Source organism: Lepus europaeus, chromosome 19, assembly GCF_033115175.1.
Source record: "Lepus europaeus isolate LE1 chromosome 19, mLepTim1.pri, whole genome shotgun sequence".
Taxonomy (NCBI): domain Eukaryota; kingdom Metazoa; phylum Chordata; class Mammalia; order Lagomorpha; family Leporidae; genus Lepus; species Lepus europaeus.
In genome coordinates this window covers 11266757-11385723 of record NC_084845.1, presented here as the reverse complement: position 1 = coordinate 11385723, position 118967 = coordinate 11266757, and the positions used below count along the sequence as shown (strand labels likewise).

At 56.3% G+C, this 118967-nt stretch overlaps 4 protein-coding genes and 1 long non-coding RNA gene across 11 annotated transcripts; 4 read left to right on the top strand and 1 right to left on the bottom strand.

Moving 5' to 3' along the window:
• Nucleotides 1-2144: 2144 nt before the first annotated feature.
• On the bottom strand, nt 2145-6198 carry LOC133748586 (uncharacterized). The gene is made up of 3 exons (XR_009864482.1): nt 6093-6198; nt 4387-4538; nt 2145-2437 (listed from the first exon to the last, which is right to left on the bottom strand). It is a non-coding gene; the product is annotated as an uncharacterized LOC133748586 (long non-coding RNA).
• Nucleotides 6199-20210: 14012 nt separating this feature from the next.
• Nucleotides 20211-37771, top strand: LOC133748119 (cytochrome P450 2S1). Of its 2 annotated transcripts, XM_062176693.1 has the most exons (10): nt 20211-20381; nt 21192-21357; nt 22960-23109; nt 23537-23697; nt 23778-23957; nt 24680-24821; nt 25751-25938; nt 30980-31121; nt 31228-31394; nt 37448-37771. In XM_062176693.1, exons 1-10 carry the CDS (start codon nt 20211-20213, stop codon nt 37517-37519), a joined length of 1539 nt encoding a protein of 512 aa, XP_062032677.1. In that variant the 3' UTR covers nt 37520-37771. The 2 variants fall into 2 exon arrangements, with proteins under 2 accessions (XP_062032677.1, XP_062032678.1); XM_062176694.1 differs by lacking the exon at nt 37448-37771 and having other exon boundaries at nt 31228-32044.
• Nucleotides 37772-38147: 376 nt separating this feature from the next.
• On the top strand, nt 38148-68168 carry AXL (AXL receptor tyrosine kinase). 2 transcript variants are annotated; one of them, XM_062177039.1, is made up of 20 exons: nt 38148-38432; nt 39456-39678; nt 39896-39996; nt 40518-40694; nt 44174-44254; nt 44357-44472; nt 48524-48734; nt 49022-49161; nt 49823-49973; nt 50156-50182; nt 53114-53246; nt 53496-53587; nt 56325-56420; nt 56533-56610; nt 58552-58644; nt 59012-59133; nt 59672-59781; nt 63059-63218; nt 63952-64088; nt 66481-68168. In XM_062177039.1, exons 1-20 carry the CDS (start codon nt 38369-38371, stop codon nt 66830-66832), a joined length of 2664 nt encoding a protein of 887 aa, XP_062033023.1. In that variant the 5' UTR covers nt 38148-38368; the 3' UTR covers nt 66833-68168. The 2 variants fall into 2 exon arrangements, with proteins under 2 accessions (XP_062033023.1, XP_062033024.1); XM_062177040.1 differs by lacking the exon at nt 50156-50182.
• Nucleotides 68169-68636: 468 nt separating this feature from the next.
• Nucleotides 68637-103723, top strand: HNRNPUL1 (heterogeneous nuclear ribonucleoprotein U like 1). 4 transcript variants are annotated; one of them, XM_062177044.1, is made up of 15 exons: nt 68637-68707; nt 74146-74271; nt 76041-76194; nt 78093-78166; nt 79834-79973; nt 81204-81303; nt 82733-82845; nt 89114-89380; nt 90700-90822; nt 90907-91035; nt 97369-97537; nt 98098-98379; nt 99622-99911; nt 102170-102361; nt 102842-103723. In XM_062177044.1, exons 2-15 carry the CDS (start codon nt 74151-74153, stop codon nt 102956-102958), a joined length of 2271 nt encoding a protein of 756 aa, XP_062033028.1. In that variant the 5' UTR covers nt 68637-68707; nt 74146-74150; the 3' UTR covers nt 102959-103723. The 4 variants fall into 4 exon arrangements, with proteins under 4 accessions (XP_062033028.1, XP_062033025.1, XP_062033026.1 ...); XM_062177041.1 differs by lacking the exon at nt 68637-68707 and adding an exon at nt 70054-70491; XM_062177042.1 differs by lacking the exon at nt 68637-68707 and adding an exon at nt 70302-70385.
• Nucleotides 103724-106195: 2472 nt separating this feature from the next.
• CCDC97 (coiled-coil domain containing 97) lies at nt 106196-115433 on the top strand. 2 transcript variants are annotated; one of them, XM_062177046.1, is made up of 5 exons: nt 106196-106380; nt 109663-110106; nt 111980-112255; nt 112454-112583; nt 113732-115433. In XM_062177046.1, the coding sequence occupies exons 1-5, from the start codon at nt 106338-106340 to the stop codon at nt 113796-113798; spliced, it is 960 nt and encodes a 319-aa protein (XP_062033030.1). In that variant the 5' UTR covers nt 106196-106337; the 3' UTR covers nt 113799-115433. The 2 variants fall into 2 exon arrangements, with proteins under 2 accessions (XP_062033030.1, XP_062033029.1); XM_062177045.1 differs by having other exon boundaries at nt 106199-106380; nt 113727-115430.
• Nucleotides 115434-118967: the final 3534 nt, after the last annotated feature.

Genomic DNA, 118967 nt, shown 5'->3' with positions numbered 1-118967 from the left:
GTTCACCTCATACACAGACTGAATAGTCGACCTCTAGGGACTCCGTAGCTGATGCCCAGAGTGAGTGTCCCCTCTGCGCCTGCGCAGGCGACTCCCAGGGAATGGTAACAGCTCTTCCAAGAGGACCCAGCGGCCGGGGCCTGGGCCTGGCCGCACAGCACCTGCTGCTTCGCGTGGGGGGGGGGGGACTCTTCTCCTCGTGTGGTTTTATTTGAGAGGCAGGCAGACAGTGATCTCCCATCTCTGGTTCACCCCCCAAATGGCTGGGCCAGGCCGGAGCCCCGGGGTCAGGAACACCATCCAGGGCCCCCACACCGGCGACAGGAGCCACACACTTGGTCCACGTCCCACTGCGTTCCCGGCACATCGGCAGGGAGCTGGGTCTCTGCACCACAGTGCAGGCCCAGAGAAGTCACTTTCCTTCCTAAGTATGCAAAGGAGCACAAGGTGAGGACTGCGGCAGAGAGTACTGCGTGAGCGCCTTCTGTTTACCCCTGCGGGATTCTGCCTGGGAGGCTGCCGGCGTCAAACCCAAGTTCTCCAGTGTGGGATGTGGCTGTCTTAACCGCAAGGCCAGTACCCAGCCCCAAAGGTGCGATGGTGAACAGGTAACTTTTCTCCAACATGAGTCTCCTTACTATGAGAACCACGGTGTCACTATGGGAATTCACGGTGTTGCACACCTGACCCTCAATAAATACACCCGCAAAACACTCCCCTGACAGCTGAACGCTGTCACTGAGAGGAGCTGCCGTTGGCACCTGCCCCTGTACTGACCGCTTTGCCCTCGGTGGCAGTGGATCTGCGTGGCGGATCTCTTGTGATCAGCGTCTGCTACACAAACAGCTCATTTGCAAAAGCTCAGTTGATAATGGAGGGAAGGGAGGGGCAGGGGCAGACGGGCGGAGCCACCTGGCACGGGCCACAGAGGGTGCAGGGCCAACCCGGGTCTGAGCAACAGCCTAGATGTCCATCACCCAGGAACCGGCCTTCCCGTGGGTCCCAAGGAGGCGGCGCCCTCTAGCGGCCGCACATGGGAACGGTGCCCGACACCGCCTGCACTGCCCAGGGAGCACTGCCCAGCGAGCGCTCCCTGCTCAGGGCCACGCCCGGATACGCAGTCGGTGAGCGGGGAGAGCACCCCCACGGGAGAGCCACGCGGCGGCAAGATGTGCACCTGCGCCCAGGCCAGGCCCCTCCCATCGCCGTCTCGGAATCTTCCCGAAGGTTCGGAAGTGGCTGCTGTGCCTTCGCCCACTGTAGGAACGGATAACCAGAGGTGCACAGCCGGCCCACGGTCCCGGCCAGGCAGGGGCAGGATTCAGCCTCGGGGCAGCCAGCGTTGGGGAAGCGGGACGGCAGCGCCCCCTGGCGGAGGAATGCCTGACCTGCTCCTTCGCCACGTGTATGCCGGGTTCGAGTCTCCAATGCCCACGATGGCCAGGTCGGGGCCAGACCGAAGTCAGGAGCCAGGAACGCCCATGTGGTGGGGTGGGGGCCCTTCCACACGAAAAAGACCGAGGCAGACAACGACAAAGGATATTGAAAAGAGGGTGAAATTTAGAAAACGAATACACACTGCGGATACCAAGGGATTCCACTTGTCTGGCTTCACAAAAGGCACAACACCCCCCACTTCGTAGAGGCAGCAAGGGGCGTGGCTCTGCGCCAGCCGCGTGTGGCGTGTCCTAACCCAGAGGCGGGCAGGGGCGTGGCTTATCACATTCAGACAGATTGGACATATAGATGATGCACACAAACACAGACGTAGCTATACCACAGAGACGACACAATGTATAATAAGACACAAAGGTTCTACAGCATACATGCTACATAGTGACTCATACAAACAAGACTGACACAAATGATATAGAAATAGAGACAACAGAGAGAGAAGGCAGATAGATAATTATGTTGATGTCTAAGCAGCGAGATCTTTAGCGCTGAAGATGCCCCGGTGCGGTTTGTATACAACGAGCAAGAGATGTACTTGGTTCTGACTTTATCCATTTTCAGAATAATGAGTTGGTTCCTTGGCATCCCTCAGAGTCACCTGTGAAGTTTTATTTATTTATTTATTTATTTATTTTTATTACTTGAAAGGCAGAGACACAGGAGCCCCAGAGAGATCTTCCATCCATTGGTTCACTCCCCAAATGCCTGGGCCAGGTGAAGCTGGGAACTCCATCCTGGTCTCCCACATGGGTGCCAGGGCCCAGGCACTTGAGCCATCGCCTGCAGCCTCCCAGGGTGTGTGTGCTCCAGTGGGAAGCTGGGTGGGAGGTGGAGTAGCCAAGACTCGAACCAGGTGCCCCACTGTGGGATGGGAGCCTCCCGAGCAGCGACGCTGAGCCCCGCGCCGTGGCAGAGATCCCCACAACTCTTGATCGCGGAGAGGTCTTGGCTTCGTCAGAATCAGGACACAGGCAGCTGTGGCCTTGGAAAACCAGAATGGAGGGGAAAGCAGGTGAGACGAGGACCCTGTGAACTCTGTCCTCGCTGCACTAAGGTCAACAGTCAGTGTTGACTTGGCCTGGACTGCAGCTGAACTGACCCTGAGAACTGTGAGGGGAAGAGACTGAGGGTTGCCGGGAGCTGTCAGCCAGGGCAGCCCAGCGCCTGGCTCCTGGGGGATTACAGAGACCCGGGGCCCTGAATCACCTGTGTCCCGGTGAGACGGGCTGGGAAACGGCCCCCAGAGACCTCCTCGTCCTGATCCCAACACCTCCGCTGCGCTCCCGTGCCTGCTGAGAGCCACTGCAGAGCCCGGCGGTCAGCCTGGCGGGGGCACACTGAGGAGCCTGGCCGTGCGCCTTAGTGGGGTTCCCGGGCTCGGCTCCCAGCTGCCGCGCCGGACTCCAGCTTCCTGCCAACCTGAGCCCCGGGAGCCAGCGCTGATGGCCCAGGGACTGGGTTCCTGCCACCCATGTGGGGGACCTGGATTCGGTGCCCAGCTCACGATTTCAGTCCCAGCCCAGCCCCAGCCATGGTGGGCATTCGGCAAGTGCGGTGACAGACAACAGTATCTCTCTTTCTCTCTCTCTCTCTCTCCTCTCTCCTTTCTCCTCTCTCTCTCTTTCTTTCTCTCTCTCTCTCAAATAAATACTGTTTTTTTTTTTTTTTGGACAGCCAGAGTGGACAGAGAGAGAGACAGAGAGAAAGGTCTTCCTTTTGCCGTTGGTTCACCCTCCAATGGCCACCGTGGCTGGCACTCTGTGGCCGGCGCACCGTGCTGATTCGATGGCAGGAGCCAGGTGCTTCTCCTGGTCCTCCATGGGGTACAGGGCCCAAGCACTTGGGCCATCCTCCACTGCACTCCCTGGCCACTGCAGAGAGCTGGCCTGGAAGAGGGGCAACCAGGACAGAATCCGGTGCCCTGACCGAGACTAGAACCCGGTGTGCCGGTGCCGCAAGGCGGAGGATTAGCCTAGTGAGCCGCGGTGCCGGCCCCAAATAAATACAGTTTAAGAAAAAGCAAAGAGGGAGACATAAGAAGGTGTGACAGGAAGGGCCGTGGGGTGCAAGGTTGTCCTTGATTATCCTGAGGTATAAGAGGGATGCCGGAGCGAAGCGGTCAGGAGGCAGAGGCCTGGACGGCGGGGGGAGCAGGCAGGACCACCCCCCAGCCCCCGAATCCCACCCCCAGCCTCCAGAAGGAACCAGCCCTGGGGACACCTTGGTTTCAGCCACTCAGGATTCACATCAGGCTCCAGGCTCCGCACTTGTAGAATAGGTGAGTGTTGCTTTAAGTCACTAAGGGTGGGGTCATGTGTCACAGCAGTGAGGGCACCGAGGCCCTGCCTGAGTGCTCCCGGCCCTTCCATACCCTGCGTGGCTTTTGTGTGGCAACACGGAGCACAGGGGTCCTTCTGCCTATTAGCCCCACCCCCACCCCAGCCCATCACACCGCCTGTCACCCCCCCCTCCCCCTGTCCCTGCCCTCCCTGGCCTCCTTCTGAGGCCTGGCTCAGAAGTCAGTCCCTATTGGGAGTCAGGATTTTTTAGACCCCAAGCCAAACAGTTAGAGCTTCTTCCAAGTCACTCAGCCACACCCTGCCTCTTGGAGAAACGGCTCCAGAAACCAACGAACGCATTCCACTTGGTAAAGACCTTGGCAGTCCCAGGGATTTCCTTATCTTCCAAAGAAACCAGGCTGTCCAAGTGCCAACAGGGAGCGTGCCACGCCTCCTCAGCCGCGTGGTGACCCGGTGACAGCTGATCCTTGGGAAATCCAGGGTGACGGTCGTGTGCCGCGGCTCAGGATGACGTCAGCAGCGCTGACTCCAGGTTCCCAGCAGCCCGGCACAGGCTTCGGATCCACGCAGACCTGGGGTCAAGCCCCGAGCCCAGGTCCCCGGGAGGCCTTGGGACAGTGACTTTACACACCTGGGCTTCAGTTTCCGCACATGAACACGGGAATTCAGAGGCTGGTGTAGGGAAGCCAGCACGTGGGACGCCCGCATCCTGTATCAGACGTGCAGGTTTGAGTCCCGGCTGCTCTGCTTCTGACCCAGCTTCCTGTGTATGCATCCGGGAGGCTGTGGATAATGGCAACGGTACTGAGGCTCTTGCCACCCATGTGGGGGGCCTGGCTGGGGGAGTGTAGCAGGTTAAGCCACTGCCTGTACCACTGGCATTCCACGTGAGAGCCAGTTCAAGTCCCTGCTGCTCCACTCTCAATCCAACTCCCTGCTAATGCATTTGGGAAAGCAGCAGAAGTTGGCCCAACTGCTTGGGCCCCTGCACCCACATGGGAGACCAGGTTGAAGCTCTTTTTTAAATGATGTATTTATTTATTTATTTGAAAGGCAGTTACAGAGAGACAGAGAGAGGTCTTTTGTCTACTGGTTCACTCCCCACATGGCCACAATAGCTGGAACTGGGCCGATACAAAGCTGGAAGCCAGGAGCTTCTTCTGGATCTCCCACGAGTGTGCAGGGGCCCAAGCACTTGGGCCATCTTCCGATATTTTCCCAGGCCATCAGCAGGGAGCTAGATTGGATGTGGAGCAGTTGAGTCTCAGACTGGAGCCCATATGTGATACTGGTGCCACAGACAGTAGCTTTACCTGCTACACCACAGCCCCAGCCTCTAAATCTCTCTATCTCTGTCTCTCTGTCTCTCTCTCTCTCTCTCTCTCTCTCTCTCAAGATTTTTTAAATTTATTTGTTAGGCAGAAATAGAGAGAGAGAGAGAGGTCATCCATCCACTGGTTCACTCCCCAAATGACCACAGTGACTGGAGCTGGGCCAGGCCGAAGCCAGGAGCCAGAGCTTCATGCGAAATGGAGTAGCTGAGGCTTCAACTGCCACAGCCCTGGCCCCCTAAATAAGTAATTCTTTTTTAAAAAGGAGGGGAGCCGGCGCCATGGCTCACTTAGTTAATCATCTGCCTGTGCACCAGCATCCCATATGGGTGCTGGGTTCTAGTCCCGGTTGCTCATCTTCTAGTCTTGCTCTCTGCTGTGGCCCGGGGGGTGCAGTGGAGGATGGCCCAGGTGCTTGGGTCTCCGCATGGGAGACCAGGAGGAAGCACCTGGCTCCTGGCTTCCGATTGGCACAGCGCCGGCCATAGTGGCCATTTGGGGAGAGAACCAACAGAAGGAAGACCTTTCTCTCTGTTTCTCACTGTCTATAATTCTACCTATCAATTAAATTAATTAATTAATTAAAAAGGAGGAACAACTTGATGAATTTCAGCTGAGAAATCATTAAACTGCCTTCTGGGACTAGAGCACAGTTGATTTTTGGCTTCCAGCTTAAATGAAGGCCAGAGATGTGAGGGGCATTGCTTTCCTGATAGTCCCTGGATCCCAGCTATTTAAGGTGTGAACACAGTCTCTCCATGCTTACAGCACAAGAGAAAAGGGAGAATGATTGTTAAGTGAAAGTCAACTAGCTGGCGCCATGGCTTAACAGGCTAATCCTCCACCTTGCAGCGCTAGCACACCGGGTTCTAGTCCCGGTCGGGGCGCCGGATTCTATCCCGGTTGCCCCTCTTCCAGGCCAGCTCTCTGCTATGGCCCGGGAAGGCAGTGGAGGATGGCCCAAGTCTTTGGGCCCTGCACCTGCATGGGAGACCAGAAGAAGCACCTGGCTCCTGGCTTCGGATCAGCATGATGCACCGGCCGCAGCGACCATTGGAGGGTGAACCAACGGCAAAAAGGAAGATCTTTCTCTCTGTCTCTCTCTCTCACTATCCACTCTGCCTGTAAAAAAAAAAAAGCCAACTTAAGGAAAAATACCAACAACTTCATGTCAAAAAGTGTAAAGTTAAATGGATAGATTCCTTAAAATAGAACTTGCCAACATCGACACAAAAGAAATAACAGGCATGAGTAATTCCAAAATGACGGTGGCAGTGGAACCCCTAGCAGGTGCTGTCCCCTCTTGGGTGCACCACTAGTGACGTCACCGAGAACACTGAAGGAAGAAACAATGCTAATCCCATAGAGACACGGTCAAGGTGAAGAGATCACAATATGGCACCCCCCACATACTTCTTGGCATATGTAATTTTTAAGAGATTTCTATTTATTTGAATGAGAAAGAGAGAGAGAGAGAGAAGAGACAAAGTGAGAAAGAGATCTTCAATCCCCTGGTTCACTCCCCAAATGGCCCTAACAGCCCAGGGCTGGTCCAGGCTAAATCCAGGACCCTGGAACTCCATCTGTGTCTCCCACAGGGGTAGCAGTGGCCCAAGCACGTGGGTCATCTTCTGCTGCTTTTCAAGGTGCATTAGCAGGGAGCTGGATGGGAATCAGAACAGCTGGGCCTCGAACTAGCGTCCCAATGTTGGATGCTGGCATTGCAAGCTGCAGCTTAACCCACTGCACCACATACTGGCCCTAGGGTCCCACTTTGGACAAAAGCCAGAGATCGCATCACAGAGCGGTGGAGAAAAGTGCTATGTTTGGTAACTGAACTGAGGTGCCCAAGTATATGGAGAAAACTGAAGTTCAGCACCTTCCTGACCTCCTACCAGATATCCATTCTAGATGGATCATTTCATTTTTGTTTGTTTTGTAAAGATTTTGTTTATTTTATTTGAGAGTTAGTTACAGACAGTGAGAGGAAGAGACAGAGAGAGAGGTCTTCCCTCCATTGGTTCACTCCCCAAATGGCTGCAACGGCCAGAGCTATGCCAATGCAAAGCCAGGAGCTTCTTCTGGGTCTCCCATGTGGGTGCAAGGGCCCAAGGACTTGGGCCATCTTCCACTGCTTTCCCAGGCCATAGCAGAGAGCTGGATTGGAAGAGGGGCAGCTGGGACTAGAACCAGCACCCATATGGGATGCCGGTGCCTCAGGCGGAGGATTAACCTACTTCGCCTCGGCGCCAGCCCCAGGATCATTTCATTTTATTTATTTGACAGAGAGATTTTTCCATCCACTGGTTCACGCTGCCAATGGCTGCAACAACCAGAGTCGGTCCAGGCCTAGAACTCCACTGGGACTCCCATGCGGGTGGCAGGGGCCTAGGACTTGGGCCATCAGTTGATGCTTCCCCAGAGACATCAGCAGGGAGCTGGATTGGAAGTGGAGCAGCTGAGACTTGAGCCAACATTCCGATATGGGATGCTGGCATTGCAGGTGGTGGCTTCGCCCGCTGTGCCACAACACCAGCCCCTAGAAGGAACTCATTTCCTTTTTGTTTACTTATTTAAGTTTTTCGAACGTCTGGGAAACAGAAGCACAAATACAGGCACAGAGAGAAATCTTCCATGGGCTGGTTCACTCCTCAAATACTCCAAATAGCTGGGGCTGAAGCCAGATGTCAGGAACTCAACCCAGCTCGCCCGCGTGGCTGGCAGGGACTCAACCACTTGAGACATCACCTGCTGCCTCCCAGGTTGCACATCGGCAGAAAACAGAATTGGGAGCATGGCTATGCTTTTGCGGGGTTAGAAACCTCCTCCACAGGGTAGCCCATGGCACGCGGTTGAGATTTGCTGCTGCTGGCTCTGGTTCTTTGGCTGCACTTCCTGGAAGGTGTTACACAGAGCGGCCTGCACCCCCCCCCCCCCCGGCTCCCCGGGGGACACAGCTCAGGTCCCGCTCCTTTCCTAGCTTGCCTCCCGACAATCAGTGCTGCATCTCGGGGTGGGTGGAGAATTCCACATTTCCAGTGTCTGAGTCATGGAGGTCTGGTTCCTGTGCCTGCTGCACTCGGCTCTGATCTGCCCAGCCCTCCCCAGGAGCCCAGCCCAGCACCTCCCTCCTGGACCCCGCCCACCTCTTCCCAGAGCGCCAGGCCTCCAGGCTTGCCACGCCCATCCAAACTGCACCTCCGTGATTGTTTGCCTGATGCAAATGCTCCCGTTTCAGAGCTGGGCACAGGTGCGGGCAGGGACAGGGTTTGTCTGCCGTCCTCACCCCTGCGTGCCAGTGTCTACACACCCACCTGGCCAGGAAGATGCAGACAGAGAGTGGGGGTGAACACGGCCCAGTGCCTCCTGGGGACCTCCTGCTGGGAGGGCCCGCACCTTCAGGATTGGGGGCGAAAATATGTGGATGAGCCAGTTGGCTGAGGTGGGTGTGGCAGAGGTGGGAGGGAGCTGGGCAGGGGAGGAGCCAGCTTGAGCTTATCTCAGTTTTGCTTTCAAAGGACAAGAAATGTATTGGCAGGTGCGATGGGGGGGGGGGGGGGCAGGCTTGAAGAAGCTGGAGTCTTTACTCTGGAAAATCTGGGAGGGGAGCCGGTGCTGTGGCATCCTGTATGGGCGCCAGTTCGAGCCCCAGCTGCTCCACTTTCCATCCAGCTCTCTCCAGCCAATTGTGGCCAATTGAGGAGTGAACCAGCAAGTGGACTGATCTCTCTCTCTCTCTCTGCTTCTCTGTAACCCTGCCTTTCAAATAAATAAATATTTTTAAAAAATAAAATAAAAATAAACCCTTTGTTTAAAAAATGAAAGTCTGGGAAATAGCAATGCCCAAATTCAACTCTTTCTGACAATGGCCACTGCCTGTTTATTTGTTTGTTCACTTATTTATTTTAATTTATTTACTTGAAGGATAGAGACAGACACGTTCACTCCCCCAAATGCCCGCAACAGTTAGGGCTGGGCCAGGCTCAAGCCAGGAGCTGGGCTCTCATGTGGTGGCAAGTGTCTCCCATGAGGGTGGCAGGGACCCAAGGACTTGAGCCACCACTAGCGAGTGAATTAATAGGAAGCTGGAATCAGGATACCTGAACCAAGCCTGGAACCCAGGCACCACGGGATTCAGGTGTGCCGAGCGGTGTCTTAACCATGGTGCTGAACACCTGCTCCAAGCCCTTCTTCTTTCTGTGGCCCTGGGCAGGCGGTCCAGCCCGTGTTCCTCATCTGTAAGTGGAGTGCATGGCTGCACCTGTCTCCCAGGTGTTCTCTGAGAGGTGCACTGATGTGTCGTCCCCACCCTGGGACGAAGACTGTAGGCTCAAGGTCAGTGACTGGGGCCGGTGCTGTGGCAGAGGTGAAGCTGCTGCCTGCGACACCAGCCTCCCATAAGGGCGCCAGTTTCAGTCAAGGCCGCTCCATTTCCAGTCCAGCTTCCTGCTCATGCACCTGGGAGAACAGTGGAAGATGCCCTGAGTGCTTGGGCCCTTGCACCCACATGGGAACTGGAAAGAAGCTCCGAGTTCTTGGTTTCAGTATGGCCCAGTCCCAGACATTGTGGTCATCTGGGGAGTGAATCAGCAAATGGAAGTGCTTTCTCTCTCTATTCTTCCTCTTTCTGTAACTCTGCCTTTCAAATAAATAAATAAAAATAAATATTAAGAAAAAAAAGGCCAGCACCAAGGCTCACTTGGTTAATCCTCCGCCTGCGGCGCCGGCATCCCATATGGGCACCAGGTTCTAGTCCCGGTTGCTCCTCTTCCAGTCCAGCTCTCTGCTGTGGCTCGGGAGTGCAGTGGAGGGTGGCCCAAGTGCTTGGGCATCTGCACCCGTGTGAGAGACCAGGAGGAAGCACCTGGCTCCTGGCTTCAGATCAGCACAGCGCTGGCCATTGCGGCCATTTGGGGGGTGAACCAACGGAAGGAAGACCTCTTCTCTCTGTCTCTCTCTCTCTCTCACTGTCTAACTCTATCTGTCAAATAAATAAAAAAAGAAGAAGAAGAAGGAAAGAAAAGGACAGTAAGTTACCTGCCCAGGGTCACACTGCTCCTAAGCATCTATTGTTCTGGAAGGTTCTTTCAGTCCCCTGCCCCTTCTCCTACAACTTTCATGTTCATGATGGAGAAATGAGTGGGGAAGGCGTTGTAGTGTGCTGGGCTATCAGATTCCTGCTGAGCACCTGGGAAGCAGCCAAGGACGGCTTCAACACTCAACTGCTGCCACACGTGTGGGAGAGCCCAGTGGATTCCTGCCTCAATTCTGGCTGTTGCAGGTGTTTTGGGGGTACATCCATGGATGGAAGCTCCCTTCCTTTTTGTTTTTTAAAGGCTTATCTATTTACTTAGTAGAGTTACAGAGACAGAGGAGTCTTTCATCTGCTGGTTCACTTCCTGGATGGCCATAGTGGCCACGGCTGGGCCAGGTTGAAGCCCGGAGCCAGGAGCCAGGACCAGGAGTTCCATCCAGGTCTCACATGTGGGTGGCAGCGACCCTAGCACTTGAGCCATCTTCTGCTGCTTGCCAGACACTTTAGCAGGGAGCTGGATCACAGATGCGGTCACTGCAGTGTGCTCCGGTACAGTGCTCTGGGTGACAGCATGCAAGCAGCTGAACCCTCGGCTCCTTGGTGCTGGCCCTCTCTGACTTTCAAATAAATAAAGAAATCCCAAAGAAAGAAGGGAGGGAGGGAGGGAGGGAGAGAGAAAGAAGACATGGGTGCACGAGCTCCACTCTGATGCCCACCTCCCCAAGTCCTCACAGGACTGTGCCCTCAACCCATAACCTTCACCTGTTCCTGCCCTCCGCCAGGGGCTGCCCCTCCACCAGGGGCTGCCCCCAATTCAAGCTTTGGGCTTTAGTTTCTCAGGAAGGGGGAGGGGAGAGGATGGTCCAGACAGGAACTGAAAACCCTGGGGGTGGGAATCAGAGAGCATCGTCAGACAACATTCCTTCCCCTCCCTCCTCCGCTGCTGCCTGGGTTCAAATCCCCCAGCAGGCCTTGGGCAGGGGACCCGGCCTCCCTGAGTGTCAGCAGCGGTTGGGGAGGATCCCTCAGCCTCTCCCACAGGGGATTACGGGGATCCGTGATCCGTGCCTCCAGCGTGTTGAGGCGAAACCACACTCAGCCTGTCGTGCCAGCTGCCAGACGCCCCCGCTTGCGCCTGGCGTGGCACCAGCACCTCCCAAAGCCCTGGAGGTAGGGCCATTTCCAGATCCACTTCATGGCCACTTTTCATAGAAACTCATTCACGTGAGTTTAGCCGACTAGGGCTTCAGCAAGCAATTCAGACCCCAGAGGGGAAAAAACAAACCCTTTCTCTCTCCAGGTCCCCGTGCATCCCAGCCCCCTGCACCCTCGCCACAGGCCGGCTCCACCTGCTGTTTCTAGTGGCTCCTCCCACTGTGGGACCTGGCCTGGGCTGAGTCTGGGAGTGTTGTCTTTCTGGAAGGTGCAGTCCACCTTGCAGAGAACAGAAAGGGCCCGCCCTGGGCCAGGAGGCTGCCCGCTCTGCGCGTTACTTTGTGATCACGAAGCCCGCTGCACGCCCACGCCTCCTAAGCTAACATGAATTCCATCTCTAGTCATTCTTTTCTCCCAACAAGCCTCAGCTTCCAGAATGAGGAGTGGCTGCAGGGTTCCAGAGGGTGGAGGATGTCCATGCCAGGCATGCAAGGCCCCAGGGAAGGCCCACCCTCAGCCCCTTCGTCCAGAGTGGACGCCAGCTTGGACACACTGGAGACGGCGACAACCCTGCAGCTGTGGGGTAGACAAATCAGTCATCAGACACTGAGTGCCCAGAGTGGACAGTGCTGGGATGGGGGTGTGTGTGTCCAGAGTGAGTGCCTGCTCCAGCCTGGGAGTGCTGGGTATCAGGGAGGGTTTCCTGGAGGAGGTGGGTCTGATGACTGAGTAGAGCAAGACCCTGAGAAAGAGTGCCCCTGCTGGGGAACAGCATGCTGGGAGGCTCAGAGGACAGCAACAGAGCCTGGAGGAGCTCAGTTGTTGAAGATGCTGGGGGCAGTCCGGGGAGCTGGTGTCTCACCTCAAGGGGGGTCAGGGCTCAGGAGAGAACAGGGGAGAGAACCTTCCAGGTGTGCTCCATGTTGTCGCCCTGTAGCTGGTCCTTAGGCTCTTCTCAGCTGCCTGTGACTGAAACCCCATTTGTCCATCTTCCCATTTGTTTATACTCTTTTTTTGTTTGAGATTTGTTAATTTATTTGAAAGTCAGAATTACAGAGAGAGAGAGGGAGAGACAAAGAGAGTGATATTCCACCTGCTGGTTCACTCTCCAAGTGGCCATAATGGCCACTTCCCAAATGTTCGAAACAGCTAGGGCAGGTCAGGGTGAAGTCAGGAGCCAGGAGCTCCATCCAGGTCCCCCACGCGGGTGGCAGGGGCCCAGGCACAGGAGCAGGAAGCTGGCTGGGCAGTACAGGACAGCGAGGACTTGAACCTGCTAGGACTTGAACTGTGAGATGGGATGTCTACATCCCAAGCAGGGCCTTAACTGGCTGCACCACAATACCCACCCCTTTTTTTTTTTTTTAAATAAGAGATTGTGGGGCCCGATGCTACTTAGAGACAGAGGGAGCAGGGAAAGATCTGTGATTTTTTTTCTCACCTATGGCTGCCTTCCTGAAGAAGCAGTGCCTCACCTCCTCCTCCAGCAGGTGCACAGAGAGGATGGGGTGAGGACTCGGGTGGAGGGGGCAGATGGAGGAGCAGACAAGGGGTGGATGGGAATGAGGCAGTGCACGCACGGGTCTGTGGGGGCTCAGGAAGCAGTGCCCCAGGCGCGGCCAGTGGAAGAGCAGGGCCCTGCCCCTTGCTGTAGCCACCTGGCCCTTCTCAGAGTCTGTTGTTTTGTGCACCCCCACCCACCCATGCAGGTGCATATCCCTGGAATGTTTTTTCTCCTGTTGATCTGTGCACTGTAAATTCATTTCAGAGACTCCAGCTATGCAAACTTCAGAGGGTACAGCAGAAATTTGGGACCCCCTCCGGGTAGGAGGAGGCGGCATAGGGGTAGGGGGAGGGTGGAAGATGAGATTATGGATAAGGAGGTAGAAGAAAGCAAGTGGATAGGGAGGGGGTGAAGAGACAGCAACTGAAGACAGGAACAAAGCTTGAAGGCATCGGGTGCAGCAGCTAAGACGCTGCTCGGAACACCCGCAGCCCATATCAGAGTGCCAGCTTCTCTTCCAACCCAGCTTCCTGCTCATGTGCCCTGGGAAGCAGCAGGTGGTGGTGGCTGAAGTACTCAGGTCCCTGCCACCCGTGTGGGAGACCCAGCTTGGGTTCTGGGCTCTTGGTTCAGCCCAGCCCAGCCCTGGTTGTTGCAAACATTTAGGAGTGAACCTGTAGATGGAAGAGTGCGCGCACGCTCTCTCTCTCTCGCTTGCTCTCTCTCTCTCTTTCAAATGCACTGAAAATAAATAAATAAAATAAAAGGCAGGAACCAAGACTGTGGCTGCCTTGTGGGCTGTGACATAATCAAGTCACTGCCATATGCCCAGCCACGGGCGTGCTTTGGATCTGGGGCAGCAGGAAGAAAGCCAGGCTCACTTCGGGTTCCCCTGGGACCAGTTCTAGCGCTGGGGGTGGGGGGTGGGGAGCGGGCACTTAGAGGAAGGGAAAGGAGAGAGGCCAAGATAAACAAGGCTGAGAGGAGACAGAGGAGGAGGCAGGGTCAGGCTGGTGGTAAAGTGGACCAGAGAGGAGACAGGCTATGGCTTCGGCCCCACAGCAAGTCCAATTCCAGAACCAGAGTCTCAGAGCATCCCTAGCAAACTACTCCCACCCCTCCCCAATCTCCTGACCCCTCCACCACTGGGCCTGCTGCAACCCCAGGGCTGGGAGCCTGCAGAGTTTGGAAAATGCAGGGCAGGAGGCCAGACTCAAAGAGGATCACCCCTGCACGGCCAGGCCCACACCAGAGGCTGAAGAGGCTAGGCTGTCAGCATGCCCTGGCCTGGGGTGTGGTCTGGTGTGGGAGGGAGATTAGGGCTCACCAGGGGTGACTCAGCTACCACGAAATCTAACTCAGGGAAACTCTGAACTTTTGTCCTTTAGACTTGAGAATTGGGGAACCTTGATTGCTTTGCAAATTTCACAGACTTGAAAATTATATCATTTTAAAAAACAAAGATTTGCCGGCGCCGTGGCTCAACAGGCTAATCCTCCGCCTTGCGGCGCCGGCACACCGGGTTCTAGTCCCGGTCGGGGCACCGATCCTGTCCCGGTTGCCCCTCTTCCAGGCCAGCTCTCTGCTGTGGCCAGGGAGTGCAGTGGAGGATGGCCCAAGTGGTTGGGCCCTGCACCCCATGGGAGACCAGGATAAGCACCTGGCTCCTGCCACCGGAACAGCGCGGCGCGCCGGCCGCAGCGCGCTACCGCGGTGGCCATTGGAGGGTGAACCAACGGCAAAAGGAAGACCTTTCTCTCTGTCTCTCTCTCTCACTGTCCACTCTGCCTGTCAAAAATTTAAAAAAAAAAAAAGCAAAGATTTATTCATTTATTTGAAAGGCAGTTACAGGCGAGATTTTCCTCCATCCTCTGGTTCACTCCCCAAATGGCTGCAACAGCTGGAGCTGGGCCAGGCAGAAGCCAGGAGCCAGGAGCTTCTTCCAGGTCTCCCACATGGGTGCAGGGGTCCAAGGACTTGGGCCATCTTCAACTGCTTCCCCAGGACATTGGGAAGTGGAGCAGCCGGGACTAGAACCGGCACCCATATGGGATGCCGGCACTGCAGGTGGCGGTTTACTGGCTATGCCACAGTGCCAGCCCCCACTTTTTTTTTTTAATAAGATGTTTACCGAGCACCTACTCCGTGGTAAGCACTCACGATACAGCAGTGCAGGAAACAGACAGAAGTGCCTACGCTCCTGGAGAAAACACCGCAGGGAGGGGCAGAATGAAGACGTCAATCAAATGGAAGACACTTTCAAGTGGTGAGACGAAGCTAGGGGAGCTAAACAAACACGTTCAAGGCTTGCTATGTGGAAGGCACTTTACGTGCTTACAGATATTAACTCGATGACTGTCTCTACAGGACTTGATTTGATGCATTGAGGCAGGATGTGTGGGGCTGGGGAGGAAGCTAATTCAGTGTGAAGGCTCTGAGGGTGTCTTTCACCAGGGACAGAGTCGACCTCAAGCTGCAGGCAACGGCGAGTGCCAAGGCCTTGAGGCCAGCGTGAGTAGAGAGCCAGGAGCAGAGAGTCCAGCCAGGGCACAGCCCAGGTGGGCCTCGGAGGCCCGCGTGAGGGGCTCGGGTGTTGTGACCAGTGCGAAGTCTGTTCTGGAATCTTTAGACTCTCAGGAACGTTTACAACTTCGGTCTATCTGATCTTGCAGTCTTGGTCATCTTACACCACCAGACTCCTAGAATCCATGCAACCTGGGTTCCAGGCCAGGGCTCTCTGGGATGGGCATCTGGAGCAGAGCTTAAGACACCACTTGGGACTCCTGCAGCCCATTCTGGAGTGCCTGGCTTACGTCTCGCCTCCACTTCCAAGCCAGCTTCCTGCTAACGGGCAGTCGGAGGCAGCAAGTGATGGCTCAAGTACTTGGGTTCCTGCCACCCACATGGGAGATTTCAGCTGAGTTCCGGCTCCTTGCTTTGGTCTGGCCCAACCTTGGTTGTTGTGCACACTTGGGGAGTGAGCCAATAAATGCAAGATAGATATATAGAGATATATAGATATATATATGTATATATGCATATATATATGCATATATATGTAACTTTTAAATAAATATTTTTTAAAAAAAGATAGAATATGGGGCCAACACTGTGGCATAGCCGGTTAAGCCTCTTCCTACAGTGCTGGTATCCCATATGGGCACTGGTTCAGGTCCCAGCTGCTCCACTTCCAATCCAGCTCCCTGCTAATGGCCTGGAAAAAGCAGTGGAAGATGGCCCAAGTGCTTGGGTCCCTGCACCTACATGGGAGACCCAGAAGAAACTCTGGGCTCCTGGCTTTGGCCTGGCCCAGCCCTAGCTTTTGGGGCCATTTGGGGAGTGAACAAGCCGATGGAGGATCTCTCTCTCTCTCTGTCTCTCCTCCTCTCTCTGTAACTCTGCATTTCAAATAAAATCTTTAAAAAGCGATAGAGCATGATGAAAATGCTCCTGGCCTGCAGCCCCCTGCCCTGAACCAGAGGGAGGGGCGGGGAGCAGACCCAGTTCTCAGCAGCTCTTCCTTTGCTTGTTCTGGGGGGGGGGGTCCAGGAGGCCCTAAATGCAACTGGAAACCTATCCACCCACTCTGCCATTCCCTGGGATAGCTCTCACACCACAGAGGACCGAGACAATTCCAACTCCCCTCCTTCTGCAGGGCAAGCCCCCCGGGGGTTCCCGCTCTCCTGCCACACCCCCCAAGTGGGCTGATGACAACACAGTCTGGGACCAGGGAAAATGTGTCCCATGGAGCAACACGGCCCCCAGGGCCCACAGACCCTGGCCTTGCTCACTGCCTTTGCAACCTCGTTCCTGTCCTCCCAGGGCCCTCCTTACCTAACTCCAGCTTTGCTCTCAGAGGGCAAAGTGGATTCCTGCCTTTGCTTTCAAAGCCAGTTCGTCAGCCGCCCCTGCCAGCTCTACCTCCATATATATCCCCAGGGGCGGGCGTTTTGCACAGCAGCTGAGATGCCACGTGGGGCACCTGCATTCCATGTCAGGGGCATGGGGCTCCATCCACTTTCATCTAACCTCGTGCTAACGTGCATCCTGGGAGGCAGCAAGTAGTTAGGTACCTGCCACCCACGTGGGAGACCTGGATTGAGTTCTGGGCTGCTGGCTTTGTCCAGGCCCAGCCCCTGCTATTACAGCCATTTGGGGAGTGAACCAGCAGATGGAAGACACCCCCCTCTCTCTCTCTTTCTCTCTCTCTGTAACTTTCAAACAAACAAATAAGTATTTAAAAATTATATTGTTTGGGGGCCAATACTGTGGCGTAGTTGGTTAACCCTCCACCTGTGGCACCAGCATCCCACATGGGTGCCGGTTCGAGTCCCGGCTGCTCCTCTTTCAATTCTTTCAATCCAGCTCTCTGCTATGGCCTGAGAAAGCAGTAGAAGATGGCCCAAGCACTTGGGCTCCTGCATCCAGGTGGCAGACCTAGAAGAAGTTCCTGGCTCCTGGCTCCTGGCTTCAGCTCAGCTCAGCTCTGGCCATTGTGGCCATTTGGGGAGTGAACCAGCAGATGAAAGACCCTTCTTTCTGTCTCTCCTTCTCACTATCTGTAACTCTACCTCTCAAATAAATAAATAAATAAATAAAAATCTATTGCTGGTAGAATTTATGTAATTGTAGGTAGAATTTAGGGGCTCAGTGCATGCCACCCCTAAAGATGACTGTAGGAAACCAGAATGTACCACCCCAAAATATCTTTCCTTGGCATATTTTGAGCTGGTTATTTTGAGAAACTGCAGATACAAGAGTAGATTGGAGAAGCTGTCCTTTTGTAAAGGAAATGTACATCTCTAAAGGAAATCTGCTTTAGTATAGCATCCATATCAGAAGGGGGGCTGATTTGAGATAACTTCCAGTTCCTGGGAGACATGCCCCCTGCACAGCAGCGAGTGTTCACCACACATCTACACTGGGCCGGCCCTGGGCTCATTCCCCTGCCTGTCGCCTGCTCCTTTCCCTAGCCCAGGATGCTGCATAAACAGGAGTCATTTGGCCCTTGTCAGAGTCCGGGGAACTCCCGTGCGGATGTGTATAATGAAGATGGCTTTTCTGCTGCTAATCTGACCACTGTTCACTCATTCCATAGCCTCAGCTATAGAAACTCCAGAAAATAAAAGGGCTTTTTTTTTCTCCTTGCAGTATACAAGTATTCACTTAAAAAAAAATTATTTGAAAGGCAGACTTAGAGAGAAAGCGAGAGCGAGAGCAAGAGAATTGATCTTCCATTTGCCAGTTTACTCTTCCAGATGGCTGCAATAGACAGGGCTGGGCCAGCAAGGCCCAAGCCGGGAGCCTGGAACTCTACCCTGGTTGCCCACATGGGTGACAGAGTCCCAAGCACTTGGGCCATCATCTGCCGCCTTCCCAGGTGCATCAGCAGAGAGCTGGATGGTAAGTGCAACAGTAGAGACTTGAACTGGCACTCCCACGGGATGCCGGGATGCCGGATGCCAGCATCGCAGGTGGCCATTTAACCTGCTGCACCACAACGCTGGCCCCTCCCTATGCATTTGAAAGTTTTCCTAACCACATGTAGAGTGGGAGTGGCCATGTGGGACAATTAAGCACCACCTGGAATGCCAACATCCGGTGTCTGATTCGAGGCCGAGGCCGGACTCCATTCTCCATTCCAGCTCCTGCTAAGGGCAGCCGCTGATGGCTCAGGTACCACCCACACGGGAGACCCAGGTGGAGTTCCGAGCACAGTAACAGCCATGCTAGAAACCCTCCACACGGCTTCCCTTCCCACCAGAAACAAAATGCAGCGTCTTTTCCAGGGCCCTGCAAAACAACCCCTGGAAACCTCACTGAGCAGGGAACCAGCAGGGGTCCAGGAATCTACTTTCTTCCTCTGCAAACCCACTCCTGCTTCCCCGAACCCCATCTACACACTCAGCCGGCCTTAGCACTTCCTGCAATTCTCTAATTTCCATTTTATTTCCATGTGGCTGCGAGTTCCTGAGCCCCTCTCTCAGCTGCTCAAAGCTGCATGCTCAGGTCTAGCACAAAGCCTGGTTTATAAAACACACAATATCCCTGATAGACTTCAACAACAATCCGTGCATAAATGTGAGCTAACCCTTACTTAGTGCTTGTTAGACACGCACCTGGCCCCTTTCAAACGGTATCCACCAGTGTCCCCGAGTATAAAAAAAGCTCCAATTCGGCCTGTCTCTCCTACTCTACACTCAACACAGGTATCTTCTGTCGCCAGGTGGGTGAGGTTCTCCCCGCGCAGCAGTCAGTTTCGATTCAGCTCCCTGGAGACAGCATCACGTCCCACAGCCCAGGGGCTCAAGCCCCAGATCTTGGCCCCCAGCCCCAGAACCCTGCCCCCGACCTCAGATGCCAGTCATAACGGGGCTGCTGCAGCAGCCTCCGGGAGTCAGGAAAACAGCCGCACTTGCACTAACGGCTGGATGATAACGGAGATTACAAAGGATACAGGCGAGGAGAGGCTGGGGAGGGGAGGCACAGCTTGTGCCCTCTCTGGCTCCACACCCTCAGGCACCTCCGCCAGTTCAGCCATCCGGAAGCTCGTACAATGCCGTCCTCCTGGGCTTTTGTGGACGCTTCACTACACAGGCGCGATGGATTACATCACTGGCCACTGGCGATCAACTTGACCTTCAGCCTCTGTCCCCTTCTTCAGGGACAGCTCCAATCCTGAAGCCAGCCAGGGGCCGCCAGTCACCAGCCAACCGATGGGTGCGCAAAAGGACACTGGGCGCTGTGGGGGTAACAAGGATTTCAGGAGCTTTGTGCCAGGAAACGAATCCCAGCATATTTTCCAGAATCACCGTTTCTGATCAATCCTGGGAACTCGCCCCATTTTGCAGCCACCATGCTGCTAACCACTGAACACACTGCCCCTAAGTGAGTGAATGAATGAATGAATGGCTCTGGGCCAGCCCATTCATTGCTTGGACCCCAGACTCTTCAGGCTAGAGGTCCAGTCGTCCCTCCCGGCCCCCAGGCACCACACATGCACACCCGCACACACGCACGCACGCGCGCACGCACGCCCGCCGGTGCCCATCGGTTGGGAACCGAGAGCTGCGGAGGGCGGCTCCGGGTCACCGCCAGGCGCGGGGTGTGGCCGCCTGCAGGCGGTCAAAGTCTCCCGCTTCCAGGTTCCTCCTGTTTACCTTCCCTCACCTGGGGTCCGAGGCGCTGTCTCCGCCCCGCAACCCCAGGCAACCCTGGGAGACCCATTTGGGCGTGCGCCCCCCGACCTCAGACGCCGGCAGCCTGGGAGAAATCCGGCAGCGGGGCGCGGAGCGCGAGCCTGCGGGCGAGCTGATAGGCTCGCGGCCCCGCCCCCTCCGCCTGATTTCTCCGTGGAGGGCGGCTCCCGCCCCTCGCCGGCCCAGAAGCGTGCGGCGGCCGGGAGTGGGGGACGGAGCGGACCTGCAGAGATGGAGGCGGCTGGCACCTGGGCGCTGCTGCTGCTGCTGCTACTGCTGCTGCTGCTGGCGTTGGCGCTGCCCAGGGCACGAGGCCACCTGCCCCCAGGGCCAGCGCCGCTGCCGCTGCTGGGGAACCTGCTGCAGCTCCGTCCGGGGGCGCTGTACCCGGGGCTCCTGCGGGTGAGGGGCGGGCACCCAGGGCCCGGAGGGGAATGGGTGGATGGGAGGAACCGGAATGCCAGAGCCAAGAGGCTCTTGGGTCTCCTTGGAAGGAAGTGGAGGGGGGAGAGCAGGGGTCCTGGGGAGCAGGGGCCCACAGACTCCTGGGAGGGCGGTGGGCAAGGACCAAAGCTGATAGACAGGCGTCCTGGGGTGGGGGTGGGGACCAGGAGTAGCTGAAAGTGTGGGGGAGGATGCAGGGTGTCCTGGAGGACTGGGAAGAGGAGGGAGCCTTGCAGGGGAGGGATCCTGGCTGAAGGAACTAGGATGGAATCACTCAACTTCAAGGGAGCAAGAAAGAAGGCCTGGGGCCTCCCAACCGTGGGGGCATGGAGCCTGGAGTGCAAAGAGCTTCTCCATTCAGAAGGATTGGGGGCAGGGCTCAAGGACATGGAAAGGGGATGGGGTCTTGGGGAGGGAGAGGGCAGGTGCTCGGAATCTGAGGGTGTAGCAGTGACTGCAAGGGAGAGCTGGGGTGGGAGTGGGGGTCGAAATTATGAGACCACATCTGATTCTGGCTTGTCCCAGGATCAGAGGTGAGGACCGAACACACAGAATCGGGACTGGAAGATGCGTTTAGGGAGGGAGCCTGAGACAAAAAGAACTGAGCCCTCCAAGTGGGGTTATGTCTGCCTCAGGGGGGGGCGGGCTCCCCAGAGACGGGGCAGAAGCCAGACCAGGTGGCTTATCCAGTGCCAGGGCCCCCGTAGAGACACCTCGGCCAGAAGAGGCAGCTGCTGACCGATCCCCGCTTCTCCCTGTGCGCCCCAGCTGAGTGAGAGGTACGGACCCGTGTTCACAGTGCACCTGGGCCCCCGGCGGCGCGTGGTGGTCCTGGTTGGACACGAGGCTGTGAAGGAGGCCCTGGGAGGTCAAGCCGAGGACTTTGCCGGGCGGGGAGCATTGGCCACGCTGGACCAGACTTTTGACGGCCATGGTGAGTCAGGGGAGGCGGGGGCCGCTGGGTCCGTGACTAGGGCATCCATGTTTTCAGCTGTGGCACACAGGGTTGTACTGATCGCACGGGATTGGGCCTTGCACTGATTGCCAGGTGGTGGTGTCATTGACAACAGTCACCTGTGCAGGTGAAGCCCGGGCTCAGGCAGGAGAACTTTCAAAGCTCTGAGAATTACACAGAAATCAGGAAGCCCACATGCACGCTGTGGGTTCACAGCACTGGCTGAGCCAGCCCCTCTCCTGCCCCCCAGAGCACAAGGCTATGAGCAGCAGACCTGTCACCAAACAGTGACAGCTCAGAGGGTAAGGGCCGGGATAGAGGAGGCTCAGCCAGAGGGGCTGAGGGATGAGGGAAGTCCTGGGAGTGCAGGTATACAGAGGAGGCACCTGACCCAGAGGTCCCTTTGTGGAGGGTTGGGATGGGAGGGGGCTATCCAGGAGGTCTGCCTGGAGGAGAGGATATCTGAGCTGAGACTCGGAGTGGGAGGTGTTGCAAGCAGAGAGACCAACCTGTCCAAAAGCGTGAGGGCAGAAGAGCTGTCAGGCACAGACGTTCACTCCGGCTGGCTCTGCTCTGGGAACAGGAGATGCAGAGGTGCCTGAGAGAGATGCAGGGTCCTCTCTCACCATGGGAGAGGCTGCTCTGTGTTCAGACAGGCACAGCTCTGGGAGCAGGAACCTGGGGAACAGGGGAGGCTCCTCTCTGAGCTGAGAGCTGCGGGATGATGCGTGGAGTTTTTTCAGTCAGGATGGATGGCAGGAGACGGGGTGGTGACATCGATGCCGGCTGAGGGAGCAGCAGGGGCAAGGCTGGGGGGGACTTTTGAGGCCAGTGTGGTTGTCATGGATGAGCCGGTGCGAGCTCTGCCCATGTGGGGTCCGTGAGTCACACTGGGTTTCAGCAGTGGATTTTAAGCAGAAAAGGGATGTGGTCAGAGTTTGAAAGACCCTCCCTAGGAGCTGCAGACGGAGCAAAACTGATGGCTGCAAGCCCCAGAGACAGGACTGGGCTGGACCAGAGCAGGGGCTGTGGGATGGGACGAAGTGGGGGGCGGGAGAAGCATCCGAGTCACGCCCAGAGCTCCAGCCAGGGGACAGGGAGAGGAGAGACACCGAGGCCAGAGCGGGACCCAGTGTGGGGTGGGGGTTGAGGGGTGCTAGGGGACGCGGGGGGGGGGGGGGCACCGTAGGGCAGCACTGGCCAGGAGGAGCACTGAGCTTGGAGAAGGGGAGGTCTGTCCAGAGCAGAACAGTGCGGCTCTCCTCTCCCTCTCGGCTCATGCGGTGAATGTTGGGGTGGGGTGGATGGGAAAGAGGAAGAGGAGAGAGGGGGTTAAAAGATGCAGAGATGAAAAGGAGGGACAAATCTGCACTCCCCTGGACAATCACGGAGCAGGAACCCAGCTCCCCCAGAACTGGCTGTCCAGAGCAAGGCCATGGGACACAGGCCCCAGTTTGTGCATTTACTGGGCACCTGCTGAGTGGTCATCTCTGAGCTGGGCAGGCAGGGACTCAGGACAGGGGTTGTCCTGAGGAATGCTGAGAGGGGCTGGTCCCTCACCGAGTCTCACCTTCTATGCAGGGGTTTTCTTTGCCAACGGGGAACGGTGGCAACAGCTGAGGAAATTCACCATGCTTGCTCTGCGGGACCGGGGCATGGGGAAGCGGGAAGGCGAGGAGCTGATCCAGGCCGAGGCTCAGCGCCTGGTGGAGGCGCTCCAGGAGACCCAAGGTCAGCAGAGTCAGGGGGAGGAGCTTCTCCCTGTGTGTGGGCGTGGCCCAGTGCAGCCTGGACCGTGCAGCCTGGGAAGCCCTGGGCTCTGGGCTGGGCTGGGGTCTCCACCTCCACCCTCTGTCTCTTCTGTGAGGGTATCTCAGCTTCTCTATATGTCATCGCCCTCTTTCTGGATCTCCATCTCTTTTCTGCCTTTTTTCTCTGCCTCCTTTTCTCAGTTCTTCTGACCCTAAGTCTGTCTCTGGACCTCCCTATGTCTCTCTGTGACTGTCCATCCCCCTGCATGTCTCCCTCTCACTCTGTGCCTCACCCTGCTCCAGCTCTCTCCTCTGCACCTGCCCTCCTGCCTTCCTCCATGCTTCTCTCTCCATCGAGGCCCAGGGTCTGCTCCACCTTGGCTCCATCCCCCACTTCACTCCCCCAGGACACCCATTTGACCCTTCCCTGCTACTGGCCCAGGCCACCTCCAACATCGTCTGTTCCCTTATCTTCGGCTTCCGGATGCCCTATGAGAATGAGGAGTTCCAGGCTGTGGTGCGGGCAGCTGGCGGTACCCTGCTGGGGACCAGCTCCCCGTGGGGACAGGTAAGCAGGTGGGACCCCTTTTTACCTGCCTAAGATTCCCGCCAAGCCCTCTGATGAGGACAACTGCCCTCCCCCCACAGGCCTACGAGATGTTCTCCTGGTTCCTGCGGCCCCTGCCAAGCCCCCACAAACAGCTCCTCCACCACTTGGGCACCCTGGCTGCCTTCACTGTGCGCCAGGTGCGTCAACACCAGGAGAGCCTGGACCCCTCAGGCCCTGCTCGTGACGTTGTGGATGCCTTCCTGCTAAAGATGGCACAGGTAGCAGCAGGTGGAAGGAGGGTTGGTGGGGTGTGAGTCCCTCCTGGACAGAACAGGTACACCTGAACTCCCCAGTCAGGTCTCTATCTCGCTGCACATCTGTGCATATGCTCTTCTCTGAGTGTCTGTCTCTCTCTTTTGGGTACTCTGTTCTCACTGCCTCTCTCTCCCCCCCCCCCACCTTTTTAAAAAAATTTTTTTTTAAGATTTATTGATTTATTTGAAAGTCAGAGAGGGAAGGAGGGAGAGAGAAAGAGAGATTTGCCATCTGCTGGTTCATTCCCCAAATGGCCACAACGGCCAGGGCTGGCCCCAGCCGAAGCCAGAAGCCAGGAGCTTCCTCCAGGTCTCCCACTTGGGTGCAGGGGCCCAAGCATTTGGGCCATCCTCTACTGCTTTCCCAGGTGCATTAGCAGGGAGCTGGATCAGAAGTTGAACAGCTAGGACTCGAACTAGCACCCTTATGGGATGCCAGCAGTGCAGATGACAGCTTAACCCACTGTGCCACAGTGCCGCCCTAAATAAATCTTTTTTTTTTTTTAAAAAAAGCCTTTCAACCAGAAAGAACTAATTTCAGACACCCACTTCCCAACCTTCTGAACCATTCATTTGCACTCCGTGACAAAGCTGTAACTTGCTGTGCTATGCCCCATGCCTGGTTCCCTGCACCTCTACTTCCCGCAGCCTGTGTTCTCTGAGCCCTTCTGCCTGGTTTCTCCCAGGAGGAACAAGACCCAAACACAGAGTTCACAGAGAAGAACTTGCTGATGACCGTCACCTACTTGCTGTTTGCCGGGACGGCGACGGTCAGCGCCACCATCCGCTATGCCCTGCTGCTACTGCTGAAGCATCCTCATGTCCACAGTAAGCGCCTCTCGCACCTGCCAGGCCCCGGCGACAGAAGAGAGGGTTCGAGAGGGAGGACTGTGCAAGCAGAGGGGTCGGGCTGAGCCAGAGCAGGAGGCGAGGAAGTGCGGGCTTCAGGGTGTCGGAGGAGGCCAGGCGGCTGCGGGTTGCGGGGCGAGGCACGGAGAGAGACAAGCAGGAGTCCTCTCGGGGCCTGTTGCCTTGTGCCTTGGCCTTGGCCTTGGCCATGGGGAGTCAAGGCAGCACCCTGAGCAGGAGAGGGCAGAGTCACGTTCAGCCTTTAGAAAACTCCTTTGGGCTGCCCTGAGGGAGTGGGGAAGGGTGAGAGGGGACACCAGGAGCCCCAGGGAGGAGGACAAGGACCTGAACAGGAGAGGACAGGAAAGGGCCAGGCTTCAGGGAGGGAAGAAGGAGTGGAACAGGCAGATCCCAGAGAGTGACAAGACAGGGAGGCGTCAGGCAGAAGGGCAGGTCTCTGGCTAGGGCGACAGGAGGACACTGTGGCCACCTGAGGTGGGGACAGGAAGAAACTGGTTTTAGAGAGAAGATGCTGACTCCAGTTTGAAACCATCTGGGTGGGGTCTGAAGCCACCCAGTGAGGAGTGGGGAGCAGGATGCAGGAGACCACAACACCCAGGGTCATCGGAGCTTAGGAGGGACCAGAGCCTTGGTGGTGCGGAAGGGTGCATGGGAAGAGGCAGGGCTGCGCGTGCGCCCCCAGGAACGCCAGCGTTTCAGGGCTGGGCAGCTGTGTCACCTGCTGTCGGGCCAGTGGCTGGTCGGGAAGGTGGCACTGGGCAGCTGGTGGCACTGGTGAAACAGACGCGGCTGTGTCTCCGGGCAGATGGCCTGAGTTCTCGAGTCTGTTTTCTCATCTGGGAAAGGGGGACCCAAGCCCCCTCTGACCCCGTAACTCTTGTGTGCAGAGCGTGTACAGGAAGAGCTGACGCGGGAGCTGGGTGCTGGCCGGGCCCCAGGCCTGGGGGACCGTGCCCGCCTCCCTTACACTGACGCGGTTCTGCACGAGGCCCAGCGGCTGCTGGCGCTGTTGCCCATGGGCGTGCCCCGCGCCCTCACGCGGACCACCTGCTTCCGAGGGTACACCTTGCCCCAGGTGGGTATTCTGGACAGCCAGACTTTTTATTTTGTGTCTGTTTATTTTCTTTCTTTTTTTTTTTAAGATTTATTTATTTATTTGAAAGAGCTACACAGAGAGAGGAGAGGCAGAGAGAGAGAAGTCTTCCATCCGATGGTTCACTCTCCAGATGGCCGCAATGGCCAGAGCTGTGCCGATCCAAAGCCAGGAGCCAGGAGCTTCCTCCGGGTCTCCCACGTGGGTGCAAGGGCCCAAGGACTTGGGCCATCCTCCACTGCTATCCCGGGCCACAGCAGAGCTGGACAGGAAGTGGAGCAGCCGGGTCTCGAACCGGCACCCACATGGAATGCCAGCGTTTCAGGCCAGGGCGTTAACCCGCTTCGCCACAGCGCCAGCCCCAATGTCTATTTATTTTCATTCTGTTTGAATGTCAGAGACACACAGAAAAAGAGACAAAGAGAAATTTTTCAACTGCTGGTTTGTTGCCTCAAATGCCCATAACAGCCAGAGCTGGGCCAGGCAGAAGCCAAGAGCCAGGAGCTCCATCTCTCCATCTGGGTGTCCTGTGAGGGTGGCAGGAACCCAAGCACTTGAACCGTACCTGCTGCCTCCCAGGATGCACGTTAGCAGGGAGCTGGATCAGAAGTGGAGGCGGGACTGAAGCCCAGACAGGGATGCAGGTGCCCTAGGGGGCGTCTTAACCACTGTGCCCAACTCCTGCCCTTCCCTCACTTTTTCTTGATCTCAGTGTCTACATCTCCCCCTCCCCCGTGCCCCAACCATGCCGCTGTGGCCCTGTACCTTCCTCCCTCTCTGATAATCCCCCCTCTTCCTCTCTCTGCAGCCTTTACTCTTCCTGGTTTCTTCTGTGTGCATTTCTCTTACCCTGGGAACCTGTCTCTGGGCCTCAGTTTCCCCACCTGCCCGACAGACATGCTAATTCTACGTCCTGCTGAGGTGGCTGGGACGTCTGATGAGGAGACACTCGGGGAAGGAGTTTGAGAACTGAGTAACAGGTGTAACGCTAACAGCGGCCCTCCTTGCCCTCAGCCCTGTGGCTGCGACACGCAATACGCACACTCCCTCCCTCCTTCCGCTTCCCTCCTCCCCTCCTCCCTCCTCCCTCCTCCCTCCTCCCTCCTCCCTCCTCCCTCTCCCAGGCCCTGCCTCTTCACCAGAGAGCAGTTCAGCCCCAGAACCACTAGAGGGAGATCAATGACTCCCTGAACCTGAGGCCGCTTCCTTGTAGGATCCAAACCCTGGAGCTTAAGTCTGGTCCTGCTGTTTTCCAGCTAGAAGCCTGAGCAGATGACTTCACCCTGTGAACCTCAATATAATCTTTCTTCTAATGACAGTAATAGGCACCAATAATAATCATAATAGGGGCGTAGCAGGTAAAGCTGCTGCGTGCTAGCCGGCATCCCATATGGGCACTGGCTGCTCCACTTCTGATCCAGCTCTTTGCTATGGCTTGGGAGGGCAGAAGATGGCCCAAGTGCTTGGGCCCCTGCACCCTCATGGGAGACCTAGAAGAAGCTCCAGGCTCCTGGCTTCAAATCCGCGCAGCTCCGGCCATTGCAACCAATTGGGGAGTGAACTAGTGGATAGAAGACCTCTTTCTCTCTCTCTCTCTCTCTTTCTCTCTCTGCTTCTCCTCTCTGTAACTCTGACTTTCAAATAAATAAATCTTTAAAAAAGAATCATCATAATAGGTACCGATACTGTGTATTACTCTGAATACTTTGCATATGCATTTTATTTAATCTTGAAAGCAACTGCATACCATTATGCCCATTTTACAAATGAGGAAACTGAGAATTTGAACGGTTAAAACACTTGTCAAGGTCACCCAACCTGCAAGCAGTGGAGGCAGGATTTGAACTCAGAGCCTGTGCTTTACAGCTATCTGCCTTTCCTATTTTAGCACCAGTACCATGGCCCTGTCCTTTCTGGAGCCTCCCTTACATTCTAGGCAAGTCCCTAGCAGGGATCTCGCCCCCTCTCCTCATGCTATCCTGCCACATTTACCATCCACCACACAGCCCTGGGAATACAGGGGCTCTGATCATGGCTGAAAGAGCTGCCACTTTCTCTTTTTTTTAGATTTAATTTATTTATTTTGAGAGGTAATGTTATAGTGAGAGGGAGAGGGAGAGACAGAGAGAAAGGTCTTCTATCTGCTGGTTCACTCCTTAAATAGCTGCAACGGCCAGAGCCGAGCCTATCCAAAGCCAGGAGCCAGGGTCTTCTTCCAGGTCTCCTATGTGGGTGCAGGGGCCCAAGCTGCTCGGGCCTGGCTTTCCCAGGCCATAGCAGAGAGCTGGATGGGAAGAGGAGCAGCCGGGGCTAGAACCAGTATCCATATGGGATGCCAGCGCCGCAGGTGGAGGATTAGCCTCCTGCGCCGCAGCACCAGCCCCAGAGCTGCCACTTTCTGCAAACACAGGCAGGGGCAGTCTGCATGGACAGCCCTCGCCCAGCCACGCTGGCCGTCTCCTCCGAAAGGCCTTCTGCTCCTCCAGCAAAAGGCTGGACTCAACATTTGGCAAAAAGGTGGCTTAAAACAGCCACAGCTGAGTCACAAATATGCCCAAAGTTTCAAAACAAAATGGAGAAATGACAAGCACTGCTGTGTCCAGATGGCAACTGTGGGCAACTCGCTTCCATTCTCTGGATCTCAGTTTCACCATCATTAAAATGGAAATAATACTCATACCTAGGCCGGCACTGTGGCTTAACAGGCTAATCCTCCGCCTTGCGGCGCTGGCACACCGGGTTCTAGTCCCAGTTGGGGCGCCAGATTCTATCCCGGTTGCCGCTCTTCCAGGCCAGCTCTCTGCTATGGCATGGAAAGGCAGTGGAGGATGGCCCAAGTCTTTGGGCCCTGCACCCGCATGGGAGACCAGGAGGAGCACCTGGCTCCTGGCTTCGGATCAGCATTATACGCCGGCCACAGCGGCCATTGGAGGGTGAACCAACGGCAAAAAGGAAGACCTTTCTCTCTCTCTCTCACTATCCACTCTGCCTGTCAAAAAAAAAAAAAAAAAAAAAAAAAAAAACCTCATACCTAGCTCTTTGGCTTGTTCACAAGATACAGTGTATGTGTATGTGTGTGTGCGTGCAATATGCATGCCTGTTACAAACCAGTTCATGCAAATGGATTTAAAGGACAAGTGTAGAGGCCAGCATTGTAGCACAATGGGTTAAGCTGCTGTCTGCAATGCTGGCATCCTATATGAGCACTGGTTTGAGTCCCAGCTGCTCCACTTCTGATCTAACTCCCTACAAATGCACCTGGGAAAACAGCAGAGGATGGCCCAAGTACTTGAGTCCCTGCCACCCATGTGCACCCATGTCCACCCATGGATGGAGCTCCAGGCTCTTGACTTCAGCCTGGCCCAGCCCCAGCCATGAAGGCCATTTGAGGAGTGAACCAGCGACAGACAACTCTCTCTCTCTCTCTCTCTTCATGTTTCTCTGCTTTTCAAATAAATAATTTTTTTTAAGAGAAGTTCATTTTGGTACAAATAATGCTTCCATGTTTTCATCATACATATTTTTCATTTTTAATATGTTTTTGATTTATTTGAAAGGCAAAGAGGCCAGCGCCACGGCTCTCTAGGCTAATCCTCCACCTGTGATGCCAGTACCCCGGGGTTCCAGTCCCTGTTGGGGCGCCAGATTCTGTCCCGGTTGCTCCTCTTCCAGTCCAGCTCTCTGCTGTGGCCTGGGAAGGCAGTGGAGGATGGCCGAAGTGCTTGGGCCCTGCACTCACATGGGAGACCAGGAGGAAGCACCTGGCTCCTGGCTTCGGATCGGCACATCGTGCCAGGGGTAGTGGCCATTTTGGGGGTGAACCAAAGGAAGGAAGACCTTTCTCTCTGTCTCTCTCACTGTCTAGCTCTGCCTGTCAAAAAGAAAAAAAAAGAAAAAAAGAAAGGCAAAGAGACAGCAGAGAGAGATTTCTATTTGCTGGTTCACTCCCCCAAAATGCCAGTAACAGCTGTGGCTGGGCCATGCCAAAGCCCAGAACTCAATCCAAACACCCTCGTGGGTGGAACGGACCCAAGTCCTTGTGGGGCCAGCATTGTATTACAGCAGGTTAAGCTGCTGCTTACAATGCTGGCATCCACATCACGGTGCTAACTGGAGTCCCTACTGCTCTGCTTCCGATCCAGCTCAGGAAAGCAGTGGAAGACGGCCCAAGTACTGGGGCTCCTGACACCCATATGGATGGAGCTCCTGGCTCCTGGCTTCTGCCTGGCCTAGCCCGAGCCATTGCTGCCATCTGGGGAGAGAACCAGCAGAAGGAGGGTCTCTGTCTCTCCCTCTATTACTGTGCCTCTCAAATAAACAAATCTTGTTTTAAAAGATTTATTTATTTGAGAGGTAGAGTTGCAGACGGGGAGAGGGAGAGACAGACATCCTTCATCCTCTGGTTCACTCCCCACATGGCTGCAGGGCCTGGAGCGGGGCCGATCCGAAGCCAGGAGCCAGGAGCTTCTTCCGGGTCTCCCTCGCGGGTGCATGGGCCCAAAGACTTGGGCCATCTTCTGCTTTCCCATGCCATTAGCAGGGAGCTGGATCAGAGGTAGAGCAGCTGGGACCCAAACCGGATGCTGGCCTTAGAGGTGGAGGCTTAACGCACTAGGCCACAGCGCCAAAATAAATCTTTAATTAAAAAAAAAAAAGTACTTGCGCCATCACCTGGTGCCCATGAGCAGGAAGCTGGACCCAGAAGCAGAGCGGGACTCACACAGAATGGTTGCATCCCACTGCGCCAGACCCTCACCGCTTGCGTTTCTTGCTTTTTAAAGTCCCCTTGTATATACAGACTTCAGAACGTTTCGCACCTGAGTGAACTGACCTTTTGATTCCATTTTCCAAACACGTTTGCAAGTGCGGGCGCCTGTGTGTGCAGTGCACCTACGGATCACCTGTGAGGCAGACAAGTACCTGGTCCCGCTGACGTCATTGCGTTCTGTCCTCGGCGCTCCGCCCACCGTGTCAGGCGCATGCGCAGTTGCTGAGGGACCACTCTGTGGCTGTCTCCCATCAGGGCACCGAGGTCTTCCCGCTCCTTGGCTCCGTCCTGGGGGACCCCAAGGTCTTCGAGCAGCCGGAGGAATTCAACCCAGGCCGTTTCCTGGATGCTGACGGGCGGTTCCGGAAGCACGAGGCCTTCCTGCCCTTCTCCCTAGGTACAGCCGCGACTTCCTGCACCCCGGGGCTTCCTGCTGGCTCCCCTCGCCCACCGCCCCATCCCCGGGCCTGGCTGTGAGCCGCGGGTCTCCCTCTCCTCACCAGGTAAGCGCGTCTGCCTGGGCGAGGGCCTGGCCCGCGCCGAGCTCTTCCTGCTCTTCACGGCCATCCTGCAGGGCTTCTCCCTGGACAGCCCGTGCCCGCCGCAAGCGCTCAGCCTGCAGCCTGCCGTCAGCGGCCTCTTCAACATCCCCTCGGCCTTCCAGCTGCAGGTCCGGCCCCGCTGACCACGGCCTTGGCTGGACCTGATGAAGAGGGAAGCTCAGGGTGGGGGGTGGGGTGGCCGCCCCGGGGCGAGCAGGGGCAGAGTTGTGTGTCCACAGCCATACGTCTACACCGCAGGCAGCCGCCTGTGTCTCACCATTTTCACACAGCAAAGCCATCTATGCCATGCTCTGGGGTGCGCAGCCCACCTAGAGCCACACGCCCTGCCCCCTTCTGGGGCAGGTCACAGGTTCCTGTCCAGGCCACAGCTAGACACACATGACACCGTCCCAGCTCCCCCAGGGGTCCTCCCATGGAGACAGCACTGCCACGGGGGCCCCTTTCCAAGCACCCTGATCGCAAGTTCTCCCAGACGCAAACAGGTCCTGGTTGACAAGCACAGGCCCTTGCCTGAGAAACGCCCACCCAGCCCCAGCCCTGCTTATGTAACCGAGTTGAAAGCGACCCCTGCTGTCCCTGACTCAGCCCCTGCCCTGCCTCAGAGTCCACGTAAGAGCCAGTGGAAGTGGCTAGATGACCATGTAGGGGCCGAGTTCCCAGCCCCGGAGTCAGGGAAGAGACCAGATCTGATGTCCTTGTGACTTAAAGGCTCCCATTTTGCAATAAACATTTGTGTCTGGCCTGAGGCGGGGCCTGCTGTGTGACCGAATCTGTCTGTCCTAGTGAGTAAGGGGTGGGGATGGGGGAGTCCACCCCTCCCCTGAGGCTGGGCGGGAGCTGAAAAACACGGTCACCGCCCACCCTGGCTGTTGACATCAGTACCAGATGTGGAGCTGGCGGGGGAGGGCAGGACAGGGCTGTCCTGGAAGGGGGGCCTCAGCCAGGGAAAGCCCAAAACCAACAGATCCAGCCCCTGGGGATTCTGGGAATCTGGAAGCAGATACTACACACAGGCCATAGCCCACAGACAGACCCCAACCCTGCCCTGGCCTCTTCCGCCACCCTGGCCCTCCTGCCTTCCCTTCGTAAGGGAACCAGGGAGATCCTTTGTGGCTTAAATTATCTGGTAAGGAAGTTTTCAAACAAACGCAACCCTGCCTCCCCGATTACCCATCATCCAGCCTCATTCAACAACCACTAACTTTCTAGTTTTCACTTATGTGAAATTAAGGATATTTTAAGGCAAATCCCAGAAAATCATTGAAGAGTGAAGGACATTTGTTTCTTCCCAACATTTCTTAAAAGATTTATTTATCTCTTTGAAAGAGTGACAGAGAGGTAGATCTGTCCACTGGTTCACTCCCCCGGTTCCCACAACATCCAGGGCTGGGCCAGGCTGAAGCCAGGAGCCAGGCACTGCATCTGGGTCTCCCACGTGGGTGGCAGGGACCCAAGGACTTGGACCATCACCTGCTGCCTCCCAGGGTGCATCAGCAGGGAGCTGCATCAGAAGCAGAGGCAAGGGGGCCAGTGTTGTGGCCACCTGGGACACTGGTATCCATATGGGTGCCCCTTTCTGTCTCAGCTGCTCCACTTCAGGTCCAGCTCCCTGCTGGTGCCCTGGGAAAGCAGAGGAAGAGGATTCGAATGCTTGCTGCTGCCCACATTGGAGACCCGCTTGGAGCGCTGACCGCTGACTTCAGCCTGGCTCAGCCCTGGCCATTGCAGCCAAGTGGGGAGTGAACTGGTGGATAGAAGATCTCTCTCCCTCCCTCTCTCTATGTCCCTCTCTCTCTGAGCAGAAGCATGCCTGGGTCTCAGGCACTTCATGGGGTGCAGGCATTCCAAGCTCCGGCTCAGTCCACTACACAACACCCACCCCCCATCCCCCACCATTTTATTGTGACAGTTTTCAGACATGTGGCAAAGTTGAGGGGCTTGTACCGAGAATGCCCACTTGCCAACTCCTGGTTCTCCCATCAGCATCTTGCTCCATTGCTCAGTAACAATTCTGTCTACCTGTCCCTCCGGCTTGGGTTTTTTTTTTTTTTTTCTTTCCATCAAGAAAGCTTCAGAGATCAGTTCATCTTCCAAAAATACCACAGTGCATCTGTCATTCACAGAGTTTCCTTATTAAAAAAAAAAGTCCCATGATGTTATCACTTTATTGACTTCTGTTCTTTAGAGGTAGCACAAACTGGAAGAGTAAAGTGGACAGACGGGATTGGGATTCCATCTTGATTGGCTGTTCCTAGCCTGTTCACTCTTTGATGGAGGATAACCATCTTTTTCTGTTTTAAATATATTTTTTTCTTTTATTTCTTTGAAAGGCAGAGTGACAGAGACTGAGATAGAGAGATCTTCTCTCTGCTGGTTCACTCTCCAAATGGCCACAACTGCCAGGGGCAGGGCCATGCCAAAGCCAGGAGCCAGGAACTCCATCTGGGTCTCCCACATGTGTATCAGGGGCCCAAGTACTCAGGCCATCTTCCACTGCCTTCCTATGCACATTGGCAGGGAGCCAGGTGGGAAATGGAGCAGCCGGCACTCAAATGGAATGATGGCGTCACAGACAGCAGGTTTACCCGCCGTGCCACAACACCAGCTCCTATACTCAAAACTGTTTTCATCAGCCCACGAAAACCTCTGTATCCACTAAGCAAGAACTTCCCCCAAAACCTTTCTTTTCAAAAGTCAAAATCCCAGTACCCATTTTTCACACCAATTGCATGAGCAGATTTTGTTTGAAGTGCCTCTTGGATTTTTCCACTCCAACTGCTCCCTAGACGTTGGCATGCCGCTCATTTCTTGAGTAAACTGAGTCATTTGCCTGACAAGAGTTTTTCATATTCTAGATTTGGCTGATGGCATTTTTTGTAGCGTTTCTCAAGATGTCCTTCCATTCTCAGGAACTCCTGCAAACTGGGAATTAGATTCGGAGTTAATGAATGGTCCTGTGTTCAGTGACACCTAAGGCTGCTGTGTCCACGTCCCAATCCTTCTGTTAGGAGGTCCTGTCCGGGCCGCTGTGGCGCAGCCAGTTAAGCCTCCGCCTGCATCCTGTCTGAGCGCCTGTTTGGAAGTTGGCCCAAGTGCTTGGGCCCCTGCCACCCACGTGGGAGAACCCGGACGGAGTCCCATGCTCCTAGCTTCAGCTTGGCCCAGCCAGCCAGCGGATGGGAGATCTCTCTCTCTCTCTCTCTCTCTCTCTCTTTAAAGATTTATTTATTTGGAAAGGCAGAGCCAGAGAGAGAGATCTTCCACTGGTTCACTCCCCAAATGACTGCAACGGATGGAGCTGGGCTGATCTGAAGCCAGGAGCCTTGAGCTTCCAGGTCTCCCATGTGGGTGCAGGGGCCCAGCGACTTGGGCCATAGCAGAGAGCTGGATCAGAAGTGGAGCAGCTGGGACTCGAACTGATGTCCATATGTGATGCTGGCTCTGTAGACCTGGGCTTTAACCTGCTGTGCCACAGCGCCAGCCCCTCTCTCTCTCTCTTTCTGTCTTTCCAATAAATAAAAAAATCTTAAAAAAAAAAAAAATTAGAAGTCTCTCAACCTTTCACCTTGTGGCCTTAGAGGGATTCTTTAAAAAGAGATCAAATAACGTTTCCTGCCTAAAGTCCACCAGTAATTCCCATCATAGATGACAGACCAAAATCCTTGCCAAGCCAGGCCCCTCCTGACGCCACCTGTCCTCCACTCGCCTGCTCCCAACCACAGATAGCCCTCCCTGAAGTTAGTTGCTGTTCCTGGCACACGCCAGCTGCAGGGCCTTTGCACTGCCTGGAATGCTCTTCCAGTCTTGGCTCACTTGCTGGTTTCCTTCCAATCTAGTCATAACCTCAGCAAGGCCTTCCCTAACCATCCTCTGGCCCTCAGGGGCCAGCACTGTGGCACAGCAGGTTAAGGAAGGCACCACCTGTAACACCAGCATCCTATATGAGGGCCAGTTCTTGGCCAAAAGTTCTTGAGGGAATGAAGTCACAGGTTCAAGTTGGCCGTGAACCTAGCACTGACCATGATGCCCTAGGTGGGTGAAGACCTGCAGTATATCTAAACAAGTAGGTAGACCTCTGCACCTCCAACAATGCCTCTCAATTCGTATTTTTTAAAGGTTTTATTTTTCCATCTACTTGAAAGAAATCTTTTTCTTTTAATATTTTTATTTATTTATTTGAAAGTCAGAGTTACACAGAGATGAGAGAGACAGGTCTTCCATCTGCTGGTTCACTCCCTAATTGGCCACAACAGCCAGAGCTGCGCCCATCCGAAGCCAGAAGCCAGGAGCCTCCTCCAGGTTTTCCACGTGGGTGCAGGGGCCCAAGGACTTGGGCCATCTTCTATCCTAAGCCATAGCAGAGAGCTGGATTGGAAGTGGAACAGCCAGGTCTCGAACCAGCGCCCATATGGGATGCCGGTGCTTCATGCCAGAGCGTTAACCCACTGCACCACAGCGCCACCACCGTCCCCTGTCGTGTCCCCCCCCCTCCCCCCCAGGCAAGAGACAGAAATCTTCCATCTGCTGATTTACTCCTCAAATGCCCACAACAGCCAGGGCCAGGGCTGAGCTAGACCAAAGCCAGAAGCCTAGATTTCCATCTGGGTGTCTTGCAGGGACCCAAGTACTTGAACCATCACCTGCTGCCTCCCAGGGTGCACATTGGCATGAAATTGGAATTGAAAGTGAAGTAGCCAGAGGGGTTGGCAACGTGACACAGTGGGTTAAGCTGCATCCCATATCAGAGTTCCGGTTGGAGTCCCAACTGCTCTGCTTCTGACCAGCTGCCTATAACACACCTGGAAAGGCAGCAGATGATGGTTCAAATGCCTGGGTCCCTGCCATCATAGATGAGAGCAGGATGGAGTTCCTGGCTCCTGGTTTTGGCCTGGCCCAGACCAGGCCATTGCAGTAATTTGGGTGCATGGAGGATATCTCTCTCTGTGTGTATATGTGTCTTTCCCCTTCTCTGTCTCTATGCTTTTTTTTTTTTAAGATTATTTATTTACTTGAAAGAGTTACACAGAGGAGAAGCAGAGAGAGAGAGGTCCTCCATCTGATGGTTCACTCCCCAATTGGCCACAACAGCTGGAGCTGTGCCGATCTGAAGCCAGGAGCCAGGAGCTTCTTCTGGGTCTCCCACGTGGGTGCAGGGGCCCAAAGACTGGGGCCATCTTCTGCCCTCCCAGGCCATAGCAGAGAACTGGATCCGAAGTGGAGCAGCCAGGTCTCGAACCGGCACCCATGTGGGATGCCGGCGCTTCAGGCCAGGGTGTTAACCTGCTGTGCTACAGCGCTGGCCCCTCTCTATGCCTTTCAAATAAATAAATAATCTTCAAAGAGAGAGAGAAAGGGAGGGAGGGAAGAAGGAAGGAAGGGGAGTAGCTGGGACACAAACCAACTCCAATTTAGGACGCGTATCCCAAGCGGCAACTTAACCTGCTGCGACCAGCATCTGCCCCCTCAGTGATTGATTGTCCCCTTGCGGCACCCTTTACGGGTGGGGATGCAGCAGTGACCAGGATGTAGCCCGTCCCTGCCTTCCCAGAGCCCACAGGCCAACTGGAGGGGGCAGACATGAGGCACATAGTCATGCCAAAAAATCTGTAATGATGACCATGCACCTGTTGCCCCAGGGAAGGACAGGCGGTTGGAAGCAAACAACACAACACGGGGACCTCAGTCAGACTGAAAGGGGCCAGGGAGTGGGGCCATGGAAATGGACAAGAGATGGGGCTGACGTATGTGCAGGAGGGTGCCCCAAGGCCTGCGAGGGGGCTCTTTGGGTGAGAAAGGAGGAAGGAGGGTCAAGCAGACCTCAAGAGGGGGTCCTGCGGGGGCATTTGGTGCAGACACCACCTGCGCTGGCGCTGTGGTGCAGCGGGTAAAGCCGCCGCCTGCAGTGTCGGCATCCCATATGGGCGCTAGTGTGAGTCCCAGCTGCTCCACTTCCGTTCCAGGTCTCTGCTATATCCTGGGAAAGCAGTGAAAGATGCCCCCAAGTGCTTGGGCCCCTGCACCCGCGTGGGAGACCCAGCGAGAAGCTCCTGGCTTCAGATCAGCGCAGCTCCGGCCGTTGCAAGGAACGGCACGTCCTTTGACCCAGATTGTCCCCCCACTGGCCAACTAAAGGGATCCTGCTCTTATTCCCATTTTACAGATTCACACTGAGCCTCAGGATGCCAGGCACCTGCCCTCGGCCACGTGGCTAATGGTACGGCTGGGATTCTAACTTGGTTCTGGGGGCACCGCCATCGTGCACTTTTCCATGTCCACGTGGGGTCTGGGGTGTCGGAGGATCCGTGTCTCCACACGTGAGTGTCCCTCACGTGTCCTCCCTCTGAGATCTCTCCTGGAGGCAAGCTCCTGAGCTGGCTTGTCGGAGTGTGTCTGTGGGCCGGCAGCGTGCCCCTGCGTGTCTCTGCCTGTCTGAGTGTGAGTGTGAGTGTGTGTGTGTGTGTGTCCTTGTCCGAGGAGCCCTGAGTGTGAGGGGTAGTGAGGGCCAAGGAGGCCTGGCTGGGGCGGGGGCAGGGGCGGGGGCGGAGGGGGGCGCGCAGGCTGGGAGGGGAGGGGAGCTGGGCAGGGATGTTTACCAGACACCAGAGGAGCCCAGAGGGACAGCGCCCAGGGCCCAGCCAGAAGGACACACAGCCTCCCCGCCTCACTGGCCCTGGGGCCGGGCACAGTCACTGGGGATCCCCTTCCTCCTCCTCAGCCTTCCCCCCCCCCTGAGGCCCCTTTAAGACAGGGCTAGTCCTCGCTTCTCCAAGTTAACCCCTCGTCCTCCAGGTGGCCCCTGGGCTCCGGGCCCGGTGGGCGGAGGCAGAGGGGGAGCCAGGGGCGGGGACTGGGTTGCCTGAAGTCTGGGAGGGAGAGAAGGAGGCAGGGAGCTGGGAAGGCGGCTGCGGAGGAACGGAGCCGACTGAAGGGCCTCGGCTGTGCCAGGCGGGCAGTGCCAAATCAGGGGAGCACGGAGCTGGGGGGAGGGCCGGGTACAGCCCAGCCCTGCCCCCTCCCCCCGCGGCGTGCCCAGCAACTTCGGAACAAAGTTTGGCAAGGACTGCGCTGTGGTGCCCGGAGGATGGGCAGGATCCCACTGGCCTGGTGCTTGGTGCTGTGCTGCTGGGGGTGCCTGGCCCCCAGGGGTGAGTGATGGGAACTCTTGGGGCAGGGCTGTCCATGGAGGGGCTGTGGCGGGAGGGGAAGGGGATGGATGGCAGGTGCCGTGGCGGGAGGGGGGGCGGTGTGCTGAGCTGGCTTAGAGTTTTCTGGGAACGACAAGGGACTTGGCATGAGGGTGACAAGGAGACGCTGCTGAGACTCCGAGACAGAGCAAGAGGCAGGGGGAGAGTGAGAGAGGAACAGGGGGACAGGAAACAGAAACTAGGAGGGCCAGAGACGGAAGAGATGGACACAGACTGACAGGAGACAGAAGGGGTGGAGGCTCTGGGAGCCGGGGCTGGGCTGGGGGCCCTCTGGGAAGGCAGGAACCTTCCCCAAAGAGCACTTAAGTAGCAGAATGGGGAGGGCTCTGGAGCCCCCAGGGTTTTCCTTGCTACTGTCACCCCTCACACTTGTGCCTGCCCCACCACTGCCTGCTCCCTCTGTGTCTTCCTCTCCATCTCTGTCTCCAGTTCTACCGCCTGCGGGCTCCGCTGCTCTCTGCCCATCTCTGTCCCTCTTCTTAGACACCCTCCCTGCCCTTTGTCCTAAGAGTCGTGTCTCTCTTCATCTCTCTGTCCACCTCTATCTCTGCTCGCTCTCTTTCTCCCCGTGCCAGACTTTTTCTGACTTCTCTGGTTCCCCATTCCCAGCCTCTCTTCTCGCCTTCTCCCTCCCCCAGCCAGCAGCCCAGTCCATGAAGTCTCCAGAGACCCTGAGGGAGGGCAGAGGGGGCCGGGACTGGCCTGCCAGGCAGTCCAGGGCGTGGGAGGCTGCCAGATCCTGGGCCTACTTCCCAACGGACGGATGGATGCTGGGCCCCGGTCCCCTGGGAAGGCTCCCACCCTCCCCCACACCTCGGCCCTCCACCCCCTTCTGAGGTCACCCTACAACTATGTGGGCCGAAGGGCCTGGCGGGGTCCTGGCAGCTGGTGGGCAGGCAGGGACGGCGTGGAACCGAGTGGCTGGAGAAAACGGGGGTCCACAAGCTCCCTTCTCCAACGCAGGCATGCAGGCTGAGGAGCACCCCTTCGTGAGAAGCCCCGGGAACATCACCCGTGCCCGGGGACTCACGGGCACCCTTCAGTGCGAGCTCCGGATCCAGAGGGAGCCCCCCGAGGTGGTCTGGCTGCGGGATGGACAGATCCTGGAGCTGGCGGACACCACCCAGACCCAGGTGCCCCTGGGCGAAGACGGCCAGGATGACTGGAAAGTGTTCAGCAAACTCAGGTGCCGGCTCTCCCCAACCAGCCACACCCAAGCTGCTCCCCATCCCCGCGTGCCCCCATCACGGGCGGGTAGGTCATGGGCACCGAGCCCCTCCTGGACCAGAGTCCTGGCTGAGCTGCTTGCAGGCTGTGTGGCTTTGAGCCAGTGACAAGACCTCTGGGACAAACCGGCTCCAGTTCTGACCTCCAGCCTCTCTTCCCTCCTCTTGCCCTTCCAGAATCTCATCCCTGCGGCTGTCGGATGCTGGGCGGTACCAGTGTGCGGTGGTCCTGGGGGGACAGACTTTTGTGTCCCAGCCTGGCTACCTGGGGCTGGAAGGTGAGCCCTGGTGGGGGGAGACACAGGACACACAGGGAGGTCCATGGAGGTCACAGGGTGCAGGCCTAGGGGGCCTGCAGGGGACCGAGAACTTGGGGTCTGTCAAGGATGGAGGCAGGCTTGTGGGGGTGTATTGTGAAGAGAAGATGTGCTGGGGTTTGTAGGATGTCTAGCTGGCATAGCCCATTCTAGGAACCAGATAAGGAGTGGCAGGCACGAGTGAGCCCCCACTCCCCACCCCAGGGGCCTCACTTCCTGCATCAAGAAAATGAGATGATGAGTCTGACATTCTGAAAAGCAGACATGGGGGCCCAGACATCTTGGGGGTCAAACATGGGGGGATCACGTGTTGCTGGACAGAGGCCTAGGGGGTCAGACATGAAGCAGGCTCAGATGTCCCAGGGGGGTCAGAGACCCTGCAAAGTTGATCAGGTGTCCAAAGCCCCCAGTATCCCAGAGGTGGGTCGGACACGTGGGAGGCCACGTGGGATAGCCAGCCTCTGCCACTGCCCTCCCGCCAGGCCTGCCTGACTTCCTGGAGGAGCCTGAGGACAGGGCTGTACCTGCCGACACTCCCTTCAACCTGAGCTGCCGGGCCCAGGGGCCCCCAGAACCCGTGGACCTACTCTGGCTCCAGGATGCAGCCCCCTTGGCCCCGGCCGTGGGGCACGGCCCCCAGGACAGCCTGCGTGTTCCGGGTGAGTCTGGCCTCCCTGGGCCAAGTCAGCAGAGAGCACTGGCTCACTGCCTCTGTGCGTCTGCCAGTCCCTCTGTCCCTGGCTCGGTCTGTCCCTACCTCTGCGTCTGTCTCTTTCTGTCAGTTCTCTTATTTCTCTAGTTCTCCATCTCTCTCCCACTGCTTCTCTGTGTGTGTCTTTCTGTCTCCCTGTCTCTCCATCTCTCTGCCTCTCCTTCCATTCAGCCCAGTGTCTCGCTGTGAATAGCATTCTTTGTCCCGGATTTCCTCTGAGCTACTCCGCAGCCCAAGTGTGTATGGGCCTGGTGCCCTTGACCCACGAACCAGTGCTTCCCGCCTCTCTTCCACCTCCCCCCATGCCCTGCCCACCTCCGGCCCTGAGAAACCCTGCCGGCCTCGACTATGGGGAGGACAACAGGGAGGATATCCAGCCAGGCCCCTCTCAGGGCACAGAGCCCAGAGAAGAGAGAGAGGGAGAAAGTGGGAGGCACAGAGACAATCAGAGCGAGCGAGCCTGGGAGACACAGGAAGGGAACAGCCACAGAGGTGACCAGAGGTGGAGAGACAGCACAGGGAGGTCCCAGTGATAGGCACCTTCCCTGTCAGGGTGACCCATCCCTTCTGCATCTCACAGACTGGCAGGCCTCCAGCTGGGGTCACACAGTGGACAGAAGCAGCCTCTGGACATGGGGGTTCCCCTTTATGGAAGGAGGAGACAGGAGTACACATGGGATGCTCTGTCAGGGGAAGTGGCTGAGCCCTAAAGGTTAACAGCTCCCTGTACCCCAACCTGTTGCTTCCCTCTACCAGGATGAGGAGGGTCTCCCAGAGTGGAGGGAGGAGCCGCATTCCCAGCATTCCGGGGGCCCTGAGTGTGCAGGGCACATGCCGGCCCCCAGAGGGGTGACTCAGGCCCATAGCTCTGGTGGTCTGGTAGGGACAGGGATGGGGCATGAGTCAGCCTGGCAGGACCCAGGAGAGGTGGAAGGGGGAGGGGATGGTCCCCTCCCAAATCCCTGGGAGGAGCAGAAATTGGGGGCACAGATGTAGCAGGGTTTGTGTGTGTGAGTTTTAGTGTGTGGGAGGGATTCATCAGTAGCTGCCTCTCTCACACAGGGGGCCTTAGTGGGGCACAGCTTCCATGTGTGTGTGTATCCACACACGTGTATCTGTGTGTGTGTGTGTGTGTCAGAGCAGGGCAGTAGCAACACCCTCTGCTTCCATCCGCCCTCCCTGTGGCTGCCACTTGGTGAATGATCTTCGGATGCCTGGTGCATGCATGCACACTGGCGCCAGCCTTAGTGTATGTAGCAGTGTGTCTGTAGCAGTCTGCCTCCCCATGAACGTGGAGCAGCCTGCTGCTGTGTCTGGCTGCGTGTTTGTATGCCCCAAGGTGCTGCAAGTGGGCGAGCAAGCCGATGGGAACTTTCACCAAAGGCATCCTGGTGTGCGTGTGTGTCCAGCCCTGGTCAACCTCAGCGTGCCTGTTGCCGGGTGTGTGCCGGCGTCAGCCCCGGTGCACCTTGTGTTGGTGGGTGTTTGTCATCCGTGTGCACACACGGAACCAAGTGTTCACGTGTTTGTGCCCACATAAGCTCAGCTGTGTATCTGACACCAGCGTCCACCACTGTGGGTTTATATGGAAGTCACTGTGTGTGTGTGACGGCATCAGCCCTCGCGCATCTGTGTGTAGCGTAGTGAGTGCTGCATTTTCTGGTGCTAATAATGGCCCCTGTGTGTTTAAGTGTGATTCATTGGTGGGGGGGTGGTGGTGAAGGAATTTTGTCCGCTGGTGTTTGTCTGTCCCTCTATCTGACTCAGGGCGTGCCTCCCTCTTCTTCCATCCCTCTCATTCCCTTGGAAAAGAGTGGCGGGGGGAGGGGCAGACATCTGGAAAGTACATCTGGAGTGTCGGGCGGGCCCCTGTCCCAAAGCGAGAGCCCTCAGGAGGGGAGTGAGACCCAGGCCTCTCCAGCCCTCAGTTCCCCTCCCTCAAGGTGCCCGGCCTGGGAAGGGGATCCCGGCCGCGGCCCCTTGGACGGCCGGAAGTGCCAGGGTGGGGGGGCGCCCCGGTGACTCACGCGGGGGCAGGAATGCTGCGGTCGGAACAGGACCTGGCTCCAGAACATTGCCCCCCCTTCTGTCTCGGCTGCTCGGGCCCGCGGCCCGGAGCGGCGCCAGCGCCCGCACGCGGTGACCCTGGCGCGGGCCCCACGTGCCAGGTGGGCTGGAGCGGACCCAGGGGTCCCCGCCCCCTCTCCGGCCGCCTGGCCGCGGGGGCCGCGCGCACGGACACCTGACCTTGGCTGGGAACGGGCCGCTCTGGCAGCCTCGCCTCCCCCTGCCCTCCCCCTTCCGGCCTCCGCCGACTTTCCCCCGGTTCCTCTCGGGGAAAAGGAAACTTTGTGTCTGCGGGCCGGGCAGAGCGCTCCTCTCTTGAACGCGGTGGTGGGAACCCAGGCACAGGCATGAGAGAGCAGCAAGCAGGCCGCAGGGCCGCGGGCACACGCGCGGAAACAGCTGGACGAGGTGCGTGCGCGCTTGGCGGCAGCTGCAGAAGAGGCCCTGGCGCTGCGACCTCTGTCCGTGCCATGTTGTGAGCAGATGTGCAGCAGTGTGCGTGGCCTCTGCACTTGCAGGCGCCTCTGTGTGTGTGTGTGTGCGTGCGTGCGCGCACCTGCACCGTGGCACTGGGGAGAGGAGGTTATCATCTCCAGGCACTGAGAAATGGCACTCAAGACGCACATGGTCGCTCACCTAGCCACATACACATTTCTGCACATACCCCCAGAAATGCTCACCAGCACGTGGACACCCACAGATCCATCGTGCCCACATAGGGAGCACCTATTGTGTGCCAGTCCTACCTGACAGGGCCCTGCACCCCCAGCACTGCTGTGCCCCTGTGCTGGAAAAGGGGTGGTTGGGAACAGAGCGACTGGCAGGTGTCATGTGCGGAACAGGCATGATGGAGGGAGGCAGTGAGCCTCCAAGTGGAAGGAACAGAAGTGCACGGTTCCCAGGGTGGGAACATGCTAGTGTGTGTGTGTGTGTGCGTGTGTGACCGGAGCACAGTGAGCGAGGAGGAGAGGGGTTGGTAGAGTGTGAATGAGATGCTTTGGTGGCATGCTCGCCCACAGCCTCAGGCTTGTCTAATAGGTGCACATGCAGCCTGGGGTGTCTCGGCAGGCCCCTCTGAAAGTGTGTGTGCATGTATGTGTGTCTGTGTCTATGTATGTACACATGTGTTTCGGAGTGTGTTCCTGTGCCTGTGTGGGGCTGTGTGGTAGGGGCTTGGTCTGAGGCCAGGGGCCTGGCCTTGAGCTTGAGGATGGCAGTGCATTGCCCTCCCCTCGCCACACTCTCCCTCCCAGCAGGTGCCCAAGTGACCTGGGCTGAGCCTGGTCAAGATGGACAGACACGGTGGGTGGAGCCCCTCCTCCCTGTCTCTGACCCTGGGCTCCTCCTGTGACTCTCCAGGCCTGAACAGGACGTCGTCATTCTCCTGCGAAGCTCATAATGCCAAGGGGGTCACCACATCCCGCACGGCCACCATTACAGGTGACAGGAACGGGAGCTAGTTGGGTGTCGGGTGGGGGCTGGGCCCAGGGGCAGAGGGCAGGGTGGGGAGCTTTGGGCAAACACGCCCTCATCTGTCCACAGTGATCCCCCAGCGGCCCCGTGACCTCCACCTGGTTTCTCGCTGGCCTACGGAGTTGGAGGTGGCTTGGACCCCAGGCCTGAGCGGCATCTACCCCCTCACCCACTGCACCCTGCAGGTGAGACTCCCAGGCTTTGCTCACCTCAATCAGCCCACACCCCCAGCCCTCACGCTCTCCCTGGGAAGCCAGCCCTTCCCAGCTGTGGGTGTGTTGAAAGGCAATAGAGCTGCAGATTAAGCCAGATATCCTGAGTTCAAATCCTGGTTCTACTTGGGCCAGTTACTTGATCTCTACAGGCCTCAGTTCTCTCATTTGTAAAATGGGCACAGTGGCAGCATCGATCTGATAAATTTGTTGTGAAAAATCATTGAGAGAATGCAAATAACCAACTGGAACTTAGGAAATGCATCATTAGCTGTTTTCATTATTGTTAGTATTTAATGGTATTAACTCTGACCAGATTTGAGACAGCAGGGCCGGGAGCTCTGTGTCACTATAAGGTACCCACTGCCCTGTGTATCTCCCATCTCATCCCTCTGGGTCATCCCCCACTGGGCTGTGGGCTCCAAGGTCACTGACTCCTCATTATTGCCCACCACAGGGCCAGACATGTATGGGGCATATTTTCTACAAGAATACATGACAGGAGCTGGCATGGGCCCAGGGGTTAAGCCACCCCTTGTGATGCTGGAATCCCATATTGGAGCACCAGTTCAAGTCCCAGCTGCTCTGCTTCCAATTCAGCTCTCTGCTAATGCACCTGGGAAGGCAGCAGAGGACGGCTCAAGTACTTGGCCCCTGCACCCATGTGGGAGACCTGGATGGTGTTCCAGGCTCCCGACCTGGCTGTTGTGGCCAACTGGGGAGTGAACCAACAGATGGAAAGCTCTCTTTGTCTCTCTGACATTCACTCACACACTCTCGCCATCTCTCTGTCTCTCTGCCTTCGAAATAAATGCATCGTTTTTAAAAAATAAAAGAACAGTGCATGACAAGTGAGATGGGCTAGACCCACTCTCCACATTAAGTTGCCCCTACTCTATTTTAATTTTATTAATTTATTTTTACTTGAAAGGCAGAGAGACATAAAAAGGGAGAGACAGGGATAGATAGACAGAGGTAAGTCGTCTATCTGTAGGTTCACTCCCCAAATGCCCACAACAGCCACGGCTAATCCAGGCTGAATCCAGGAGCCCAGAACCTAATCTGTGTCTCCTACGTGAGTGTCAAGGACCCAAGCACTGGGGCCATCCTCTGCTGACTCCCAGGGTATTGGCAGGAAGCTGGAGGTGGAGCTAGGACTCGAACTCAAGTACTCTGACATAGGACACGAGTGTCCCAAGCAGTGTCAAAGCCCTGCTCTGACTCAAAAAAAAAAAAAAAGAAGAAGAAGAAGAAGGAAAGAAAAGAAAAAAAAAAAAAGCCAGATGTATAAAAAATAAAGAGAGAGAGAGGGAGAGAAAGCAAGCGAGCGAGCAAGCCAGATGTGTACATCCAGGGCCTCTGGAGTTCTCTGAGATTTGGAAGTTAGAGCGGGCCAGTGTCTGTGACAGACAATGTCAGCGGTCGGCTTCGGTCGCATGTCAGCTGCGGGCCGGGCCCTGTGTGCAGCTGTACTCACTCCCCCTCACGCGTGGCCCCACCTGTTTTTCAGATGAAAGAAACTAAGCTCAGTAATTTGCAGCTTGCCCAAGGTCACAGCCAAGAAGTGGCAGACATAGGATTCAAACCCTGGTCTCACCAAACCCAAGGGTGCACCTGTCTTCCTTGGACACTGTTCTAGAGCCAATGCTTAACTAAACAGGTGCTACCTTTCTTACGCTTCCGTGCCCTGGGTATTTTAACCCTAGCAGGGGGTGCTAGTAACTTCCCTGTTTTCCAGGTGAAGAACTGGGGCCCAGAGAGGGGAAGTGGCTGCCCACCCGACCCCTACCATGGCCAGAAGGGCAAAGCTGAGGTTCAATCCCAGAGGCCAGCCTGACTTGGGAGACCTCAGATGCCGGTTCAGGCCCCATCCATCAAGTGTCCCCAAGAAAGCAGAAGTGTGTCATCTTCCGTCTCCAGATCTCACTTCCTGCTGTGCTCTGGCTGGGGCTAAAGGGCTCCAGCAGGAAGGTCACAGCCATCCCAGGCAAAAGAGAAGTGGGAGTGGGCACAGGCCCACTGTCTGCACCCACCTGCCCTCTGCCCTGGAAGAGGTTCCTCTTCTCATCTGTCACTGTGGGTGGGAGAGCAGGCAGGAGGACAGCCTCAACCCCTCCTGTGATGCACCACGCACATCCACCCCTCCATGGCTCTCCGGGGGTGGTGTATCTCTCCACGTAGGAGCTGTGTCACTTTGGTGATGTTGGGAAAGCTGCTGAACCTCTCAGAGCCTTGACTTCACTCATAAAATAGCAATGAGAAAGGAAACTGGCCCCATAGGGTGAAAAGTCAGTGAGTTCATTGGAGCTTGGCGCATCCTTGGCACGGGAGAGGTGTTAGCTGTTGGTGCCACAAGGTGCAAGCATTGTGTCCTTAAACTCTACACCCTGACGAGTAGGGAGGCCTGTTTTCTGGAGACAGAAACTGAGAAAAGTCAAGATGTTCACCGTAGGTCACACAGCAGATAACATCCAAGCTGGACCCAGACACGAGGAGCCCACACTGTTTGAGGTCTCCAGGCTGAAAGTGAGGCCCTGAGCAGCAGCAGTGCTGAGATGTGTGCCCGGGAGTTGTGTGTGATCATGGCGTGGGGCTCTGTGGCAGGGCTGTGCAAATGTGTGCCCCGACTGTGGCCCCGACCCGACCGTGGCATTATGGGGGACCAGGCAGGTGCTGCCATGCAGGGGAGTGCAGAAGTTGACACTTGTTGCCAGGTGACTTCTGTCGCACAAAAACATCCTGGAGGAACATGCAGTATGCCTGGGCAGTCTTCTAAACCCGCGTGTGCGCCAATTCAGCCACCCTGTAAAGCAGAGCCACTGTTGTCCGCCCATTTTACAGATGAGGAAACCGAGGCACAGAGCCAGGGAGTGGGAGAGTCTGGATTGAGCCCAGGCCCTTCAGCTCTAAGTTATACCACCTCTGCATTGCTGAGAGCTTTTAACGCTTTGATTGATGCTCTTGCTGTAAATAGAGCCTTGGGGACAGAATGGGGTTCACACCCCAGGGTCAGGAGTGACAAACCGATGATGTTGGACAAGTAATTCCATCTCTCTGGGCCTCAGTGACCTCACCTGCATGACGGAGATAAGCATGGAGCTACCTCAGTGCCAGGGTTAAAGGAATTCAGATTTGTGAACACTGCTCAGTGCACGCCAGATGTGTTCTTATGCTTGCAAGGATTCTATGAAGTCTTTGGTGTACACCTAGATGGTTTCACCTGCAGAGTTGTCCACGTAACCAGCCTCCAAATCAAAATGCAGCTCCTGGGACTGGTGTTACGGCACAGTGAGTTATAGCATTCTGTGGCAGAGTGCTGATGCCAGTCCCAGCTGCTCGGCTTCCAATCCAGTCCCCTGCTCATGCACCTGGGAAGGCAGCGGAAGATGGCTCAAGTGCTCGGGCCCTGTCACCCATGTGGGAGACCCAGATGGAGCTCTGGGCTCCTGGCTTCAGCCTGGACCAGCTCCAGCCTTGCAGCCATGTGGGGAGTGAACCAGCAGCTGGAAGACCTCTCTGTGTGTCACTCTTTCAAATGAGTAAATAAAGCTTTGAAGAAAAACAGACACATGAACAAGCACAGACCCTTCCCAAGCCCCAGGAAGGCCCCTCGGCTCCTAGAGAGGAGCGCTCTGCGGGCTTCTGCTGTGGGAGGTGGCCTTTGCCTGCGGGGCGGCTCATAGCGCTGGGGTCTCAGAGGCTCCTGCTTTGTTTGGTGTTGCAGTTGTGACCATCATGCTATTCATCGTCGTTACTACGACCGAGGCCGAACGCCTGCCGTGCACCTGGCATTCCCGGGTGTCCACAACATGTACATTTTCAACAACCCCGTGGGCATTTGCCCCTCTAAGCCCCCTTCTCCAGATGGGGAAACTGAGGCTCGGAGAGGAACAAGAGTCTTGCCAGAGGAGGTGGCCTTTGTGATGATACAGCCAAGGTTGGGTGGTCACACCAGGGCTGCGACAGCTGAGAGCTGTGTGACGGCGTGCTTTTCCTGTCCTCACACCCTTCCCTCTCTTCCCAGGCAGTGCTGTCAGATGATGGGGTGGGCCTCTGGCCGGGACAGCCCGACCCCCCAGAGGAGCCCCTCACCTTGCAAGCAGCCGTGCCCCCTCACCATCTGCGGCTGGGCAGCCTCTATCCTCACACCTCTTACCACATCCGGGTGTCGTGCACCAGCAGCCAGGGCCCCTCACCCTGGACCCACTGGCTGCCCGTGGAGACGCCGGAGGGAGGTAAGTGGGCTGGGCAGGGAGATGTTGCCCACTGCCCTGCTGGAGCTGTGTGCCTCTCCCACCTTTACCCCGTCCCTCTCATTGCGTCCCCAGCCTCTCAACCCTGTCCATGGCATCGATCGCCTCTCCCCCACCCCACCCCCACCCCCACCCCCATGCTTCTGTTCACAGGAGGCCTGCAGGGTTGCCACGTGCCTGCCCTTTGCACCATGCCTAACTTCCTGGGAATGGGGGAGGGGGTCAGGAAGCAATGGGGATATCAGCTTCCCTTCTTCCCTGTCCTCCAGTGCCCCTGGGCCCCCCCGAGAACGTTAGCGCTGTGCGGAACGGAAGCCAGGCCCTCGTGCGTTGGCAAGAGCCAAAGGCACCCCTGCAGGGCACCCTGCTAGGATACCGGCTGGCGTATCGAAGCCAGGACACCCCCGAGGTGGGTGCTGCTGGCTGGGGTGGGGCAGGGTGGCTGGAGAAGGGATTCGGAGAGGAGATGGAAGACATAGAAAATTGTCCAGGTGGGGTGGCATTCAGTCACTCACACCTCCGGGAGCACATTCTGGGGAGGTTGAGTGCTCCGGGGAGGGGTTAGGGAACGATTCTCTGTGAACCTCTGTGAAAGCGTTTCAGGAGACACCTGCTGCCTACGACAGTTCTGCAGTTCTGTCAGAGACGGTGGTGCAGCATCTTGAGGAAGGGGGGCTCTTCTGATGACTGCAGAGCTGCTCCGTGGGTTTGGAGTAGCCTGGGCTGGAGAGCTAGGCAGGAGGTCTGGAGGGGACAGAGTTCCAGCTGAGAAGGCGAGACGGCTTCTTCAGCAAACCTTCCCTGAGCAGTGCTGGGTGCCGAGCGCCGTGCTAAGGAGTTTGGGGTCACCTCAGGGAAGGAGACAGGCGAGGCTCTTGCCCTGGTGCCGTCTCCCACTGGGCCTGTGGATGGAGAAGTGAAAAGGAAAGGGGTGGGGGGGGGGCAGATGTAGGGGAGGAGGGGCTGGAGGATGAGGGCTCTGGGAAAGAGGCGGGGTTGAGGCTGAGGCCGAGGGCGGAGGTGAGTTATGGGCCTGGCCTTCTACCCTCGTGCCCCTCTGGACCACCTAGGTGCTAATGGACATAGGGCTCAAGCGAGAAGTGACCCTGGAGCTGCGGGGAGACAGGCCTGTGCCCAACCTGACGGTGTGTGTGGCAGCCTACACGGCTGCTGGGGATGGGCCCTGGAGCCTCCCCGTGCCCTTGGAGCCCTGGCGTCCAGGTAACTCCAGAGCCATGCTCAGCCCCCTCCTGCAGTACCCTTGTCCCTCCTTGCCACTCCTGACCTGCACCCTGTTCTGTTCCTACCCCAAAGCTTCCTAGGGGCATCTCTGACTCCTTCACTGGGCCACACCAGCCTTGCCCTCTCTGAGCACGTCTCCCCTCTGTCCTTTCTCCTCGCAGGGCAAGGACAGCCAGTCCACCAGCTGGGTAAGGGCTTTGGCACCTCCTCTCTTCCCTTCCTCTCCTCCACACCCAAGGAGGGTCCCATTAGCATGCACGTGCCCTTTGCACATCTTCATGTTTCTCAAATTCATCATTCCTGTCCTCTACTTCTTGGGTTTGTGTGGCCCTTGATGGAGGTGCCTAGAATTGCCCAGCGTAAGTAGGTCCTTAGTGAATGGTACATGGGTGGGTGAGTCAGTGATGGATGGATGGATGAGTCAGTGGATGAGTGGAGGGATGGAGGGGGGTGGATGAGTATATGGATTGATGAATGGTTGGTGGGTGGGTGTCTGGATGGATAGGTAAATGGTGAGTGGACGGATAGATGAGTGTGTGGATAGATGAATAGATGGGTGAGTGGGTCAGTGGATGGATGGATAGATGGATGGATGGGTGAGTGGGTCACTGGATGGATGGATAGATAGATGAATGGATGAGTGGATGGATAGATGGATGTATGGATAGATGGATGGATGGGTGGGTGGGTCAGTGGATGGATGGATGGATGGATGGATGAGTGGATGGATAGATGATGTATGGATAGATGAATAGATGGGTGGGTGGGTCAGTGGATGGATGGATGGATGAGTGGATGGATGGGTGGATGTATGGATAGATGAATAGATGGGTGAGTGGGTCAGTGGATGGATGGATGGATGGATGGATGGATGAGTGGACGGATAGATGGATGTATGGATAGATGGATGGATGGGTGGGTGGGTCAGTGGATGGATGGATAGATGGATGGATGGATGAGTGGACGGATAGATGGATGTATGGATAGATGGATGGATGGGTGAGTGGGTCAGTGGATGAATGGATAGATGGATGGATGGATGAGTGGACGGATAGATGGATGTATGGATAGATGGATGGATGGATGAGTGGGTCAGTGGATGGATGGATAGATGGATGGATGGGTGGGTGGACGGATAGATGGATGGATGGATGGGTGGATGGATGGGTGGGTGGGTCAGTGGATGGATGGATGGGTGGGTGGGTGGGTGGATATTCAAAGGGTGCATGGGTAGATGGATATATGGATAGAAGAATGGTGGGTCAATGGATAGATGGATGGATGGGTAGGTGGATGAGGCATGCTCACATCTGTTCCTCTCAAGTAGTTCCCCAACAGTTCTCAACTTCTCCTCCTACACCCGTCGTACCCTCCTAGCACCATCTCAGTCCACCTCTTGCAACTCAACCCACTACCCTCAGTACTCCTCACATGTCTCCTTTCTTCACAAAAGCATTCCACACTCATCCCACCTTCCTGTCGTGCACATCCCTTTGTATTCCTTCATTCCTCTCACACGCCTCCCAAACCTACGACACACACACGGAGTTCTCACTCACAAGCTCTGCACACCATGTACACACTCACACCACCCATTGCAGACACCAAGAAACTTCCGGTCCACGCTAGCCTACACCCTACAGCTCTCCTTGCTCACTCCTCAGACAACGTTTCTCACCCCTCACCAGTCCCAGCCCACTACACACTCTGTGCACTGTTACGCCTGCCCCATCTGCACCCCCTTCCCATGCAACCCACACCCCTCGCCTGCCCTAGTGACTTCCTTTACCTGTTCATGTGCACTTCTCTCACCCTGAACATCATCGCCTTCAAAATCATCGCCTGCTCCCAGTGTCTAAACCTCCCTTCTGTGCACAGCAGTCCTGCACTGTGTACACTCACCGGGCCCCTTGCACAGGTGTCTCGTCCTCCTCTCTGCTTTATGAGAAGGCTTTCAGGCGTGGGTGTCTTGGCTCAGCAAGTAAAGCTACCACTTAGGACACCCACATTCCATATAGGAGCGCCAGTTCCAGTCCTGGCTGCTCTGCTTCTGATCCAGCTTCCAGCTGATGCATCCTGGGAAGCAGAAGGTGATGGCTCAAGTACTAGGGCTCCTGCCTCCCATGTGGGAGACCCAGATGGAATTTCCCGGGCTCCTGGCTTCAGCCTGGCCCAGCCCTCACAATTGTGGGCATTTAGGAAGTGAACCAGCAGATAGAAGATTTCTCTCTCCCTCCCCCCCACCCCCGCCATTCAGATGAAAGTAAATAAACACTTTTTTACCATAGCAACCTTTCATAGTCATTACACCAGACAGCATTACACCAAAGACATGCGTTGGTCCTTTGTCCATCAGTTTTGCACTCCTTGCACAAGCCTCACCCACCATCCTGTGTTCTCTTCCCTACTCACCTGTTTTTCCACACTCAGCGCCACCCACCTTGCACAATTATCACACACACCTACTCTACTTGAAATTTATTCCCACCCATCCCAGTACTCCTTGGACACTCACAACTCATCCTGCACAGTCATCAGATATTCATCCTGCTCTTCAAAGATTTATTTATTTGGAAGACAGAGAGAGAAAGAGAGAGAGAGCATGTGTGCTTCCATCTGCTGGTTCACTCCCCAGATAGCCACAACAGCCAGGTCTGGGCTAGTCTGAAGCTAGGAATCAGGAATTCCATCTGGGTCTCCCATGTGGATGGCAAAACCCAAGCACTTGCACTGTCTTCTGCTGCTTCCCAGGCATATTCTCCGGGAGCTGGATCAGAAGCAGAGTAGCCCAGACTCAAACCAGTGCTCTGACTTGGGATGCTGGTTTCGCAAGCAGCAGCTGGACCTGCTGCACCATCACACCATCCCCTCATTCTGCTCTCAACTCGACGTTCCTACACTTCTCACGTTCCTTCTGCTTTAACACACACTCCTATCACATCCGTCGCATGCCCTGCCTGACCCTGCCCAGTGTCCGTGGATACACAATTGCACCCCTCATCAAATACACCCACACCTCCTTCTGCGCCTCATGCCTCCCTCCCACATCACCCCCCGGGGGTCCCAGGGAGCTGAATCCAGGGCCTCCGCCATGATCTGTCCCCCATACCCTCTGACAGTGAGTGAACCCCCAGCTCCCGCCTTCTCATGGCCCTGGTGGTATGTACTGCTGGGAGCAGTTGTGGCCGCTGCTTGCGTCCTCATCTTGGCCCTCTTCCTTGTCCACCGGCGGAAGAAGGAGACTCGCTATGGGTGAGCTGGGGAGGCTTATGTGGCCTGGGATGGAGAGGCTGGAGGCAAAGAGACCAGTGAGGAGGCTGTGCAGGAAGAGAGGCGACCCAGAATCAGGATGAGAGCAAGAGGGTCTGGGGAACGATTGGAAGGTGGAAGGGAGCAGCCCAAGACTCACTCAGCAGCACTGGAGGAGAGGGCAGGCAGGACTGGGGGCTGGGCTGGTGCTCACGGTTCTTTCCTGCCTTCCCCTTCTCCCCATCCCTCCAGAGAGGTGTTTGAGCCAACAGTGGAGCGGGGCGAGCTGGTGGTCAGATACCGGGTCCGCAAGTCCTACAGTCGCCGGACTACTGAAGCTACCTGTAAGTGAACCCCACGGCTCCCTGACCAGGTCTGGGGCTAACACGTGTAGAGAATCTGTAGACGCATGAGACACTCATTTCTGAAGGCCTTGGAACACCAGGAATTAGGTCCACAGGCCCCAGAAACAACAGAATTGTGGAACCACTCAGAGCTTTAGAACAGTAGAACCTCAGACATGGTCAGTGTCAGGGTGATGATAGGGGTGACAGCGATGGCAACAATGACACTGACATGAGGTGATGATGATGATGGTGAGGAGCTGAGATCAGAGGATGGGGAGGGTGGCGATGAGAATATTCTGAGCATTCCACCCCTTGACTTCACTGAATCCTCACAAGAACACGAGAGGTGGGTGCTGGTTGGCACCTGTAAAATGAAGATGAGAAAGCTGGGGCAGAGAGCGGTGACTTGCACATAGCTTTTACACAGGTATGTAACATTTTGGATAACCAAGATTTAAACCCAGACAGTTTTGCTCTGAAGTGTAAACTTACTTTTATTTGAAAGAAAGCAAGAGACCAAGCTCTTTCTTCTGCTGGTTTACTCTGCAAAAACCAAGGCTGGGTGAGGTCAAAGCCAGAAGCCTGGAACTCAGTGCGAGTGCCCTACGTAGGTGGTAGGACCCAAGTACTTGGGCCAGCACTGACTGCCTTCCAGGATGTGCATCAGCAGGAAGCTAGAGCCCAGAGCAGAGCTGGGACCTGAGCCCAAGCCCTCCGGTCTGGGATGCAGGTGTCCCAAAAGGTGTCTTAACCACTGCTCCAAGGGCCGGCCCATGCTCTTAACTGCCTCTAGGAATTACAGAATGTTCAAGAGATAGAATCAGTCTTGGCCTGAAAGATCACAGGCTCAGTACTATAGACCATATGGGTGCTGGTTCAAGTCCTGGCCGCTCCACTTCTTTTTTTTTTTTTTTTTTTTTTGGCAGGCAGAGTTAGTCAGTGAGAGAGAAAGATAGAGAGAAAGGTCTTCCTTCTGTTGGTTTACCCCCCAAATGGCCGCTACGGCCGGCACGCTGCACCGATCCAAAGCCAGGAGCCAGGTGCCTCCTCCTGGTCTCCCATGTGGGTACAGGGCCCAAGCACTTGGGTCATCCTCCACTGCCTCCCTGGGCCACAGCAGAGAGCTGGCTTGGAAGAGGAGCAGCCAGGACAGAACCAGCGTCCCAACCGGGACTAGAACCCGGGGTACCGGTGCCGCAGGCAGAGGATTAGCCTAGTGAGCTGTGGTGCCTGTTCCACTTCTGATCCAGCTCCCTGCTATTGTGCCTGGGAAAGCAGTGGAAGATGGCCCAAGTGCTTGTGCCCCTGCACTCACATGGGAGACCTAGATAAAGTTCCTGGCTTCTAGCTTCGGCCTGGCCTGGCCCTGGCCATTGCAGCCATTTGGGGAGTGAACCAGTGGATGGGAGATCCGATCTCTATCTTCCCCCCTCCACTGCCCAGCCTCCGCCTCTGCCTCTCCTTCTCTGTAACTCTGACTTTCAAATAAATAAATAAATCTTTAAAAAAAATCATAGAATCGTTAAACCATAGGTTCTGCTGGTGGACTGTAGGCTCATGGATGGTCCCAGCTGAGGAGGGTCCTTCAAAGCCACTCTGTCAAATAGCCTCATTTTTCCAGTTGGGGAAACTGAAATTCAGAAGGAAAAGGGACAGAGTGAGGTCCTCCTGGCGCACAGGGAGGACACTGCCATGGCCCCCGGGGGACATTTGGGAAGGGCTGGGAAAGACATTTGTGTAAGAGAAGGAATAAGCAGCAGGGAGGTCACAGCGACCTTGTGGAGTAACCAACAGCCGCAGTTCTGAGAGTGTGATCTGGGTCCCCTGGGGTCCCCAAGACATTTTGCAGGGGGCCGTGAGGTCAAAACTATTTTCATCGTAAGAAAAGATCGCATTTGTCCTTTTGCACTCTTAGAATCATTCAGTAGAGTTTTCTAGAAACTCCCTGACCTGAGATGATGTCACCAGTGACTCTGATGATTGACGGAACACGTGCTCTTGTATGCTTGTGGTTTAAAATGCTATCCATCCTGGGTTTCAGCACAAAAAAAAGCAAAACAAACAAACAAAAAACTACCTATTTCTATTTTGAATACCAGAAATACTGATATAAACATATAACCCACACTAGTACAGGGGCCCTGAGATCGGTAAGTTTGGGAACTCTTACTGTATAGCAATGAAAATGAATAAATCACAGTGACACACAGCTTTGATATAGCAATAATCACAGGCATAATGCTGAGTGAAAGAAACCAGACACAGAAGAGCATGTGCCGGGTGATTCCATGTCTGTAACATTCACCAGTGAAACAGCTGACCAACCCACTGTAAGAGAAGTCAACAAAGGGCAGGCCATGTCTTTTCCTTGTCCTGGCTGCTGGTTATGACGTTGTGTTTGGTTTGTGAAAATCCACCGAGCAGTGCATGCATGATGTGTGCAAGTTACACCTCAGTAAGAAGAAATATTTTTAACAAGAATTGCAGGGCACTGACCATCAGGGTGCCCACTGGAGCAAGTTCGTGTGCCCGACTTTAACCTTGTAGTTGCTGCCTTGGAGGAAGGTTTGGGAGTCCAGGGGTGTAGCTGGGGTGAGGGTGGGGAGGCACTCCGGGCAGCGTCAGATGTTGAACCAGCACAGAAGTAGTGTAGGACGTCAGCAGTGGGCAGAGGCCTGCTGACGAGCCTCCCTGAGTGTCGGCCCTGCTCCCTGACTGTCCACCCTCCATGCAGTGAACAGCCTGGGCATCAGTGAAGACCTGAAGGAGAAGCTGCGGGACGTGATGGTGGACCGGCACAAGGTGGCCCTGGGGAAGACCTTGGGAGAAGGTGAGGCCCCCCAGCCCACACGTACCCTCCTCCGTCCCCGCCTGCACCTCACTGCAGGAAATGCAGTCCCCGTGGGCCCCTGAGGCCAAAGTCTCCCTTGGGCTGTGCACAGGAGAGTTTGGAGCCGTGATGGAGGGTCAGCTCAACCAGGATGACTCCATCCTCAAGGTGGCTGTGAAGACGATGAAGAGTGAGTCTGTGCGCGCGTGTGCACGTGTGGGACCCCAGCCCCAACCCAGGAATGGTAATGGCAGATTGGCCACAGTGTAGCACCTCGGTGTTAAATAGAAAAGGGAGCCATGCCAGGTGTTTGAACAGAAGGAACTGAATACAGGCGCTCACCACATAACAGGAAGTCTCTTCCACCCCTAGCTGTGAACAGCAGAGGGAGGAAGTGAAGGCATCAGACCTGTGGCCAGGGGTGCCCGGTGGAAGTTGGGACCACAGAGTTAGGGGCTGCCCGTGGGCGCCAGACGCACGGAGGAGACACAGCTCCGTGAAGGTAGAGAAGGTGAAATATCCTGCCTTCTCCCCGCCTCCCCCACCACTGCCCATCTCCCATAATGCCAGCCCTTGGCAAACCCCTACAGGAAACCAGCAGGCAAAGGAGCCTGGGAAATGTAGTTTTCAAGGAGCACAACCCACCCCCTGATACAGCAGAGTGGGGGAGGTCTAGGGAGGCACGCTGGCCGTCACTAAGCAGCTGCAGGATCCAGGAACGTGACTTCCCCTCTCTGAGCTTCCTTCTCGTCCTCTGGAAGAATGGATCGGGATGTCCCTGCCTCCTGGGGCTGTTGCGAGACAAAGCAGGGAATGCTGGGGTGGCAGATAGTTCTTGCAGTTAACCACAGCTAGCCATTTACGTCATCAGAAAGGTGGGAGCCAGTCCAGGGCCACACAGCACAGGAAGTCCAGCTCCAAGTCCTTTTTACGCAAAGAAGGAAAAGCATAGAGGGTCAGGCTGGGGCTGGAGTTGGGGGAGGAATGGCTCCTTTCTGACTTACAGGGATTAAGGCGTGGGCTAGGGCGTCATCATCACTCACTCATTCATTCATCACTGAGCACTTCCTGTGCACCAGGGGAAAAAAATGGGTATTTATGTACTTAAAAGGCAGCATGACAGAGAGATCTTCCATCTGCTGTTTTACTCCCCACGAGGCCAAAAATGGCTGAAGCTGGACCTGACTAAAGCTAGGAGCCCAGAGCTGAAGAGTTTCATCCAGGGCTCCCACATGGGTGGCGGGGGCCCAAATACTGGGTCATCATCTGTTGCTGTCCCAGGCACGTTAGCAGGGAGCTGGACCAGAAGTGGAGCTGCCGGCACGGGAACCTGCCTCCATATGGGATGCTGGTGTCAAAAGCGGCGACTTGAGCCTCTGCAGCCCTGGCCCCAGGTTACGTTCTTGACCTGGGTTTGAGCCACAGCTGTGAAACCTTAGGCAGGTCACCTTGCCCCTCCAAGTCAGAGAGTCCTGAACTGTAAAATGGGACAGCATTAACCCTGGGAGTCCCAGAGCAATTGGAAAACTTTGGGAGGCAGCCTGGAGTGAGAGTGAGTACCCAGACCCCAGGCTGCCTGGGGTTGAGTTCTGCCTGTTCCACCTTGCAGCTCTGGGCACCCTTGGGCACATTCCTTTTCATACCTTGGTTTCCTCCTCTTTAAATGAGGATGAGGGGCCAGGGCTGTGGTGCAGTGGGTTCATCTGCCAACTGCGATGCATCCCATATGAGCGCCAGTGCACATCCTGGCTTCTCCACTTCTGATCCAGCTCCCTGCTAGTGCTCCTGGGAAAGCAGCAGAAGATGGTCCAAGTGCTTGGGCCCCTGCCACCCACATGGGAGGCCCAGATGGAGGTCCAGGCTCCTGGAGTCTGCCTCGCCCAGCCCCAGTTGCACCCATTTGGCAGTGGATGGAAGATCACTCTCTTGCACATCTCTCTGTCACTCCGCCTTTCAAACAAATAAAATGAATATTTAAACTAATTAAATTAAATGAGGAGAACTGTGGTCACACCTCGTAGACTACAGCACTTAATCGTGTGTGATGAAGGTGGAGATGATGATGATGGAGAGGCGGGGGAGGGAAGGAGTCCTCACTCCTGGCCTCACCCACCTTCCTCTCCGCCCCAAGTCGCCATCTGCACCAGGTCAGAGCTGGAGGACTTCCTGAGCGAAGCCGTCTGCATGAAGGAATTTGACCACCCCAACGTCATGAAGCTGCTTGGTGAGTGGGGGAATCCAGGGGCCCCACGACGATGGTGACGACGTGAAGGCACTGGGAAGATCAAACCCCCAGGCTCCCGGCTCCCCCACTCCTCCTCTCCTCCAGGGTCAGCAAACTCCGCCCCCTTCTCTCCCTTGCCTTGGAATGCGACCTCTGACCCTTTCCAGAAATAGCTGAGGTCCCCAGGGGGGCTCCGGAAACATCCCTGGGAACTCTGCTGGAAGTGGCTTCTCTAAAACTCTGTCCCTGTCCCTCCCCGCCCCGGCCCCCAGCAACAGAGAGAGAGAGGCAGGGCTGGGGTCTGGCTGGGAGGGTGCCGGCCTCCCCTCAGTCCAGCTGGAGTGATGGGGCTGCCTGGGGGGCTCAGGCGTCTGTTTCCAGGGTTCTGAACGAGAAGGCTTCCCGGCACCTGTGGTCATCTTACCTTTCATGAAACACGGAGACTTACACAGCTTCCTCCTGTACTCGCGGCTTGGGGACCAGCCGATGGTGAGGGGTGTTTAATCATGGCCGCGCTCCGTGAGCGCACACCAGGCACCAGCACTGTCCAGACACTGGCGGGATTGTGGGGCCTGAGCGCTTGCTCCCACGGAGCTTGCCGTGCAACGGTGGGGGTGGGACGGTGGGACAGGGCGCTCAGCAAGCTGACCGCTGCGTGAACCAGGCAGCTCCCAGGGAGACTGATAGGTTTTTTGTGGATGGGGGGAGGCTGTGACCTTGAAGGAGGCACCAGCTGGGGGGCCTCTGGGAGATTCCGGCGGGAGAGGTCACAGCATGGACCAAGGTGGAAACAGGCTTGGTGTGTGTGCTGGCCAGAAAAGAGGCCCTGGCTGGGTGTCAGTCAAGGGCAAGGAGAGTGGGAGATGGAGTCAGAGAGGAAGGCAGAGCAGATTATCTGGGGCCTCGGAGGTTGCGGAAAGGGGCTGGGCCTCGTTCTCAGGGCCATGGGAAGAGAGCAGGCAGAGACTGGAGGAGGCGGGGACTCAGGATCCGCTCATCTCTGCTTGGCCCTGCCTTGGCCCTGCAGTTCCTCCCCACGCAGATGCTGGTGAAGTTCATGACAGACATCGCCAGTGGCATGGAGTACCTGAGTACCAAGAGGTTCATACACCGGGACCTGGCTGCCAGGAACTGCATGTGAGTGTCAAGCCAGGATGCCCCCTCAGGGAAGGTGGAACCCAGGACTGGGGTCGAAAGTTCAACAGGGGAGTCTGGGAAGGCTTCCCGGAAGAGGAGGAGAGAGAAGGGACAAGAGGGGAGGCTTGGTGTGCAGCATGAGGTGAGCAGAGGGGCGGAGGTGACCAAGGGAAGCCTCCTCTATGCCCCTCCACCTCTGCCTTGCCTGTGGCTGTCCTTCGGGAAGGGCCACGTTAGATAAGGGGGCCAGAATCGCCACCAGCGGACTAGCGGAATACAGGCCACAGCAGCCGCCCAGGGGAGCGGGGCGGGGGGACAGGACCACAGACTTAGAGTATTAGGTTCAGTACAACTTCAGACTCATCGAAAGCAGGCCTGGGAAGAACACTTTGACAAGGGGTAACCATGTACACAGCTCTCGGGAATCTGAAAATGGGTATTCCTCTCCCGCACACGTGGACCATGGTCATGGGCCATCTTTATAAGGCACAAAATCAAACAAAAGTAAGCCTCGCTGTTGGAGGAGAAGAGTGCTTACCCCGGCAGGGGGCCTCAACCTAAGGGGAGCACCAGGGGGCAGGTAATGTTTCCTTCCTCTAGTGTTTATACTTTAAAAAGTCGGTGCATGTTTTAGCTTCACTAGAATACACCCTCGGGCAGCTCAGCCAGTTGTTACACGTGTCTGGCCGCTGTGCTGCTTGGGACACCTGCATTCCAAATCGGAGTGCTTCGCTCCAGCCCCGGCTCCACTTCTGACTCCAGCTTCCTGCCAGCGTGCCCTGGGAGGCAGCAGGCAATGGCTCAGATACTTGGGTCCTTGCCACCCACAGGGAAGACCTGGCTCCTGGCTTTGACTTGACCCAACCCTGGCTGAATGTTGCAGGCTTTTGGAGAGTGAATCAACAGATGGAAGATCTCTCTTTCTCTCCCCCACCTTCAAATAAAATGGGGGCGGGGAAAGTAAACTCCAACTTGCTCCTTTGTGTCCTTCTCAAGCATGAACTGCTGTTCTGACTTCTGTCACATCACTATTTTTGTCTGTCTTTTTTTTTTTTATTATTTATTTAAGTCAGAGTTACACAGAAAGAGAAGGAGAGGCAGAGAGAGAGAGAGAGAGAGAGGGAGGGAGGGAGGGAGGTCTTCCATCCACTGGTGCACTCCCCAGTTGGCCACAACAGCTGGAGCTGCAGTGATCTGAAGCCAGGAGCCAGGAGCTTCTTCTGAGTCTCCCATGCGGGTGCAGGGGCCCAAGGACTTGAGTCATCTTCCACTGCTTTCCCAGGCCATAGCAGAGAGATGGATCAGAAGTGGAGCAGCTGGGACTCGAACTGGTGCCCATACGGGATGCTGGCGCTGCAGGTGGCGGCTTTACTCGCTACGCCCCAGCGCCGGCCCCTCATCTGTTCTTAGATGTCATTTAACTGCAGCCACGCAGTCTGTACCCCTTGTGTCAGGCTTCTCTGGTGAGTGTGATCTTCTGGGATTGTTCCGTGTTGGCATGTGTAATTCGTAGGTTTTTCATTTTCTTTGCTGTGTAGTATTCTACTGTATGAATGTTCTATGGGTGTTTTTTCTTCTTTAAGTTTTAGTTTTATTTACTTGAAAGGTGGGGACTGGTGTGCTGGCACGGCAGGTTAAGTTCCCATTGTCAAACACTGGTTCAACTCCCCAATGCTCCACTTCTGATCCAGCTTCCTGCTAACACACCTGAGAAAGCAACAGAAGATGGCCCAAGCACTTGGACCCCTGCCACCCATGTAGGACACCCGGATGGAGATCCAGGCTCTTGGCTTTGACCTCTCCAAGCCCCAGTTGTTACAGCTGTTTGGGGAGTGAACTAGTGGATAGAAGATTTCTCTCTCTCTCTCTCTCTCTCCCTCTTTTTCCTTCCCTCTCCTCCCTCTCCCTCTCCTCTCTGTGTGTCACTCTGCCTTTTAAATAAAAATAAAAATGAATCTTTAAAAAATGTTTCTTGAAAGAGAGATAGAGAGCTCTCCCATCAGTGCTGCAACAGACAGGGCTGGGCCAGGCTGAAGCCAAGAGCTGGGAGTTCCATCTGGGTCTCCCATGTGGGTGGCAAGGATAAACTTACTTTGGCCATTATCTCTGCACATTAGCAGAAAGTGGGATCAAAAGCAGAGCTGAGAGTTGAACCCAGGCACTGGGATATGGGATGCAGCATAACTGGAGGCAGCTTAGCCACTGTGCCCGATGCCTGGCTGTGGATGTTGCTGCTGCTTCTTATTTTTTATTTATTTTTTTTGTTTTGTTTTTTTGTTTTGTTTTGACAGGCAGAGTGGATAGTGAGAGAGAGAAAGAGAGAAAGGTCTTCCTTTTTGCCGTTGGTTCACCCTCCAATGGCCGCTGCAGCCGGCGCATCTCGCTGATCTGAAGCCAGGAGCCAGGTGCTTCTCCTGGTCTCCCATGCGGGTGCAGGGCCCAAGGACTTGGGCCATCCTCCACTGCCTTCCCGGGCCATAGCAGAGAGCTGGCCTGGAAGAGGGGCAACCGGGATAGAATCCGGCACCCCAACTGGGGTGCCGGCGCTGCAAGGCAGAGGATTAGCCTATTAAGCCACGGCGCCAGCCCTTATTTTTTATTTTTTAAAGATTTATTTATTTATTTGAAAGGCAGAGTTAGAGAGAGGCAGAGGCAGAGAGAGAGAGAGAGAGAGAGATCTTCCATCCTCTGGTTCACTCCACAGATGGCCACAACAGCTGATCCAAAGCCAGGAGCCAGGAGCCTCTTCTGGGTCTCCCACGTGGGTGCAGGGGCCCAAGGACTTGGGCCATCTTCTACTGCTTTCCCAGGCCGTAGCAGAGAGCTGGATCGGTGGTGGAGCAGCTGGGACTCGAACCAATGCCCATATGGATGCCAGCACTGCAGGCAGAGGCTTTTCCCGTTACGCCACAGTGCTGGCCCCTGGGTGTTGCTTCTTCATGTGGGTGCTGGATACATAGGTGTGTCCATGGACACACAGGGAGCCGTTCACTGAGGGTTTGACATTGTATATCTGCTGTCCGCCAAGAAAACTTTTAAAGTCAGGAACCTAGGAAGGACTTTAGAATCTGTCAACAAACACCAGAGTCAGGCAGGCTGGGAAGGAAACAAGAAGTCAAGCAGTTCCTTCCTGGACTAGGGCAAGGGTCCAGGCGAGAGCTTCCTCACCCTGACAGAGGACAGTGTGGGTAGGCAGTGGAGCCCTGTGAGAGCCAGGCAGGCTTCCTGGTGGAGGTGGCTGGGGCCTGGAGCCTGTTCCTCTCCCCCATTCCGGCAGGCTGAACGAGAACATGTCCGTGTGTGTGGCCGACTTTGGGCTTTCCAAGAAGATCTACAACGGGGACTACTACCGCCAGGGCCGCATTGCCAAGATGCCCGTCAAGTGGATCGCAATCGAGAGCCTGGCTGACCGCGTCTACACCAGCAAGAGCGACGTGGTATGTGTGCAGGGCTGGCGTGAACAGGCAGGGCCTGGCCATCACACACGCGCCTGGGCAGCTATGGGTGCATGGCTCGCTGTGTGGGGCGGCATGGGTGTCTGAGTGGTGGTGTGTACATGGGGATACACAGACACACACGTGCACAGCAGCAGTGTGGATCTTACAGGTTAGGAGAAGCAGCAATGACCAGCACGCATGTGCCTGCACCTGCAGTGTGTCCAGCAGTGTGGAGGGTGACAGTTGAGATCATGTGTCCAGGAAGCATGTAGGTGTGTGCCTGGATAAGCATGCGCGTGCATCCACAAAAATGACCTGTGTGTGTGTGTAACTGGGGAAAGAATAGCAGAGAGCTGGATTGGAAGTGGAGCATCCAGGACTCGAACCGGCGCCCATATGGGATGCCAGCAATGCAGGCGGCAGCTTTACCCGCTATGCCATAGCGCCGGCCCCAGGAAAGAATTTCTATAAATACTTGTGATGCACCAGTAGGTGGCTGGGAACATGTGTACATGAGAGGGACTGTGCCTGTGAACCTGTGTGTTGGGGGTGTCTCTGTGAGTGCCCATGAACCTGCGTGTTGGGGACTCTGTGAACCCGTGTGTTGGGGGTCTCTGCTGTGCCTGTGAACCTATGTGTTGGGGGTGGTTTCTGTGTTGTGCCCGTGAACCTACGTGTTGGGGGTCTCTTATGCTGCAGAGCCCCTCTAATCCCCTCCCTCTGCCTCCCATAGTGGTCCTTTGGGGTGACCATGTGGGAGATCGCCACCCGCGGTCAGACGCCGTACCCAGGCGTGGAGAACAGCGAGATTTACGACTACCTGCGCCAGGGAAACCGCCTGAAGCAGCCTGCGGACTGTCTGGATGGACTGTGAGGACCCCTGGGACTCCCCCTACACAGCCTTAAATGCACTGCACGCCCCTGAGCACCCCATGTGGCCCGGACATCCCCAGGACCCTTAAGACGTGTGTGCAGCGCTCAGCGTGTGGAGCGGCCCTCCTGCCCCTCTCCAGTACTCTGGAAGGACCATTAGGAGCCAATGGGGAGCCAATTAGCTAAGGGTACATAGTGTGCAGGCTGGATTGGGCCCCCCAGCTGTGTGTCCTTGGGCAGTGAGTGACCAACTGCACAACCTCACCCGGTGGCCCTGAGCACCCCACTCTCCTCCCAGGTACTCCTCGGCACCCAGGATACCGCAGAGGCTCTCGGCTTGGGTTACTGAACCTCTGCCAGGCTCCTAGGGCTCCTCTGAGATCTTGCAGTCTCCGTGACGTGCCCATCAGTCTTGGCGGTATTACGGCGTGCAGTGAGGCGCGACAGTTAGCCAGCACTCTGAGGGTAAACTGAGGGAATTGCTTGGATCCAGAGGAGGCAGCCTGGGCTTCAGACTGGCCAGGTCCTCCTTGGGTGCTCCCAAAGCCAAAGGGAGTTAGAATAATAGCTACTTATTTTCTAGAACTTACTAGCAGGCACCGTTTTAGGTGTTGTGTGTGTATTAAATCACCTAACCCTCACCACAGCTATGTGAGGGAGATAATTTTTGTTTCCATTTTGCCGATGAGAAAACCAAGGCCTACAGGGAAGTTGAGTCACTCGCCAAAGGTTGCACAGTTGGTGCATTAATAACTTATACCCCCAACTCTAATAGCCTTTGTTTAAAAAGAAACAGGTTTGTTTATTTGAAAGAGCTACAGAGAGAGGGGAGGAGATCTTCTATCCAGTGGTTCATTCCCCAGGTGGCTGCCATGGCCAGGGCTGGCCAGGTTGAAGCCAGGAGTCAAGAACTACTGGATGGCAGGGGCCCAAGCACCTAGGTTGTCTTTCTGCTTTTTCTAGGCCATTAGCAGGGAGCTGGATCAGAAGTGGAGCAGCTGGGACTTAAACTGACACAACTGTATGGGATGCTGGTATCACAGGCGGCAGCTTTACACACTACTGCACAAAGCCACCCCCACATAGCCTGGTTTTGTTTTTTTTTGTTTTTGTTTTTAAGATTTATCTTATTGAGGCTGGTGCTGTGGCATAGCTGGTAAAGCCTACAGTGCTGGCATCCCGTATAGGCACTGGTTTGAGTCCCGGCTGCTCTACTTCGGATCCAGCTCCCTGCTAATGTGTCTGGGAAAGCAGTAGAAGATGGCCCAAGTGCTTGGGCCCCTGCACTCATGTAGGAGACCCAGAAGAAGCTACAGGCTCCTGGCTTTGGATTGGCCCCACTCTGGCCATTGGGGCCATTTGGGAAGTGAACCAGTGGATGGAAGACCTCTCTCTCTGCCTCTTTGCCTTTCAAATAAATAAAAATGTTTTTAAAAGATTATTTTTTTATTTATTATTTTTTATTTGAAAGTCAAGAGTTACAGAAAAAAAGAGAGGGAAAGATTTCTCATATGATGGTTCACTCCCCAAATGGCCACAATGACCACAGCTGGGCCAGACTAAAGCCAGGAGCCTAGAACTCCATCGGGGTCTCCCACGTGGGTGCAGGGGCCCAAGCACTTGATCCATCCTCCGCTGCTTTCCCAGGCACATTAGCAGGGAGCTGGATCAGAAGTGGAGCAGCCAAGACTTGAACTTGTCCATCTAATAGGCTTAAAATAACAAACTTGGTAGAATTTTTTAAGGTCCGGAGTCTGAGGACAGTTTAACAGGGTGATTCTGGCTCTGAGTCTCTAAGGGGGTTACACTCAAGATGTCAGCTGGGGCTGCCAAGGTCACTTTCTAATTGGCTCCCTCACAGGGCTGAGGCCGGAGGCCCCGGGTCCTAGCCACAAGGACCCCTCCCTAGCACTGTGACGGTGACTCCAGGGCAAGTGCAGGCAGGAAGCCACAGTGCCTGTGCGAGCTGGTCTCGGAAGTCATGAAGTCGCGCACACTCTGGCTGCACACAGCGGGAGGGGACTTCCTCCCATCCTTTGAAAGGAGGCTTTATAGGCTTGTTTTAAACCAGCGCAGCCTCTAGGTGGCAGGGCCAGGCTCTGATGCCGGGGTCTGTTCTTGGAGGCTCACCCGGAGAGCTGTGCTCTAGTGGATCCTCACACCCAGACGGGTGTCCCCAGGCCCTTCCCACATCCCACCTCTTCCAGGACGCCCTGCAGAAACTGCTGAGCATCTCCAAATCTCTGGAAGATTCCCCCACATTGCTGTTTCCCCACAGCCCTTTGAAACACCCCCGGTTCTCTGCGTGTCGTACAGTGTCCCCAGACTCCCAGAATGCCGTCTGGCTGAGTCCCTGCTCAGTCTCTCACCCCTCACTTTGCTGCCCTAGGTATGCCCTGATGTCCCGCTGCTGGGAGCTGAACCCCCGGGACCGGCCAAGTTTTTCAGAGCTGCGGGAAGACCTGGAGAACACGCTGAAGGCCCTGCCCCCTGCCCAGGAGCCGGACGAAATCCTCTACGTCAACATGGACGAGGGCGGTGGTCATCCCGAGCCCCGTGGAGCTGCCGGAGGAGCAGAGCCGCACACCCAGCCCGACCCGAAGGACTCCTGCAGTTGCCTTACGGCCGCTGAGGTCCATCCTGCTGGACGCTACGTCCTCTGCCCTTCCACGGCCCCTGGCCCTGCTCTGCCTGCCGACAGGAGCTCCCAAGCACCCCCGGCACAGGAGGATGGAGTCTGAGATGACCCTCTACCCAGAACTTCCTCTCAGGATCCAAGCTAGGCACTGCCACTGGGGGAAGCCCACTCCCCACTCTCCCACCCTAGGTTTCTCCCCACTGCAGCCCTGTCTTCCTGGCCCCCCCTCCATCCGGACAGACCCTTGCCTTCCCTGCACCACAGCACCCCCACCTGTAGGTGGAAGGGGTTCGACTGCAGTCTAAAGGTACTCCCTGGCCTTCGCATTCCGAGACTCGGGACTCTAAGGGTTAAGGAGTCTCGATGCCGAGGTTCTGGGTCTCAGAGATACGAGGAGTTCTTGGTTCTAAGGACCTGAAATTCCAACGTCTCTAACTCAAAAGTGCTCAAGTTCTCAGCAAGGAAGTTCTAAGGCCGTGAGATTGTGTGGTTCCAGATTTTCTGGTTCTAAGATTCTTGATAAGACCCCAAGGTTTTAGGTTCTAAAGCTCTAGATTTTGCTTTTCTAATGGTTGAGTCCTTAGTATGTAAGACTGTAGATTCTGTAATTCTAGACGTGGAGGTCCTAAAAGCTGACATTCTAAGGCTCTCAGATCTAAATCCTTTAACTATAAGAGTCTAGACACGAAGGCTTCAGAACGTTGTCTCCTCAAGGTTTGATATCCTCCTAATGGACTCTGAGGTCATAGATTATCCAGGATTCTAGAATCTGCAACTCAGAAGTTCTGAGTCTAAAGATGGACGTTCTGTGGTCTCATGTCCTAAGATGTGACATTCTAAGACTTAGTCTCGGAATCTAAGATTCTAGATCATATGCTCCAGGAGTCTGGATATTAATCCCTGAGATCCTGATGCCGGTCTAGCCTGTGTTTCAGGGCACTCTAGGGCCTGTTGGTCCAAGGTTCTGCATGCAGGACTCTCACCGTTAGCCATGACTAACTAGACACCAAAGTTCTAATCGTTCCTAACGTTGGACACCTCCAGGTTCTGTGTGCACTCTGCCTTTCTAGGATCATGTGAAGGACCCAAGAATCCACATTTGTAAAATCTGAAGGTTCTAGGTACTGCAGTTCAAAGACTGCGTGTTCTCAGTTCTCAGGGTCCACAGCCTAGAGTATTAGGTACGATTCCAGGGTTCTAACCTGATAGGGTTCCTCTGTGTGCCCCTCCCCTTCTTAGACACTGCCTTCGCTTCCTCCTCCCCCCAAGCCTGTGCAATGCGTTAGGGATGCCTCCTTCCCCCCACCCTGGGGGATGGACAGCTCCCTACTTTTGGGTCATGCTGCCCCCGTGAGCCAGTCCCTTATCTCCGGTGTACAAGTGTGGTCTCTGGTGCCTCCGGAGGAGCTGAGAGCACATAAAATTTCGTGATCCTCTTTGTGTCTCCTCTCTGCATGCAGCTGTGATGCGGCCCCTCTCTCCAGCCATTCAGTTTCTCTGTCAGTACAAGGAAGGGTGTGGTGGGGTCTACGAAAGTCTCTCCTCCCTAGAGAGGTCTAAATGAACACTGTACATAGAGGCCAAACACACACACACACACACACAATCAGACACCCAGCGGGAAGAGGAAGAAACTTGAGCAACAGATACAAAGTGATAGAAATCCTCAGAGACACGGAGTAGAACAGGTACCCACAGTCCAGAAAGAGAAGCACGGGCACAGAACCCCTCCGGGAGTCATGGCTCCAGCAGGGGAGTCCACTCGCTGCCCGGCGCGCAGTCCAGGGTGTGTCCGCAGCGGACCGAGGAGCCCGTGGCAGCGCCCGGACGCCCCCCGGTGGCGGCTCCCGAGAAGCCGGGACGGTTCAATCCGGGCCACAAACTTTTTTAGAACAAATCGTTGTGCAAGGCTGGGAGGAGAGAGGAAGTCGGACGTGGGCGAGGGGCGGGGTGTCTGGACTGGAACCTCCGGGCCCACGTGAGTGTCTGTCCCGCCGCGGAGTGGGTGCTGCGTGTCCGGGTGGCTGCAGTGGCACCGGCCCGTGGGGCGGTGCGGTGCGGGGCCGCCCGCCCGCGCGGACCTTCGCGGGCGCACCTGCGCTGCCGGTGTGCTGCACCTGATCCGGCCCGAGCCCGGGGTGTATCTGCGCGGTGCGCGCCTTTGTCTGCTCCGCTGGAGTGTGGCGGGTGTGGGCCTTGCGTGCCTCGGCTGCGTGTCTGACTCCGGGTTTGTCCGTTTGCGTTAGAGGCGACAGGTGGCGCGGCGTTAGCCGCCGGGGATCGCGGGCGTCCGTGTTCATTTGCGGGAGGCCCGATCCGCGTCTCTGAGCCCGTCGGCCAGGTGCCCCGGACAGCCGTGCAGAGGGTCGGGGAGGGGAGAGCCGCTCCGTGCGGGGACTCTGCCCGGAGAGGGGCGGCCCCGCGGGCTCCGCGAGGCTGCGGGCGCGGACAGAGGCCCCGCGAGGCGAGCTGGCCAGGGGATGGACACGCGGTTTCCGTGACAACTTTTCTCTCGTCGCTGGCCTAGCCTCTCGTTTCAAACCTGCAGGACTCGCCAAAGTTCCGTTTTTCACTAAAAAAGTAATAATAAAGCAGCCGACTTCCAGATTATGAATAACATATCTGTTTAATATCTACTCCATATGCCTCCCTCTACGGCGAAATTTGCGAGGCAAGCCTCTGAAAAACGGCCAATCCTGTTAGCTTTTCCTCAGGCGACCCATCTCTGCCGGCCCTCAGTGAGATGAGACAATAAATGCAATTGGTGGACAGATTGTTTTGAAACCGCCCTAACGGCAAGGGGCGGGTCCTTCGTGAATTCGTCTCTTTCCGGTTTCTTAAAGGCAACAGGAAGGAGGGGTTTCTACCGACCCTCGTTTTGATTGGTTCTAGTGACTTTACCCGCTCGTACTCCTCAAGGGGCGGGAGATGTAGACAAATCAGAATGTGTGTTGCAAAGACACTTCGCTCGATGAAAGGACTTCGCCGGACAGGCCGGGGAGCGCTCCTTCTGAGAGCCCAAGGCTGATTGGACTATATCGTTACTCCCCTTTTCTCATTCGACCTTACAGCAGCGGGCGCGCGGGCGCCATCCAATCAGCTGGCGCTCCGCCTTCTGCCTTTTCCCGCCCTCCGCTTGGGCCGCGACTTCGACGTAGGCCAACGCTTCCTCCCTGGCTGCTCGTAGGCCCTCTCTCTGTCGTTATTTTGAAAACTGTGCTCTAACTGGCTGAGTGTCCGGGCCCGCGCCCGTTGCCCCCGCGCGCTGGCCAATTGACACCCGTGTTGCATCGTGCGGGGCACTGGGAGGGGGAGGTGGCGGCGGCGGCGGCGGCCATTTTGAGCCGCCGCCGCCATTGGAGTAGCCCCCCCCCTTTCCCCCTTCGCCTCCTGACAGGAGAGGTTTAAGGGGGACAGAGCCCTGGGAGGCCGGGCCGGGCTCGGGGGCCGCCCCGGGGGCCCGGGCCATGGATGTACGCCGTCTGAAGGTGAACGAACTTCGCGAGGAGCTGCAGCGCCGCGGCCTGGACACTCGCGGCCTTAAGGCCGAGCTTGCTGACCGGCTGCAGGCTGCGCTGGAGGCCGAGGAGCCCGACGACGAGCGGGAGCTCGAGGCCGACGACGAACCGGGGCGACCTGGGCACAACAACGAGGAGGTCGAGACCGAGGGGGGCTCCGAGCTGGAGGGGACCGCGCAGCCACCGCCGCCCGGGCTGCAGCCGCACCCGGAGCCCGGCGGCTACTCGGGGCCGGACGGACATTGTGAGAGTGCGCGGGGCGGGGGCCGGGGAGCCTGGAGTCTGGGCCAAGATAGGGCTGTGGGGCGCGGGAGCCCGGCGCCCGAGGTCGGGGAGATGCTGTGAGGATCGGGGGACCCTGCGATCGGATCTGGGCACAGGGGCCTCGGGCCGGCCGGCGGGAGGATTCCGGCACTCGGCGCGGGGGAGATGCTGGGGGTGGGCGCTGTCGGTTTCGGAAAAGAGGTGGGTCCAGGGAATGGGGAGGGTTCTGGACCTTAGGGCTCAGAGACCGGAAACCGTGGTTTTTGGAACCGAACGGAGTCGGAAGAACAAGCGGTTTTCTATTTAGGGGCTTGGGGAGAGGCTTGGAAATGGTGATCCTAGGGTTTGGAGCAGGGTGGGCTGGGCGTTAGGAGCCGCGTTTCCAGCTTCGGGAAGGAGAGGTCGGGGTCCGGGCCGGAGCGGCCGATAGGGTCCTGAGGTGGGTTGATGAGATGGAGGCGTTGACTGGGTGCTCTGGTATTGGCCGGAGAGCCGTGAGGGGATGTGGGAGACCAGCACGGTTGTTCCATGGGGGGGGGGGGGGGGACCCACTCCTCTCTTCCAGGCTGGAAGGCTGGCCGTGAGGCAGGCGCACCTTGGGCACTTGGCGCTGGGCGATCTGGGGACCTGTGGTTGACTGCCAGAGGCGGCACCCAGGAGCCTTGGTGTCCTGAAGCTCGTGGGGGCAGGAAAGATGCTTCCCCGGACAAAGGCCCCGGGAGCCTGGGACTGGGCAAGCTCTCAGGGCCAGAACTCAGTGGCTGCTGCTGAATGGTCTTGGGACTGCCTGGTGAACGGGGGCAGCCGGGGGGAGGACGGGCGCAGAGAGCAAGTTGGTAGTGTTTGAATTTGGTGAAGTAACCGAGGGACAGGGGATCCTTGTGGCCAGCACGGGAGTGTGTAGCTGTCTGGGGAAGGTGGGGGAGGGGGAGTGAGTGAGTAATGGAAGAAGGAAAGCCTGTTGACTTGGTCCCCAGGGGCCTCGGGGTGTTGTTGGGGGGAGAGTTTCTGGGGCTCAGCATCTCCCGGTGAGGGTTCCTTGGTCCCCAGAAGCAGTTACTTGCGTGCCCAGGGAGTATCTGCATCAGCCAATAGGAGTGAGTGTGGGAGTGGAGGGATTAGGGTAGGCCTGCAGCTGTTTGAGGAGCAGAGCCCTGGCACGGCAGAGAGTGAGTCTGGAGTTAGCAGAGGGCGACTTTTTTTCAGCACTGGGACTGCAAAGATGGGTGGAAGAGAGGTTAAGGAGAAAGGACTGTGTGTCCAGGGCTTATGGAGGGTCTATGGAAAGGGCACCCTGGGGCTGGGGGAAGAAGGTGAGAGGAGAAATGGGGCCACGGAAGAGACTTTGGGGTTGGCACTGGGTCCTCGTTCACGAGAGATGGGGCAGCCTGAGTATAAATTTGGAGTGGAGAGCAGCCCAGCGACTGTCCAGGACCCAAGTGCTGGCATCGGACGTGGCGTGGCAGAGACCTGGAAGGGAAGGAGTGGCCCAGCGAGCATGTCTATAGAGTGGGAGCCCTCAGAGGGGCAGAGTTCCGGGAGAGCAGTGGTTGGATGCCTCGGAACGCAGCCTCTAGACTCAGACAGTTTCAAGTTCAGCTCCGTGACTCGGGCAGGGTACTTCATCTGTGTGCGTCTGGTTTCCTTGTGTGTAAAATGGGGTTACAGGGTTGTTAAGAATGGAGTCACGCGTGAAGGGCTTCTCCCCGGGTCCGCCTGCTGATGCGGAAAGGGGTGTTTAGAGAATGGAGAAGGGTCCCAGAACCTTGGCTTCCCTGGGCGAGGCTGCCTCTGTGGGCCCCAGAGGGATGCTTAGGAAGAGAGGCTTGAGGCTCTGTGGGGCAAACACTGCTTAGCGCCTGGAAGAAGCACCTGAGCTGAGGACCTCACATCCCAAGGAAGATGACGTTCCCTGTTCCCTTTCTTCCTCTCGCCCCTGCCCTCTACACCAGAGTCCGTTGAGTTCCCTCCATGCCCCTGCAACCCTCCTTCGGCCTTGGTAAACAGACCTGTAAGGCACCACATGACCTGTGGCTTTCCTCCCTTTGGGCCGCACCAGGTTTGTGCCCAGATGTATTTGTCCTCTGAGAAAGCATCCAGTCCGTCAACAAGTGGAGGGATGGGCTCTGCTCCCCGTGGTTCTGCCTCACTGCTGCTGGCACAGCTGTGAGGAGGACTCGGGAGGCACCCAGCAGAGAGTGGCCCCTGGGGGCCGAGAGCCAGTGTGCTGCTCGCTCGTGCTCACTGTCTCCAAAGCCCTCTCAGGTTTGCCTGCAAGGCTCTGCCCCTTGAGAGAGTGTCTGGTTTAGGGGGAAGGTCTGGTTTCAGTCCCACCTGTGAGCTCTCATGTGCGTTATCCCAAACCCGGCAATGTTCTCCATTCTCATCCCTGAGTCGTCATTCATGTGACTTTGGAGTCACACCTTGGCTGTTACTTCTCAGGTCCCTTTTCTTTTTCAGCTCCTGATATTTCTTGATAACCCTTAACACAATCATAGTTAAACTTCTGTGCATTTGTGTGGTTTTTTTTTTTTTTTTTTTTTTTTTTTTTTTTTTTTTTTTTTTAAGATTTATTTATTTGAAGAGCTGAGTTAGAAGGAGAGAGAGCTTTCATTTGCTGGTTCACTTCCCAAATGACTGCAATGGCTGGGACTGGGCCAGACCAAAGCCAGGAGCTTCTTCCTGGTCTCCCATGCAGGTGCAGGGGCCCAAGCACTTGGACCATCCATCCTCTGCTGCTTTCCCAGGCCATTAGCAGGGAGCTGGATCGGAAGTGGAGCAGCCAGGATTCAAACCGGTGCCCATATGGGATGCTGGCACCGCAGCCAGTGGCTTTAACCTGCTGAGCCACTGTTCTGGCCCCTGTGCGTTTGTTTAATATGCCTGTCTCCCTAAACTGGAAAGAACTCCGTAGGGTGAGCTTATCCTAGGCTCTGGTGTGGAGCGCATACTCCAGGAGTCGTTGATGTGTTACTCCCAGCACTCTGCAGCCGCTCTCCTCTGCGCCTGCGGGAAACCTTCCTGAAACCCCTCCAGCCTGACTCTTGGTATTTCAGGACAAATCCCTAATGAGGCTGAGGGCTACTCTTAGGATTCCTGTTTTCTTCGTAGCTCCTTCCCTTCCTTCTCCATTTTGCCATCCTCTGAGTTTGTCACCCTTGCCTCTGCAGGGCAGGGGTGGGAACAGTCAGAGATCTGGCAGAGGGCTGACTTGTGCCCGAGACAGTTTTCGATGTTGCACCCTGAAGGCCCTCCCCAAGCATCACACTGTCGTAGAGAACAGCTAGGCTGTGGTTTCTTAAAGTGTGCTCCCTGGAGTCCCAGGTGTCTGGAGACTTACCCCAGCCCTAGAGTGGGAACTTAGGGAGGTCAAGGTGGGCCCTTTCTCTCACCTTGCCGTTGCCTCGCTTCACAGGAGTTGTGCGTCGGTCGGTTTGTACAGTTTCTGTAGAGCCCAGTCACAGGTAGTGCCATCTTCCGAGGGGTGAGAGGCCCCTCTTCCACATCTGCAGGTGTGTCACACGTTAGCCTCTGGCACGCTGACTGGCTCCAGTGGGGACGGTGTGTATGGCCAAGGTGCCCTCTGGAGTACCCATCTCATTGGCTTTCTCTCTTCTTTCTTTTTTGTCTTAAGATGTCATGGACAATATTACCAGGCAGAACCAGTTCTATGAGACCCAGGTCATCAAGCAAGAGCATGAGTCTGTCTATGAGAGGAGAGCACTAGACATGGAGCCGCAGCAGCAGTCCTATCGCCCAGGTGAGTGTTGCGAGCGTCATCTTTTTGGATGGAAGCAGAATCTGCTTGGGACCCCTACCATGTCTCTGGAACCTGTCTTCTCAGACTTTGTTAACCTGGCGCCCCTCACTCCAGCAGGAGTTTTGGTGTTGTGTTATATTGCATTTTTTAAAGGGAAGACCCCAGCCCCACTTTCAAGTGTTGGGGGGGGGGGGCGTGGTTCTTTGTCTCCATTTTCAGCTGTGAATACCAATACCATGGGCACTTTAGACCTGGAGGCCAGTGCTTGAGTCTTGGAATCTTAGTAAATGGAGGCCAGGAAGAGCCTTCTGAATCAGTCTAGTGGTCCCCATGTTCTGGAGAATATGGTTCCAGGGTGTGCTACTTCTCAGAAGAGGGTTCCTTAACCGTGTGACTGGAAACGCGGCCTGTGCCGGACCACGCTGTGGAGATTGGCAGTGCTCTGTAGAGCATCTGAGGCCCGGAGAAGTCCTGCATTGAAGCAGACTGCTGTCCTGTTGTTAAACTCAGGGTTTCCCCAACATGGCCATGTATCTTTGCAGAGCAGTGTCTTCTGCTGTCAATTTGGGAGATAGATACAATGAGGCTGTTTCCTCCTGGGTTTACAGAGTGGCCAGTTGTCTTGTGTAAGGGCAGAGCTCAGGCTCTAACCAGGGAAACTCTCCTGGGCCAGTGCTGTTGGTTAATAAGCAGCGTTGGTCCTCATGGCAGGGTCCCATTGCTGAGAAATGACAGGGCCAGGACTGACTCCCAGTGTTACGGCCCTGGTGCGTTTTCTCGGTGAGACCAGTTGATTCTGATTCCACTCTGGTTCACCCACAAAGTGAATTCCCCAGACATTTCTTGTGGCTGATCCAAGACTCCAGTGAATGTAGGTTAAACTGCAGATTTGTGTCAGGCTCTGAGACTGAAGGAATCGTCCATCCAAGGGGAGTGTTTTATGTGCCGTTATCAACAGATTTTGATGGTGTCTCCTGTGCACCAGCCCAGGGAGCCTGTGGCTCCAGGGTGGCTCCCTGTGTCCTAGCTCTGTCCTCCAGGGCAGCCTTCTTGACTTGCCCAGGAGACGTCTCTGGGAGATTGGGTCACATGCCAAAGCTAGGGAGGGATCCAGGGTGGTCTTGGACTGAAATGTGCAGGTGTGAATGCACCCAGCACTGGGAGGGTGCTGTGAGAGAGGGGCCTGGGTGAGTCCACAACTTGTTCTTGGTTGGAAGCAGGTTTTTGGAGTGCCTGGGAATGGGACTTTTCCATGACCCACAGTACCCTGTCACATCTTGGCTTCCTGTGTGTGGTGTGACTTAATGAGGTGAACCCTAGCTATGGTGTAGCTCAACCACAGATCCTCCCTTATGAGGTGACTCTGGGCTCTTAGAAGTCTTGGAGGACTCTTTTCCAATCAGCACAGGCCAAGGGAGCTGCCAGCCTTCATGGGTCTCTGGCCTGTTAGCCAAAGGCAGCTTTTTCACCTTTGAATTAAAAGACCATCATTATTTAGTGCTGAAACCCCCTTCCCTGTGAAGCCTGAGCTGTGTGACTGCCAGCTGTCCGGCCACGTGCTCTCCTGTGTCTAGCCCTGTTCTCCGCGATCACCTTCTTGGCTTGCTCAGCAGGCTTCTTTCTGTTGCACCCAGCAAAGCTGCCTGTGCCCAGCCCTTCACTTCTAGTCAGGAGTCCACCAGTGTCTCCTGGGGTAAAAGGGACCAGCGTTTCTCCCGTAGCTGAGGAGTTCCAAGTGTGACCACCATGTGAATTTGTCCTGACTGTAGAAGGGAAAACAGAGATGAAACAAGAAGGACCCACAAGCTTCCTCCCGCCTGAAGCTCCTCAGCTCAAGCCCGACAGACAGCAGTTCCAGAGTCGCAAGAGGCCTTACGAAGAAAACCGGGGCCGCGGGTACTTTGAGCACCGAGAGGATCGGAGGTGGGTATCTGAGGCGCGAGTCGCAGTATTCCAGCAGGCTTCCACGCCCGCAGCCCCGTGCCCGCTGGGGACCTTGGTTCTAAGGCAGAGGAGCCAAGCAGGTCTCCTTGGGCTGACACTCTTCTCCCAGTCCTTCCTGCACTGTTCCCAGGTTCAACGTTCCTGAACTTCGATCTTTCTCCCGGTTCCCACTTCTTGTTACCTGCAGGGTGAATCCCAAACACCTCGCATTTGGGTGTGAGATGCCAGGCTACGTCTGAGTCTTGGCCTTACTGCTTGTGGTGTCCCGCACAATGTTCTGTTCCTAATAGCTGCGTGGGGTCCTTTGGTTCAGAGAAAGATCTCTTGCCCAGGCGTGCCATCCCTTTCCATCCTCCCACTCAGTGCTTCCATGTGGCGCCCACCCCTGGGCTAGACACCAGGGACACAGGTGATGCGGACAGTGGGGTCTAGGTTCTCTTATCCTGACAGGGACTGAGAACAGACACTCTCAGCAGTAAGCCCCAGTGCTGCTTGCTTATCAGGCTGCTGGGGAGTTTTGGGAACTCACAAGAGGGAGTAGCTCTGGCCATTTGCCTTTCCCCTTTCCTGACCAGCCCTCCCGCTCCTTCGCTTCCAGGCTCAGTCCTGCCCCTCCCTCCGTCCCTGGGTCTCCCCGACGGTGGGGAAGTTAGGACGTGGAGCCTTCCTCACGTGGTCTCTTCCTCTGCCTCCCACAGAGCACAGCTGCTTGCTGATGGGGAGCAGACGAGGAGCGCGCATTCTGGTCTGGGGCCAGCAGGAAAGGACTCCCCGGAAGGAAGCGTCCCTGTGCTGGGCCCCTTGTGTGTACCAGGCTCTCTGCTGGCTGTGGGTCAGCAGGCTGGAAGGGAACTCCGGCAGAGGGAAGCCACAGCTGGGGCCAGGGACCTGATCTGTGCACACGGTGCGCTAGGTCAATGCTGGCAGGGCCCTGGGCGTTAGACCTGTCTTTCTGCCTCTCTCCCTTATTCCTGTAAAGCAGGAGCCAGCATTGTAAGTCCCTTTTTTAGTGCTTTGGTAGGCAGATGAATCTTGTTCATAATTTAGGACACTTGAAAAGGACTGGGAAAAAAATGGGTCACTTTAAATCCTTTTAGATGTAGGGTTTTAAGAAAACTGTTATGTGGACAGGCTGTAATTATTGGAGTTTATCTAGGATCTTGTACATTCTCCTTCCTGGCCAGCACCCTTAGGGATACCAAGGAGTTCATTGTGGAGACCACTGTCATCATGCAAAAGGCATGGATCAGAATCTTGGGTCTGAGGGACAAGTCTTTGAGAAAGCCTTCCCAGGCCAGTGTTGTACAGCATGTCTAGCCACTGCCGGCAATACCAGCATCCTGTATGAGCACTGGTTCAAGTCCTAGCTGCTCCATTTCCTATCCAGCTCCCTGCTAATGTGCCTAACAGCAGATGATGACCCAAGTGTTTGGACACCTGCCACCCACGTGGGAGACCTAGATAGAGTTCCAGGCTCCTGGCTGCAGCCTGGCCCAGTCCTTGCTATTGTGACCACTTGAGGAGTAAACCAGTGGTTGGAAGATCTCTCTACCTCACCCTCTCTTGACTATAGCTTTCAAATAAATAAATCTTTTTTAAAAATTTTAAAACTCTATAAAGGATTCTGATGCCCCGCTTCAGTAGAGCATGCCCTGTGTCCTTGTGTCCGCCCACCCTCCACGCCCCACCCAGAAGTACCAGTCATTGCTTTCATTGCTAATAGGAAGAGTTCCAGCGTTGTATTGCTAACCTATGAGAGAAGAAATGGAGACGAGGAAGCAGTCTGGGGCCACTGCACATTGCAGCAGAGCCTTTTCTTTCCCTCCTCTGTGCTCCTGCCACTATTCTCACGTGATTAACTTCACTTTGCAACGCAGGGGCCGCTCCCCTCAGCCTCCCGCCGAAGAGGATGAAGATGACTTTGATGACACCCTTGTTGCCATTGATACATGTGAGTCCTCACGGCGCCCATGTGATTGTACCTCTGGGCAGCACTGCGGGACCAGTGCCTTGGCCTTTACCAGAACCCCTGCCTGGCATTGTGCACGTGTGAGACGCAGCATAGCTCAGGGACGCGGGATGGGAGATAGAAGACCGACTCCCAGGCCTTTACCAGAACCCCTGCCTGGCATTGTGCACGTGTGAGACGCAGCATAGCTCAGGGACGCGGGATGGGAGATAGAAGACCGACTCCCAGCTCTTGCTGGGGTCCCTGGGCAGGTTGTTCTTCTGAGCCCCTCCAAAGAGGAGTACCCGCCTTGCGGCCTCAGTGGGTTCTCTGGCTTCTCAGAGCATGCGCCTGGAAGGGGGCTCATCTCAGCAGGAGAGGAATCAGTGCTGCTGGGCAGACTCAGCTCTGACAGCCGCTGCCCCGTTTCCTTCAGCTGCTCATGTCCTGGTGAAACCAGCGCCACGTGGTCTGCCGAGGCACTAACTCGGCCTGGCTTGCCCTGCACTCTGTCCTCTGGTTCAGTTTTCTTTCCACTGATGAGTGGCGTTCACGTTGACCACATCTAAACCTGTGGAGGAATGGTTATGGGCGTCCTGCCCCTTCTCAGATGTCCCAAGTTGAGGACCAGAGTGACAGACTGGAGCGGACTGCACCCGGAAGCCCAGCCAGGTCTGAGAACATTGCACCTCCCCACAGAGGGAAAGGCTGCCTGCGCGTGCATTTCGTTACGGAGCACGTCTTTATAGAGCACGGGCTATGGGCTTTGGTGAGGGATAAAGGCATGCCATCTCTTCTGTCCCAGGCTGTCAAAGACAAAACCTACCTGAGGCAAAGCTAAGCTCTTTTGAAAGTATGGGGTGGCAGTTGTCCCCGAGGCAGCATCTGGTCAGACGCTAAGTGATCAGACTTAAGAAAGGCTTCCTTGGCGAGGGGGAGGAGTCAGAGGTGTAGGAGTGGTGTCCTGGGCCCACAGGGGGAGGAGGAGCCTGTGGTGCTCCCAGATTTGCTAGGTGGCAGGTGTGGATCAGGATCGGATTGTTTTACAGCTGTTGATAACAGAAGTCAGGCTCCCAAGCTGATAGAGCTGATGTGGGGAAGTGTTTGAAATCTGTGGCAGTGGGGTTTAGCTGTTCTGTACACAGTTCCCACCAGAGGCATTTGCATATCCTTGGGCCCTTTGAGGTCAAGAGCCCAGTTCCTGGGGCTCGCATTTCTGATCCAGTGTGTTAAGCCGCAGCTTGCAATGCCGGTATTGGAGTGCTGCCTCAAGTCTCAGCTGCTCTGCTTCCAAATCTGGCTTCCTGCTGATGTGCCTGGGCAGGCCGTGGATGATGCCTAACTGCTTGGGTCCTTGTCACCCATGTGGGAGACCAGGATGGAGTTCCTGGCTCCTGGCTTCTGCCTGGCCCAGACCTGACTGTTAAGGCCAACTGGGGAGTAAAAACAAAATTAAACAAAACTCAGCTTTTATATGGAGTAGCGTAAGCCAATTTGCAGTGGCCAAGACCCTTTTTCTTCAAAGAGAGAATGGTTAGGGGGTGTACTGGTTCCTCTTGGATGTGCCCCCACAATGTGTTACCTAGTGTTTTCCTGGTTAACACTCATGGGAAGCTGGATTCTTGGGACCTTTAAAACATCAGTCAGCTGCGGACTTTTTTCCTCCACAGATAACTGCGACCTCCACTTCAAGGTGGCCCGAGATAGGAGTAGTGGCTACCCGCTCACAATCGAGGGCTTTGCATACCTTTGGTCAGGAGCCCGTGCCAGCTACGGGGTCAGGAGGGGCCGTGTGTGCTTCGAGATGAAGGTGAGTAGGAGCTGCAGAAGGGAGAGGCACGGAAAGCAGGCCTGTCCATTGGACCTGTCATCAGTCACAACCACGAGAGACAACTGAGAACAGGCTGTGCCCAAGCAACCGAAAGAGAACTTTACCATTGCTAAATACGATATTGGAAAAACAGGCCAGCCCTATGTTGCTTCTTCAAGTTTTCCTTGCCAAGATTTGACCCCAGGTATTGTGTAGTCAAGTAGTCTGTTGGTGACACATTTGTAGACGCAGGGAAAGGAGTTGTTGGGGAAGAAAGGTGATCTGGAAAGCATGGATCTATGTAGAGAACTGGAATTCAGTTCCCAACTCCCAGCTTCAGCCTGGCCCGGTCCCGGCCATTGCAGGCACTTGGGAGTGAACCAATGGATGGGAACACTCTTCCTCTCAAAGCAATAAGTAAATATTTAAAAAAAATAACAGTACCGGCTCATATTTAACAAAAGTTCAGACAGTACTAAAACACATAGGATTAAAAAGCAGGTCGATGTGTGATGCAGCAGGTTGCTGCTTGGGATGTCAGCATGCCCTGTGGGAGTGCCTGGTTTGAATCCCAGCTACTCTGCTTGTGATCCAGCTTCCTGCTAATGCCACCCTGGGAAGCAGCAGGTGATGATGGCTCAAGTGCTTTGATCTTTGCCACCCACATGGGAGACCTGGGTGGAGTTCTGTGCTGCTTACCTGGCCCAGCATTGGCTGTTGCAGGCCTTTGGGAAGTGAACCAATTTTTCAAACAGATGAAAGTAAATAATAACATTTCTCAGTGTATGTATAAAAAACAAGACATATTATTGCATACACATAAACACACTTGCACACATAGGAGTATCTGTGGAGTAAACTAGCGGCAGGATCGCGCAGTTATTGAACATGTTCATTTACATATTTGAAAGCCTGCTAGATTGCCCTCCAAAGACATCGCACCAATTTATCTTTCAACTAAATATTATGAGAGTTTGTTCCCCCTGCAGCAAGTGTTAAAACTAAAAAAAATAAGTGTTTTGAAATGCGTCTCTGTAGCCCTGCGTTTCCCCAATCCCTTTTGAAGCCCTGGTTTCAGTGCAGTAGGCTCTTCAGAGCTGCTAACTCCCTCTTTCACAGCAACAAAACCCATCGCTATTTTTCAGTGCCTGGTGAGCTTTCCTCCTGTGTTGCCTCATAGTCTGTCAGCCACCAGAGACAGTCTTCAGCCTTCTTGTCCTCTATCCCCAGATCAACGAGGAAATCTCTGTGAAGCACCTTCCGTCTACAGAGCCTGATCCCCACGTTGTTCGAATCGGCTGGTCCCTGGACTCCTGCAGCACCCAGCTAGGTAAGGGGAGGTCAGCTCGGCAGTTCAGAGAGTAGGGTGACTTCCCCTGCTGGCCTTCAAGGCTCCTCTTCACAGGCTTGGACTGAGAACAGCTAGCCTGGGGTGGAACAGGCATAGGATTAGCTACACACCACTGCCTGCCAATCTTCAGGCGTTGTAGATTCCACTGGAAAGGTCGTAGTCATGTGACAGCTTTTCTGTAGACAGTTAACTCTTCTCTGAATTACGTTCTTTTCTGAAAATTGTTTTCTTTATTAAAGATCAGTTGTCTCCTGCCCTCAAGCCATGCTAAAACAATAAGATCTGCAATCTGTTAAGTTCTACCTGGATTTTCTGTCCAGAGCCTACCCTCTAGTTAAAGGGGACAGACCAGGGGGGTTAGGCCTGGTTGCCAAGAAAGGCAGAGGTTGCCCATTAAAAGGTTTTGAATTTTCACAGGCCCCCACTCCTCCATGACCTGGCTGGCTCCCTGTGACTGACGATGACCAGTGCTGAGACCTTGGTCATATGAACATTCTAGTTATGAAAACAGTATATTCTCCTTGTAAAAATTTAGGCCATACAGAAAGGGAAAACTGATAATCTGCTAAACCTACAAGATAACAGTGTTAGCATTGTTATCTACACTCTTTCAGAAGTTTCTTTTACATAGTCAACATAAGTCATGCTGTGAATACTGCTTTGTATCCTGATTTCTTGTAATATATTATGGGCATATTCCTATAAGCAAGCATGAGTTTCTCACCGCTGTGAAATTTTTGGTTTTACAAGTGTGCTATGTAATAAGTCTCCTTTTGTAGCTCATTTAAATTAGTGGCAAATATTTCTGTGAAACATCGGAGCCACTATCCTGTAATGACTACCAGTTTAGGGTAGTCCTTGAAAGTGGATTTGTTGGGTATGAAGGTGGGTACACAGCTCACTGCAGTATGTCCTTTTCATTCAAGATTCCTGGGTCATCTCATTTCTCTTTGTCTCAGTTTTGAGATGTGAGTTGCAGGTGGTCAGTACAGATGAGGAAACAGCCCAGAATGATGACGCAGCATGGCCTTGGTCACATAGTGGGTCTGTGGCAGGACTGGCACTAACAGGCTTGGCTGACAGTTGGGTGTCAGAGGGAAAGGTTGCATCTCAGCATGCAGTGTCTTCCATCCCCGTTCCCCTCCGCTCTTGCTTTCCAAATTTTTCCTTTCTGTGTGGAGTAGTTGAGTTCAGTTCCAGATCCCAGACTTAACAACTCAGCCCACAAGCCCTCTAGAGTCCTGCATGTTAAAGGGCTTCCTGTTAACCTACCACCCCTCCTAAGAGGTAATGAACAAAATTAGCAATAAAGGGAGAGGGGATTGCTTTTCTTAAAAGTATGTGTCAGCCAAGGAAGCTGTGAAGACCACGGCAGGTTTAACTTGCCTTTGCCTGTATTTTCTGCCAGGTGAAGAGCCTTTTTCCTATGGCTACGGAGGCACTGGAAAGAAGTCCACCAATAGCCGATTTGAAAACTACGGAGACAAGTTTGCAGAGAACGATGTGATTGGCTGCTTTGCGGTGAGTGCCTGCGGACTAGGGGAGCCAGCACATCCTGAGCTCCCTCAGGAATGGCTGTGCCTTCACGGCTGCCCTGTGTGCAGCCACTCTCACCATACTTCTTTGTCTCTCTTTGACAGACAGGAGTGCTGTTTACTATCGTCACTTTGTGTGAAATTCTGCGCTTCTGTTCCCTCTGGGCTTTGTGCAAAGCTGTCAGGGAGCACCCTGAGGAGGTCTGGCAACTCCATGTACACTCAGCCTTCCTCCTTTCCTGGACAGCAGAGTGATTTTTCTAAACCCAGGAATGTCTTTTTTGCTAGGAAGTATCCTGTCTATTCTTTATTCTTTTTTTTAAGATTTATTTTATTTATTTGAAAGGCAGAGTTAGAGAGAGAGAGAGAGAGAGAGACGGCGACAGAGAAAGAGAAAGATCTTCCATCTGCTAGTTCACTCCTCAAATGGCTGCCAGGAGCTTCATCCGGGTCTCCCATCTGATACAGGGGCCCAAGCACTTGGGCCATCCTCCCCTGCTTTCCCAGGCACATTAACAGGGAGCTGGATCAGAAGTGGAGCAAGTAGGACTTGAACCGGCACCCATATGGGATGCCAATGTCACAACTGGTGTCTTTTTTTTTTTTTTTTTTTTTTTTTAAGATTTATTTATTTGTAAGAGTTAGAGAGAGAGGTAGAGACGGAGAGAGAGGTCTTCCATCTGCTGGTTCACTCCCCAGATGGTTGCAACAGCTGGAGCTGTGCCAATCCGAAGCCAGGAGCTTCTTCCAGCTCTCCCATGTGGGTGCAGGGGCCCAAGGACTTGGGCCATCTTCTGCTTTCCCAGGTCATAGCAGACAGCTGGATCAGAAGTGGAGCAGCAGGACTAGAACCAGTGCCTATATGGGATGCTAGGCACTTCAGGCCAGGGTTTTAGCCCGCTGCACTGCAGCGCCAGCCCCAACAGCTGGTGTCTTAACCCACTGTGCCACAACACTGGCCCCAGCCTGTCTACTTTGAAGGCAGTGGTATTAGGTCTTGCCCCACAGTGGCATCATCTTATTCCAGAACTTCTCCCTTCAGCTCATATTGCTTGAGCCAGGCTTCCCTCAATGCACCTGCCTTCTGTGCGAGCAGAAGTGGATGCAAAGCCGCTGCTGTGTGCATCAATCCTGGAGAGCCTGCAGCGTGATCGTCAGCGCTGGGCCGGACTCCCTGATCTCAGGCCCTGTTTGCACCACCTTAGAATGTTGTGTGGAGCCAGGTTAATCCATTAAAAGCATTTAGAACAGTGCTTGGCACATAGTCAGTGCTCAGTAAATATTACTTAATACAGTGAGCATTACATACAGTGAGTTACAAGCGATGTTTGTAAAATGTGCCATGAGGCCCCTGAGAAAGCAGCTACCCAGGTACTGCTTCTTGGTCTTGGTCTCTTTCCCCTTTCGCATTTGTGTGCATTGCTCAGTTTTTCCCTTTTTCTTGTTTTTCCTTTTTTGCTTTGAAGTAATTTCAAACTTTAGAGAAATGAATACAAATAAAGAATTCTCAGAGGTTCTTATCCAGATTCTAACATTTACTCTACCATTTGTGTGTGTGTGTGTGTGGTTTGTATCTGACCCATTTGAGAGTAGGTTGCATACATCATGCCTTTTTTTCCTGGTTTATTTATATATTTGTTTGAAGGCTATAGTTAGAGAGGGAAAGACAGAGAGAGATAGCTTCCATCTGCTGGTTCACTCCTCAAATGGCTGTGATGGCGAGGATGGGGCCAGGTTGGAGCCAGGAGCCTAGAACTCCATCTGGGTCTGCTACGTGGTTGCAGGGGCTCAGGTACTTGGGCCATCTTCCACTGCTTTCCCAGGTGCATTAGCAGGGAGATGGGTGGGTAGTCAAAAAGCTGGAACTAGGCCGGCGCCGCGGCTCACTAGGCTAATCCTCCGCCTTGCGGCGCCGGCACACCGGGTTCTAGTCCCCGTTGGGGCACCGGATTCTGTCCCGGTTGCCCCTCTTCCAGGCCAGCTCTCTGCTGTGGCCAGGGAGTGCAGTGGAGGATGGCCCAAGTCCTTGGACCCTGCACCCCATGGGAGACCAGGAGAAGTACCTGGCTCCTGCCATCGGATCAGCGCGGTGCGCCGGCCGCAGCGCGCCAACCGCGGCGGCCATTGGAGGGTGAACCAACGGCAAAAGGAAGACCTTTCTCTCTGTCTCTCTCTCTCACTGTCCACTCTGCCTGTCAAAAAAAAAAAAAAAAGAAAGCTGGAACTTGAACCAACACCTATAGGGGATGCCAGCATTGCAGGCAGCAGCTTAACCTGCTATGGCACAACACTGGCCCCATACATCATGTCTTTATTCTCAAATACTCTATTTCTTCAGGGCAAAGCTGTTATGTTAACCACAGTATACTTACGAAATTTAACATGGATGTGATCCTATTATCTGCCCCACCGTTCACATTTAAATTCTGCCAGTTGTCCAATATCCTTTAGTACAGTTTGATTTGGGGATCAGGATCCAATCTAGCATTGTTTATTGCATTCTCTGTAGTGTGTGTTTCATCTCCTTTAGTCTGAAATAATGTCTCAGCTCTCCTGTGTATTTCATGAGTTTTTTCAGGAACTTTTTTTTTTTTTAAGATAGATTTATTTATTTATTTATTTATTTATTTTTGACAGAGTGGATAGTGAGAGAGACAGAGAGAAAGGTCTTCCTTTTTGCCGTTGGTTCACCCTCCAACGGCCGCTGCAGCTGGCGCGCTGCGGCCGGCGCATCTCGCTGATCCGAAGCCAGGAGCCAGGTGCTTCTCCTGGTCTCCCTTGCGGGTGCAGGGCCCAAGCACTTGGGCCATCCTCCACTGCCTTCCCGGGCCATAGCAGAGAGCTGGCCTGGAAGAGGGGCAACCGGGATAGAATCCGGCGCCCCAACCGGGACTAGAACCCGGTGTGCCGGTGCTGCAAGGTGGAGGATTAGCCTGTTAAGCCACGGCGCCGGCCAAGATTTATTTATTTATTTGAAAGAGTTACACAGAGAGAGAAGGAGAGGTAGAGAGAGAGATGTCTTCCATCCCTTGCTTCACTCCCCAGTTGGTCGCAACACCTGGAGCTGTGCCAATCTGAAGTCAGGAGCCAGGAGCTTCTTTCAGGTCTCCCACGTGGGTTCAGGGTCCCAAGCACTTGAGTCATCTTCTACTGTTTTCCCAGGTTATAGCAGAGAGCTGCATCAGAAGTGGAGCAGCCGGGACTCAAATTGGTGCCCATATGGGATACCAGCCCTGCAGGCTGGGGCTTTAACCTGCTGCATCACAGTGCTGGCCCCTTAAGATTTATTTTTTATTTATTTGAAAGGCAGAGAGAGAAAGAGTGATCTTCCCATCTGCTGGTTCACTTCCCAAATGGCTATAATGGCTTGACCCAGCCTGGGCTGAAGCCAGGAGCCAGGAGTTTCCTCCAGGTCTCCTGTATGGGGCGCAAGCACTTGGGGCATCTTCCGCTGCTTTTCCAGGCACATAACTGGGAGCTGGATTGGAAGCAGAGCAACCAGGTCTCAAACTGGTGCCCTTATGGGATGTCAGCATCACAGGTGGAGGCTTAACCTGCTAGGCCACAGCACTGGCCCAAAGTGTATTTCTTCCAGATGTTTTTATAGCACTACCTAGAGGGCTTCTCTGTGTGGCCCTCCCACAATTGCTGTAACCCAGTTCCCCCTCAGTGAGCATTTGGTTAGTGTGATTCCTCTGTGCTTAATGACGTGGATATTCTGATGTAGGCATCAGGGTGCCCTAAATTGACTCAACTGGTCATCCTTTTGGTGGCTCTGAAGGTTGTTTGCTGAAACAGATAACACAGCAGTGACAGCTTGTCTTTTTTCCCTTTTCTAGAGTAATTTGAAGATCTTTGTGTCCCCACCCCTGGGTCTCCTATTTAACTTAGCTACTCTAACTTCCGCATTGGAGCGCTTTTTACTGTGCTGGTATGAGCATTCTGCAGCTCCATCTCTGTTCTTATGGCGATATAATTTTAGTATTTCTTCAAAAGTTACATTCTGGGCCAAAGGTGTATTTTTTAATTTTGATAACATACTCCAAAGAGACTGCAGCAGTTTAACCTGTCCTTAGTGCGTAAAAGTGTTTCCCAAGCTGCTCTGGGAAAGCATGGGGTTCTGTTGGGGATGGCAGCGTTCAGCTCCAGGCCTTGACTTGCTCTCACAGGATCACCTCTGCTTCTAGCTTTGAGATTCCACGTGTAGTTTCCGTTGTTCACAGGATGCCACGGACTCAGGGTGAGGTTGGAGGAGGTCTGGAGATGAGTAGTCTGAGGGAACAAGAGGGGAGTACATTTGTGTCACATCTGAAGTTCTCTGTTCACAAAGCTGAAAAGATAAAGCAGCTTTCTAAGTGGAGAGAACAGGATAACCCATTTGAGCCTCTGTGGAGGAGGTGTGAGATGAGGCTACGGAAAGGGCACACTCTACAGGGTGCCAGGCCTTCAGCCCCTTGAGCCGGAGCAGCACAGCTGCACTTGCCGCTTGGGCAGGTGGCTCTGTCGGCGCTGGATTTGTCCACGTCAGAGCCGCTGAGCAGAGAAGATGCGACAGGGACTGCGCAGCTGGCCTGGCGCAGGATCCGTCTGCCCTGCGTGGTGTCAACCTGGTGCGTTCCAGGAGAGGAGCCACTCATACAGGGCTGTATCCTGTGGGCTCTGAGGAGCATCCACTGCTTCTTAAAGGGGAAGTCTCGAGGTGGTCTCCCGTTTTGAGAGAGCAAAAATGCTGGTCGTCTTCTTTTATGTCAGGAACCCTTGTACTTGACTTTCAGTCTGTTGTCTGAGCTCCAGTGTTAGGTCTCCATTAACTGTAAACCTCTGCCGTGCAGCCAAAGTGGTCTTTCTGACCAGATCGCACGTTACGGTTGGGGCGGGGGGAGATGTTGTTACGCAGTGGGTTAAGCCACCACTTGGGAGTTCCACTTCCCATATCAGAGTGCCAGTTCGAGTCCTGACTACTCCACTTCTGAACCAGCTCCCTCCTGATGCACCTGAGAAAGTCCTGGATGATGTCTCAAATACTTGGGCCTCTCCCACCCACGTGGGACTCCTGGATGGAGTTCTGGCTCCCAGCTTAAGCCTGGCCCAGCCCCAGGTACTGGGACCATTTGGGAAGTGAACCAGCAGATAGAAGATCTCTCTGTCTGTCTGTCTCTTTCAAATAAATCAATTTTAAAAACAAGTCAGGGTCTCTGCTTTGCCATCAGCATCAAATGCAAACTCCTGAGGTGTCTTAGGGAGCCCCTCACAGGACTGAAGTGGGAGCCCCAAACTCTGACAGCTGGCACAGTGCCTGGCACCTGGTAGTGACAGTTCATTCATCGTGTGTTCATTGTGTATTAAATGTTCCAACCCACATAACCCTATGTAGCATGAGACAAAATATTTTATGTCTAAAGTAATAAAGTACTGTCGACACCCTCCTTTTTTGATTACCATTGGTACATGGTAGAGCTGAAGCAATCCACTTTCCAAAACAGGACCCTAACCACCAAGCTTCGGCAGCTCAGTAAACAGTTGTTGACTGAGCGGATGCCTGTGGTCCGCTCGTGGCTCTCCTCTGTGCCTGAGCTTACCTCCTCATTCCCTCTGTTGAGCTGTTTGGCGCTGTGTCTCTCACCGCTGGGTTTGTACACACACACAGCACTTCTCTGTGTATAGAACACTCCTGCTCCCAGACTTGGCAGCTTCCACTTGTTCAGGACTTCAGGTATGAATCTGCATCTGCTCCTCGAGAAACTTGGCACCAGATCGTCCTTGTCGGGTCCCCCGGGCGCTCTTAGGCCCAGGTCATCGCAGACACATTGGCCCAGAGGAGTAAGAGCGTGGGTAGCAGTGTTGGACACGTGAAGGCATGCGCAGAGCTGGACTCAGCAGTCTGAGGCCCAGCTGTGCCTTCCTTCGTCTGTAGCCTACACAGCGTGCCCTCACCAGCAGTGAGGACAGGGCAGGACCGCCTTTTCCTTCATCTTTGTCAGGGGACAGAGCCAGATCCTTAGAGCCTCTTCAAGTCACTTGTTTCTCACCCACCAGCTTCCAGGTCTTGGGCGAGGAGGGTTTTGGGCTGGACATTGTCTGAGCTGTTCCCTGGTGCTGTCTAGCGTACCTGAATGTTGAGGAGGAGTTCAGTTAAGTCTGGAAAGTTGGCTGTTTCCACTCCCTGCATCTCCTGCATCAACTCTCTCCCGCCTGTGGCTCCCAGGGCCTTGTGCTGAGAGTTGGCAAGTATTGTCATTGACTTTTTCTCCCAGGACTTTGAATGTGGAAACGATGTGGAACTTTCCTTCACCAAGAATGGGAAGTGGATGGGCATTGCCTTCCGAATCCAGAAGGAGGCCCTGGGGGGTCAGGCCCTCTATCCTCATGTCCTGGTGAAGAATTGTGCCGTGGAGTTCAACTTCGGACAGAGGGCAGAGCCCTACTGTTCTGTCCTCCCAGGATTCACCTTCATCCAGCACCTTCCCCTCAGTGAGCGGATCCGCGGCACCGTTGGACCAAAGAGCAAGGCAGAATGTGAGGTGAGTAGACTCAAGGCTGCACTGGCGCCCACCTCCCAGAGCCACCTTGCTGCTGAGGCAGAGGGTAACTAAATAGCCGGGCGTGGGGAAGGAGCACGCTCACTGAGAGAGTGACTGGGCCCAGTGGGCCCTTCAGCCCTCCTTGTGGAAGGGTGCTCTGAGTGGGGGATGGGCGGAGCTGCTGTGGCTTAGGCTAAAGAGGAAGCGGCTAATGTCATCTACCTGAGTCTTAGAAAGGTTCCAAAAGGAGGGAGGTCTTTGCCACAGCAGAAAGGACAGCAGGCAGTTTCTGGGGGTGCACTCTGCCACCCAGGGTGTCTGAGAGCAGAAGACACAGCAGGCTTTGGAGATGAGTAGGCTCCAGGAGCTGTCCTGGGGATACTGGTTTTTTGTTTTCTGGGTTCTTTTTTTTTTTTTGAAAGAGTTAGAGGAAGAAAGACAGAGATCGTCCATCCACTGCCATCCACTGTTTCACTCACCAAATGGCCACAATGGCTGGGACTGGGCCAGGCCTAAGCCAGGACCCGGGAGCTTCTTCTGGTTTCCTTCGTGGCTGCAGGGGCTCAAGCACTTGGGCCATTAAAACAGTGGTTTTTTTTTTTGTATGTGTGAGCTATGTTTATTCTAGAAAATACAAAAAAAAAAAGTCCCCTCTTTCCACCACCACTCGCTCATCAGTTCACTTTGAGGGTTTGGTATTCTTTCTGTACGCCGGATGCCTGTTTCGGTGTGCACATGTGACACAGATCTTAGGGTATTAGGGTTGGAGCATTGTGATAGCCTGCCTTTCTCCCTTCCTAGTACTGGTGAGCTGTAGCCCATCACAGGAAAACCCTTCTTTGCACATCATTTTTATTGACCTCATAAACTGACTTCTCTTCTCCCTTCTTTTGAGGCATTTAGTTTGCATCTAGAGTGTGCTGATTCTGAGTGTACTGATTAGGTGTGATCCTTGTTCGTGTGTGTACAGCTCACTTCCTGTTTCTGACTGCACTAAGTTTGCACCACTTCTCATGCCCACTGTAGGGACCAGCCCTGGAGCACAGTATTTCTGGGGCTTTTCCCTGTTGGAGTCCCTTTTCCTGCCTTGACCAAAATGTCAGTGCTGGTGATGACAGCTGTTGAGTTAGCACTCATCCCTCGCCAGGCCTTCGGCCGAGCATCTGACCCCTTTGAATCTCAGCTGCAGCACAATGAGGCCGGTGCTGCTGCTGCCTCCACTTCCCGGGGGCAGCCATGAGATCAGAGTATTCTGTTGTCACCGCCAACAAAGGCAGTGCCAGACCCCATGCAGCATCCCTTTGCATCCTGTGTTGTAGATTCTGATGATGGTGGGCCTGCCTGCTGCCGGCAAGACCACTTGGGCCATCAAACATGCAGCCTCCAACCCTTCCAAGAAGTACAACATCCTGGGTACCAATGCCATCATGGATAAGATGCGGGTAAGGACAGCGCTCCGCACCTCCCACCTGCTCAGTGCTGCCCTGCAACTAGGACCACTCACTCCTTACCTCTCCCACCCTCAGGTAATGGGCCTGCGCCGACAGCGGAACTACGCTGGCCGCTGGGACGTCCTGATCCAGCAGGCCACCCAGTGCCTCAACCGCCTCATCCAGATCGCTGCCCGCAAGAAACGCAACTATATCCTAGACCAGGTGCTCACTGGTGGCAGCATGTCCTCGGGAGGGGGGCGGGGCCTCTTGGGTGCCTAAAAATTCCCCCCCAGCCTTCTCCTTTCTCAGTGCTTTTCGGCTGTGGTGCTGGCCAGGGTCCAGCCATACACAAGGATGCAGCCTGGACTCTGCACAGCTCCCAAGCCCGGTCTGCTGGGTTTGGAGCTGCAACCAAGCCTGCTAGCTTTGGCTCAGCAACAGCTCCAAAGGACATCGCTAGGGGAGAGCCCTTTCATAGAACGGAAGAGGTGTGGATTTATGAAGCTGGCAGGCTGAGGCTGAAATCCTGGCTATGCTGTTCCTCACTGTGTACCCATGGCAGCCGGCCTTATCCTATGAGTCTGAGTGTCCTGGTTTGTAAAATGGAGGTCATAATGGCGTGCACATAGCCAGCAGGGCCTGGCACGCAGTAGCTGGTGATTACGGTTACTTCCTCTACAGAGTAGGCATTTCCCAGCTTCCTTCAACAAGTTTTTATGATTGACAGGTAAAAACCTAAGTCATGTATTTTTTCCTGACATTTCAGCTAACATCAAAGGATTTAAGAGCCTTTGAAATCGAACATGGAATATTTTATTTGTTTTATATTGTATATGCACATGCACAGAGATATGTCTTTTTTAAAGAAACGAGACAGTTTTGAGTTAGAAAAATTGTCCATGGCTTTCAGCATTCTCAAAAGGATGAGTGACCCCAAAATGGTTAAGGATTCCTGTCTCGGAATAATGACTTCCACATGTTGGTTGCCTGTGCAACGTCACACTTGACATTTGTCCTGAAGCCATACTCGAGCAGAGAGCGTTTCCTTATTTTCCATATTTGTGAATGTGTGAATAAGCCTCGGATTTATGATGCTTAAGAGTCTGTGAGTGGGCAAATATAGACTGCTGTTCACATCCTTGGTACAGGGATGTGACCCCCATCGTGTGGCCTCCCTGAAGTGTCTGCTGTTTGTATAGCTTGAGCTGCTGGGTCACAGGGTCTTGGTGAACAACCAGTGATGGTTGTTGGCTTGTCAGAGAGGAATCCCCAGGGACCAAGTTGCATTCACAGAGCGTTGAGGAGCCTACACCGCGTAACGAACACAGGCTAGCCCAAAAGCTTCTCATGGTTATTCCGCCAGCTTGGCTGCACCAGTAACGCATCACCCAGCTTCCTCTCACTTGGAAGATTGTTTCTTGTTTTTTTTTAAACCCTTGGCCTCACTTTGTCTCCTTCTTGTGAAGGCATTTTAGAATTTTAGTCTGACATGGCCCCACCTGGACCTCATTGTTCTGAAGTGGAGCAGTGGCACTGTTCAGCAGCCTGAGCACCCTCTTTCGGATTCCCCAGCGACTATTCCCTGCCTGTATTCTTCTCAGTTTGCTGGTTAAATCAGCTGTGAAATTCATTTCAGATAGGTGCACCAGCGGAGGATGGTAGCCAGGGCTAGGTCATGTAGCAGAGGCCTGGCCAGAAGGCCTGGCCAAGTTTTTCTCGGGAGGTCAGGCCCCAGTAGGCACACAGCTGCACGGCTGAGCACCGTGTAGTTGTTGCTGGCCTTGTTAGCTGGTGCTAGCTTGTTGAGGGACAGGGTCCAGGGCTGTACCTGGTGTCCCTGTGCTCTGGGACTGCCAGCTTCCTGGTGGTGGACATGCAGGTCAGGTCAAGTGAGGTGAGAATCAACTCTGAGAGCAGGGAGGAGAGTTCTGGTTAACCCCAAACTGGAAGATGGACCGAAGCAGTGGTTTGACCTGCTCTGAACTGACTCCAAAAGTAGGTTCCAGGAAACTCTGGGTGTGTGTGTGTGTGTGTGAGAGAGAGAGAGAGAGAGAGAGTGTGTGTGTGTGTGTGTGTGTGTGAGAGAGAGAGAGTGTGTGTGTGTGTGTGTGTGTCACAGCAGCCCTCTGGCCAGATCCTGCCACTTCTCATCTCACCAGCTATGGTGGCGAGGGACGAGTTGAGGGTTCATAGCTGTCCCCTGGGCTAGGTAGAACTTGCAGAGAGACCAGTGCCACAGGAGAAGTCCCTGCAGTTCCTGAATCTTAGCCGAGGACCATCTTTTCCCTTTTGTGGTTTTCCCTGTGTGGTCAGACCGCCTCGCATTTGGCGTTTCCAGGCCTCCTGTTTTGTAGTTTGGCCTCAGAAATGGTCATTCTGGGAGGAGGAGAACTTGCCTGCAGCAGCCAGGCAGGACTGTGTGAGCCAAGATTCTGCTTTCGTCTGGCCAGGACCCCAGACCCATAGCCCCCGGAGTCTCATTGGGCACAGGCGCTTGTGTGGCTTTGGGCTTCAAGTGCATTCTGTGATGACCCTAGCCACTCTTCAAACTGTGTATGCATTGCAGCCACGGAACATCACAGGAGGAGATAGGAAGAGGTGGGCCAGAGGGGAAACTGAGGCCTCACCAAGGAAAGAACTTCTCCAAAGTCATACAGTCGATCTGCTGACTTCCCGGATGGCCACAGTGTCATATATTTGGGCCTGGGAGGGAATTGGGGAAAGTTTGCTGGAGCTGGGCTACAGAGAGCTGACACTTTCCAAGGGCAGTCTGGAGCTGGGGTCCTGTGTTCATTACTAAGGAGGGGTGTGGCCAAATGCCTGGCCAGAAGGAGGAGAAGGCCACATGGTTTTGGGTGGCTCTTTGGGGTCTTCTGGGACAGGGAGGAAGCCTCTGGAATGGATTGGCCTGTTCCTAGGCTGCCTGAGGGCCTTGACACTGGATACAGAGTTGCCCTCCCAGGGGCTTCTCAAAGAGCCACAGAGTCATGTTGCCCAAACCTCCCCTGGAGTCGGGCATTGTGGGCTAGGAGTGCCCTTTGTGAGAGCTCAGCAGTGAAAGCTAGGCCGGACAGTGGTCAGAGTCAGGGCTGGCTGTGCTGACCTTGCTAACCTAGCCTCCCCCTTGGAGCATACAGTTCTGCATCCCTGTGAAACAGGCACTCAGGGCTACAGCGGCCCAAAGTAAAGGGTCTCTTGGCGGCAGGTGCTGGCAAAGGGGACGTTTCTTTTCTGTACCCCCACAGATCCCTGAGCCTTGAGCCTATTCCATTCTTGCCACTCCAGCCACTTCTCTTGCATGTGTGGTGCCCTCAACTGGGATTCACTTTGCTGAGCCCAAAAGACAAACGTTTCCCTCACCAGCCTGAAGTTTGCTCCTCTGGGATCCGGCCAGGTTTTCCTGCTGCCAGCCTGATTGTTGAGCTGTGATAAGTGAGAGTAGACGGGACAGCCAGAGTGGGCCCTTGAGAGAACGTGGGACGCTGGCAGAAGTCATCACCTGGCCTGCTGTGTCCCCCTCAGTCCCTCAGACGCTCTCACACCAGTGCTCCCCTTGCAGTTCCTCTGGCAACACCCCCCTGGTGGCCTTGCTGGAGATGGGGTGATCAGGGGCCCAGGGAACGCAGACATCTTGCAGCAGGGTGGGACTGGGAGATGCGGGAGGCAGGCAGAAGGAACTCAGGCAGCTGGAGAAGCTGAGCTCGCTGTTGTGTCTGCCTCCTAGCAACAGCTGCTAGCCGCCAGCAGCCCTGGTGACCACAGCGTGCCGGCCGGCCCGGCTGGCCTGAGGCTCTGACCTCACCATGTTTGCTGTGGTAACAACCCCCAGCAGCTAACTCCCTGCGCTCCAGGAAAGCCAAGTGATTGCATTGCTGCTGGTCTGGTCTCAGTGCTCCCCTTCCTTTTCCCAACCCGAGGAGTAAGCAGAGGGAGGTGCTTTTTCAAAAAGTGTCGCCCTGGGGATTCTGGGTACCTTGGTTCTGAAGGTCTGCAGAGCTTCTCAAGGCCAGAGGCCAGCTGTTTATGAGTCCCGGCTGCACTCCCCGCCCCCGTCCCTCTGGTTGCTTCTCCACGCCCTCAGGATTCAGAGCAGTCAGGGCAGGATTGCGTCTGGGTAGTCAGCGAGCGGTAATCCCGGCTTCCTGTGGCACCTTCTGCTTTGCCTCTGGTAAAAGGGTCGCAGAAGACCCTTGGGGGAGGAGACTTCACTGTGCCTCTCATCTGATGTGACTTCTCAAGCCGCCTCTGGCCTGTGTGGGCCCCACCCACATGCTGCCTGCCCTCCTTCCTGAAAGTCAGGATGGTTCCTCTAAGGAACAGGGAGGAACAGTTTTGCCTGGAATGTGTGTCAGGGCCAGGGAATCTGGTGGATTTCAAGAACAACTGGACTCACAGTCCAGATCTCCCAGCAGCCGCCTTTGTGGTCCGTCGTCTCCCTCAGAATGTTCCTTGGGAAGCCTCTCCTAGAACACGGTCCGTCCTGTTGACCACGTGTTCAAGCTGTGTCGTGTGGACTTCTCCTTTTCCTGCCTCCCCACCCCCATCGCAGGAAAGTGATGTCCACCTCTGTAGATCTCCCCAGAGCCAAGAGGGGAGTGCTGTGATCCCTGTTTCCAGCGAAGGAGTCAGACAGAGGAACCAGGGGACTTGGGGGCCGTCTCAGCTAGGCTCGTAACGGGCAGCTTCTTCCCCAAAGCCTGTGGCCTTCCTCCTGGGGAGAGCAGCACAGCCTGGGCTGCTGCGAGTCCACACCGCAGTGTCTGTATCCACACATCCCTCCAGTGACAGCTGTGTCAGTGGTAGCTCACGTTGTGGCGTGTTGGCTGCGGGCCAAGTGAGACGAGGACTTTCACTCAGAATGAACTCATTCCGTCTCCACAGCGACCCAAGGACACTCGCACTCTTTTTCCTTTTTCAGGGCTTGAGACTCAGTAATGCGCAGCAAGTTGATTTTACAGAGGAGCAGGCTGAGGCTCTGCACAGAAGTCGCTCACCCAGGGCCATGCAAGTGTGACAGGGCTGGCAGGTCAGAGCCACGGCCTGCAAAGCAGCCCCACTGCCATGCCTGCCTCCCGCCATGGGCCTGCTGCCCTGGGGGCTGGCGTGTCACCCTCCACTCCCGCAGTTCCTTACGCTGTGTCATTGGTAGTCGTCCTCCCGCTCAGCCCTCACCAGCCCTGGGAGGGAGGCTCTTAAGCTCGGTCTTAGAGGTGAAGCAGCTGTAAGGAGAGGCCGCAGGGCAAGAGGGCCATGCCAGGGCTTCACGGCCCCCGTGGAGTCTTCATAATACAGCAGGCCCTCTGCTGACTTCTCTGCAGCTCCGCCTTGGTCCCTGTCCAGACTCTTGAGTACTTAGTTAGGATAGGGACGAAACCTGTATGGGCGTTGTGGTCCCACCCCGAGATTCAGGCTCAGGAAGTCTTGAAGGCTTTGACCTGCTCACTTTCTTATTTGTGTCAGGGGACTCAAGTACACAGACTGAGACCACCAAGCCCTGGGCCGCAACAGATGTGGGCCCCAGGGCCACGTGGGAAGTCAGTAATGTGAGAGGCACTCGGTGGAAGCTGCTGCTGTTACGCTGTCAGTCACAGATGGTCTGGGGTGCCTGTGCCAGCAGCGGCCCAGGCACAGCTGCCCGTGGTGGAGGGCAGGGGAGCAAGCCTGCAGCTGTAAGCAGCATGGGCTGTTGCCCTGTCAGGCATGAGGCCGAGGCTGACTGTCAGAGAACTAGAGAGGGAGCAGGAGCAGTGGTCACGGAGAAGCCGGCTGCGCTGTCAGCCTGGGCTGCTGAATCCCCGCGTGCTGGCCGTTTAAAGAGAACGCTGCGTGGGAACGCCTAGGGATGTGTTCCGGGAAGCAGCTTCCGAAGCACATGCGTAGTAGCGTTCTACTCTCGTGGCGAACCGGTATTCCAGAGGTGTGCGTACGAAATTCACCACCGGTTGTAGGGCTGGCACTGGAGGGGGGGATCCTGACTGAACTGGAGGCTTTGTGTTGTGAGTTGTTTGCCATGAGCATGCGCTCATGGCAGCGTGAGGGAGACGTGGTCAAGCTCTGTACCAAGAACATGTGGGATCCCAGCCTTAGAAGGCCGTCGCCCTGAGCCTGTGTGCAGCTGCTGTCCCAGGTCAGGTGTCTGGTCCAGCAGTTAAGACACCCACATGTCCCAGAAGAGTGCCTGGGGTGAATGCCTCTGGCTCCAGACTCCAGCTTCCTGCTCACCTGTGCCCTGGGAGACAGCAGTGGGGTTCCTGCCACCCACATGGGAAACCCAGGTTCAGTCCCCAGCTCTCAACTTTGGCCAGGCCAAGTCGCAGCTATTGGCAGACGTTTGAGGACTCGAAGAAGTGAGATGGGATGGAAGCTCTCCCTCGGTGTCTCAAATAGAAAAGAAATAATCATAATTAAAATAACAAACCTTGAGAGTGAAGCAGCAGTTTCCTGCCTAGCGAAGCACTGGCGTCCTGCTCTCAGCCCTGGCCTACATCGCCGCCCTCAGAGGAACAAGCAACTCTTACTGTGCCCTCTCTTGCCTCTTCTGTTACTTACCCCTAGACAAATGTTTATGGGTCAGCCCAGAGACGAAAAATGAGACCATTTGAAGGCTTCCAGCGCAAAGCCATTGTAATTTGTCCCACTGACGAGGACCTAAAAGACCGAACAATAAAGCGAACCGACGAGGAAGGGAAGGATGTCCCCGACCATGCGGTCTTAGAAATGAAAGGTAGGAAACGGGTGGTTCCCTGCGGGCCAGCCCCACGTGGGCCTCCAGAGAAAAGGCTCCTGGCTCGCTGCGCCCCTGCCCCGCTCCCTCATCATCACTCCCTTTTGATCTTGCTCTTTGCTTCTGCGCTGTCCCTTCTCTGTCCACCACAGCTGTGAATGGAAAAGCTACACGTGTCTCTCCTGGCAAGGTTTGCAGCCTGGGGTGGGCTGGGCAGTGGAGCGCACACAGAGCAGCCCGTGCGCTCACCTTGCTGCCGGCCCTGGGTGGCTGACTGTGGGCAAGCCTCAGTTTGCTCCTCTGTAAACATAGGCATGGGGATTCCACCTGCCTGATGCGCTCCTTGGTTAGACAGAGACCAGCCGTCTCTTCAGGAAAGAGAAGGAAGGGTCTTCGTGAGCCCTGACAGCTGCCGGAGAGGCCGAGTGGTTGGGACCCTGTCTCACCTTTCTCATTCACTGTTCCAGTTCCTTCCACCTTCCCCTTCGGCAGGCCTGTGTCCTCTGGGTGGAAGGAACTGACCTCTTCCCCTTGTTCCCCCCGGGCTGCTCCCCTCCTAGCCAACTTCACCTTGCCGGACGTCGGGGACTTCCTGGATGAGGTTCTGTTCATCGAGCTGCAGCGGGAGGAAGCCGACAAGCTGGTGAGGCAGTACAATGAGGAAGGCCGCAAAGCCGGGCCGCCCCCGGAGAAACGCTTTGACAACCGAGGTGGCGGCTTCCGGGGCCGAGGAGGTGGTGGCGGCTTCCAGCGTTATGACAACCGAGGTCCCCCTGGAGGCAACCGCGGAGGCTTCCAGAACCGAGGTGGAGGCAGCGGTGGAGGGGGCAGCTACCGAGGAGGTGAGCCATCATGCTCACAGCTCCCCACGCTGTGTTCCTGGGTCAGGGTCAGACCTTGACTGCAGTGGGCTGGCTGTCGTGGGGACCAGAGGGAGGCAGCCCCTGGGACGCCAAGGAGATCCGCACCCGCTTCCTGGCAGTGCTCCTCGCTCGTGAATCTCCCCATCTTCTAGGAGCTCCTTTTAATGGCAGAGTTAGAGAGGCGGAGCAGATCTTCATCCACTGATTCACTCCCCAAAGGGCCACCGTAGCTGGGGCTGGGCCAGGCCAAAGCCAGGAACTTTATCCAGGTCTCCAACACGGGTGCAGGGGCCCAAGGATTTGGACCATCTTTCACTGCTTTCCCAGGTACATTATCAGAGAGCTGGGTCAGAGTGGAGCAGCCAGGACTCAAACTGGGATGCTGGTGTCTCAGGTGGTACTTAACCCTTAAGCCACACCAGTCCCCGGGAGCTTCTTGAGGGGCCAGACCAGGTTTACTGCCGATCCCAGATCCCACTCAGGACCTGGTACAAGGCAGATCTTAGGATTCTTTGGTATTGGGTTTTAAAGTAGTGGGGAGAGAGATTCAGTGAGACTAATTTTCTCAGTTCTTAGTACTGCAGTCTCTGAAGTAAAGTCTGTCAGTTTAACAGACATGGCCTGAGCCCTATTCCAGTTTAGTTTTGTGCTAATAGTTCTGGGAATGATACAGCTGTGACCCAAATAGTTCTGTAGGAAAACCCAGGGATGCTATGACCTCAGTGACCCCCCCAGGCCCGCCTGCAGGGGAGGCCACCAGGCTCAGAAGGCCTCTTGAGATGCTGCTGTCTAAGCTAGGGTTCACAGGCCCAGTGGAAGTTGGCCAAGGGAAGGGAGTGGCTTCCAGGCCCCAGGAACAGCTGCACAAAGACTCAGAACAGGCCAGCCCCTTTGGCTAGGCATAACGAGGCCCAGATCTGCCCATTCATGGCTGTGCTTCCTGCCTGAGCGTCTCTCGTGTTGGTTCATGCTGGGGCGTAGTAGAAACCAAGACAGCCTTGGTCCCTGCCTCACTGGCCCACAGGCCAGTGGGCGAGGCGAACCTGCCCACAGACAGTGACAATCTCATGTTGTCTGATGTGTGAACAGGGGATTGTGTCCAGGGGCTTGGGCAAGCTCGGGGGTATGCTTTGTGCCTGGCCGTGCTTGGGGCCACAGCAGTTGCCAGCCCCTGTGGGTTACAGTTGAGAGTGATGGGGCCTCTCTGTTTCTTCAATGCAGGTTTCAACCGCAGTGGAGGTGGTGGCTACAACCAGAACCGCTGGGGTAACAACAGCCGGGATAACAACAACTCCAACAACCGAGGCAGCTACAACCGGGCCCCCCAGCAACAGCCACCACCTCAGCAGCCACCGCCACCACAGCCGCCACCACAGCAGCCACCGCCACCACCCAGCTACAGCCCTGCTCGGAACCCCCCGGGGGCCAGCAGCTACAGTAAGAACAGCAGCATCCCTGGCTCCAGCGCCAACACCAGCACCCCTACCGTCAGCAGCTACAGCCCTCCGCAGGTGAGAGGTCGGGCCGTGGTCACTGTGCACACGTGTGCTCTTGAACCCAAGCAGGTGAGAGGAGGGTGTTCGGAAGGAGCCACCCACGCGTGTTCCAGTCACAGGTCTCTGTTCCTACCTCCAGTCCACCCTTTCTCAGGGCCATGCGCTGGTCTGGGACGGACCCTGGACATTCTCAGATCCCCTCTAAACCCTTCCCAGAACCTACCGCTACCACCCTCAGGGAGGCACGGTGTAAGCACTGGCCCCTCTGGCAGGTGGATCTCTCTTGGCTGTGTCAGTGGCCTCACTGGGCCCCAGGAAAGCACTGGCGTGGAGTTGCCTTTCATCCAGCTGGAAAGGGCTGACCCGTTTGTAGCCAGGCTGTGAAGACCAGGGCCCTGGGCGTGGTGAGTGTCCGCTGTCCTGAGCCTCACGCCCGAGCAGCTCTGGGCCCAGGTCCAGGTGCGGGCGGCCGCTGCTCCCCAGGCTGCCTGCGTGTTACTGCTCAGCCACTTCCTGAGCGCCTTCCGCGTGCCAGGCCTGGGAGCAGCTGCCAGGAGACGGATGGACGACCCCAGGCCCCGTGGAGCCAGTGTTTCCTACAACAGGAGCTGAGTAGATTTCACCTCAGCCCCAGGCCTGCGACATTCCGGTTTGTGACCTTGGACAGAAGCTCTCTGGGCCTCATTTCCCCACAAAGGCTCGGAGGGGTTAGTAGAGCTCGCATTACTGTAAGGGGTTGTAGATGTTTTTTGTTGTTTATTTGAAAAGCAGAGGAGGAGTCAGGGACAGAGCTTCCATCTGCTGCTTCCTTCCCCAGATGCCCTCAGCAGCCAGGACCAGTCAGCCCACTGCCAGGAGTAGGAGCTGAGCCCAGGTTTCCCTGTGGGCAGCAGGGCCTAACCGCCAAGCCATCACCTGCGGCCTCCCTCTTTCAGGAGGAAGCTGGAATCCGGCACAACTGGAACGCAAACCCAGAAGTCCAGGCATTCCATTAATGGGATATGGGCACCCCAAGCAATTTCTTTTTTTTTTTTTGAAAGCTTTTTTTAAAAAAATTATTTATTTGAAAGTCAGAATTACACAGAGAGAGGAGAGGCAGAGACAGGGAGAGGTCTTCCATCCATTGGTTCACTCCCCAGTTGGCCACAACGGCCAGAGCTGCACTGATCTGAAGCCAGGAGTTTCTTTCAGGTCTCTCACACAAATGCAGAGGCCCAAGGAATTGAGCCATCTTCTACTGCCTTCCCAGGCCATAGCAGAGAGCTGGATCAGAAGTAAAGCAGCCAGGACTCGAACCGTTGCCCATATAGGATGGCAGCACTGCAGGCGGCAGCTCTACCCACTAAGCCATAGTGCTAGCCCCCAATCAGCTTCTTGACTGCTGTGCCAAATGGCACCATAGCTTATGAATTAAAGCTTTGGGACTAAACAAACTGGGCTGGAGCTCTTTTTTTTTTTTTTTTTTTTTAAGATTTATTTATTTATTTATTTATTTGAAAGAGTTACACAGAGAAGGAAAAGCAGAAAAAGAGGGGGGCCTTCCATCCGCTGGTTCACTCCCCAAATGGCCACAGTGACTGGAGCTGGGCTATTCCAAAGCCAGGAGCCAGGAGCTTCTTCCAGGTCTCCCACTCAGGTGCAGGGGTCCAAGCACTTGGGCCATCTTCTGTTCTCCCAGGCCATTAGCAGGGAGCTGGATCAGAAGTGGAGCAACTGAGACTCGAACCAGCGCCCATATGTGATGCTGGATTTGGCTTTACCAGCTATGCCACAGTGCTGGCCCCTGGGCTGGAGTTCTTTTTAGCTGTGTGACCTTGACCCTCAGCATCCTATTATAATGGAATTGGTGGACTGTCCCTCAGAGTCTGTACAGCAATGAAATGGTTAACAATACAGCCTGTGCCAGGCAGCACGGAGTGAACTGTCAGCACCGTTGTTCTCAGCAGAGCTTGCAGTACTGAGGCTGGCACACAGGAGCTTACTGGGTCCATGGGCAGCCTGAAGGAGCTGGGTGCAGCTCTCACTACAGAAAAGAAACCTGGGACTCAAGGGTACCATGTGCTTTGTTTGCCCAGGGTCTTCATGGCCAGAGCAGGGGCCCGGGACGAGCCCTTCGTCCTGTCCTGCGACATCACAGAGCTCACCCACCTCCTCCTTAGCCCTCCAACAACCTCCCCAGGGCAGGGCCCTGTGGGCTGGCTGTTCACAAAGGCCCTTCTTTATCACCTGTGAGCTGCTTCACAGAGCTTTGGCGCTTTCTCTCTCTCTTCCAGCCGAGTTACAGCCAGCCACCCTACAACCAGGGAGGTTACAGCCAGGGCTACACAGCACCACCGCCTCCACCTCCGCCACCGCCTGCCTACAACTATGGGAGCTACGGTGGCTACAGCCCGGCCCCCTACACCCCACCGCCACCCCCAACTGCACAAACCTACCCTCAGCCCAGCTATAACCAGTATCAGCAGGTAGGTGCCAAATGGGGGCCGGGTGGATGGAGACGCTCCAGGGGCTCCTCTTGGGTGGGTATTCCCAAACCTGGGCCTCTGCTTTCCCCTAAAATGGTGGGTAGCCTGCTGGCCTCAGGCTGGTACAGCCAAATAACTGATGTCATAGCCCCTCCACGGTGCAGCACAGACAAGGGAGGGTCTGCCTCAGGCCTCTGGATCCTGCTTCAGCACGTTAGGGCCCTGTTCCAGGCTGCCCTAGCTGTTGTAACTGGTGATGTGCAGCCATGCTGAGAGGGCACTGGGGTGACAGCCAGGAGCCTGGGCCCCTTCCCTGGTTGCCCACCACCTGGCATCAGGTCGGTCACTTGGCCTTCCAATGTGTCTTGTCACCTCTGCACTGACTGATCTCTGCCCCAGGTGACGGGGAGGGTGGGGCTGGGAGAGGAGCCAAATCTGGGGTGGAGGAGGGGCAACCTGGTTCTCTTGGTCTCTCCCCAGTATGCCCAGCAGTGGAACCAGTACTATCAGAACCAGGGCCAGTGGCCACCATACTACGGGAACTACGACTACGGGAGCTACTCCGGGAGCACACAGGGTGGCGCAAGTACCCAGTAGCCGGCGTGTCCTGGAGGCTCCAGAGGCCCCCACTGGCTTCCTCCACCAGCGCCTGCCTCGGCCCCTCTACCCCACCGGGTCCCGTGGTGCTGGGGACGGGGACATCCCAGGGCCGCCTCCCTCTGAGGGGCTTCTTCCCCCGCACCAGGCCAGGCATTTTTCTCTGGATTCAAACAGGCAACAATGACCTTTTATTTTGTTTGTCCCCGACCTCCCACCTCTCCTCGTCCTCCTACCTCCTTTTTGACAAGAGAACCCCCCTCTCCTCGGCAGCAGTGAGACCACAGTGACTGAGGGGAGGACCCCGTCTCCTCCCAGCCCTGTTCCTGCCCTTAGCTTCCCAGGCCCTCATGCAGTTGGTTGTAAACTCTTCCAGGAGCTGTTTTACTGTCTACTTTTCAGGATTAAAAAAAAATCAAAAACTTAAAAAAAAAAAAAAAAGTTTAAAAAGCAAAATACAGAGGGAGGAAGCAGTGACCTTTTTTTGGTAATTATGCTTTTTTTTAATTTTTAGAATTTGTCCGTTTTTACTGTGGGTCGGCCGTTGATATTTCATCAAGATAACCATTTCTTTGCTGAGTTCAGGTGACCGAGGAAGAGCCACACCCTCAAAACACAAAAACAGAACTACAGAATCATCTTTAACCTAACTTTTTATACGACGTCTCAGTTCCCCGTAACTTTGCACACGAGCTTCTGTGTTCAGTTGAATTGTAACTGCTTTTTGTATTTGGAGAGAGTGTGACTATTGAACTTGAAACCTTTTATTCCGGGCGTCTTGGTAGTTTCTGGTGGGATTCAGGGGGTGAGGGAGGGGGAGTGGGGGCCGCCTCCCTTGAACCTGGAGTGTCCCCGCTGCCTCGCTGGGCTCCCAGGTGCCCCCTGAGCGCGTTTCCCACCGTGATCCTCCAGTCTGACTCCAGCTGACCTGTGTGTTTTAACAGGATTTTTAACAAACTGCACTTACTAAGAAATGTGTTTGCCCTGTTTCGTTTCGTTTTGTTTTGTTTCAATAAATGACAAGGCACCCAGCAGGAAGGAGGCAGGTGGAGACCCTGAGCTGTTGCTGCAGTTGGCCTTTAATCGGGGTGGGCAGCTGCTCCCTCACTTGTTACCCCGACTGGGGGCCTGGGGGCCGTCTCTGGTCTTGGTGCAGATGTCCCCTTGAGCCCAGGGTAAAATCCACTAGCTCACTCCTGATTCTCTGCTTCTCACAATCCCGAATTCCTCCAGGAATTTTTTAAAAACTTGTTCATTTGAAAGGCTAGAGTTACAGAAAGAGGAAGAGAGAGCTTCCATCTACTGGTTCACTCCCCCAGTGGCCACAATGGGAAGGCTGGGCCAGGCCTAAGCCAGGAGCCTGGAACTCCATCTGGGCCTCCCACCTGGGTGGCAGGGGCTTAAGCACTGCTTTCGCATGCTTTTTTTTTTTTTTACAGGCAGAGTGGTTAGAGACAGAAAGGTCTTCCTTTTTGCTGTTGGTTCACCCTCCAATGGCCGCTGCGGCTGGTGTGCTGCGGCCAGCGCATCGCACTGATCAGGAGCCAGGTGTTCCTCCTGGTCTCCAATGCAGGTGCAGGGCCCAAGCACTTGGGCCATCCTCCACTGCCTTCCCGGGCCACAGCAGAGAGCTGGCCTGGAAGGGGGCAACCTGGATAGAATCCGGCGCCCCAACCGAGACTAGAACCCAGTGTGCCAGCGCCGCAAGGCAGAGGATTAGCCTGTTGAGCCACGGCGCCAGCTTTGCAGGCTTTTGAGCAGGAAGCTGACTCAGAAGTGGAGCAGCTGGGACTGGGATCAGTGCTCTGACGTGGGTGCGCAGGAGTGCGGGTGTCCCTGTGCTGCACCGCGGCGCTGGCTCCACCCCAGGGGCTTCCGTGTGGAAGACTCGGGAGGCCTGGGTGGACAGGTGCACTGATGGAGTAGAGACAGGGCTGGCTGCTTACGTGCAGTCACTGGGTAGATAGCCTCGAACCTCAGGCTTGACCTGGGATTGGGGTAGCCGTCCGCTCGTCCGCCCTCCTGTAGTGCAGACCTTCCTAGACCCTAGTTCCCCTCACAGGGAACGCAGACCTGTCATCGGACAGCACCAGTGGCCAGCTCTGAGAGCCTGGGTGGTGTGAAGAGAGACTAGCCCGATGGCTCCTAGCATTCTCCCCCTAAACCTCATCTCTCACCCCATAGTGCCTGATCGGCGCCTGGCACTTTGAGGGACAGAGCTGGTGAAGAGTGGCTCCATTGCAGGAGCTCAGAACCTCACAAAGGAGACTTGGCTAGGCGCGGAGGGGAACATCTGAACGTGAGGAGGTGCCAGGGTGGCCCTCTGAGAGGGACACTAAAAACCTGGCTCTCCCTGATCCGGGAAGCCCCCTTCCTGCCCTGTGGGTCCGCGTGCTGTAGCGCAGCGCCCTCTGCTGGCTTCACCTGGTAGTACGCCCAGGCCTAGGCTGTCCCCACCTGCGGGTGTGGCGCGTGGGGACCTTGCTTTCCTCGCGACCTGAGAATGCAAATAGGAAAGTGCTTGCTCCGCTCGCTTCCGCGGCCTGGGCTGTTGCACCAGCTTCCTCCAGAGCTCTTATCTCCTGTGACCCCGCTGCCCACTCCCTGGAGGATGAAGAAGCTCAAGCTGCTTAGATGGATCGCTACGGCTTAGTGAGCCCTCTGTGACCTGGTGGCCTCGCCGGCTTCCTCTGTCTGCCCCTCTGACATTCACGTCGGTGGTTCCTCACTAACCCCTTGTGGACCTGTCCATGCCATGAACCTCTGCCCTGGGCAGTGCGCACCGCTGATCCACGAGGCTCAGTCATGGCCTCGCCAAGTTGGAACTTTCCTGTTCCCTGGCCGTGGCGTGCGCGCCTTCCCCGACGCCCTGACTCCCCGTCTTCAGGGCCCCGGGGTCTCCTCCCGAAGCCTCCCCTGGCCGTCCCCGCCTCAGAGCCCGGCCACCGACGCCCCTCCCACAGGGCCCCCGGGGCCTGGGAGCAACGTGGGGAGTGACATTCCGGGGTCGCTCCCAGCGAGGACTGGGTATGACACTAGCGGGAGGCGTAGTGAATACTCTTGGAGGTGGTCGCTCACCCCAAAATTAAGCCGGGAGCTGCTGGGTTCACAGCCGCGGGCAAATGAACAGCGGTTCGGGCCCCTCCTGATTTTCCACTCACCCTCGGCGCGCCTTTTACTTCCGGGCTGGCAGCGCGCGACCCGAGGGGGGCACGCATGCGCGTACGGGGATCCGCCTTCAGCCCGGAACCTTAGTGCCTAGGTGCGGCGGAGCACCGGCCCGGGAACTTGTTCTCCCGGAAGTAGCTACCGAGTGCTCGGGGGCGGAGATTGGGTTGTGGAACCCTCGGTGGCGGTTGGTAGGTCGCAGGAAACCGAGATGGAGGCCGTGGCGACAGCGGCGGCGTCGGAAGCCGACGAGGGTGAGATCCTGGCCACGCAGAGGCGGCGGGAGGGTGCAGCTGCGGTGTCTCTAGGAAATGGTTCCCCGGGAACTCGAGGGAGGACTCTTGACAGAGGGACACCTGCCCGCGACGTTACCTGTCCGTCCCGGCGCCTCTTGTCACGGGCCGCTCTCTGCCTCCGCCCTCTCCCCCGAGAGAAGCTTCCTCGCGGTTCCCGGCCAGCTTTTCCCACGTCCCGGCCACCCCTTCCCGTGCTGGTGCGCGGGTGCGCACAGACCTCAGCCCGTGTCCACGAAGCCGCCTGAGCATCCGCAGCTGACCACGCCCCGCGTCACCGCGACCCCCGCGGCCGCCCCTTCATCCCTGCGCCACCCCCGGGCTCCCCCCTCGCCCCTGACTCTTCCCGTCAGCCTAAATGCTTTTGTTTTTGTCATCTTAAAATTCCATCCCGTTGCTTCAGTCTCCGGTGCGGGGCGAGGCCTGGGTGGACCCTGGACCCGGACCGCTGGCTGTCGAAGCCAGACGATGGGTCCGGGGTGGGCGGACCATGGGCGCCCATGGGAGGTGGGCGGAAGCGTGGCACGGGCCCTTTTATGTGTTTGGAGCTTTACACAATTAAAAAACAACTTGAACCCTAAAAAGAAAATCTCCACCTTCGCTGCCCATGCTGCCTCCATTTCCGCGCCTCGCACCCACCGCCGTGGGCTTTCATCGGGGGCCTCGGGTCAAGGTCTCCGTGCCTTCTCCGCGTAGCACTGCCCTGTCACTCGCACACTAGACCACCCGGGGAATTCAGAGCGCGACCGGTGGCTCCCTTGCAGCCTCCCTCAGTCCCCTGCGGCTGCTGTAACGAACGAGCGTCCACTGGGTGGCTTCATCCGCACCAACTCATGTCTCAGGGTCCTGGAGGCCGGAAGTCTGCAACGTGTTCCGCGGGGTTCCGCGGGGCAGCCGTGCCCGCGGGCTGGGGGTGGGGTGGGGTCTGGTCTTTGCTCTCCCAGCCGCTGACGGCCTCGGAATTCCTTGCCTGTGGCCTCATCGTTCCCAGCCCTGCTGATCCTCACGTTGCCTTCTCTTTGGGGTGTGTCAGGTCTTCCACAGGGGCTCTCAAAAGACACTGGAGTTTTCATCGGGCGCCCCTGGACCCTAAACCACACCTGGGAAACACCCCTCCTGTTTGTTTCCCCCAAGATAACTGTCCCAGGCGTTAAGAGGAGACTGTCTTGTTTTTGTGTATTTGAGAAAGATGGACAGAGCGAGAGAGTTCCCATCCATTGGCTGGGAACAGATGCCATTATGGAAGCCAGGAGCAGGAACCATCCAGGTCCCCCTCTGGGGTGGCAGGAACCCAGTCACTCGAGCCCTCACCACTGCCTCCCAGGGTCTGCAGTCCCAGGAAGCACCCGACATGGGACCTGGAATTCTGGCCGCTAGGCTGAACGCCCACTCGCCTTCCTAGCCGTGTCCTCGCGCCGTGTCTGGCCCCTCTCATGCACCACAGCTCCTGCTTCCTGCCCGTGACCCTGTCTTGGGCCTAGTCCTGGATGCCTCCCTCACCCCCTGCCCTTCGGCCCCACGTGGCTGCCCAGCCCCGACTCTCCCTTCCCCTCGGCCACAGCCTGTCTGCTCCAGCTGTCTTCTCTTGCCACAGTGAAACCCCCTGCACCTGTAAGCATCACCCCCTCATCCCCATCCCAGCCAAGCAGCTAAAGGAGCTGTCTCTACTTTGTCCTCGCGGCTCCCTCTGGGGAGCCAGCTCTCACCAGGGTTTGCCCCGGGCTCAGCTTTCCTGCTGTTTCTGCCTGTGTGCTCTTCGATCTGGACTGTCTCCCATCCAGCTGTGCTCCCAAGGGCAGGAGCTGCACCGGGTTCCTCCCTGCACGCTGGGCCTCGCCTGCTCAGGGCCGGGTGCGCACAGTGGGCGTGCGTGCGAGTGCAGACAGAGGACCAGGGAGGGGACAGGTTAGTGAATGCGTCTGTGTAAACAAGCAAGAGGCAAAGACTTGCGTGAATCAGTGAGGTGGCCCGAGGCCTCTGCGCTGGCTGATCATCTGCCTCGATCTTACTTCAACATCCCTCACCGCAGGTCTCTACTCAAATGTCACTTACGGGCAAAGCCTCCTCTTTTTTTAAATTGCAGTCTCACGGGCAGGCATCTGACCTTGCAGTTAAGAAGCCAACATCTGGGGGCTGGCACCACGGCGTGCTGGGTTCAGCCGCTGCCTGCGACACCTGACATCCCATTGGGTGCTGGTTTGTGTCCTACCTGCTCCACTTCCAATCCAGCGCCCTGCTAATGCACCTGGGGAAGGAGCAGAGGATGGCCCAAGTGCTTGGGCCCCTGCACCCTCGTGGGAGACCCAGATGGAGTTCCAGGCTCCTGCCTTTGGCCTGTCCCAGCTCTGACTACTGCAGCCATTTGGGGAGTGAACCAGGGGATGAAAGATCATTCTTTGCCTTTCTAATAAATAAATCTCAAAAAAAAAAAAAAATTCTGCACATTGGAACTCCTGGTCGGAGTCCTGGCTCTGCGGCTGACCCCGGCTTCCTGCTGATGTAGACTCCGGGAGGCGCTGTACCTTGCCACCCACACGGGAGCTCTGGATTGAGGTCCCAGCTCCCAGCTCGGGCTCGGACCAGGCCCCAGCTGTTGTAAGCATTTGGGCAGTGAGCCAGGAGATGGGGGCTCTGTCTTGTCTCCCTCTCAGATAAACAGGTACAAATTTGGGGGTTGGGTGTTTAGCTCAACAGTTAGGTCACCACTTGGAACAATGGCATCCCACACCAGAGTGCGTGGTTCACGTCCTGGCTGCTCGGCTTCGGGTCCAGCTCCCTGCTGCTGTGCGTCCTGATGGCTCAAGGACTTGGGTCCCTGCCTCCCGCCCACGTGGGAGGCCTAGACGAAGTTCCAGGCTCCCGGTCAGCCTTGCCCAGGTGTTTGGAAAGTGAACCACAGGTGGAAGACTTCAGTATCTCCTTCCTCTCCCTTCCCTGCTTTTCACAGGAAGTGAGAATACATTTTTTAATAATAAAACTTTAAGTAAAACCACAGCCTCCCCCTGTCTCCTCCTCCTCCCCTTCCTTTCAGCATATGGCTCTGGGAAACATGGACCACGTTGTGCGTGTTCAGTAACTATGCTGGCAGTCGGCCATCAGCCATCTGGCCCCTCTAAAATAGCGACCCCTCGTGTAGGCTGGTGTGGGCGTGTCCAGAATATAGCAGGTGCTCAGTGAGTGAGGAGTCCCAGCCTCTCCCCTTCCCACACTCCCACACCAAACTAACACTTCCTCTCTTCACAGGCCGCATGGAGCCCAGACCTGGGCACTGGGGGGAGCTGAGCCAGACCCCAGTCACACCCAGACCCCAGGGCAAGGTGGAGGCAGTGGAAGGAGAGTCGGGGAGCTTGGACAGTGCCGAGAACCCGGCAGTGAGTGCGATGCTGCGCGCTGTAGCTGCCGGCCCTCTGCCCGTGTGCAGTCAGCAGCAGGGCGAGCCCGACCTCACCGAGCGGGAAAAGGTGGCCATCCTGAGCCAGCTGTACCATGAGAAGCCACTCGTGTTCCTGGAGCGCTTCCGCACGGGCCTTCGCGAGGAGCACCTGGCCTGCTTCGGCCACCTGCGTGGGGACCACCGTGCGGACTTCTACTGCGCTGAGGTGGCCCGGCAGGGCAGTGCCAGGCCCCGTACCCTGCGCACGCGCCTGCGCAACCGGCGCTATGCCGCCCTGCGTGAACTCATCCAAGGTGAGGAGAGCAGAGAGGCCGGGGAGGGAAGCGGGAGGGGGGGATCAGGGCAGAGTTAGGAAGAGACAAGGAGATGGGGGCAGACACAGGCCCGAGATCCCAGGAGAGAGGCTTTGAGGCAGAGACGGGGGTACAGGCAGAGCCACAGAAATGAGAAGTCACAGAGAGAGGGAGCAGAGAGTGGGGCCGACAGGCAGAAGGCGTCAGTGGCATCTGAGAGCAGTGGGCGAGGCCACGGGACACAGCGCCGCCCACCTGTGTGCCTGGCAGCGCATGAGCCGCATTCCAAACTCCAAACAAATGGCAATTCCTTTGGGGATGCCGTTTTTGTTTTTTTGTTTTTTTAAAAATATTTATTTATTTGGAAGGCAGAGTTACAGAGAGACATTTTCCATCCGCTGGGCCACTCCCCAAAAGGCTGCAACACTCGGAACTGAACCAGACCGAAGCCAGGAGCTTCTTCCAGGTCTCCCATGTGGGTGCAGGGGCCCAAGCATTTGGGTCACCTGCTGCTGCTTTCCCAGGCCGTCAGCAGGGAGCTGGATCTGAAGTGGAGCAGTGGGACTCCATATTGGGTGCTACAGGTGGTGGCTTAACCCACTGTGCCACAGCGCCAACCCCCTTGCGGATGTCTTAAGCAAGACACGGTGACAGCCATGAAGGAGACACTGCTGCCTTCCTGACCACTTAACTAGGAGTGTCTTTGTGGCCACAGACAGAGCGAGCAGAGTTAACAGACGGACATGAGCACGGCAGAGCTAGTCAGGGCCAGTCAGGGGAAGGCCCAGCTGCGGAGGGACTGTCGGTGAGGAACAAGGGTGACAAAGGAGGGGTGAGTGAGGTGGGGTTGAGTGGCAGAAACTGACAGCAGGCAAGAGAGATGGAGGGAAAAAGAGGAATAGAAACCATTTGGTAGAAGATGCCAGAAACAGCAATGGGATGGCCGGCGCCGCAGCTCACTTGGCTAATCCTCTACCTGTGGCGCCGGCACCCCGGGTTCTAGTCCTGGTTGGGGCACCGGATTCTGTCCCGGTTGCTCCTCTTCCAGTCCAGCTCTCTGCTATGGCCCAGGAAGGCAGTGGAGGATGGTCCAAGTGCTTGGGCGCTGCACCCACATGGGAGACCAGGAGGAAGCACCTGGCTCCTGGCTTTGGATCGGTGTAGCGCGCTGGCTGTGGCGGCCATTTTGGGGGGGTGAACCAACAGAAGGAAGACCTTTTTCTCTGTCTCTCTCTAACTCTGCCTGTCAAAAAAAAAAAAAAAAGAAAAGAAAAGAAAAAAGAAACAGCAATGGGAGTGAGAGAGCAGGATTGAGGGAGTGAGCAGGACGGGGACAGGCCCAGACCCCGGTGCTGCAAGAGCCAGGATGCTATGCAGGTGCTTGGTCCTGGGCTAGCACCAGTGAGTGGGGGGCCAGGGACAGGTATAGTTGTTACCCGCAGTGTTCAAGCCAGGCCCACCTGCAGGGGGCTGCAGAGGTCAGATCTGGGGCCTGCAGCCAGCTGGGACACCCTGAGGGGCAGACCCTAAGGTCTGTAGACCTGATCCCAGATCCACATGGCTGTGCGCACATACGTTCTGCCTGCACTGCCCCACACACCAACTCCCAGACACAGGTACCTGTGACTGCACACACACCCGCCCAGGCCAGGCACAGCTGTCCATGGGCCACAGAGCCCTGGTGCCTCAGAGGCCATGATGAACCCAGGCCTGCCCTTGTACACACGCTTGGATGCGTGAACACACAGGTGGTTGCAGGCCCGGTCACACACACATGCGCAGATGCGTGCCCCACACATCAGGCCCTGTGGTTTTTCTGTACCTGAACGTGCACGCACGGACATGTCCACTCAGACACACTCTCTCCATGCAGGGGGGGAGTACTTCAGTGATGAGCAGATGCGGCTCCGGGCTCCCCTGCTGTACGAGCAGTACATCGGGCAGTACCTCACCGAGGAGGAGCTCAGCGCCCGTGCCCCGATCCAGCCCCCCAAGCCAGGTGCCCCCGGCACACCCGCCTGCCCACTGTCTGACCTGCTGCTCCAGTCCTACCAGGAGCGGGAGCTGCAGCAGCGGCTGCTCCAGCAGCAGGAGGAAGAGGAGGCCTGCCTGGAGGAAGAGGAAGAGGAGGAGGACAGTGACGAGGAAGGTGAGGGATAGGAGCAGGGGGACCCAGCATCCAGACACCCGGCCGCAGGCCTGGCCCGCACCTGAGCCCTCAGCACTCCCTCCCCACCCTGAGGCCTCCAGTCTGGTCCCTGGCGCGTTGTGACGGACGATGTCCCCTGGAGGGAGGCAGCAGCTGCCCCATGCGCTGCTCACCCCCCGCCGTGCTGTCCCTCCGCAGACCAGCAGTCGGGCAGAGACTCGGAGGCCTGGGTCCCCGACTCGGAGGAGAGGCTGATCCTGCGGGAAGAGTTCACCAGCCGCATGTACCAGCGCTTCCTGGACGGCAAGGACGGCGACTTCGACTACAGGTGCTCCCGGGCCGGCTCCCACTCCGGCCTACCCACCCCCGCACACACCTGTCCCCAGGGGCTGGGAGGCCCTGGTGAGGCGTCTCAGCCGGAGGAGGAGGCGTGGCCGCCTTGGAGCAGCCTTGTGCCCTGCAGCCTGGTCAGACCCAGGGGACACCCTGCAGGGTTAGCACACAGGGGCCTGTGGGTCCACAGTGCCAGGTGTTCATTTCTCCACCCAGACCACCAGGCCAAAGGACACGGGAGAATGATTTGTCAGTCAGAGAGAGGTGGTTTTGTCAGCTGAGCCAGTCCTGCCTAGTGGTCGGAACACCAGACCTGTAGCCCGGAGCAGGTGTGCCAACCTGGGCCCCTCTGAAATGGGGCTCGTGGTCTCCACCACAGGGCCTGGCCATGGCCAGCACCTGAGGACCAGAGCATCCCAGCTGCGGGTGTGTGTGTGTGTGTGTGCCAGATGTGCGCCCAGCCAGAGCACAGCCTCCAGAGCCTCCAGCAGGGTGCCCAGGCCATGGCACCCCTCGGTGGGCGACACCAGACCAGGTGCCTGGGAGGAAGTCGGGAGCGCGAGGGCAGCTGCCGGGCAGCAGTGGCTCCACTGTGTCCTCGTCCACACACCAAGCCCGTGTGTGCTGGGCGACTGCCCTGTCCAGGCGCTGGGGTAAAGCAGGGACCAAGACCAGGGCGAGGCTTTCCTGCCCAGACAGAACAGGGCCCTCCAACGAGAGACGAGAACTAACGCAGGGCTGGAAAGGCTCTGTGAGGAGGGGACCTGTGTTCCCGAGAGGTCACAGCAGTTGCAGGAAACCTGCGGGGCGGGGTGGCTGTAGGCTGGGGTAGGGGGGTCTCCCTGGGTGTGGGGGGCGGGGAGCTGAGCTGGGGGCTGCTGGGAATCCTATGGACCTGTGTGTGGCAGGGTGTTGAGCAGTGTCCCTGGCCTCTGCCCACTGCCAGGAGCAGCAGTGCCCTAGGAGGCAAAATTGTCCTGTTGGAAACCCCTGCCTGCCTTGGGAATGTGGGCCCCATGTCACCACGGTCTCCAGTCGTTTGAGAAAGCAGACTTTTTATATAAAACGTGACTTAGAAGATGCTGGGCCTGACGTCCCCCTTCAAGGTCAGCGCCGACAGAGCTTCCTCCCTTCACAGCACAGTGGACGACAACCCCGACCTGGACAACCTGGACATCGTGGCCCGGGACGAGGAGGAGCGCTACTTTGATGAGGAGGAGCCCGAGGACGCCCCCAGCCCAGAGCTGGACGGCGACTGACGGCATCACTGTCCGCTCCCCTGGCGAGGCTGCTGCCGCGGGCAGCCCCGGGACCGACCCCACAGGGGCGTCGGCCGGCTCCCCCACACCCTGGCTCGTTCTGCGCCTGCCTCAGCCCCACCGCCCTTTGTCCTGCGTCCCTGCCCTTCTCCCTCTTCCCAAGTCACTGTCCCTCTGCCTCGGGCCCAGTATGAAAGTCCTCCGCTGGACTGAGGCCGGGCGCTCGCTGCTGGCCCCGTGTACGTCTCGCTCCACTCAGGTGGCGTCCGTGGTGCCCTCAGTCTCGCGCAGCTCCTGCTCTCTGCTGTGTCCCCATCTCCTGGGCCTGTGCTTTTCTGTCTGTGGTTTCCAGTTCTCTCCCAGCCATGGGCTGTCTGTGTCCCTCTGGTCTCAGCCTTTATCTCTCTGAGCTGTAGGCTTCCCCACCCCCAAGCCTGGCTGCACGGCTCCCATGTCTCACCCAGGACCCAGGCTGGGGAGGGGTGGGCAGCCCTGGGGGCTCCCCTTTCACAGCCCCCACAAACCCCCCTCTGCCCAGCCACAATTTTCCCTTCCTTCACTTCCTCCGCTCCTTCTCCCTCCTGTTTACACTCCCCAAATACGTGCAGGCTGTTATCACGGGCCTGAGTCATCCCACACAGCCTGCCCCCGCCTCCCTGCCCCCAGCCAGCCACAGGACCCGCCCCAGGAGCCCCCTGCCGCCCTAGGCTAATGGGAGCCAGATGGCCGCCTGGTGACTCAGCCACCGGCCTGTGGGAACCCAGGCGTCCTGCCTTCCCATGACCCACACCCCTCTGGTCCCCCAGCAGAGGGGGAACTGGCGGCCGCTGGGGGAGTGGGCCACATAAGCCAGCCGTTAGCTGAGCTGGGCCTGGGGACCCCCGCTTCCTGTGAGACAGAACGGTGGCACCCTGGCCAGGCCAGACAGACTCCCAGAACCCTTCCTGGGCCACTGTTCTGGCCTGGGCCCACCTTGATTCCAGGAGCTAAGGTGGACAGCGAGGGGTAGGTGGCTGCATCGGGAGGCTCAGAGGGGGTACCTGGCCCAGGGAAGTTCCCAGCATCCCTGAGCCAGGTGTCTGGCACCGCACCACGGGGACTCCTCCAGGCGGCCAACAGCCTAGGGACCCCCAGCTCCACGTTGCAGGTGGGTCAGGGGAGGCCCAGCGTGGAGGGGCTGCTTACTCAAGGCCTCGGACCCAAAGAGGCAGACGGGTGGGAACGAAGGTGCTAGAGCCGTCCGGGACGGGGAGACAGGAGGAGTCCAGGTGGGGTGAGGCAGGGGCCTGCCTGGTCAGGGACCACAGAGGCTGCGCTGGGGAAGATGAGCGCGGCACAGGGACGTCATCACGCAGGAGCGGTGCTGGCACCCGACATGGGGGAGCACGCATGGTCTGTCATCTGGTCATTAAATCTTTGTTCTACTGTGCCATCATAAATTTGTTACGTGTTTTTTTTTTTTTAAAAAGAAACAAGAGACAGCAGTTGAGTCAGAGTTAGGGTTAGTCAGATGGTCCAGACGGGAGCGTCTGGCCGGGACAGAGGTGGAGCCGTCCCAGGGACGGGGATCAGAAGGGGAGACAGGAAGAGAGGAGGAGACTCCGAGCAGCCCACCCTGTGCCCCCCCCCCCCAGCGCCACTTGGGCTTGGGGTGGGCGGAGAGAGTGAGTCAGGGAGGCTGGTTGCTGGGGACAGCCCCTTTGTGGGCATCCGGCCCCCACCCCCGTGGCGACTGTCCCGGCCCCGCCCTCAGCAACTGACACCTCCTTGTGTCCCTCCGGTGTTCCGCCAAAGCCGAAGCCGCTTCGCATCCCTGTGCCCCTGTGCTGGCTGCTGTCCTCTCCCCTTTCTGTGGCTCCTCTGCCTCTCGCCTGCCCCTCCCCCTGCCCCTCTCTGGCTGTCAGCATCTCCCCTCCCCCTGTGCCTGCCTCTCCACTCCTGGTTCCTGGGCCCCTGCCTCTCCCACCTTTGTCATTCTCGGTTGCTGGTCTCTTGAGTTTCTGTCGGTCTCTGACCCCCATCCCTTGCTCCACTGGAGCCTCCCCTCCTACCCTGGTCTCGGCCCTCATTTTTTCCTATCCCTCCCCCTGCCCGTCTCCTGGTCTGCGCCCTGTTCCCAGCCTCCGTCTGCCTCCCAGGCACGTCCAGGTCAGCTGCACTGGTGGCCCCTGGCAGTGCAGAACGAGGGTCACTGCCCCCACCCAGGAGGGGTGCGGTGAGGCTGTGGGACTTTTCTGGCCAGGGGGAAATGTCTGTGCTGTGGCCTGGTCACCCCCGCCCCCAGGACCTGCTGGGCTGCGGCCGCCCCCGGGCTGGGGTAGAGTAAACACAGCCACAGGCAGCCCAGGGTTATTTATACCGAGGGCTGGGCGCAGGGCCAATGCCCACCACAGCCCCTGCCCTGCCCACTGCCGCAGCCAGCCCCAAGCCAGCGTGGCACCAGCCGGCAAGGGGACACGCGCCGCAGACACAGCCTCCACTCAGCACAGAGGCCAGCGAGCGTCACAGGATGACGCCTCCTCCCCTACAAACACCAGCAGGCAGGGCAGCCGCACGGGCACTCGGGCACTCCTGGCCCTCACAGGCGACGCCCGTCAGAGCCCCCACAACACAGCCCAGCCACCAGCCCACAGTCAGGCTTCAAGACGCGGCACCACCTGCTCCCACGCACTCCAGTGGGCGCCTGGCTCACCAGGTGTGCCCAGACACTGCACACCGTGGCAGTCGTCACACACAGCTGTGTAAGAAACACAGCAACACCACATTTCAAGTCAAGCTTGCACAGAACACACCAATTTACACCCCGCGCTGAGCCAGGAAGATGCTGAGGGGCAATTCGGACACACAGCCACCCCACTTTGTGATGCGTTTCTTGCACACAGTCTGGCCAGACCCGCTGTGCCAGGGTGCCGAGCCCACCTCAAAGGCGGCACGCAGACACACGGAGGGGACCGCGCTGTAGTCGCTGGTTCCACAAGCCTCAAACTCACAGGTACTGGCGCCCAGGCTGCCCCACCCCCCACCCCCAGCCGACCCTGTCCCAGGCCCGTGGTGACGGGAGGGGCAGGAAGGCCGAGCTGGCCTCCCCGCCACCCCAGCCGCTTCCTGCCCCCTGCCCCGTGGGGGCCTGGCAAGAAGCTGGGGATCCAGCCGGAACCCAAGCTCCCCCCACCACTTCCCCCGGCCAGAGGAGGGGCGGGGCTGGCGAGGGAGCGGGGCACCCGCACCCCAGCCCTGCCTCTGCGGTCTACAGTGGGGGGGGGGGGGGGCGGGCTTGTCCCAATGGAGCCAGGCCACCCAGCAGGCCGGAGTGTCAGGGCAGGGTCCACGCGCACCCGGTGGCGGAAGGTACTGAGCCCACAAACCCCTGAGCCCCTGCCCGCCAGCCGCCAGCTCAACCAGAGCGGGCAGGTGGGCGGCAGCATCTCAGGGCTGGGAGCCTGAGGCCGTGGGCAGGGCTGGGCCGGGCAGAGCCGGGAGGTGTGTCTGCGTCTGGGACCCTGGGTGTGCCAGTGTCTGGGTGTGACAGGGTCGCTGCAGTCTGTGGCCCACATGGGACTCTCCAGGCTCGGGTGTTGGGGAGGCGTGAGGTCAGACTGGGTGCAACCCGCTGGCCCTGTGTGTGCTGTGAGGGTCAGACCTCCGAGGGGCCGGGTGGGCGCGTGACCTCACGCGGAGGATGTTTGTGGAACCGCGGGTGGGCCCATTTCCTGCCGGGGCGCTGATGCGTGTTTGTGCGACACTGTCTGTGGCAATGTCTGGTGCGGGGGTTGTGACCATGACCCTGGCCTGTTCCCTGGCTTGCTGGCGCTTTCTCTCTTCCCACCTGTGCATGTGCGCGTGGCCTCTGCCACCAGGTGTCTATCAGGGCTGGGAGAGGTCAGAGTGTGTGTGTGTGTGTGTGTGTGGCTGTGGGGTGCTGTGCACACACATGTGCCTCATGGGGCGGCGGAGACTACTCTCAGTGTCACGGCTTGTGTCTCTGCCTCTTGGGGCCAGGCCTCAGCAGTGTTCCCGCACATGGAGCTGGCTGACCTTGCATGGGGGAGTTCCTCTGGGGCCCCCAGCCCTGGGGCAGGAGGAGGGGCCACATGTCAATCCCAGGACCTCACCAAGCCCCAGTAAGCCTGGGCCCAGGGCAGAGGACCCTCAGTACCAGGGCTGGGTGGAGCAGCCAAACATGGGCCCCCGGGGCCTGACAACACGGGAGTGAGAGGGGAAGTGAAACCCGGGGAAGAGAGAGGAAACTGAGAGGCAGGAGAGGGGAAGTAGGAGAGAGTTCACCAGCAAGGCCACAGCAGACGGAAGAAACGGAGGCAGCGGGGGCCCTGCCTGCGAACCCAGCATCCTGTATCAGAGCGCACCGGTTCCAGTCCCAGCTGTGCACTTCCAGGCCAGCTGCCTGCTACCACACCTGTGAACGCAGCGAAAGATGCCCCCACTGCTTGGGCCCCTCACCGACATGCCACCCGGGAGATCTAGATGGAGCTCCTGGCTCCTGGTTTCAGCCTGGCTCGGCCCTGGCCGTTGTAGCCATTTGGGGAGTGAACCAGCAGATAGAAAATCTGTGTTTCTCCCCCTCTGTAACTCTGCCTTTCAAATAAATTAAATCAATATTAAAAAAAAAAAAGGAGGAGGTACCCGAGGGAAACCGCCGTCACCTGGTGCCAGGACCAGCAGACACCCTGTGGCCAAACTCCACTGTGTGTGCTCTCAACCACCAACCGGGGTGAGCCCTGACCGCCGGAGTCCCACGTGGCTGTACCTCCCTCAGGACCGGTCCACCGGGCAGCACTAGCTAGGACTTACCTAACGAACCTCAGCTCAGCCTGCCTGGGTTCGAGTCCCAGCTCTGCCACTTCCTAGCGGTGTGAACTTGACATAACTAACCTCTCTGTGTCTCCAGGATGCCCATCTGTCAAGTAAAGCCCAAACGGGGGCTGACGGTAGGAATCTGGGACTCGCACAGTCCCACCAGCACAGCCACAGAGGGATGCACACCAATGAGCCCACTCTGTTCCAGACAAAACCAGGCAGACCTGGGGCTGGAGCTGGCCACAGGCCGTGACACACTGTGGGGAGGCCACTGCGGCCCAGGACAGATGACACACCTGGCAGAT

Bases quoted from the DNA above. Each gene is read 5' to 3' on its own strand.
- HNRNPUL1 (XM_062177041.1), top strand. From the start codon at position 70,197: ATGGATGTACGCCGTCTGAAGGTGAACGAACTTCGCGAGGAGCTGCAG. The intron at 79,974-81,203 runs GTGAGTAGGAGC...CTCTATCCCCAG, and splicing joins GTGTGTGCTTCGAGATGAAG to ATCAACGAGGAAATCTCTGT. The intron at 91,036-97,368 runs GTGCTCACTGGT...ACTTACCCCTAG, and splicing joins GCAACTATATCCTAGACCAG to ACAAATGTTTATGGGTCAGC.
- AXL (XM_062177039.1), top strand. From the start codon at position 38,369: ATGGGCAGGATCCCACTGGCCTGGTGCTTGGTGCTGTGCTGCTGGGGG. The intron at 39,997-40,517 runs GTGAGCCCTGGT...CCCTCCCGCCAG, and splicing joins TGGCTACCTGGGGCTGGAAG to GCCTGCCTGACTTCCTGGAG. The intron at 56,611-58,551 runs GTGAGTCTGTGC...CTCCGCCCCAAG, and splicing joins GGCTGTGAAGACGATGAAGA to TCGCCATCTGCACCAGGTCA.
- CCDC97 (XM_062177045.1), top strand. From the start codon at position 106,338: ATGGAGGCCGTGGCGACAGCGGCGGCGTCGGAAGCCGACGAGG. The intron at 110,107-111,979 runs GTGAGGAGAGCA...CTCTCCATGCAG, and splicing joins CCTGCGTGAACTCATCCAAG to GGGGGGAGTACTTCAGTGAT. The intron at 112,584-113,726 runs GTGCTCCCGGGC...CTCCCTTCACAG, and splicing joins GACGGCGACTTCGACTACAG to CACAGTGGACGACAACCCCG.
- LOC133748119 (XM_062176693.1), top strand. From the start codon at position 20,211: ATGGAGGCGGCTGGCACCTGGGCGCTGCTGCTGCTGCTGCTACTGCTG. The intron at 23,698-23,777 runs GTAAGCAGGTGG...CTCCCCCCACAG, and splicing joins CCAGCTCCCCGTGGGGACAG to GCCTACGAGATGTTCTCCTG. The intron at 31,122-31,227 runs GTACAGCCGCGA...TCTCCTCACCAG, and splicing joins CTTCCTGCCCTTCTCCCTAG to GTAAGCGCGTCTGCCTGGGC.